This window comes from Scyliorhinus torazame, chromosome 4 (genome assembly GCF_047496885.1).
Source record: "Scyliorhinus torazame isolate Kashiwa2021f chromosome 4, sScyTor2.1, whole genome shotgun sequence".
NCBI lineage: Eukaryota > Metazoa > Chordata > Chondrichthyes > Carcharhiniformes > Scyliorhinidae > Scyliorhinus > Scyliorhinus torazame.
Window position 1 is genome coordinate 173,218,544 of NC_092710.1, and position 144,179 is coordinate 173,362,722.

Genomic DNA, 144,179 nt, shown 5'->3' on the forward strand with positions numbered 1-144,179 from the left:
CAGCCTACATCATGACCTGAGTCAGGAAGAAAGGAACATTTGGAAAAGGAAAGGAGCACCAATGAGAGACAGGAATCATTAAACCGTGAGTGAAAATGCCTGTCTTCAGCAAACTAAACCCTTTTGACCAAGATTGGAGTCAGTACATTGAATGGCTCTGCTATTTTTTGTAATCACAAACGAGATCACAGGGGAGGCCAAGCAGAAGTGATACTTCTGACATTTTTGCAAACATAGGAATCTCACGTCCCTGGAGGCAAACAATTTGAAGACTTTTGATCAGATAGCTAAGCCGGTAAAGAACACTTCAGCCCAAGGCCTTTGATTCTCCTCCAACATTTTAAATTTAACACTGCAGTGAGGGACAGTGAGGAGTCCATTGCACCCTTCATAGCCAGGCTTCGTCAGATTGCGGAGCACTGCGAGTTCGGGATCGTGCTCAGTGACATGTCGCGTGACGACTGGTTTGTGGGATCCACAACCCCATATCCAGAAGGAATTCCTGGCTGAAACCACCATAACGTTGAAAAACGCAATTGAGATAGTTCAGGTGACAGAGTATGCCGAGAAAGGTGGCACTGTGCTCCAGAGTGTGGCGAAGGGGGAGGTCAATCGAGTAAGGGGTGGTATGGCCATCAGGTGCACGTCAGGATCAACAGGCACAACAGAGAACTGGACACGGTCCTCAGGACTGGACTGGAGTCAAAAGACCAGGAAAAGGACAGGGCGTAAACCCAAGTCAGAGGTGGACTTTCTACAGTTGTGGGGAGAACCATTCCCAAGAGACCTGCCATGTTTGGAAGTTTTTGTGTTTACGATTCAAACACAGGGTTCACATTCAAGCAGGTTGCCGTGCTAGGCAAACCACGCCAATGCAAAACAAAACAACAGCAGCAGCAGCCCACTGTGCCACTGAACATAGTGGAGAAGAGCTCTGAAGAGGAGCATGCATTGTATCGGTTGAATGCAGCCCAGTGAATAGGACAACCCAAATTGAAATAAAGGGTAAACGGCAAAACCCTCAAAGTATAAGTCGACACTGGGTAGCACGGTAGCATAGTGGTTGGCACAGTTTCTTCACAGCTCCAAAGTCCCAAGTTCGATTCCCGGCTTGGATTACTGTCTGTGGGGAGTCTGCACATTCTCCCATGTCTACGTGGGTTTCCTCCGGGTGCTCCAGTTTCCCCTCACAGTCCAAAGATGTGCAGGTTAGGTGGATTAGCCATAATGTCCTTAGTGTCCAAAAAGGTTAGGTGAAGTTACTGGGTTACGGAGATAGGGTGGGCTTAAGTGGGATTCTCTTTCCGAGGGCCAGTGTAGACTCGATGGGCTGAACGGTCTGCTTCTGCACTATAAATTCTATGATTCTATGGTTCTATGATCGGGGCTTCAGTGACCACTGTGGGAGAGCAGACTTTCAACTATGTGTGTAATTGAACTCAGCCTTTAAGTTTAAATAGTACCGCGGCCAAGCTTTCCATTTACATTGGGGAAACCGTGAAAATTCTTGGACCCACCAACACACCAATGGTGTACAAAGAGCAAGAGGCCAAACTGCACGTGGCTATTGTGGAAGGGCACAGACACAGCCAGATGGGAAGAGACTGGCTACAGAAAATTAGGCTCAATTGGCTGGAAATGTTTTACATTTTCAACAGCATCCTCCAAAGTGTCCTCAGGAGGTATGAGGACGTTTTCCACCTGGAACTGGGCCAGATCAAATGCATCGAATCCAAAATTTATGTCAATCTGGATTCAATGCCAAGTTCTTCAGAGCCAGATGAGGGCCTTGATTGGTGGGGCCCCAGCTGACTTACCAGTATCACTGTGCCACCCTGTTCTGCCCACTGCCCATGAGATGCGCCGGCGTCAGGAGGGGGGTTTCGGATGAAATGGAGAGTGCTGCAGTCTCTTGGTGGAAGTCCAGGGTTGAGCGTTAGCTCTTCCTCCTCCCTGGCGGTGCCCTGGGCGACCTCCTGGATGGAGGGACAGCTGGAGTGAGCTCCAGAAGCCTTGGAGTCACCTGGCCCTGCCAGTCCTGTAGGCTCCCCATTTTCTGCTCTATGGTGTTGACGTCCTCGCCGATGGCCTTCAGTGACTGGGCCATGCTCTGCAGTGCCTAGGCAATGTCCACCTGCGTCTGGGACATGATGTCAAGTCCCTTGGCCATGTTCATCACAGATTGAGCCATGCGTTGGACACCACCACTCAAGACGCAGACATCTTGTTCCAGGTTTTCCCTGCGCACGCCACCCTGGCAGTGTTGTCTCGGTGGCAAGCATTGTCAGCACTGCTCCTGCAGCCTTTGGGACTCCTCCAATCGGCATTACATTTGCTGGAATGCAACTGACACTCCTCCTGAATCTCATGGCTGTGTCCTATCATCTACATTAGCTGTGGGAGAACCTTGTCCAGAAGCTCTGGATCTGACTGGGATCCAGCTGTGTCCTGGAATCCAGAAGACCTCCAACTGCTGTCTCCCTTGGATATTCCTGCCTTCATGTGATTTTCACCAGCAACTGTGGTGGTGCTCACCAGCATGTGCCCCAGAAGCCTGTCCACTAATGTCACCCACCGAGGTGAGTGGGGTGTGTCTGTGATGGTGGAAGGTGCAGGTGACAGCTGTGATGCATTACCGGTGGTCTCCTCTGAGCTCTCCGAGATGTTCTCTTGGATGGCGATGGGCCTTGGATGGCCCGGCATCATCAGTTGGTGATCCTGTGAGACAATGGACATGTGGTCATCATAGAATTTACAGTGCAGAAGGAGGCCATTCGGCCCATCGAGTCTGCACCGGCTCTTGGAAAGAGCACCCTACCCAAGGTCAACACCTCCACCCTACACCCATAACCCAGTAACCCCACCCAACACTAAGGGCAATTTTGGACACTATGAGCAATTTATCATGGCCAATCCACCTAACCTGCACATCTTTGGACTGTGGGAGGAAACCGGAGCACCCGGAGGAAACCCACGCACACACGGGGAGGATGTGAAGACTCCGCACAGACAGTGACCCAAGCTGGAATCGAACCTGGGACCATGGTCATGTGTGACATGAACTTATTTAAAAATTCTTAGCGCGGCGAATCCAACAACCCTGCACATCTTTGGGTTGTGGGGGTGATGAGATCCACGCAGTCACAGCAAAATTGTGCAAACTCCACACGGATTGACCGGGTAGGGATCGAACCCGGATCCTCGGCTCCGTGAGGCAGAGTGGTAACCACTGCGCCAACATTCTGCTTTGTCTAACATGAACAACTTATTTGTGGCATGTCATCTGGATGAAGGGGCAGTGGATCCACACCTCTCTGGTGCAGCTCAACACGCTGTGGGTCACTGCTCTATCCTAGGGCAACCCCACGATTTCCAGGCCCCGTCCCTCACGGGGGTGGGGGGGGCTCGAAGCTCTGGGATTCCTTCCCCTGTCTTGGTCCTTTTCCCGTTGAATGTGGGCTATCTTTTCCTGCGCGGATGAAGAAAGGACGTTGTGAGACGCACACTTGATGGATTGAGGGGGTTTATAGCCGGTGGAATGTGTGGGCACCGCACCTGGACATGGCGGGATTGTGCTGGTGGGTGCCAGGTGGTGTTGAGGAACAGACACGAAGATCGGATCTGGGGAGGGTGTGAGGTATTAGTCAGTGAATTGGGGGGAGCAGGGGGGGTTGGGAATTTGTGGGCTGGATGGAAATAGGTAAGGCCCCAGAGCCGGATGTGTTTCCGGTGGAGTTTTAGACTCCATTGCTGGTGGACATGTTTAAGGACTCTCTGACCCGGGGCTTCCTTCCAGTGACTCGAGTGCAGGCATCCATGTACCTTCTATTGAATAAAGATAAGGATCCTGTGGAATATGAGTCATGCCGTCCTATTTCGTTGTTGAATGTAGATACCAAGGTATTGGCTAAGGTGCTAGCGATGAGGTTAGAGCCTTGTCTTCCTGGGGTGATAGGTGAAGATCAGATGGGGTTGTTAAGGACCGGCAACTGTTGTCTAACATCCGGCGACTATTAAATGTAGTTCTCTCCCCACCTGCAGGGCCTGATCTACAGGGCCCTGTCTACGTCAATAGGAACGAAGTAGAAAGGGTTGAGAGCTTCAAGTTTTTAGATTCCAGATTACCAACAGCTTGTCCTGGTCCCCCCATGCATAGTGAGAGCATAGAGCATAGCGCCGACGACTGACTGCTTTAGTTAAGAAATCCCACCAACGACTCTACTTTCTCAGAAGACTAAGGAAATTTGGCATGTCAGCTACGACTTTCACCAACTTCGACAGATGTACCATAGAAAGCATTCTTTCTGGTTGTATTACAGCTTGGTATGGAGCCTGCTCTGCCCAAGACCGCAGGAAACTACAAAAGGTCTTGAATGTAGCCCAGTCCATCACACAATCCAACCTCCCATCCATTGACTCTATCTATAACTCCCGCTGCCTCGGAAAGGCAGCCAGCATAATTAAGGATCCCACGCACCCCGGACATACTCTCTTCCACCTTCTTCCGTCAGGAAAAATAGATACAAAAGTTTGAGGTCATGTACCAACCAACTCAAAAACAGCTTCTTCCCTGCTGCCATCAGCCTTTTGAATGGACATACCTCGTATTAAGTTGATCTTTTCTCTACATCCTAGTTATGACTGTATCATTACATTCTGCAGTCTCTCCTTCCTTGCCTGTGCACGGTATGCATTGTCTGTATAGCATGCAAGAAACAATACTTTTCACTGTATACTAATACATGTGACAATAATAAATCAAATCACATCAAATCTGATCCCGAGGTGGTGTTTTTGGAATGGTGAGAAGGCATTTGACAGGATGGAGTAGAAGTACCTGATTACTGTTTTGAAGAGGTTTGGCCTTGGACCAAAGTTTGTTTTGTTTGCACATTTACTGTATAAGGCCCCCTCAGCTAGTGTGCATATCAACACGTTGAGTTGAGGGTACTTTCAGTTGGGGAGGGGAGCAGGACAGGGAAGTCCGATGTCTCCCCTCCTATTTATATTACACTCCTAGCTATGGCTTGAGGGCTTTGAGAAAATGGAAGGGGATCACTTGGGTAGGGGGGGGTGCGGAGGGCAGGTAGTGAGAGCATAGTGTGTATGCTCATACATGTATCCCATAGTATGCATAGTGAGAGCATAGAGCATAGCGCCGACGACTGACTGCTTTATGTGACGGACCCAGCCCCCACTAGGGGTGATAGAATGGAGCTGCTGAAGAGCTATGGCGGGGGGGAGGGTGGAGGGGAGGGTAGCCAGGGGTAGCCAACTCTGGAGTGCTTCCCTTTCGCCTTGCCGGATCAAGCTTCTGGTATCTGGGTGTCAGAGTGGCCCGGGACTTGCCCGGTTCCATAAATTGAACTAGGCCAGTCTGTTGTGTAAGGTAAAGTCCGATCTGCAAAGGTGGGATAACTTTCCCTGTCCTTGGTGGGCAGGCACTAGTCTATCAAAATGATTATTCTTCCACAGTTTTGGTTTCTTTTTCAATGTCTTCCTGCCTTCCTCCCTAAATCCTTTTTTGGGAGGGTTTATAATTTGACTGTAGCTTTTCCATGGGAGAGTAAGATTCCAAGAATCATAGGATAGTTTAACAGAGGGACAGACAATTGGGGGGGGGGGGGGGGGGGGGGGGGCATAGTGTTGCCTAATTTTTTTTTTTATTATTGAGCGGCCTATTGGAAACGGCCCTGAGTTGGTGTAGTGACCAAGCGGCATCTTGTGTAGAGGCGGGGTCATTTAAGGGTCTGCTTAGATGCCCTGTTTGGGGAATGAGGAAGGAAAGGGCTGGACAGATTAGGAGACTTGTTCTTGGAATAGCAAATTGCCAGCTTGGAGAAATTGTCGTGGAAATATGGGCTTGTGGGATTGAATTCATTCAAATATCTCCAGGTTCGGAATGCCTGACATTCCCTGAGGTACCACTGACGTCTCTTATGAAAGGATCCTTTTGCTTGCTGGGTCGGAAAAGGTTAGCACATCTGCCATTCATGGGTGGATCCTGTCAGAGGAAGTGGGCCCAGTGGATGGGGTAAAAGCGAGGTGGGAGAGGAGGCTGGCACCCATAGTAAATGATGAGGTGTGGAGTGAGGCCCTTTGCAGGGCGAACTCCATGTACTCATCTGCGAGGCTAGGCTTGATCCAGCTCAAAGTAGTGTTTAGGGCACACCTGACGAAGGCGTAGATGAGCGTTTTTTCCCCAGAGGTGGACAATGGGTGTGAGCAGTGTTCCAGGGGCCCAGTCAATCACACACACATGTTCTGGCCCTGTCACAAACTTAAGCTTTCGGGTTTCTTTCTTCAGCACCATGACGGCGATTCTAAATGTCGAATTGGAGTCCTGTCCTCTGGTTGCCATATTTGGGTAGCAGACTGCAGACAGGGAAGGAGGCGGGTGTTCTTGCCTTCGCCTCGTCGATCGCCCGGAGGCAAGTTCTGCTGGGGTGGTGGTCCCCAATTCCACACAGCATCTCGGCATCGTTAGGGGACCTAATGGAGTTCACCGTGACGGGATCGGTCAAGGGATTCTACCAGAGGTGGCAGCCTTTCATTGACTACTTTAAGGAACTAATCACCTTCAGTTGCTAGGGGGTGGGGGAGTGGGGAGGGAGGGGGGTGGACATGGGTTGTATGCATTTGTGTTCTTTTTAGTATGTTTTCTTGTATGTTGTGAAAAGAAAATCAAGGCTAATGCTCCAGTGCAGTACTGAGGATCAGAGCTGTTCGTGTTGCTTCAGACATTTTTTCGGAGGCACTATTTGGAAGAACAGCAGTTGAGTTATCATCAGTAGCCTGATCGCTCAATGAGCATCACAAATACAGATTATCTGGTCATCATGGCATTGCTGTATGATGGAGCTGGCAGTGTGTAAATTGTACTTCATTGGCTAAGAAGTTCTGACAAATCCAGTGACTATGAAAGGTTCTATATCAATTTAAATCGTGTTTTCTTTGTGACCTTGTACCAATTAATGTTGGGAGGTACGTTCTCACAGAATATCGGTGCACAGCTGCTACTTCGAGTTGTTAAAGATTACAGTATTTACACGAAACTCATGTGTAAACTGCCAATCTCATTTAAGTACACAAGAAATGGCCACTGAATTCTTTACTAAAGGAATGGCTTGCTTATGGCCTTGTGTTTTCTATGTTATTGAATAAACTAATCATACCCAGCTCGTTTAAACGCACGAAACAACTGCCATGTTTCATGCTGTCACTAGTAATCTGTTGTAAACAGCATATTTTTATTTTAGCTTTTGGCAAAATTAGTGCCTCTGTCTTTTTTGTGATTCTATCTCTCACAGTATGTTGCGGTTTGGCTGCATTTTATCTTATTTTAAAAGTCATGGTTTAAATGTTGTGATTAAAGAGTTAGAGTTTTGTCATTTCCACTATAATTACTGATAGAGAATCAAAGCAAGAACCCCCCCCCCCCCCCCCCCACCAGCACCAGCCCGTCTTCTTGCTCCTCCTCCGAGAATCAAAGCGATCAGGGTCTGATTGCACTCTGTAAGTTAGATCCGTGTTTCAATTATTTAGTTGCTTTTTAAAATCTGGGATGGAAACTGTATCCTATAATAAACCAGAAATTAAAAACCATACACAGAACAGCAAATACTAATAACGAGCAAACGATAACCAGAGCACCAAGAGAACCACTACCAATGGCACAGAAAGTTAAATCAAAGTCCTGCGCACAAGTCAAGAAGCCCTGTTTCAATCTTTGATCCGTACTGAATTAACTGACCTTAGTAGAGTTGGGACTGCAAGTGATCTCCATATTCGTAAATGATGGAGCAAAATTTGTAATTTTCAAACCCATCTAGAGAGCTTAATAAAATACTGACAATGCAATTTCCTCATTTACGTCTGGGTTCAAAACCATTAGATGCCAAAGAATATTTCATAACTTGTACATTAGATCGGCTAAGATCCTCTGCTTGATTTACCTTTATGACCATTTGAAACATTGGCATTTTACCCTCTTTCCCCAAAGTAAAACGGGATAGAATCACCCGTAACTTCCATTGAATCTTCTGGTGGAAGGAGGTCTTATGCCGCACATGCTTTTCGGAACTATGCGGAAGTCGCGACGCAGGGAAATGCACACTGAAAGTTTGCCAAGTTCAAACTTCCATTCTTGTGTTTTTCAAGTCCTTTGCTGCAAGCACTGTGCTGAAGCAGCTGAATGTGAAATCACGGGGCAGTGCTAGCTTGGCCTGTTTGTCCCAATGTTAGGTAAGTTTTTACACTTTTTCTGCGATCCAGAATCAGAGAACAGAGGCAGTAGACATCGGAGAGCAACTTTTTGGTGGGTTAATCTTTTAGGTGACAGCACCCTGGGCTAGGGAACGGTCAATTCAAGCCCTCCTTGACCCGGAGTCACAACGCAATTGAATTAACCAATAATTCTCAGAAAAACATCCAAAGTCTTTGGCCCTTAGCTGTCCAATAACTACAGTCACCAGGTTTGTAAATTTGAACACAATTAAGTTTATTAATAACAGGAATTAAAATAAAATAAACTATTATCTAATTCCTAACACCCCCCCCCCCTCAACACACTTAAACTGATCCCACCCTCTACACACACAAAGGACAGACAAATGCAGAGGGGGGGGGGCAGGGGTGTAAAATGCTAATTAAAGTAAGAGATAAGTGGCTTTGTTTCAGATGGTTGTTTCCAGCACACCTTCCTTCAATCTAGGTTTTCAGTTCAAGGTTATCACTGGAGATTCATTCAGATTGTGTGTAAAGCCATGCAGTTTTTCTGGAGAAAACATGAGGGGGAGAGAGAAAGAGGGGGAGGGAGGAGCATGTCCTGCCTCTGTGTGTCTAGGTCTCAACTCTGCTTTTCTTAGGTCTCTGGAAATCCTGGAAATCATCACAATCAGGCAGGATCCAATCACCACCTGTCACTGGGCAAAATATGTCATTTTGGTCAATTCATTGGCCACCAGTCGACCAATCAAATCAAATCCTTTTGACCTCTCTCGGGTGCCATGGAGTATGAGTTTTGCTGTCCAAAGCTAGCAGACTATTCCCTGTTGTAGCTTTCAAGTTCCTTATTTACCCTGCACGACTTAAAGATATACCTCCATTAAGCATGCATGGCTCAAAATGAGAACAGCAAAATTAAAGAAAGGGGAAATAAGGGAATGAACAGGAAGGGTCCTTACATTTCTAATAGTGTTCATAAGTATGTTTAAAATGCCCATAAAGTGAGAGAAAGGTATATATATGTATTTGTAAACTTTGGTTTGGCATGAGGCTGTTAATTCAATGAAAGTAACTATACTATGAATAGAGTGGGTTTGGATTGTATGTAATCTTCAGCGATCACTCACAAATGAGTATGATTGTACACCTAAGAAACTCTGTGTTGCTGGTCATGATTTCTGTGGGTCATTGTATGGCTGATGAGCCCAACCCTAGAGCCGCATTTTCGACTGCAAACGTGGCAGGAGTTTCCAGAGGTGGGATTAGTCCTTCGACTCTAGATCACAGGTATTCCTTTCTCGGGCTCTTTTCTGGGCCTCCTCTTGCTGTCAGATGTCCTCAAATGATTGTGTCCCTTCAATCAGGAGGTTCCTCCAAATAGGTCTCTTCTGAGCAAGGGTCTCCCAGGCATTAGCGTCTATGTTCTATTTCTTAAGGTAAGCCTTCAGGGTGTCTTTGAAGAGCTCCCTTTATCCTCCTCTTGTTTGAGAGCATTCCTTGAGCTGCGGGAAGAAAATTTACTTTGGCAGTTGGGGCTCTGACATCCTAAGTATATGGGTGGTCCAGCAGAGTTGGTTTCGATGATCATTGCCTCGATGCTGGTGCTCCTGGCTTCTTCAAGGACACTGATATTAGCAGAGCTAATGCAGCGCTAAAGTATATTTGGATCTTTCAATGTATTTTAAACTGTGTTGTTTAAGAGTCTCCCTGATGTAATATTGATCCTTACAAACCTCATTGATTACTTCAAATGCTTCAGCAAAGTTTAATGCCTTAGTTGACTGATGCAAGCCTGCCATCAGCTAATGTGAACTATCTCTCTGACAGGTATTGCAAAATCCAGTGGCAGATTCAAAATTTGGAGTCAGGATATAAGTCTGACTGGTGAGAAAGTAAATCAATCCCAAAATCAATTTTGTATTTATAACATTATATTTGTTCATAAACACTTTTCATTAAACTTCACAAACTTCTGCAAATGTCATATTTAAACATCAAAACACATTTAAATATCAGATAATTATAACTGAATAACATATTTGCAGTAAACAAGGCAGAAAAACACAAATAATAAAGACCAATCAAAAAAAAAATCAAATGTTTCAAAACACATTTCACATCAAGTTGGTGGCCAGCTGCACAGAACAATTAAAAATGGAGGTTTACAGCTCCCTCCAGTCAGTGAACGCTCATGGGCATTATGGGCCCATTTTGCCTGCAGAAATAAATGGAAGTGTCAAGCTCAGAGACATCTGAACGTTTGTGGCCAAGGGACCTTTTCCATTATTATGTTCGGGCTGGGGGGGGAGGGAGGGGGAGGGGGGAGGTTGGGGTTTGTTATGGGGGCCTCAGATAGCGGGACACCATTTTTAAATCTCTCGCTACAATGGGGAGTTCCAGCGAGCAGAGCTCCTTACTATACAAAACAAGGCTCCGTGCGGCCTTGGCCGCGCATTCCCCATTCAGGTTCTTTATTCAACTTGAGTCGCGTTGAATAGCCAAGTGTTTCTCGGCACTGTGAGTGTCGGGAAACACGCAGCTAATAGCGCTCACTCGGGGACTATGTTCCCTTTTGGGAGAATCGTGCCCTAAGTGTTCCTGTTTGAACTGAATAGCATGCAATCCACATTCCCGTAGGAGGCTTTATTCATTCTGCAATTCAGCACATGCAAATAGGCCAGCAGTCTGCTAGTGTGAATTAGAAGCAATTCTCAGCCAACGGCCGGTGTAAGCGCTGGGGCCGGAATTAGTGCTAAAGAGCCTGATAAGCTGGAGATGATGATAGGCGCTCTACTCATCGCACACTCATTGCAGCCTTGAAGATGGCTCAGAGAAGACCTGCCCACTGATTTCGGGAGTATGAAGTGGACCCACTGCTCGATGCCAATGAGGAGAGGAGGGACATCCTCTTCACCAGGGTGGGCCGCAGACTCAAGCCTACTCTCCTGAACAGCGCCTGGAAGAGGTGGCAGAGGCAGTCAGTGATGCCAGCCTCACCTGGAGGAGACAGCTCATGGTGCCGAGTGGTCGGTGTCACTGGTGAGGCCTCTGCCCTGATAGGGGCAGTGTGATTGGGAGGGTTCGAAAGGCCATGGATTGGGGTGAGCTCTACTAATCTCCTGCTTCTTCTGCAATGGGGCTACACTTCTGAGGAGTTCCAACACCAGGTCGGCCACAGATTGAGCTTGGTCACATCCAACCCTTTGGTGATACAGCTGGGATATGAGGGGTTCCAGAGGGGCTGGCGGGCTCTCACATCACCAGAGTTTCTCTGAACATTTACAGAGCACAGCAAGCCGTCAGCAGTGTGAACAGCCAGCAGCCTGTAAGTAGCACCAGAGGGATGCATTTAAATCACATCCTGCAGCAGTGGCAATCTGAGCCAAGCCACTCCGATCCCGAGGTGAACACCGTCTAACACCCCCCCCCCCCCCCCAGCATGCCCGACAATGTTTGACAGTTTTTGAGAATTTTTTACTCTCTTGCTCCCCATCAACAGCCATGGCACCCAGTCCCCGCTTGTAAATACAGTCTTGTATGGGTCTGCCGGCAAATCTACTAACGCTGCCAGCAGCCTACCGGAGCATAGTGTTGGAATCGCCGCCAGGCGCAAACTGCGTTTTTTTATTTGTGCGCTATTTTCTGCCCGATCGCAATTCTCGCTGCCAGCGGCTGAAAGCGGAGAATTCAGCACTTTAACTATTTACAGTTACAAGGTCTGGTCGAGCATGGAGCTGTTCCATGCAGGTAAGCTGTTTGCAGAGTTCTGTTCTTTTTTAAAAAATATTTTTATTCACCATATTTTTTATCATTTTTGCCATACATAGAAAAAAAACAAGGGAACAGAAAACCCCCAACAATATAAAACCTAAAACAGACTCATAATCGAAAATGAAAAACAACCCCCCCACCCCCCCACTTAGCATTCAATGGCAGTTGAATGATAAACAAACACCAAGAATTGTAGAACCTCTCCTTCGTCCCCCTCAGCGCAAACTTCACCTTCTCCAGGGTCACCACTCCACCAAGTCCCCCGCCACGCAGAGGCACAGGGCGGTGAAGCTTACCTCCACCCCAACAAGTCTACGAGTGAATAGTGAGGCGACGACTAAAACATCTGCTCCCGCACCCGCCTGCAACTCGGGATGGTCCAAGACCGCAAAAATGGCTTCTCGGGGACCAGGCTCCACATCCATATGCAACACCCCTGAGATAGTGCTAAATACCTCCCTCCGATACATTTCCAGCTTCAGGCAGCACCAAAACATATGAACATGGTTTGCAGAACATCTTCCCCGGGTCGAACCCATGATTTCCCCCTAATCGGCATCCCCCTGACCCGGACCCCGGGTTAAAATGCTGCCTAAGCTGCCTTCAGATATTCAAAATGGCCACCACCATCGAACTCCCTGAATTCTTCCCCGATGCCATCGGGAGCGGCACCGTTGCCAGCGCCCACAGCCCTGGGGTAACACGGACTGCAACAGGATGCAGATGAACTGTAAAGCATACACCAAACGTAGGCGTTGGTTCAATATGATTTATTGAACTTCTGTAACAATGCAAACAGCTGGCTGTGGGTTGACACTCTCTAACTTACTAGACCAGGCTAGCTCTGATCCACGTGTAGAAGGGGCTGACTGATATATACACCCTGACTGTCCCTACAGTTGTCACCAGTGGAAAGAGGCGGAGTGCTGATGCCTCGTGTGTTTTATAGTTGGAAGCCCCCCTCTGGTGTTCTGTTTTGTGATTGGTTGCGTTTTGTCCTGTATGTTGATTGGCTAAGCTGGGTGTCTGTCACTGCCTGTTTTTACCTCATGATGTGCATGGGTACATATTATGACATCCCCCTTTTTAAAAAAAAATTGTCGGTTGCTTAGAGCATATATGACATATTTACAGATATAACTATTTACGGCAAATGGCAAGAGAATGCATATGTAAATGTAAGGTGTCTAGCGTGCAGATACAGAACAATATGTACAAAGGAAATATTTATAACTCCATTCTCTGGGACTGGTGTCTGATCCTTGTCGACCACCTGAGAGGTGGAGGTGGGGATGACAGCACCTTGACAGGTGGGATTGCAGCCAGATTGGTGGCCTCATGGAGTGAGGTGTCCGGAAAAGGCATAACGACAGCTGCGAACGTGAGACCTGGTAGTGGGCAGGCAAGTTTGCGTAGTGCCCTTCTGTTGCGCCTGACAATGGATCCATCAGCCATGCGAACCACGAATGACCTGGAGCAGCCAGTCGAACAACAACAGCTGGAGCTGACCAGCCTCCGCCAGGCAACCTGATGCGATTAGCATCTTCCGGAGATAGCACAGGCAAATCAGTAGCATGAGCAGCGTACGTCAGCTTTTGCCGGTTCCTGAGTTGCTGCAGCTTTTGCAGCACTGGGAGGTGATCCAGGTCAGGTAAATGAATGGCCGGAGCAGTCGTCCTCTGGATCTGTGGTGTTGCCAGGTTCTGAATCCAGCAGCCCTTCCTGCACACTTTGAACGCGTTTGCATTGGAACTGGGATCGCTGGCCCACGATCAGAGGTGCAGACCTGCACAAGGTTGCATAATGGCCAGGCTTCCCACAATTTAAACATCGCCTGCCTCTTGCTGGGCATTGCTGCTTTAAGTGGACGGTGCCACAGTTCAGGCACATCATGACGTTGACGTAACGCTCCGAGCGTTGTTGCACATGTGCAGTGCGGTCAGCCGCTGCTCGCACCTGCGCAGTGTGGTCTTCGGCCGCTACGTTCTCCCGTCTGTGGTGCGCATGCGTGGGACCCTGGGAAAAGCGCGCAAACTGGCTGCCTTCATCGAAGATAAGGCACCGCATTCGGGCGATGGCCTGTACACTCTCTGCCTCGTAGGAGGCAAGTTGGTCCTGTTCTGCCGATTTAAGGCGGGAGTAGCGACTTTTCACCTGTTCATGCACTTAACACATCTCGATGGCTACTGGCAGGGTCAGGTTCTTTATTTTTAGGAGCTACTCCTGCAGGGCGTCGGAGTGGACGCCAAACACGATCTGATCCCTGATGAGGGAATCAGCTGTGGCACCGTAGTTGCGGGATTGCGCTAATATGCGGAGATGAGTTAGAAAGGATTGGAAAGGCTCATCCTTACCCTGAAGGCTGGAAGACGTAGCGCTCAAAGCTCTCGTTCGTTTCAACTTCACACTGACTGTCGAATTTGGCTAACACGGCCTGGAACTTGGTCTTGTCCTCGCCGTCGACAAAAGTGAGCGAATTGAAGATTTGGATGGCCTGGTCCCCCGCAGTCGATAGGAGCAGCGCAATTTTTCTGGCATCGGACGCATCCTCGAGGATTTCTGCTTGAAGACCCGCCAGTTGGCATCGAGATTTCCAGAGATCCGGAGGTGTGGAGGGGCATGGATCTTCTCCATGCCGCTGGAAGGCACTTGCTGGTCGTCACTGAATTATTCAAGGTAAATTACTTAGATGAAGTAGACTCCTGGTACCATGTCGTGCTTTTCACCCTGGGGTAACACGGACTGCAACAGGATGCAGATGAACTGTAAAGCATACACCAAACGTAGGCGTTAGTTCAATACGATTTTTTGAACTTCTGTAACAATGCAAACAGCTGGCTGTGAGTTGGCACTCTACTACTCTAAGTGTACTTACTCTAACATACTAAACCAGGCTAGCTCTGATCCACGTGTAGAAGGTGCTGACTGATGTATACATCCTGACTGTCCCTACAGTTGTCACCAGTGGAAAAAGGCGGAGTGCTGATGCCTCGTGTGTTTTATAGTTGGAAGCCCCCCTCTGGTGTTCTGTCTGGTGATTGGTTGTGTTCTGTCCTGTATGTTGATTGGCTAAGCTGGGTGTCTGTCACTGCCTGTTTTTACCTCATGATGTGCATGAGGTCAGAAGCTCTCCCATCAGGGTGACCTTGAATGGTGTTAGCTGCTGGCAATGCTGAGTGATGCACTATTAATTACGACGAGACGAGAGTAGAATGTAATCGAGGTTTTATTGCACAGAGATGTGTGGCCTCCTACAGAAGCTTATGAAATGGCTGCTGTTCGGAGAGCACACACATTTATACTCCGCCTCCTGGGCGGAGCCAGCAGGCAGGGATCTACCCCCGTACCTGTAGTACAGGGGCCTTACCGTAATACAATACAATATAATACAACAGTGGTGACTACCACATTCACCCCCTGTTAAAAATGAGTCCAGCGGGGGTGGTGGAAAACTATATACATACAGATTGGTTTTAAAATTACAGAGAAGGTTACAAATTGAGACGATTGGGCGCCTTGATCTGTCGTTGAGAGCGCCGCAGTGCTGGTGGCGACTCAGGTGTCGGCTTGGTCTTCGGTGTCTCCGGGAGCGTGTCAAAATCCTCTTCATCCCGGGTGGGAGCAAGGGGAGGACGGATTGTCCTGGAGTGGGGGCTGCGGTGGGGTGCGCCGGGAGGGGGAGGGTGGGGACCCAGCTGGTGCCAGATCCCTGAGGGAGACTGTGTCTTGGCGGCCGTCGGGGTACGCTACGTAGGCATACTGCGGGTTCGCATGGAGTAGCTGTACCCTCTCATCCAACGGGTCCGCCTTGTGGAGCCGCACGTGCTTGCGGAGGAGAACGGGTCCTGGAGCTGCCAGCCACATTGGGAGCGAATCCCTGGAGGTGGACTTCCTGGGGAAGGCAAAGAGATGTTCATGGGGGGTTTCGTTGGTCGCGATGCACAGGAGCGACCGAATGGAGTGAACTGTGTTGGGGAGGACCTCCTGCCAACGGGAGGCCGGGAGATTTCGGGACCGTAGGGCCAGCTGGACGGCTCTCCCGCTCCACCTGCCCGTTTCCCCTGGGGTTGTAGCTGGTCGTCCTGCTCAAGGCAATGCCCCTGTTGAGCAGGTACTGGCGCAGCTCCTCACTCAAAAATGAGGATCCCCAGTCACTGTGAACGGAGGCGGGGAAACCGAACAGAGTGAAGATGGTGTTGAGGGCTTTGATGACGGTGGCAGACGTCATATCGGGGCGAAGGGGAATCAGGAATACCACATTAAGAAAGTACATGTTGCGGTTGGTGGAGGGAGGGGCCCTTTGAAGTCCACACCGAGGCATTCAAAGGGGAGGGAGGCCTTCACCAGGCGCGCACGGTCTGGCCGGTAGAAGTGCGGTTTACACACCGCACAGACCTGGCAGTCTCTGGTGACAGCCCTGACTTCCTCGATGGAGTAGGGCAGATTGCGGGCCTTAATGAAGTGGTAAAAGCGGGTGACTCCTGGGTGACAGAGATCGTCGTGCAGGGTCCGGAGTCGGTCCACTTGTGCGTTGGCACATGTACCTCGGGACAGGGCATCGGGGGGCTCGTTGAGCTCACCAGGGCGATACAAAATCTCATAATTGTAGGTGGAGAGCTCGATCCTCCACCTCAAGATTTTATCGTTATTGATCTTACCCCGCTGTGTGTTGTTAAACATGAAGGCAACCGACTGTTGGTCAGTGAGGAGAGTGAATCTCCTGCCGGCCAGGTAATGCCTCCAATGCCGCACAGCTTCAACGATTGCTTGGGCTTCCTTTTCGACGGAGGAGTGCCGAATTTCGGAGGCATGGAGGATGCAGGAAAAGAATGCCACAGGCCTGCCTGCCTGGTTGAGGGTGGTGGCCAGAGCGACGTCTGATGCATCGCTCTCGACTTGGAAGGGGAGCGTCTCGTCGACCGTGTGCATCGCGGCCTTGGCGATGTCGGCCTTGATACGGTTGAACGCCTGGTGAGCCTCGGCCGTCAGTGGGAAAGCGGTGGATTGAATCAGTGGGCGGGCCTTGCCCGCATAGTTTGGGACCCACTGGGCATAATACGAAAATAACCCCAGGCATCGTTTGAGGGCCTTGGGGCAGTAGAGGAGGCGGAGTTCCATGAGGGGGCGCATGCGATCGGGGTCGGCCCTGGAACTCCGTTCTGAACCACATACCCGAGGATGGCTAATCGGTTTGTGCTGAACACACACTTCTCCTTGTTGTAAGTTAGGTTGAGGAGTGTGGCGGTGTGGTTAAATTTGGAAAGGTTAGCGTCGTGGTCCTGCTGGTCGTGGCCGCAGATGGTGACGTCGTCCAGGTATGGGAAAGTGGCCCACAGCCCGTACCGTCAACCATTCGGTCCATCTCCCGGTGGAAGACCGAGACCCTGTTGGCGACGCCAAAGGGAACCCTAAGGAAATGGTAAAGGCGGCCGTCTGCTTCAAACACAGTGTATGGGCGGTCCGCCTTGCGGGTGGGGAGCTGGTGGTAGGCAGATTTCAGGTCCACTGTCGAGAAGATCCGGTACTGTGCAATCTGATTGACCATATCAGATATGCGTGGGAGGGGGTACGCATCGAGCTGCGTGTACTGATTGATGGTCTGGCTGTAGTCAACGTCCATCCTGTTTTTCTCTCCGGTTTTCACCAGTACCACATGGGCTCTCCAGGGGTTGTTGCTGGCCTCGATGATACCTTCCCGCAGCAGCCGCTGGAACTCAGACCTGATGAAGGTCCTGTCCTGGGCGCTGTACCATTTGCTCCTGGTGGTGACGGGTTTGCAATCCGGGGCAAGGTTTGCAAACAGGGAAGGCGGGTCGACCTTAAGGGTCACGAGGCTGCAAACAGTAAGGGGTGGTAGGGGCCCGCCAAATTTCAGGGTTAGCCTCTGGAGGTTGCACTGGAAGTTCAGGCCGAGTGGCAAGGCAGCGCAGAGGTTGGGGAGGATGCAGAGCCAGATGCCACTGAACTCTACGCCCTGGACGGTGAGCGTGGCGATGCAGTACCCCCGGATCGCCAAGGTGTGGGATCCGGAGGCCAGGGCGATTCTTTGGTTAGCGGGGTGTACCGTGAGGGAACAGTGCCTTACTGTATCGGGGTGGATGAAGCTCTCAGTGCTCCCGGAGTCCAGGTGGCAGGATATCTGTTGCCCGTCGACCTTCACCTTTGTCGAAGCGATCGCGAGCTTGTGCGGTCGACACTGGTCGATCGTGACCGAGGCGAGGCGCGGTTGGTCGGCGGCGGTTGCAGACGATGAGCGGCCCGATGAGGTGCCCGATGGGCAGGGGTCCTGAGGCGGGTAAGATGGCGGCGCCCACGAGCATCACGTGTCCTGGGGCAGGCAAGACGGTGGCGCCCACGGGCATCACGTGTCCTGGGGCAGGCAAGACGGTGGCGCCCTCGGGCCGCACGTGTCCTGGGGCAGGCAATATGGCAGTGCCCATTGGTTCTGAGGCAAGCAAGATGGCGGGGCCCATGGGCCGCACGTGTTATGAGTGGAGCAAGATGGTGGCACCCACGGGCAGCACGTGGTCTGAGGAGAGGAAGATGGCAGCGCCCACTGGCCACACTGGGGGGGTGCCGGGACAATAGCGGTGATTGAGCGGGCCTGGCACACAGCAGCGAAATGTTCCTTCTTGCCACAGGCCTTGCAGAGTCTGCTCCGCGCCGGGCAGCGCTGCTCGGGGTGTTTTGTCTGTCCGCAGAAGTAGCACTTTTGTCCCCCGGGGTTGGTTGGCGGCCGCGCGACACAGGCGTGTGGTTGGCTGAGGGCGGTCACTGATGGGGTCCACGATGGGGTGGCCGCTGGCGGGGTCCACGATGCACAGAGGGGCTGGGCCGTGCGGTCGGGAGCATAAGCCTGTACGTTGCGTGAAGCGACCGTGAGCGAGAGCACTAGTTTCTTGGACGCCGCGAGGTCAAGCGTGGCCCCTTCTAAGAGGCGCTGGCGGATGTAGTCAGACCCTATGCCTGTAATGAATGTGTCTCTCATTAGCAGGTTCAAATGTTCAGTGGTCGAAACGGCCTGGCAGCCACTGTCTCTCACCAGGGCGAGCAGGGCACGCCAGAAATCTTCCACAGACTCACCGGGAAGTTGGTGCCGCGTGGATAGGAGGTGCCTGGCGTAGATCTTGTTGGTCTGCTGAGCGTAATTCTCCTTCAGTAGAGTGATGGCCTCTGCGTAGGTAGGCGCGTCCTGGGCGAGGGGAAAAACGTTGGAGCTCAGCCACGTGTACAGAATCTGGAGCTCCTGTGCTTCTGAGATTGGGTCTGGCGCAGACCCGATGTATGCTTCAAAGCAAGCTAGCCAATGTTGGAAGTCCTTTTTGGCGTTATCTGCTTGAGAATGCAGCTGCAGGCGATCCGGCTTGATGCAGAGATCCATCTCTGAAAAATCTCAGTGTAATAAATTGATGCACTATCAATTACAACAAGACGAGAGTAGAATGTAATCGAGGCTTTATTACACAGAGATGTGTGGCCTCCTACAGCAGCTTATGAAATGGCTGCTGTTCGGAGAGCACACACATTTATACTCCACCTCCTAGGCAGCGCCAGCAGGCAGGGATGTACCTGTAGTACAGGGGCCTTGCTGGTTTCTTTTTCCGGCTTCCTGCTTGGAGACTTCTCCGCCTGTTGCTTGTTGGAAGTGTTGCCAGAATGAGGCCCTTAAGTTGCCATTAATTGATCACTTAAAGACCTCAATTGGTAACTGGGCCGGAAGGCAATCCATGAATCTTCCCACCCCGTATTTAATTGGGCAGAGATGGGAAGACGTCATCTTCGAACTTGATTAAAAGCCTCCCTGCCTCCAAACTCACCTCTGAGTTGTGGGGGTGTGGTGATTTGTGGAGAATGTCCTTTGAGGGAAACATAGCAGAGTCAACTGGCTTGGGGAGCCAATTGGGATGCAGGGTGGGTAATCGCCCAGCAGTCCTCCCTTAGGCAGAAGACATGTAGGGATGAGGGCAGCTGGGTGCTGCTGTGCTGCTGTTCAATTTTTCTTATTAATAAAAACTTTTTGTGTTTCTAACAAAGTCCGTGAAAGTGCATCATTACAGGTGGGAGGGCATGTGGATAGTGTTTTGGAGCTGTGCAAGGCACTTGGTCGGTGCTTGGGGAACTGAACGTGCCCTTACATAAAATGTTTCTTTAAGAGGGTAAGCAGGATAATATCCTGCACGGGACCTACGGGATGTGAATGCTTGTCTTCCCCATGTTCTTTGTGGAGTCTGAGCTCCCCTGCTAGGGGTGTGCTAACTGAATTAGCCAATGTACAAAAGGGCAACCAGTAAGGCACCGATCAGGGAGGAACCCAGTAGGGATATACCAGATAGTGTATGCATTGTTTGTGTAAATAACACTTTGTTTCTTATTTTACTTGGTGTGGACTCCCTGTGTCCTTATTATAAACAGTGTGGTGGTGCCCAAAGTGGCATGGGAATGTGTAGTGACATGATTTGATTTTGATTTGATTTGATTTATTGTCACATGTACCGAAATACAGTGAAAAATATTTTTCTGCGGCTGAGGAACGTACTCAGTACGTACATAGTAGACACAAGAATAACCGACAGAGAATATTGACAAATGGTACATCGACAAAAAGAGATTGGTTACCGTGCGGAACAAGGGGCCAAACAAAGCAAATACATGAGCAAGAGCAGCATAGGGCATCGTGAATAGTGTTCTTACAGGGAACAGATCAGTCCGAGGGGGAGTCGTTGAGGAGTCTTGTAACTGTGGGGAAGAAGCTGTTCCTATGTCTGGATGTGCGGGTCTTCAGACTTCTGTATCTTCTGCCTGATGGAAGGGGCTGGAAGAAGGCAATGCCTGGGTGGGAGGGGTCTCTGATAATGCTGCCTGCCTTCCTGAGGCAGCGTGAGGTGGGGACAGAATCAATGTGCGGTTGGCAAGCTTGTGTTCATACATCTTTTACTTTGTTTCTGCACTCTTGATTAGTTCTTGGTGTGAGGAACTTTAGAGTTCGTGCCAGTGTCAATTCCCTGCACGCAATGTGACTAACATTAGTAACAGGAAGACCCGACAGTGGTATAGGAAAATGGGGGCCGTTTCAGGCAAGGTTGTGTGGATAATGTTGTGTTATGTACCTACATGCATTGTAATGTAAAGGTGCTTGGCAGAGTAAGGGTCAACATGGAACAAGAGAACAGCATGACATGGTACGATACAGAGGGTTACATGGTAATAGACTCTGAGAGAACTGACTAGAACAGAACTCTGCAGGGGACGTCCGGTACCAACATATAGGTGGAAGTCACACGTTTTTGACCATGCGGGCCACCCAGGCCAGCACTGCACAGATGGAGTCAGCGGTGGAGGCTTGGGGGAGAAGGTGTCAGCTAAGGGTCAAGATGTCCAAGGCCTGTGGTTCTGTGTGGGCGGTGGCCGTAACGAATGTGATATAAAATAGTTACTTTAGAGATATTAGTTACTGTAATGTAGAGATAGGCCAGTCTCATTCTGGTGAGTTCACAGACAAAGGATTTCAGACCGCATGGCAAAGCAAGGAGGAGGTGTGTCCACCAAAGGAGGAGAAAAGGATGCTGGGTAATAGAGCCCAGAAGGAGGGATTGGAAGTGAGCCAATTAGAGTGTATGGATAGGTCAGGAGGGGTATAGGATGACCTATGGGAATCGTGTATGTGAAACTTGATGCCAGTTGTGTGAGTAGTAGAGATCCCTTTGTCCTACAGACTCACTTGATTCCAGAGGTGTACGAAGCAAGATGTGTTTTGTACCGCTGTGAACTGAGTCAGGCTTGCAAGCCAAATAAAATAACTAATGCTGTACCTGCAAATCCATCTCGACTTTTATTGAGGCCAGACTGACGGGTAAAGAAATTTGGGATTTGTCATTTGGTGCCGAAAACCCGGGATTTCTCAAGACGGTTCTGACCAACCGCGAAATCAGAATTAGACTGATTATGAACAGGGAGAGTGGGAAGAAGGGGCCCACAATGTATAGCTGGAAAATCACCGCGCATTGCTTTTTCCCCTCTTCTTATCGTCTGATTAGTCTGGTCACTCGCGGTTGGTACGGAAAGATCGTCTCGACGAAATCAAAGGTCAGTCTGGGGATTAGCAAGTTAAACTGATGGGATATCATAATTGATAGTTCAGTTTTGGGTTAATTGTGTTGTTGACGACTGATGTGACTTCAGCAGATGAGGGTTCAGTTAAATAAGTGTTTTTAAATCTGAAGATGATTCAATTCCATGTGTGAGTTCTGATTCGGCTTGGGTTAGGTTATGGGTTGATGTGACATCTAAATTTGAAGATGGTTCAACTCCATGTGTGAGTTCTGATTCGGCTTGGGTTAGGTTATGGGTTGATGTGACATCTAAAACAGATGATTCAATTCCATGTGTGAGTGTTTTAAATCTATAGTTGATTAAGCTAAAATTGTACCCTTGGACTGTGGTGGCGAAGGGCGCAGTTCTGAGGACTAGTTGAGATTGTGGGGAATTGCTTGGATAAATTTCAAGACAAAGAACATCCATAGAGCTGGATGCTGCATATTGATTGAAGCAGAAGTCTCTCAAAGGGTTAACAGCAGCAGCCAAAGTTAAAGACGACAGACAGTGCTTCTCACTCAGGCCTTGAGATAACAGCAGCAGCCTGTAGTGTAATCGGATACCTTTCCTTTGAGTCAGTGAACTCCAGCAAAGTTACGTTTTGAATTAATTAAAGGAAACCAGTGGGTTTCTCCACTCTTTGATAAAAGTTATTATTTTCGAAAGCAATTGATTGAAATTGCCAGAATCTTAAGTTTTACTTACTTGAAATAATGTTTATCTCATTTTATTTGTGAATTAATAGAAACTTAAAGAAGATCACTGACACCATTTTAAAAAGTGTAAATCTGGAGATGACAGTTGACTTTGCTCCGGTATACATCACCTCCCTCATTGATAGCAGCCAACATTTTTGAGAATGTAAGAAAAACTTGTTAAAAGAAAAATTGTTAAGATAAAGAATTAATTAAGTTGTAAATGTTATACAAGTTTGTGTTAAGCAAATCGTAAATTTAGTTCTGAGTTGAGATCAGAGCTAAGCTTGCAAGTTGCAGTAATTCAACTTGAATTTTCAAACATTTTAAGTTTTAAAAGAACACTGTTAGAACCTTTTCAATCGTTTTGCCAAGGAGCAAAAAAAAAAAGTTGCCATTGGTTATAAATAAGCAAATAAAAATATATATATATAATTTAAAAAAAGAAAGAGCCAAAGTATGAAATCTAAAGAGTTAATTAGATTATGGAGACAATATTGTCAAGAGGAAAGAGATAGGGTCATGTTAACAAGTTGGCAGGACAATGCCCTTAAAATGGGATTGGATAGCTATGGATTGGATAGTTCGGTTATCATGGAATGATAAAAGGAGGGAATGACGAATGTGATATAAAATAGTTACTTTAGAGATATTAGTTACTGTAATGTAGAGATAGGCCAATCTCATTCTGGTGAGTTCACAGACAAAGGATTTCAGACCGCATGGCAAAGCAAGGAGGAGGTGTGTCCACCAAAGGAGGAGAAAAGGATGCTGGGTAATAGGGGCCAGAGGAAGGGATTGGAAGTGAGCCAATTAGAGTGTATGGACGAGTAAAGAAATTTGGGATTTGTCAGCCGAGGCACAGGACAGGGATGCCCTGTCACAGGCAGCCATGTACCAGGCTCATGTGGACATTGTAGCGGTGTTCTAGAGCGTGGCCCAGTCGCAGCATGACGTGGCGCAGTCCCAGAGGGAAGTGGTGCACTCTTTGTGCTCCATCGCCATGAGCATTGATACCCTGGTTGAGATGGGAGCAGGCCTCCAGGACTGGCAGCACCAGGTGCTGGGGGAGCCTCAAGGTTTAGCTCCACTCGCACCTCCATCCCATGGAGTAGCCTAGGGGCCATTGGGCACACTGAGGGAAGAGGAGGTGATGGGGCCCATGCCAGTGATTCCCACAGAGTAGGTGCCAAACACCGCAGAACCTTGGACTCTCTGCCTCCTGAACCTGGCGCATCTGATGGGCAATGAGCAGAACAGGGTGGCACCACATCACCTGGAACATCCAAGCAGCTGCCGGGCCATCAGACCCGGTTGCCCCAGAAGATGGCAGCCAAAGGGCACCCAATTGACAGTGCGGGAATCGCAGGGGCCGTCTCCACTCCTGATGTACTGACTGGGATTCCACCTAATTGTAGCATTAGGGCCTGTATGGCCAGAAAGGTAGTCACCAGTTAAGTTAGCATGGGTGAAGCATACAGCATAGCGATAGGAGCTAGGGCAGAAACCTATATATATATGTTCACAATTGCATACATTTCAACCTGCTCAGTGCTCTGTCAGATGGAATGGTCAGTTCACAAAAGGGATTACTGTTATGGGCCAGGGTTCAGAGAACCACAAATTGTATCATGGAGTTCACCTGACCCACAACTTTTAATAGATTGTGGTATGGGGAGCACACGTTCCCATTCTACAGCTGTGGTACAGCAGAAATGGAAAAGTATTTTATAAAGCAAAACAATGTTTATTCTATGAACTCAAGTTCACCTTTTTAAAACATACAGTGAACATCTTTGCAACCATCAATTCAAATATAACCCCCAAAGAATACAATTCTAAGTAATCTTTAGTAACTTCCCAAACAACATCCAGAAAACAAAAGAAACAACATTTAACAGAAGCACATCAGGTTTACATTCACTGCTGAAAACATTTATAATTCTGAATTCACCAAATGAACAAGAGATAGTCTTTTCATGGCAGAGAGAACAGCAGTACAGCTGCTTTGTCTGGCTTCAGCTCCAACACTGAAAACAAAACCAAAAAAACACAGACACACCCAAGCTTTTCTCAAAGTGAAACTAAAAAACAGAGCCAGAGCTCAGCTCCACCCACACTCTGACATCACTGCAGTAACATGAGCAGACAGACATTTCTTAAAGTGACAGTCTCATGACAATTACCCAGGTGGGTGGTGGAAAGTGCTACTGTGGGCAGATGTCAGACATTGTCAAATGGTGCGTGGCACTAGAGCTCATCCCAGAGCGGGTCATCATCATCCTCCATCCCATGGACCAGACCCGCTGTTACTGCCAACTCAGGGCCTGCACCCTGTAGTGAGGCATATAGGAATCAGGAGGGGGCTGCAGGCGGGAGGGGAAGGGGGTGCAGGGATGGTGTTCGTGGGAGGGGTGGTGTGTGGGGGTGTGATGGGATGGCCATGCACTGGGCAGGCCCCGAGGATCTGGAGGCCATTAGAGTGTCCTGCGCACACCAGCCCAGACCCCAGGCCCCACACCAGCACCTGTCCCTGCTGCCAGCACTACCCATGTGGGGGAGGTGTGGGGTGTGCGATGGGGGGGGGGGGGGGGGGGGGCTGGTCCTGGGGGTTGCCCTGGCCCCACGACCCATCCCCTAGTCACTCCCCATCACCCAAACGTTCCACCCCCTCCCGGGCCTGGCTGATGCAACCAGCCCTACTAATGGCAGGACTGGCAGCCCACGGTCGTGCCAATACATGTCTAACCTCTTCTCTCTCCATCATTGCCACGGCGTCTTTTCCCAATTTCTGAAACCACAATTGAAACACGTCATCGGTAATTCCTCCTGGCAGGGACGGAGCACCGCAGAGGCCCCTGAGAATGCCGTGTCAGGCCCGCTAATGATGAACACGTGGAGTGGAATGCATTGACGCCGTTGTCGCGGCACCGGAGCGTGGCATTCTGGCGGGCGCTCGGCACTGGCCACGATTTTGGCTTCACTACTGATCCTCCACACAATTGCCTTTCCCGAATCCGGCATCGACCATTGGAGATTGCCGCCTATCTTTGTTATGTAACATTAATGGAAGAATGATTTGCTATTAGAACTGACCACATGAACAACAGAGCTCATTATTGAGGCTGAAAGTGGGGCATTAGAATTTAGTAAGTTTTGAAGAAGAGTCATAATGGGGTGAATTCTCCGCCTCCCCAGCCGAATGTTTCTCAGAGGTGAGCTTCTACATTGCACCGCTGGCCGTTGGGATTTTCCATTGTAGCTACCCCAGACGCCGGGAAAACCGCGGTTGGGGGTGCACTGCCGGCAGAACGGAGAATTCACACCTGTTTCTCTCTGCACAGATGCTGCCAGACCTGTTGAATTTTCCACCATTTTCTGTTTTTATTTCAGATTTCCAACATCAGCGGTATTTTGTTTTTATTATATAATTTGTTGATGTGCAAATAATCAGGGGAATGGCAGGGGTGGGAGTGGCAATGGGGCAGTGGGGGGGGCGGGGGTGCAGACATGCGGGGGCAGGGGCTGCAGTGCAGGCCAGAACCACCATGCAGACCGTTGGAACTGGTTGCGCAGCGGGTACGCACCATGCTAACATGTCTGCCTTTCACTCCCTGCACACAATGGAATTCGGAATCCAAGCAGGAGTGTTGGCATCTGTCTAGCCGCCGCCACAGTCCTGGTGGACACCATGAGGCACCATGAACAGCAGTACGGGGGGGCCCTGCAGCTGTGGAACCCACCCCAGAGGAACAGGAGCCAGCCGGTGAGGATGGAGAGCCAGCCGCCCAACAGACCAAGGAGGAGGTGGGAAGGCGGTGCCCCATCAGGCCCATTGTGTACCGCCAGCGTCTGACATTTAAGGACCTGCCGGACCGGGCTTGCTCTCAAACACTCTGGCTAACCAGGGAGACCATACGGCATATCTGCCGCATCGTGGCACACCTGGAACCGCGGGAGTATGGAGGACACGAGCTCCCGGTGGCCATAAAGGTGACGGTCGCACTGAACCTTTCTGCAACAGGTTCCTACCAGGCGCCGAGTGAGGACCTGTCTGGGATCTCTCAGACCTCGGTGTACAGGCACATCTGTACCGTCACAGTAGCCCTGTATGCCCTGGCAGCGCATTACATCAGCCTGAATATGGACCAGGCCCACCAGGTTCTCAGTCAGTGTGGTTCCCCGGCGATGCTGGGATACTCCATGTCCAGTGGCTGATCGACGGGACGCATGCCCCACTATACACACTGATACATGAGAGGCCATACTTCACAAACTGCAAGGGGTACCACGCCATGAACGTGCAGCTGGTGTGTAACCACGAGATGCACGTCATGCATGTCTGCATCTGATAACCGGGCACTGTGCTCGATGCCTTCATCTTGGCACACTCGACAGTACCCAACACCTTTGTGGGGTGGGTGAGGGGTTGGCTACTGGACGACAGATAATATCTTCTGCGGTCATGGCTGATGATGTCTATGCGGAGGCCACACATCAACGCGAAGACCTGCAGCACGGTGCCACAGTGGTTAGCACTGCTGCCTCACAGCGCCAGGGACCCGGGTTTGATTCCTAACTCGGGTGACTGACTGTACGTGTCTCCGTGGGTTTTCTCTGGATGTTCCAGTTTCCTCCCACAGTCCAAAGATGTGCAGGTTAGCTGGATTGGCCAAGCTAAATTGCCCTGTAAGGGGAAAATTCGGGACAACGGATCAAGACCATAAATCATGGCTGACACTGTACCAGAAACAGGCAGGCAAAGGGTTAAATCAGATGGGTAGCACAGAAAGACCACACTTAAAAAGCACAGACACAGATCCTATCAGGACAATAAAGTATTCCCAATCAATACAAAGCCTGCATTTAACACCTCGTTATGAAACCCGGAACATATCTCAACCGCCACCCAAAAGCCATCACCATTTAATCTAGTTAAAGGGGGGAGCTCTATTGTGAACCTAAATAAATCCTATTAAAATGCATGGTATTGACGTCAGAACCAGGAAGCCCGTGAAAAACTATGAATGAATGAAATCATGAATGAATGGGCTGTGAAGTGGGAACCAGTAATGGCCCACTGAAACTAACCTACGATAAAACCTTCATGAATAAGCCCGCCAAGAATCATGTCTGCAGGGTAAACCTGTAAATATGCATGAACCCAAAAGCCCGCCAAAACTTGTAAGAAATCTGTACAATATAAGATAAAGCCTTTCTGTATGTATTTTGAGTTCAGTGTGGACTGTGCTATCTTTTAACGTCGGCCCGCTGTTCTCCCTGGAGCTTCAGACAATAAACCCTGTCTTGCGATTCAAACTTCTGACTCAGGCTAACTTTTTCCCTGCAACAGCCCCTTAGTATCCAAATGTTAGTTGGGGTTACAGGGATAGGGCGGGGATCGGGTCTGTATAGGGTGGTCTTACAAATGGCCGGTGCAGACTCAATGGGCCAAATGGCCTCTTTCTGCACTGTAGGGATTCTAGGATTCTAAAATGATGCCCATGCCGTGACTAGATGCATAATCAAGCGGTGCAACGGCATACTCAAGATGCGGTTCAGGTGTCCGAACCGCTCTGGAAGGGCACTCCAGTATAGCCCCAGGAGAGTCTCACACATCATCGTGGCCTGCTGCATGCTCCTCAGCATCACGCAGCAGTGGGGTGACATGCTGGGGGAGGAGGAAGAATGCCAGGGCTTGTTTGACGAGGAGGATGTGGAGGAGGGATAGATGACCAGGGCTTGGGTCCTGGGCAGGCACAGGGGGCAGCACAACGTGTGTGCCAGGGCAGCCATGCATGGGACAATATTATCGGCACCAGCTTCGCCAATTAGGGGACTGGGGGAGGGGGGCCTGGCCCACCATCCCTGCACCGCCCCTCCCCCTCACCTGCACTCCCCTCTATGCTTCCTGCCTGCTTCACTACAGGGTTCTGGCCCTGGGATGGCATTATCAGCAGGTCTGGTCTATGGGATAGAGAATGATGACGTCCCACTCCGCGATGAGCTCTGGTGCTCCGTATTGTTTGACAATGCCTGACTCCTGCTCTCGGTAGCACTTTCCACCATCTGCTCGGGTGAACACTGCATGCGCGTTTGACATTTCATCACACAGTCCCATCGCATCCCGGGGTGGCGGAGTGAGGAAGGCTCCAGCGTGGTGTGGGGGGATGTGATCCAGGGTTGGGGGGGTGTACCGGGGCAATGTGCAGTGGAGGGACATGCCACATGGCACCCCCACATATCTAGCACTGCCCACTGCTGCCTCCGGGGGTGACACCAGAGGTGGATTCGAATGCCCTGGGGACCTGGCCCGTGCCCACCTCTAACACCTGTGCTTTACACCTATGACCTCCCATCACCCCCACCTGGCGCAACCTCTGCACCCGGTCCAGCCCAGCTCATCCCTCACATGCTTCAGACATAGCACTGATGTAGGCCTCAGTATTGATGAATAGGTTTTTATTGTGATATATACAAGTATTGTGCCCTTGTCCCTATTACTAATCGATGTGCTTCACCCGTGCCAACTTAACTGGTGTCTAATTTTCTAGCCTTACGTTCCCTTACGCTCCATCCAGGTGGACCTCCAGATGGTACATCAGAAGTAGAGGCGACCTGGCTCCCCTTTGGTGGCCGTCCTCTGGAGTGACCAGGTCCGGATGGGTCGCCTATCTAATGGGTGTCATAGGTGGTATGCTGCCACCCTGTTCTGTGTGCTGCCTATCGGATGCTCCAGGGACATGTGGGGGGGATCCAGAGGTGCTGCAGTATTTCTGCACCTCCCCTGTGGGATTTACCATTATGGGCCCCACCACCTCCTCCTCCCCCTTCGGAGTTCCCAATGGCCCCTGGGCTACTCCTTGGGACAGGGTGCAGCCAGAGCAAGCTCCGGAGGCTCCGCCGTCATCTGGCGCTGCCAGTCCTTGAGGCTCACTCTCGTTTCGACCGGATCTCAATGCTCGTGGCCATGGAGCACAGGGAGTATGCCATGTTCCTCTGGGACTGGTTCAAGTCAGCCAGCGCCAGGCCGATGCCCTCGACGTCTATAACCATGGCCCGCTGTGACTGGGCCAAGCTCTGGAACACTGCAGCAATGTCCATGTCGCCCTGGTACAGGCTACTAGTGACGTGGCGGCTCTGTCCTGGGCCTTGGCCACTGCTTGTACAGAGTGCCCAGGCTTTGGACATCCTGACCAATGGCTGATACCGTCACACCCGATGCTTCCACTGTGGGTGCCACCCGTGCAATGTTGGCCTGGGTGGCACGAATTGCTGGCAATGCTCCCTGCCCCTGCAGGCAGTTGGACTCCTCCAGCTGCATCTGCAGGGGCTGGATAGTTGCTGACACCCCCTCCTGTAGTCCTCGGCTCTGTGTCTGCATCTCAGTATTAATGGAACAGCCCTTTCCAGAAGCCTGAGACCCATTTAGACGGCAGCTAGTCCCTGGGAACTGGCTGCCCTCTGACCGTCCGTCCGCTCAAGGGTTCCTACTCCACCTGTTGTACCACAGCATGTGTGTGATGCATGCTAGATAGTGCCCCAGCTGCCGCTTCACTAACATGGCTAAACAAGGTGTCTCTGGGATGGTGGTGGGTGCCAGCGACAGCAGTGCCGCAGAGTCGTGTCATCCTTGGATATGACCTCCGGGACGTCATGGGGTTGCAGGAGTGACACGGGTCACCAGCAGGTCCTGCCTTGTCACTGGATAGGTCTCAGGATTGCAGCGGGGGGACGGACCCCAGATGGACCCATTTCATCGCAACTGATCCTGCAAGACAAAAGACAAGATGCATGGTTAGATCGCGGGAGGGAGCGGTGGGTGCGAGAGGTGAATGCCACACCTGCAAGAGAGTCATCGCTATTCATTGTGGGTTCACTTGGTTCCCCGATGCCGACCTCCGCCTCGGCGACTACCCACTCTCCGACTCCAACCAGCTCCAACACCCTTTGTTCTGCAATGTTGAGGATCCGCATGTCCAGCGAGCCCTCGCCAATCTTCTCCTGCTCCTCGCAGCTGGTGGTTTCTGTGTGCAAGGCACCCGGCCATGGCGGGTGGCATGGGGATGACATGTCGTGCAGGGTGGGGTGGGGACGGACTGCTGGCGGGTTGGGTTCAATCGCCCTCGAGTAGGGGGGATGCTTCAGGTGTGTGGGACTGGGGTGGTACATGGGGTGATGGTAACCTACCTTGTTTGGCCTGAGAGAGTTGGCCATTCTCGCCAAGTTGAGACGGGTGCGGGCCTTCAGTACTGGCGGTGCCATGTGACGGTGGGGCCTCCGGAGCTCACTCTGTCCTCACCTCCATCCCATGGAGTAGCCCTGAGTCATGGAGCACTGCGAGGGAGGAGAATGTGATGGCCCGTGCCAGTGCCTCCCGCAGAGGTGCTAGAACACCTCAGCACTTCTGAATCCCACCCTTATGACACTGGCACATCTGATAGGCAGCGGGCAGAACAGGGTGGCACCTCAATACCTTCGACAATTGAGAGTCGGCCGAGCCCATCCAGGTCCAGGTCCTCCAGAGGACGGTCAGAGGGCGAGATACACAGCAGGCCACCTCCATGTCTGATGTGTTGTCTGGGGTCACACCTGGAAGGAGTGGGAGGCCATGTAAAATAAAATGTTAGATACCAATTAATTTGTCACGGGTGTGGCACATAGGTTAGAGGTAGAGGCTAGGGCACAATAATGAGATAGTCACGTTTAAACACCTTTTCACCAATATTGGTGAGGCAATGGCACAGTGGTATTGTCACTGAACAAGTAAAGCAGTTCAGTAATGCTCTAGGGACCCAGGTTCAAATCACGCCAATGCAGATGGTGAAATTTGGAAAAGTCTAATGATGACCATGAAACCACTGTCGATTGTCGTAAAAACCCATTTGGTTCACGAGAGGGAAGGAAATCTGTTGTCCTTACCTGGTCTGACCTACATGCGACTCCAGATCCACAGCAATGTGGTTGACTCTTAACTGCCTCCTGAAGGGCAATAAATGCTGCATCCTTCAATTCTCTGATTAGCATGCTTTTTGCATCCCTCGCTTTCTTATTATCACACGTTTCATAGAATTTACAGTGCAGAAGGAGGCCATTCGGCCCATCGAGTCCGCACCGGCTCTTGGAAAGAGCACCCTACCCAAGGTCAACACCTCCATCCTATCCCCATAACCCAGTAACCCCACCCAACACTAAGGGCAATTTTGGACACTAAGGGCAATTTATCATGGCCAATCCACCTAACCTGCACATCTTTGGACTGTGGGAGGAAACCGGAGCACCCGGAGGAAACCCACGCACACACGGGGAGGATGTGCAGACTCCTCACAGACAGTGGCCCAAGCCGGAATCGAACCTGGGACCCTGGAGCTGTGAAGCAATTGTGCTATCCACAATGCTACCGTGCTGCCCCTGATTGCAGAGCCCTGATAGTCCACTAACCCTCTACTTTTTCTGCCCGTTCTTTACAGCCATTCTGATGGGCAACGGGCAGTGTTCCTTTTGAGCCATTCCAGGCAGCTCTATCATTTTGTTTCAGCATTCCAATGGTCTGCCCTATTACATTTTGTGTTGCAGAAATGGGCTAGACACCAGAAATATAAGCTATGTTGTCAATGATAGCCTTTGTCACCCAGTAGCCTTCCTTTGGTTTGTTATACTGGTCCCAATGCAAATGGCAGAGGACTGCCACAAAATAAAGGCATCATGATTGTTACCAGGATATCAGGCCAAATTCTCTGCCCATAGGAACACACCAACTGAGTTCAGGGAATAGAATCCATTTGCGGTACAGAGCAGTGTTTGTAATGCCACTCTGCACCTTGGGGAGATCTGTAATCCTGGCCAAGCCATGTGCTTGTTCCGTCTGCTTCATTCTGACAAGGAAGAATGAAATGTAGTTGGCTCTCAGTGAATAGAGAGCCTCAGTGACCTCCCCTATGTAACAATGGACAATAGACTCAGATGTTGCAAATATCTCCAGCTCCAGCTTGTAAAGAACGTGACACCTAAAAGTTCATCACTACATTCACCTTCACAGTCATTGGCAATATTTGATCCCTGCCCTGCTTTGAGGCTGAAGTGGGGGCTGCAGTATTTTCAGTGGGCACATCCTTATGGAAGTGCAGAATCTCACACGCTTGGCAGAAATCTTCAGGTCCCACCAGCAGTTGGAATCACAGTGGACTTAATTTGGTGGGAAGAAAGAAAAAGACAGTAACTAACACTGTGAATTTTGTTTTCCTTTTAAGGTGGGTTAAAGGCAGGTCAAGCTTTCCAATGGACAATGTTAAAAACCCAATTTGCTTTGATTAGAAACTCATGCATATCCATAAAAAGTCATCTCAACTAACCTGTAAGGAGTCAATGATCCATTTAAATAAAACTGATGGTGGGGGAATGGATTTGGATAAATATTTTTTGCTGTTGAAACATTCACACGCATGGGCGATTAAGAGACAGTCCTAGCTGGAGTGTTGAACTCCAAAATGGCAGCACTGGTATCAGATCAGTGTTGCCCGTTGAATTTCATCAGGATCTGTCTGCTATGCACACTTCCAACAGGTCTTTGTAGTGATATTCAGATATCAATATACATGATCAATGTATGTAAATGTAGTACAGTCATTTCAACACTAGATGGCTCACAGTCAGATACTATAAGAACTGGATTCCTGCCTTTTCTAAGTCACATGATGATGTGATTCAGAACAGTGAACAAGCAAGACATAGAATAGCTGGAGTGAGAGAAGTTCGAACTAGTTTGTTATAATAGTGTATAGTTATATCGTTATCTGTATTGTACTTCATTTCTTTATTGTCAGTTTAGTCTTGAGTTTATTATTTTGTTACTCATTAAATAGTTAATCTTTCAACAAGAAGACTATTGGTCATTTTATCATCCTGGTGGATTCAAGAGTAATATATATATTTTAGATAAGTCATTATTTAAAATATAACAGTATTCACTGCACGCAGCCCAAAGCATTTACCAATATGCCATTCATAGAATTTCATAGAATTTACAGTGCAGAAGGAGGCCATTCTGCCCATCGAGTCTGCACTGGCTCTTGGAAAGAGCACCCTAGGTCAACACCTCCACCCTATCCCCATAACCCAGCAACCCCATCCAACACTCAGGGCAATTTTGGACACTAAGGGCAATTTAGCATGGCCAATCCACCTAACCTGCACATCTTTGGACTGTGGGAGGAAACCGGAGCACCCGGAGGAAACCCACGCACACACGGGGAGGATGTGCAGACTCCGCACAGACAGTGACCCAAGCCGGAATTGAACCTGGGACCCTGGAGCTGTGAAGCAATTGTGCTATCCGCAATGCTACCGTGCTGCCCCTGTGACTCATTGCTCCCTAAAAAGTACTTTCACTTCACACAAATTTAAACTGAAGGAAATGGCACAATTGGCTCCAAATGAGGTATATCCATTACTGCATGGGAAGCATATCATCTTATGTTTATGAACTTATGTTGGCGGTGCCATTCTTTCAATGTGATGTGGTTACATGCTTCAGGGTGCTTCAGTCTCAACTTTGTCCCCCAGCGCCGTTCCCACCCCCAACTCAACCTCCTAATAAATTGTATTAATGCACCATGATGTAGGCCTAGTTCCCCTGTAGGCAGTTTTACATTAGAAAATAGCAGTTGACATCATGCGCCCCATTATACCACCATTGGTTGCAGTATTCAATAGACAAAGCAAGAAAATGTGGCACTACATGGTCTGTGTGGCACTGCCTTTTTAAGGCAGCTGTGGAACTGCACATTCTGCAGCAGAGCCCAGCATGCTGATAGTGAGTGACACACAATGCCAAGTGCAAAGTGTGGATGGGGGCGCATGGAAATCACTCTTCTGAAACAAGAACAAAAGAATGCCTTGTGACTACGGTCAATGGTTCTTTGTGATGAGCTGACAAGAGATCTTCCTCCCCTTTGACATCGCCATGGTCTAGCCAATTTAGGTTGCTGGAATCTAAATACACAACAGTCTCCACTATAACGTTTTCCTTCTCCCTAAAAAAATGTTAAACAATACATTTTTAAACAATGAATGTGTATTATTCTCTAAGAATTAGAGGAACATTCACTCAGTTAATTAAAATTTTCCTCAGCAATGATGTTTTACATCATGTCCTGACTGGAGCTTTGATTTGCAATAAACATTGCTGGAAACAAATCGATGTATAATTATTTTATCCAACGAGTAATTGCTGAGGTCAGCTTATGCAGCAAATTTCCTTATTGCACAGATTTTAACAGTGAATCAGTCATTAGCTTCCAAACCAGATGAGATCATAAGATTTTTAAGTGCATCATGCAGTTGCTTTGCCAATTAATGAGAATTTATAAAGGGAGTCAGTGTAAGAGCAATCATAATAAATAGAATCTCCCAGCTGGAAGGTGGCAGCACATCTCCAAACTCACTCTCACCAGTACCCACTACAGACCCAGGTCAGAAACATTGAGGGCAATGTCCACAAAGGCACAAAGTTGCTTCAGCATGACCCGCCATCCTCCTGTCCCAGTTCTGAAGATTTTTGGAAGTATCTGAGCATCCCAAACAGCGGTGTACGCCTCCACAATCTCTCCTCTAGTGCTAGGTCTCCCAGGTTTGCATGCAAGGTGTTTTATTCAGCCAGTACACTGACAGTTGACCTGTGAAATGCCTTGTAAATGATGGCCAGGATTTTCCGCTCCTTATTTTGTTGAGCGGGTTCAGCGATGGGAGCAGAAAATCTCGCGAGAGGCCCAAATCGCATTTTACGCCAGTGGGAAAATTTGCTGCAATTGTCCTCTCCCCTAGCACCCAGCACCGGTGTTTCCCATCATGCCGCATAAGGAACCTTTTTTTTTTTAAAATGTTATTGAACATATTTTGAATATATAAATACAAAAATACAAAACAAACACCATCTGACTGCTGGGAGTGCACACCCTCACTGATAAGATTTGTGTCAAGGGGATGGAGCTGTTACCCATAGCCCCATATTGCAGGACACTGATGGCAACTTACAGTGGGGATGGTGCATTGAATGTCAAAGAGCTATTGCGAATGTCTGACTCCTGTATGGCTGAGAGTTTATTGAGAGAGGTGCTCACTATCTACAAGTGTGTAACACCCATGTCCATGCTGTGTAACTAGAGCGCCTTAACCTTTTTAACCCTGTCGCTATGTCTTGGTGCATCCCCAACATCCACAGCAGAGTGGAGGCAGCCTGCTGTCTGCCATTCCCTGTTGTCTGTGATGACATTAGCGGGCATCCTCTGGATGACCAAGAGCTTGAGGGCCTGCCAACGGGATTCTCCTGTGCCACCCTCCTCTGCGTGTGGAGCTGGAGCTGAAGTGGTCACAGGAAGAAGTAGGACCTCAAAGGTAGTAATCTCAGGATTGCTACCAGTGCCACGTGATAGTCAGAGTAGGAATGACAGGATAGCTAGGATGAATACGTGGCTTGAGAGATGGTGCAAGAGGGAGGGTTTCAAATTCCTGGGACATTGGAACCGGTTCTGGGGGAGGTGGGACCTGTACAAATTGGACGGTCTGCATCTGAGTGGGACCGGAACCAATGTTCTCGGGGGTGTGTTTGCTAGTGCAGTTGGGGAGGGTTTAAACTAATGTGGCAGGGGGAAGGGAACCGATGTAGGAAGTCAGTGGGGACAGAAACAAAAGGCAGGAAGGGAGAGTGTGTAAAGCATGACCAGAGAAAGCAGGGCAGTGAGCAAGGAAAGTCTACATTAAACTGCATTTATTTCAATGCAAGGGGCCTGACGGGCAAAGCGGATGAACTCAGGGCATGGATGGGCACATGGGACTGGGATATTATAGCTATGACTGAAACATGGCTAAGGGAGGGGCAGGACTGGCAGCTCAATGTTCCAGGGTACAGATGCTACGGAAAGGATAGAACAGGAGGTAAGAGAGGAGGGGGAGTGGCGTTTTTGATTAGGGAGAACATCACGGCAGTACTTAGAGGGGATATATCCGAGGGTTCACCCACTGAGTCTATATGGGTGGAACTGAAAAATAAGAAGGGAGAGATCACCTTGATAGGACTGTACTACAGGCCCCCAAATAGTCAGCGGGAAATTGAGGAGCAAATATGTAAGGAGATTACAGATAGCTGCAAGAAAAATAGGGTGGTAATAGTAGGGGACTTTAACTTTCCCAACATTGACTGGGACAGCCATAGAATTAGGGGCTTGGATGGAGGGAAATTTGTTGAGTGTATTCAGGAGGAATTTCTCATTCAGTATGTGGATGGACCGACTAGAGAGGGGGCAAAACTTGACCTCGTCTTGGGAAATAAGGAAGGGCAAGTGACAGAAGTGTTAGTGAGGGATCACTTGGGGACAAGTGACCATAATTCCATTAGTTTTAAGATAGCTATGGAGAATGATAGGTCTGGCCCAAGAGTTAAAATTCTTAATTGGGGCAAGGCCAATTTTGATGGTATCAGACAGGAACTTTCAGAGGTAGATTGGGGGAGACTGTTGGCAGGCAAAGGGACGGCTGGTAAATGGGAGGCTTTTAAAAATGTGTTAACCAGGGTTCAGGGTAAGCACATTCCCTTTAGAGTGAAGGGCAAGGCTGGTAGAAGTAGGGAACTCTGGATGACTCGAGATATTGAGACTCTGGTCAAAAAGAAGAAGGAGGCATATGACGTACATAAACAACTGGGATCAAGTGGATCCCTTGAAGAGTATAGAGATTGTCGAAATAGAGTTAAGAGGGAAATCAGGAGGGCAAAAAGGGGACTTGAAATTGCTTTGGCAAATAATGCAAAGGAGAATCCAAAGAGCTTCTACAGATACATAAAGGGAAAAAGAGTAACTAGGGACAGAGTAGGGCCTCTTAAGGATCAACAAGGACATCTATGTGCAGAGCCACAAGAGTTGGGTGGGATCCTGAATGAATATTTCTCATCGGTATTCACGATGGAGAAAGGCATGGATGTTAGGAAACTAAGGGAAATAAATAGTGATGTCTTGAGAAGTGTGCATATTACAGAGGAGGAGGTGCTGGAAGTCTTAAAGCGCATCAAGGTAGATAAATCCCCAGGACCTGATGAAATGTATCCCAGGATGTTGTGGGAGGCTAGGGAGGAAATTGCAGGTCCCCTAACAGAGATATTTGAATCATCGGCAGCCACAGGTGAGGTGCCTGAAGATTGGAGAGTAGCGAATGTTGTGCCCTTGTTTAAGAAGGGCAACAGGGAAAAGCCAGGGAACTACAGACCGGTGAGCCTAACGTCTGTAGTAGGTAAGTTGCCAGAAGGTATTCTGAGAGACAGGATCTACAAGCATTTAGAGAGGCAAGGACTGATTCGGGGCAGTCAGCATGGCTTTGTGCGTGGAAAATCATGTCTCACAAATTTGATTGAGTTTTTTGAGGGGGTGACCAAGAAGGTAGATGAGGGCAGTGCAGTAGACGTTGTCTACATGGACTTTAGCAAAGCCTTTGACAAGGTACCGCATGGTAGGTTGTTGCAGAAGGTTAAAGCTCACGGGATCCAGGGTGAGGTTGCCAATTGGATTCAAAATTGGCTGGAAGACAGAAGACAGAGGGTAGTTTTAGAGGGTTGTTTTTCAAACTGGAGGCCTGTGACCAGTGGTGTGCCTCAGGGATCGGTGCTGGGTCCACTGTTATTTGTGATATATATTAATGATTTGGATGAGAATTTAGGAGGCATGGTTAGTAAGTTTGCAGACACCAAGATTGGTGGCACAGTGGATAGTGAAGAAGGTTATCTAGGATTGCAACGGGATCTTGATCAATTAGGCCAGTGGGCCGACGAATGGCAGATGGAGTTTAATTTAGATAAATGTGAGGTGATGCATTTTGGCAGATCGAATCAGGCCAGGACCTACTCAGTTAATGATATGGCGTTGGGGAGAGTTATAGAACAAAGAGATCTAGGAGTACACGTTCATAGCTCCTTGAAGGTGGAGTCGCAGGTGGACAGGGTGGTGAAGAAGGCATTCGGCATGCTTGGTTTCATTGGTCAGAACATTGAATACAGGAGTTGGGACGTCTTGTTGAAGTTGTACATGACATTGGTACGGCCACACTTGGAATACTGTGTGCAGTTCTGGTCACCCTATTATAGAAAGGATATTATTAAACTAGAAAGAGTGCAGAAAAGATTTACTAGGATGTTACCGGGACTTGATGGTTTGAGTTATAAGGAGAGGCTGGATAGACTGGGACTTTTTTCCCTGGAGCGTAGGAGGCTTAGGGGTGATCTTATAGAGGTCTATAAAATAATGAGGGGCATAGATAAGGTAGATAGTCAACATCTTTTCCCAAAGGTAGGGGAGTCTAAAACTAGAGGGCATAGGTTTAAGGTGAGAGGGGAGAGATTCAGAAGGGCCCAGAGGGGCAATTTCTTCACTCAGAGGGTAGTGAGTGTCTGGAATGTGCTGCCAGAGGTAGTAGTAGTGGCGGGTACAATTGTGTCTTTTAAAAAGCATTTAGATAGTTACATGGGTAAGATGGGTATAGAGGGTTATGGGCCAAGTGCGGGCAACTGGGACTAGCTTAATGGTAAAAACTGGGTGGCATGGACTGGTTGGGCCGAAGGGCCTGTTTCCATGCTGTAAACTTCTATGATTCTATGTGCACCAGCTTCTCCTCCTCTCTATGAGTTATCTAGATTCCCTGACTTCCTCTTTGGGATAGAGGGACAGTTGGACTGAGCACAAGAAGCCCTGCCTGGATCCCCACTAGTGCCTGTACCATGGCAGTATGGTAGCACAGTGGTTAGCACTGCTACCTCACAGCGTCAGGGACCCCAGTTCAATTCTGGCCTGTGGAGTTTGCATGTTTCCCCGAGTCTGCAGGGGTTTCCTCCAGGTGCTTTGGTTTCCTCCCACAGTTCAAAGATGTGCAGGTTAGGAAGATCAGCCATGATCAATGCGCAGCGTTGTGGGAATAGGATGGGGGAGTGGGCTTAGGCAAGGTGCTCTTTTGGAGGGACGGTGCAGACTCGATGGGCCAAAGGGCCTCCTTCTGCACTGTAGGGATTCTATCATTTCTATGGAGTAAATGTCCTGCACCATGGAATGCATGTCCTTCAGCAATGCAGGACAGTCGTCTTGCACCAAGGTCTTCACTGCAGCCACCACCCTTGCTGTGTTGACCTGGTTGTGTCAGAGTGTCGGCACTATATCCTCGAACAGAAGATAGTGGGACTCTTCCTTTCGGCCTTTCAATCTGAGGAATGTAGCTGACATCCCTTCCTGATGTTCCTGACTTTGCGTTTGGGACTCCAGCAACTGAGGCATGACCGAGTCTAGAGGCACATCATCTGACTGGTAGATTCCTCGCCTGCAGCAATCCTCCAAGTGTCGGCACCCTGGGACATTCCTGCCTCTACCTGCTGTGGATCATACAGAGCGAGGAGCTCACCAGTTTGTAACCCTAAGGCTTCTCTAGAACTAGGGCCCACTGAGATGTGTGTCTGGTGGAGGGTGTGGGTGAAAATCATGATGGTTCTTCAATGTCAACATCCGAGAAATCATCCGTGCCGGTGATATAGTTTTCTAGGACCTGGCTGGTGGAATTCCTGGGCTGCTTCAGCATGCCTTAATTCATTCATGGATGGCAGCGGCCTTCAGATAAAGGAGACAGGACTCGTGTCAGTTTTTTGGGATGGGTGATGGTGTACTGGACCCTCACTTGGTTTATCACCACCACCTCACCATCAGCACAGGAGTGGACGACTTCCTTCCCAGCCAGCTGGAGGGCTCTTTCTTCAATGTCCGTGAGGACTTTCAACACAGGCATCCCTCTGCCCATCTGGTATCTCTCACTCTTTTGATCGGGACATAAACCAAGTTAAGCACAATAACGGACACACAAAGACGCCGCTTTCAGAGGGCGGTTTAAGAAACTCCAATAATTGTAAAAAATACAGGATGATTGTACTAATTCCACAGTGTCTATGAGTTGACATAAGCATGTTGACAAACAGCTTCAATTTATTTGTCAAATATGATTTTAAGATTGAACTGAATTAGTGTGGGAGGAGAAACAGGAAAATGTGCAGCGTTCCTATATTCAGGCACATTCCCGCAAGATTCAGTCCCCTGCTTAAAACAGTCAAACTGAAATCCCGGTACGCTGCTACACTTGACAGCTTATCAACATGATCTCATTTTCCTGTTTGGAGTTTTTCTTGCATATTTGGGGGCTTTGACCTTTTCTTTTGTTCTAATTAGTTCCTTCCTTTCCCAGTTAGTCTGGCAAACTAAAGATGTGGGCTGAATATTCAGTTTAGCAGTGATTTGGCTAGAAAAATTAAGGATGTCTGCTTCCTACCGCGTTGTTTACCACGAGAGTAGGATATGGAACCGAAAAAGAAAATTACCAACGCTACATCTGTGACCATGAACTGAAATGCTCGATGGTCACGTGCGTTCAGATTCACTTTCCTATAAATTGACTGCTTCTCTTGTTTCCCTGGGAAAGAAGAATGGCCCCTTTGTTCTTCAGTTTAAACTTCTCAATCAAAGATATCTGTCTTTAAGATAAACTTTGCTGATAAATTGCAGATAGAAAACTTCATTTGATTCAATACAGGAATTGCACAGTTCAAAATCCTGCATTTGTTGCTAAAACACTGGAACAAGGGAGGAAAGAAAATTAGACACCTTTATCGTATTAATGTGGTGAGAGAAATTGTGATCCCCTTCATGAGTAAATGGAAGATTACTATTTCTGTTGGTTGCCTCTCAATTTTCTTCACACCTTCTGAAGGCACTGGAAACAACACTGAACCTTAACCCCTGCTTCAGTTGATCATTTCCTTCCATATAAATGAGAGGTTAGGCTGGATTGTACAGCCACTCCCTGCGCACAAGCCCACTTGGTTTCAGGAGGGGTGGGCTGCACTCAAAATAAGTCGGGTGGCTAACCCAATGCATTTCAGCCAGCCCCTTACCAGGTCCCCAAAATACGCGGAGTGGTAAAACATCCACTAGCAAGTCCAATTACTGCTCACTTAAGCCTCTACTAATATGCTGGACACTGGAAGGCAGGCGAGTGTGGCAAAACCATTGTTTTAACAATTTGGTTGAAAAGTCAGGTAGGAAGGGAGGGCGTAATTCACTGGGGGTGCCCTGTGCTCCTTGGAGGCGTGCCCCCAAGATGTTACTCCCACCTTTGTGGCTCCCCAGTTGACCTAGGATGCCCGATCCCTTCCTGGCCTAAAATCCGAGCACTTACCTAGATCTAGTCACCACCGAACGTCTTTGTGAACTGAGGGGTGGAAATCCCACTCTGCTTGTTTAAGCAGCCCTTCAGGCATATGGAGGGCACCCATTAAGTCAGTCAGTTTGGACCCAACTTTTTTTCCAGCAGGGTGGTTGCAGTACCCTCAGATCTTCCCCCATTCCCCACCAACCAGTCAAATCGAGCCCTTTATTTTCCACCTAACAACCTATTCAATTGTCTTTTTCCATTGATCTGCAAAGCTGGGCAGAGTCTTACTAGCTGCAGGCGGGAGAGCAGGGGGACAGTTGTTGGAAGTGTTGTAAATGTTGGATCAGGTTGGTCATCTGTGCCTTCTCGCCTCTGGGCAATCTTGCACGAGGTGGGTGAGCACTTGAAGCGGTTAATCACCCAATAGTGGTGGGTAGCCTATTATTGGGAATTACCAGGTCATAAGGGACAAGATTGGAGATGCTGGTCCCTGCAGACAGCCACTTGTTACACAGGCCAGGAAGTGACCAACGAAGCCTCCTAATTTTTCAACCATGCCCCTCTCTCCCCCCACTAATTCCTCCACTTCTGCTACAGCACCATCACTGCAGCCCATAGCATGTCCCGCGCATGAGTCTCCTTTCTTCAGTGTTTGCCTTAGCACTGCCTGATTGGCATATAGTTTGGCAGGCCTTCCTGAAAAGAGGCTGCTTCGGTCTCTCACCAGCCCTGCAGCCTGCAGGTAAGATAACAACACCTCAACAAAATTCTGTCTATTATCCCAATTCTTTTCAACAACACGATTTTATATGAACATATTAACTAGGTCAGAGCTAAGCCTAGTCAAGTCATCACCTGATTGCCACACATGAGAACTTTTAATTTGTGGTTCTGTTTGCTGCAATTCTGGAAAATTACAACAGGAAACATTGCCAAGGAGAAGGGAGAGAGACAGCTATGGGGTTTAAGGAGAAAAACTCCAAACTATGAGGTCTCGATAGTTGTATGTCCCATTACCATCCCCCTTCGCCTTGTACCATCATCCCTTTTGTAATTTAATTTCTCCTGTCTTCAACCATTTAAGCAACCATCCATTTTGTTCTTCCCTCCCCCCTTTTCTTGTACTTGCTTAACACCTGTTACATCCCTAACTTCGTCCAGTTCCGTCAAAAGATCATAGACTGAAAGTTTGGGCTGGAGTTTTAACCTTCAGTGATAGTGAAAATAGAGTTGTGTCAGCTGGAATTTTGTGGCGCCGACCATCATATTGGTTCTCTGACTCCATCCTACCCTTGGGCCATTTTCATAGAGGCACGATGAGAAAGATAGGGATCAGGATGCGAAGCGCTTACATTGCCAGGTAGCTAATTAAGGATAAGGGCCTATAATTAAGGCATGCTGTAGCAGGCTGACAAGAATTTCCGAGTCAGCTTCGAGGTCCTTGCAAGCAGTAAGAGATAGTGTAACTGCCTGGTGACAGACCTGGAGGCTAGGGGCGACCCATCCTTAATGGTAAGTCAGCCATCAGGCCATTATTTAGCCAATTCGAGGAAAATCACAGATGAGTGACTATTGGCCACATAAAGGGGAGGGTTCCGATGGCCATTTGAATCTGATGGTGGGAAGCCCATAGAGAAAATCCTGCATTAACCTGGGTTTCACCACGAATGCTGCCTGACCTGCTGAGTATTTCCAGCATTTTCTGTTTTTTATACTTGTGCAAATATATGTTGCTGTTGTTATTGTTGAGGTTGCAGAGGTAAACTAGACAAGGCCATGAAGGGATTTGTAAGAAGTGGGGGTGGAGTAGGTTAACAGAAAGAGGAAACAGACTGCCTTGGTGATGCGTAAAGTGGATAACTTTCCATACTATCCAATTTCATGCATATTGAGTTCAATGGGAACCAGTGTGTGGGTGTTTGTCAACTCAGCATGTATTTGGACCCATTTCCTAAATGCTATCTGTTTGATGAAATGCTGAAGTATGCAAAACTGTGTGGGGGAAATGGTGACGGCTCTAGCATTGAAGAATAATATAAATAATATCCGTAGAAAGAAGCTAATCCATCTGTTAAATTAATTTCCATTGTAAATTCCGGAAAGCAAGCCAACCGTGTCAGACAACAGAACAGAATGGAGAGCAAAACTTATTCCTAAAAGGGACTGAAAGGAGGACTTGGCAAAAAACATGAGATTTGTTGCTTCAAAGCTAATTGTTTAATACTTCCAAATTGTATCAACAGCTACACATAAACACATGCTCACACATTTATAGAGTGGAAATGTGACTGGAAGAAATAGACCTTTTGAAAATCTAGACAGATTTGTAACTACCTCACATTTGCTTTGCTACAATACACACAGTGGGGTGAAGAACTACAAGCCAGTAGCCTAGGTAAAATCCATTACTAATCTCACACAGGTTTCCTGAGCAACAAGTTCCACTCGATGATATTTCTGACAGTTCTCTGAACACAACGTCACTTGTAAATCTCACCCATCTGGAGGCTGAGATCTTCAGTGCTTAGAGCTCTCTCTGCCTTCTCTGAAGGACTGACACCTCCCCCCCCCCCCCCCCCCCCCCGCCCCCCTGGGGCATGAACCTGGGCTGGTCGGTTCATAGAATCATAGAATCCCTACAGTGCAGAAGGAGGCCATTCAGCCCATTGAGTCTGCACCGATCCTCTGAAAGAGCACCCTCCCTAGGGTCAGTCCTTCATCCTATTCCCGTAACACAGTAGAGCCACCTAACGTTTTGTGCACTAAGGGGTAATTTATCATGGCCAATCCACCTAGCCTGCACATCTTTGGACTGTGGGAGGAAACTGGAGCACTCGGAGGAAACCCACGCAAACACGGGGAGAAGGTGCAAATTCCACACAGACAGGAATTGAACCCGGGTCCCTAGCACTGTGAGGCAGCAGTGCTAACCACTGTGCCACCATGCTGCCCTTGGGTGGGTGCCGTAGAACCCACTACTATTGGGGGAAGGATGGGGCTGCCTGTGAGTTCATAATTGTGCATGTTAGCTCTAATGGGCAGCACGGTAGCACAGTGGCTAGCACAGTTGCTTCACAACACCAGGGAACTGGGTTTGATTCTCGGCTTGGGTCACTATCTGTGTGGAGTCTGCACGTTCTCCCCATGTCTGCGTGCGTTTCCTCTGGGTGCTCCGGTTTCCTCTCACAAGTCCTGAAAGACGTGCTTATTGGACATTCTGAATTCTCCTTCGGTGTACCCGAACAGGCGGGTGGTGTCTAGGGGATTTTCACAGTAACTTCAATGCAGTGTTAATGTAAGCCTACTTGTGACACTAATAAAGATTATTATTATTAATAGAGGCACACAATATCAATGAGCATACCTTTGCCTGCCGATTATTTCCATTTGTGATCAATCAAATAACCAATTAAAGTAAACCAATTAAAATAAATTGAGGACAAATGAGAATTCCAAAATTCATACTTTAAAGTTACAGATTCAAAACTTCAGATGGAGGTAGCGAGACCAGCTTAATGATGGTGTGCTGGGGGGCAGGGGGAGCTGAATCATTAAATCACTCAGTGTCTAAGTTGTGTCCAGTTAGCCTCACCCTAGCTGAATGAGGGAGATCATTTATCCTCTTGTGACACCGGGTGCAAACTCCTAAACCTCGTTCAACGAGTACACTCTCTCTCTCTCTCCAGAGGACACGTCTGCCTTCCAGGATGCGGACTTCAGGGTGCAACTCAATGCCATCATCGACCAGCACCGTGACGTTGTCGAAGGCATGGGCACACTTCCATACACTTACAAAATCCTGCTCAAACAAGACGCCACGCCTGTGGTTCATGCACCTCGCAGAGTCCCAGCACCCCTCAAGGACCGCCTCAAGCAGCAGCTGCAGGACCTCCAGGACCAAGGAGTGTTCTCCAGAGTGACAGAACCAACCGACTGGGTCAGTTCCATGGTGTGCATAAAGAAGCCTTCCGGCGAGCTCCGGATCTGCATTGACCCAAAGGATCTGAATCGCAACATAATGAGGGAGCATTACCCTATTCCCAAGCACGAGGAGATCACGTGCGAGATGGCTCGGGCCAACATCTTCACCAAACTTGACACCTCAAAAGGATTCTGGCAAATTCAACTAGACAGGTCCAGCAGAAAGCTGTGTACCTTTAATACCCCGTTTGGCAGATACTGCTACAACAGGATGCTGTTTGGGATTATATCGGCATCAGAAGTATTCCACCGGATCATGGAACAAATGATGGAGGGCATTGAGGGTGTGCTCATCTATGTTGACAACATCATCATTTGGTCCACCAGGATATGCAGGAGCATATCAGTCGCCTTCAGCACGTTTTCAAGCGAATACGGGACCAAGGCCTTCGCCTCAACAGAGCCAAATGTTCCTTCGGCCAGACGAAACTCAAGTTCCTAGGGGACCACATCTCCCGGTTGGGTGTGCGGCCGGATGCGGACAAGGTGGCAGCCATCACGGCCATGCAGAAGCCAGCAGATAAGAAGACAGTCCTCCGATTTTTGGGCATGGTCAACTTCCTGGGGAAGTTCATCCCCAACCTCACCTCCCATACCACAGCTCTCCGGAACCTGGTCAGGAAGACGACAGACGAGCACGAATGGGAGGAGCTTAAGACCAAGCTTACCACGGCCAAGGTATTGGCATTTTTTGATCCCACGAAGGAAGCAAAAATTTCATCGGCTGCCAGCCAATCCGGCATTGGGGCGGTGCTCCTGCAACGCGATGAGGCCTCATCATGGGCCCCCGTTGCATATGCGTCACGTGCCATGACCCCCATGGAACAGCGCTACGCGCAGATAGAAAAGGAGTGCTGGGCCTGTTGACTGGGGTCGACAAATTTCATGATTACGGCCTCCTCCAATTCACTGTCGAGACCGACCATCGCCCGCTGGTCAACATTATACAAAAAGACCTGAATGATATGACCCCTCGCCTCCAGCGCATTCTGCTTAAACTCCGGCGGTACCATTCCCAGCTCCTATACACGCCGGGCAAGGACCTGATCATAGCCGCGCTCTGTCCAGGGCAGTCAACACCCCGTGTGACCCAGAGGGGTTCGGCTGCCAGGTTGACGCCCATGTGGCCTTCACGGCCTCCAATCTGCCGTCCACGGATGAACGCCTTATCCACATTCACCGCGAGACTGCGGTTGACCCCCTACTACAGTGTGTCATGCGCCACATGACGGACGGGTGGCTCAAGGGCCAATGCCCGCAGTTCTACAATATCAGAGACCATCTGGCAGTAGTCGATGGTGTCCTCCTGAAGCTGGACCGCATTGTGATCCCGCACAGCATGCGCCAGCTCGTTTTGGAACAGCTACACGAGGGCCATCTTGGCATGGAGAGGTGCCGACGGAGAGCCCGAGAGGCTGTGTACTGGCCCGGCATCAATGAGGACATCGCCAACACAGTGCTCAACTGCCCCACCTGTCAGCGGTTCCAGCCGGCCCAACCACGTGAGACCCTACAGCCCCATGAGTTGGTCACGTCCCCTTGGTCTAAGGTATGCGTTGACCTGCTCCATGCGCTCGGCAGGGACAATGGTCTGATTGTAGACTATTTTTCGAACTACCTGGAGGTCATACGCCTGCACGACATCACATCATCGGCGGTCATCCGTGCCTGCAAGGAGACCTTTGCTCGTCACGGCATCCCACTCACTGTGATGTCAGACAATGGCCCCTGCTTCGCGAGCCAGGAATGGTCCAACTTTGCCAGCACGTACAACTTTGTGCATGTGACATCCAGTCCCCTGCACACCCAATCTAATGGCAAAGCGGAAAAGGGCGTCCACATCGTCAAACGGCTCCTCTGCAAGGCTGCCGATGCAGGATCCGACTTCTACCTCGCCTTACTGGCCTATCGTTCGGCCCCACTCACCACGGGCCTGTCGCCAGCCCAGCTGTTCATGGGTCGCACCCTGAGGACGACGGTGCCGTCCATTCATGTCCCAGACCTCGACCACGTTCCGGTCCTTCAGCGGATGCAACAGTCTCGTGCACAACACAAGGCGGCGCATGACGCTCGGGCGACTGATCTCCCTGCTCTGCCGCCGGATGACAACGTCCGCATCCATCTTCCGGAGGGTGGCTGGTCTGCAACTGCTGTGGTTCTTCGGCAGGTGTCTCCCCGCTCGTTCCTGGTTCATCTGCCAGATGGTTCCATTCGCCGCCGCATTCGGCGTGCCCTTCGTCTCGTTCCACGCTCGCGACGTGATCCTCCACCGGTGCCACGCCCTCCTGTTGTCCCCAACCTGGACTATGTGGAGATTCCGAATACCCTGCATCCTCCTCACTCTGCCGTGGCCCAGCCCGTTCCTCAGCCGGTGGCTCCTGACCCACCCTTGAGGCAGTCAACCAAACTTCGTCGCCCACCTCAGAGACTTGACTTATGAGTTTTACAATGTTGGACTCTTTGATCTGTTGTGTTATCCTGTTTCATCGTTCCAGTAGTTTGTATATAATGTTCATTTCGTTGTTGGTGTGACACCCTATTTCTCTGCACCAGGCACCTTCCCGTGTAAACAGATTAGCCTCATGTACATAGTCATGTAAATAACACGCACACACATAGTCAGGTACATTCATTACATGATATTTATTGTCACGCAGGCACATGGTCTTTATATAAAAGGGAGGATGTCATAATATACACCAGTATATTATGGTGCAGACACACACACACACACTGATGGACATGCAGTGAGACCAATCAGCATACACATCACCACAGCCAATCACCAGTGAGAGCACACGCACTATAAAGACAGGGGACAGGAGAGTTCCCGGTCATTCTAGTAGCAGCCAGCTCGGAGCACAGAGCTCACAGCCTGCAACACAGACATTCACCATGTGCTGAGTGCATCACCTGGTTAGGACTAGACAAGGGTCAACAGTTAAAGCTGGTATTGCATTTACCCACAGTTCAAGTATGTTAATTTAGTTAACCTTATAATAAAATAGAGTTGCACCACTTCCAGTGTTGGTGACCTGTTTGTGATCCAGAACACCCAACACATCAACTGGCAGGACCATTTTCGCTCCTGGTAGGAGGCTGCACATCCTCTTGAACTAGATGGCACAGTTACATGACTGATCTTGTTGAATCTCAGGTGCCTCAGGCATTGCTCCTGGAAGAGGTTGGGGTGGTGTTATCTAACCCATGGTGCATTGGACCTTCTATGGCATGCCCTCCTTCTCTTTCCTCTTCACAGAGCTTCCCTTCTCTGCAGCCTCTGTTCCAGTCATTGTCAATCATGTTTCAAACTCAGTGGCATGCACTGCAACCACAGGCCTACCTATTGCAGGCTTGGTGTATACAAACAACTAAACCTTTCGTTGAGGGAATCTTTGAATGGATGCATTAATTCACTGAAAGACTTCTGAAAACAAGGTGACGTAATTCCACAAACATTTTGCCAGCCGGTGTAAGTCAAAAGTGCCTCACCTGCAAGTTGGATATGTTTTAAAAACACTATAGTGGGGGAGCCCTCCTGCAGCTGAATGGTGTTCAGCTGTGAATGGTTAGCATAGGCACTCAGTGAAACTGCATGTCATATTAGCTGGAAGGGCTGATTGGTGTCATATCAACCATGTTGCTGGAAGGCACTCATACCCTTCCCAAATTGGACACCCTGCGGGACATGCGGTATCCGGCCTCATTCAATTTCTCACTTTGGGGCTACTCTGGCACTGCAGTGTCGCTACAGAGCCCAACTTCATAGTCATAGCCTTTTTGTATCTGATGTATTGTGCCACATATATCGAAACTGCAAATGCACATTTTTATTCTCTTTTAGGTTTCTTGCCGAGTGATAAACAAATGTTCTTCGTTCCACCGTGATCACTTGGATTGCAAATTTAGTTGGTTGATCTGATTTGTTGCCGTTGGCAGCATCAGTCGCTTTAGCAACATAAAACCATTTCAACATTATTAGTATTGTTGGGAATCCAAGGTCCTTTTGTTTGCCAGTCTTTCATAAGCTAACAATTTAAAATCTTTTTTGTTTGCTTCCTTTTACGTGTTGAAGTCAAGCAAGCTGTCACCTAATTGTAACAATAAATCACAGCAAAACAGTAAGCATGTGTCTCTGGAATTTGTTTAGAATTTGCTAGATTCTTGGCAGATTAGGATTACTTTGAAAATAGCCCATGATCTCTTAGCAATGTGAAATAAAGTCTGCATCGTGTCAATAACCAAATTCAAGATTTCCTTGTCCCCCTTGATGTGTTGGGTGCTCTGGATCTGTGGAACACATACAGGCCACCAACACTTAAAATAGTCCAACACTATTTTATTAAATTAGAAACTGTTGAACATACTTTCACTGTGGGTTGACACGATGTTAGATTAAACTAAAGACCTATGCCTGTCCTTTTTAAAAATAAATAAATTTAGAGTGTCCAATTCATTTTTTCCAATTAAGGGGCAATTTAGCGTGGCCAATGCACCTACCTGCACATCTTTGAGTTGTGGGGGCGAAACCCACGCAAACACGGGGAGAACGTGCAAACTACACACGGACAGTGACCCAGAGCCGGGATCGAACCTGGGACTTCAGGGCCGTGAGGCAGCAGTTCTAACCCACTGCGCCACCGTGCTGCCCCTATGCCTGTCCTAACCAGTCTCAGCACTCAGCACATGGTGAAGATCTGTGCTGTCAGCTGCAAACTCTGTCCTTCTAGGAGGCTGCATCCCGAATGAGCGGGAACTCTGATGCCCTCTGTCTCTATAGTGAGTGTGCTCTAACTGGTGATTGGTTGCGGTGTTGTGTGTGTTGATTGGTCTTGCTGTGTGTCCATCAGTGTGTGTGTGTATCTGCACCATGATATACTGATGTATATTATGACATCCCCCTTTTATTAAAAAAAATGTATGTGTATGGCAATAAATAATGTGTGGTGAGAATGTTCCTAACTACATGTAGGGTGAGAAGACATATTTACAGGACTACGTACATGAGAACTAAGCGATTTACATGGGAAGGTGCCTGGTGCAAAGAAGCAGTATGCAACAAGAGTAACGAGATCAACACTATATACAAACCAGGGATACACGGTGCGGTCGTACGTGGTCGCGCCTGTGCAGTACGTTCGCCGACGTCGACGCCCCCTTGTTCAGTGCGCACAAGCGCGGGAGTCCACAAAAAGCGCGCGAAATGGCCGCCCTCATCCAGTCTGAGGCCCTGGAGTGGCTCGATTGCTTGGACCCGTTCTGCCTCGTGGAGACCTTGCCACGCCGTTTCTGCCGCTTGGATGTGGGAATACCGACCAATGGCATGTTGATGTAGCACGCAGGTCTCGATGGCAGTCGCTAGGGTGAGCTGCTTTACCTTGAGGAGCTGCTGGCGTAGGGGGTCCGACTGAACACCGAAAACCATCTGGTCGCGTATCATGGAGTCGGAGGTGGGCCCGTAATTACAGGACTGTGCAAGGATGCGGAGGTGGGTGAGAAAGGACTGGAAAGGTTCATCTTTACTCTGCAAACGCTGTTGGAATACATAGCACTCGAAACTTTCATTCACCTCGATGTCGCAGTGACGGTCCAACTTAAGGAGGACCGTCTTGAATTTTGATTTATCTTCACCATCAGCAAAGGTGAGAGAATTGAAAATGTGGATGGCATGTTCCCCGGCCTTGAATAGGAAGAGAGCGATCTTCCTGGTGTCTGAGGCAGCTTCCCGGTCTGTGGCTTCAAGGTAGAGCTGGAAGCGTTGATTGAATATCTTCCAGTTGGCCCCTAGGTTACCGGTGATGCGGAGCGGCGGCGAGCGGACGCTGTCCGTTTTGCAGGATAGCTGTATGCTGGTGGAAAGCAGATCACTTGCAGGTAGGTCTAAGAAGTTCTAACATCCCTGAACTACTGGTACCATGATTTGTTGGGTGCTCTGGATCCGTGGAACACATACAGGCCACCAACACTTAAAATAGTACAACACTATTTTATTAAGTTAGAAACTGTTGAACATACTTTCACTGTGGGTTAACACGATGTTAGATTAAACTAAAGACCTATGCCTGTCCTAACCAGTCTATGCTCTCAGCACATGGTGAAGATCTGTGCTGTAAGCTGTAAGCTCTGTCCTTCTGAAAGGCTGCATCCCGAATGAGCGGGAACGCTGATGCCCTCTGTCTGTATGGTGAGCGTGCTCTAACTGGTGATTGGCTGCAGTGTTGTGTGTGTTGATTGGTCTTGCTGTGTGTCCATCAGTGTGTGTCTGCACCATGATATACTGGTTGATATTATGACACCCCTGATTTATTTGTAAATGCAGATGACTGGTTGAGGAATAACCGGCATTGAAATTAAGAACTAGAGAAATAAATTGATGCATTTCACTTTTGATTCCTACTTTGAAGTATTGGGTGAGATTTTCCAGTTGTCTACGCCAGCGGGATCTTCTGGTCCCGTTGACAGTACACCCCTGCCGCAGGTTTCCCGCCCATGCAGGGACGCATTCAACGGGAAACGGCAGAAGGTCCCGCTGCCAGCCAATGGTGGGCCGCCTCCCGCTGTTGCGAAGCAGCAGTGAGCTACTCAGTAAATCCCACCCATTTTCTTGTGCCTCTGAAAATTGCTTTGTACCTTTAAATGCTGTTCATTTCCCGAGACTTTGAACGATTATTCCATGAAATGAATGTACGGCTGCATAGAAATCCCTCTCCACTTCTTACAGAGCATTGTGACACCATAATCAGATGGGGGATAAAAGCTTACATTTGAAATAAGCAACAACACAACTCTCCCCGTGGCCTGATTTAAAAAGACACTGTCCAGTGTGAAATGGCGGAATAGAAACTGGGAAGGCACGAGGTTTAATTGCTGGTCTGTATCAAGTTGAACTCGGTGGTAACAAGGGAACTATACAGCTAATTAGCCACAGTGGGTTAGTTTGACAAGGAAGAATCTACATCTGCTCCTTATCCCTACATGGATATTGGATAGCAACCAGATGGAATTCAGCAGTCATACCTTCATGCTAAGATGTTGACATTTGCTAGTTAGAATTACACATAATAAATTGCTCTTTTGGCAAAGTACCAGAATATTGTTGGTGCCTCTGGATATAACTAACTCGTCATGAGCCAGTGCACCCAGAAGGGGAAGAAGGCAACAAATCTTTAAGTGATGTTTACACATAATGGGAATCATTGCGGGTGGGATGTAAAATTTGACAGACCATTTAAAGGTCTGTTAACCTCGGGAGGGAATTTTCCATCTCGGGGACAGATGCGACCGGAAAATCCCGCCCAATGTCTTCCTTTCCTGAAGACATTTGCTGAGTGCAACTCCTGTGCAACAAGAGGTACTGTGCCTTGAGAGAAATGTTGAATACTTCAGGTGCAGTTGAATGGCTGGAAATTTCAGCAGGAGACTCAGGGAGCAGCTGGCAAGCAGAAAGACTGGTAAGCAGGTGGTTGTTGTAGGTGACTCACGTAATATTTGGAGGTACATTTAAAAAATGGCCTCCAGTGGAGGAATTTGCAGAGACATCTAAAGAAGAGGCAGGAGGAGTCCCAAAATGTAATTAAATCAAACCTCAGCGCTCCTGTTATTCAGATGTTCACTAGCTTTGTATATCACAAGGTGAATAGCCACCGTGAAATGGTAGATAGGCTTGTGCACACCAACGATTCTTTGGGCGATGCCCTGAGGAGCACCTTGCTCCTGGTAGCACAACCCAAAGTAGCAAGGTCAGAGGGGAGGTGCTAGACAAAGTGTGGTACAAAACGTCCTCAATGGAAGAACAAGTGAGGGAAGACTGTGCAGTTCGCTGGCTGCAAGGTGGTCCCAGTCAACTTGGTTCAACACATCAATGAAACCTGACCCCAACCCGTGAAGAGCATATGAACGACGAACGCACACCAAAGTCCCAATGTTAAACAAACTCACACACCCTTCTATCAGCGTCCATTTGCCAAGTTCTGTGGCGATTGAGAATTGACGATGGGGACACCACTGTGAACCTAAAAGATCCGAGCAAGAATCCAGCACACAGGTGACAGATGCTTGTAGGTTGTTGGTACAAGCAGGGGTATATACCAGCTACTGCAAAAGAAAATGACCCTCGTGTTCAAGAGCTTGGTTTTTTCCAAAGAATAGGATCTTGGGTGCAATGCTGAAAGTCCCTGATCACATGGCATGCATAGAAACATACATAGAAAATAGAAGCAGGAGGGGGTCATTTGGCCCCTCAAGCCTGCTCCACCATTCATTATGATCATGGCTTCAATACCCTGATCCTGCCTTCCCCCCATATTCCATGATCCCTTTAGCCCCAAGAGCTACATCTAATTCCCTCTTGAAATTACACAACGTTTTGGCCTCAACTACTTTCTGTGGTAGTGAACGCCACAGATTCACCACTCTCTGGGTGAAGAGATTTCTCCTCACCTCAGTCCTAAAAGGTTTACCCCTTATCCTCAAACTATACCCCCTAGTCCTGGACTGCCCCACCATCGGAGGCATTCTCTCTGAATCTACCTTGTCTAACCTTGAGAGAATTTTGTAAATTTCAATGAGATCCCCTCTCACTCTTCTAAATTTCAATGACTATAATCCTAACCAACTTAGTCACTCCTCAGTCCTGCCATCCCAGGAATCAGCTTGGTAAATCTCTGCTGCACTCCCTCCATAGCAAGAACATCGAGCGGAATTCTCCCCCCCCCCACGCCTGGTGGGAAAATCGCCCGGGCGCCGCACGAGTCCCGCCACGCCGTCCCGACGCCCGCACGCGATTCTCCCATCCCCCCCAAACTGGCGCGGCGTGAATCACGGCTGGCCGCTGGGAGAATCGGCGCTTGCCGTTGGTAATGGGCAAGCAGCGATTCTCCGGCCCGGATGGGCCAAGTGGCCTGCCCAACATTATAGGTTCCCGCCGGCGCCATCCACACCTGGTCGCTGCTGGCGGGAACAGCGCGGGAATGCTGGGGGGCCTGAGGGGGGTTCCTGCACCGGGGGGGGATGGGGGGGGGGGCTGAAAAGGGGTCTGGCCCGCGACCGGTGCCCTCCAATTGGCAGGCCAGCCTCTCTGAAGGAGGACCTCCTTTTCTCCGCTGCCCCGCAAGATCGATCCGCCATCTTCTTGCGGGGCAGCCGCGGGGAGAATGGCAACCGCGCATGCGCAGTTGACGTCATTTACGTGGTGCCAGTCCCCCTGGGGCGGGAGAATAGGGGGCTGGAAACAGCATCCGACGCCGGAGTGAAACACTCCAGTTTTCACTCCGGTGTTGGGACTTAGTCTCCCAATGGGAGAATTGCGCCAATCCTTCCTCAGATAAGGACGACAAAACTGTACACAATACTCCAGGTGTGACCTCCACAATGCCTTATACAATTGCAATAAAAGATCCCTACTCCTATACTCAAATCCTCTCAATATGAAGGCCAACATATCATTTGCCTTCTTTATTGCTTGCCATACCTGCTCACATACTTACAGTGACTGATGCATGAAGGAACCAACGTCTCTCTAAGTATCCACCTCTTTCAATTTATACCCATGCAAATTATTTATTTTATTATAAATTTAGAGTGCCCAATTCATTTTTTCTAATTAAGGGGCAATTTTAGCGTGGCCCACCTACTCTGCACATCTTTGGGTTGTGGGGGAGAAACTCACGCAAACACGGGGAGAATGTGCAAACTTTGCATGGACAGTGACCCAGAGACGGGATCAAACATGGGATCGTGTTTTCCCTCTACCTCCCTTTTTAAAAAATAAATTTAGAGTACCCAATTCATTTTTTTTCCAATTAAGGGGCAATTTAGAGTGGCCATTCCACCTACCCAATTCATTTTTTCTAATTAAGGGGCACTTACCCTGCACATCTTTGGGTTGTGGGGGTGAAACCCACGCAGACATGGGGCGAATGGGCAAACTCCACATGGACAGTGACCCAGAGCCAGGATCGAACCTGGGACCTCGGCACCATGAGGCAGCAGGGCTAACGCACTGCGCCACCGTGCTGCCCGCTCTACCTCCCTTTTTGAATAGTGGGCTACATTAGCTACCCTCCAATTGGTAGGAACCATTTCAGAGTTCAAAGAATTTTGGAGAATGACCAATAATGGATATACTATTTCTAGGGCCACTTCCTTAGGCAGCACAGTAGCACAGTGGTTAGCACTGTTGCCTCACAGCTCCAGCGTCCCAGGTTCGATTCCCAGCTTGGGTTAATGTCTGTGTGGAGTCTGCACATTCTCCCCGTGTCTGCATGGGTTTCCTCCGGGTGCTCCGGTTTCCTCCCACAAGTCCCGAAAGACATGCTGTTGGGTAATTTGGACATTCTGAATTCTCCCTCTGTGTATCCAAACAGGTGCCGGAATGTGGTGACTAGGGGCTTTTCACAGTAACTTCATTGCACTGTAAATGTAAACCTATTTGTGACAATAAAGATTATTATTATTAAGTACTCTGGGATGAAGATTATCCAGCCCTGGAGATTTATCCGCCTTCAATCCCATTAATTTCCCCAAAATCATTTCTATATTAATATTAATTTCCTTCAGCTCCTCATTAAAAGCCGTGTTTCTCACAATTTCTGGTACATTATTCCTTTGTGAAGAGAGAGCAAAATATGAATTTAGTTCCTCAGCCATTTCTTTGTTCCCCATTATAGATTCCCCTGTTTCTGACTTTGAGAAGGTGACCAAACAGGTGGATGAGGGAAAACAGTTGATGTGGTGTATATGGATTTCAGTAAAGCGTTTGATAAGGTTCCCCACGGTAGGCTACTACAGAAAATACGGAGGCATGGGATTCAGGTTGGTTTAGCAGTTTGGATCAGAAATTGGCTAGCTGGAAGAAGACAGAGGGTGGTGGTTGATGGGAAATGTTCAGACTGGAATCCAGTTACTAGTGGTGTACCATAAGGATTTGGGGCCACTGCTGTTTGTCATTTTTATAAATGACCTGGAGGAGGGCGTAGAAGGAGGGGTGAGTAAATTTGCAGATGACACTAAAGTCGGTGGAGTTGTGGACAGTGCGGAAGAATGTTACAAGTTACAGAGGGACATAGATAAGCTGCAGTGCTAGGCTGAGAGGTGGCAAATGGAGTTTAATGCAGAAAAGTGTGAGATGATTCATTTTGGAAGGAATAACGGGAAGACAGAGTACTGGGCTAATGGTAAGATTCTTGGCAGTGTAGATGAGCAGAGAGATCTCGGTGTCCATGTACATAGATCCCTGAAAGTTGCCACCCAGGTTGAGAGGGTTGTTAAGAAGGCGTACAGTGTGTTAGCTTTTATTGGTAGAGGGATTGAGTTTCGGAGCCATGAGGTCATGTTGCAGCTGTACAAAACTCTGGTGCGGCCGCATTTGGAGTATTGCGTGCAATTCTGGTCGCCGCATTATAGGAAGGATGTGGAAGCATTGGAAAGGGTGCAGAGGAGATTTACCAGAATGTTGCCTGTTATGGAGGGAAGATCTTATGAGGAAAGGCTGAGGGACTTGAGGCTGTTTTCGTTAGAGAGAAGAAGGTTCAGAGGTGACTTAATTGAGGCATACAAGATGATCAGAGGATTGGATAGGGTGGACAGTGAGAGCCTCTTTCCTCGGATGGTGATGTCTAGCACGAGGGGACATAGCTTTAAATTGAGGGGAGATAGATATAGGACAGATGTCAGAGGTAGGTTCTTTACTCAGAGATAGTAAGGGCGTGGAATACCCTGCCTGCAACAGTAGTGGACTCGCCAACACTAAGGGCATTCAAATGGTCATTGGATAGACATATGGACGATAAGGGAATAGTGTAGATGGGCTTTAGAGTGGTTTCACAGGTCGGCGCAACATCGAGGGCCGAAGGGCCTGTACTGCGCTGTAATGTTCTATGTTCTATAAGGGGCCTACATTCATTTTTGCCAATCTTTTTCTCTTTACATACCTACAGAAACTTTTAGTCAGTTCTTAAGTTCCCTGCTAGCTTACTTTCATACTCTTATTTCCCCCCTTTTAGTCAATGCCTTGGTCTGCCTTTACTGAATTTTAAACTGCTCCCAGTCTTCGGGTCTATTGTTTTTTTCTTGCAATTTGTATGCCTCTTTGTTGAATCTAATACTATCTCTAAATTCCCTTATGAGCCATGGTTTGGCCAGAGTTCCATTTCCACTCCTGCCCTAAATAGGAATAAACAACTTTTGAAGTTCACCCATTTGTTCCTTGTATGCCAGCCATTGCCTTCCTTTCAGTAATGTTTCCCAGTCTGCCATAGCCAACTCATGCCTCGTACCATCATAGTTACGTTTATTGAGGTTCAGGACCCTGGGGCGAAATTCTCCGTTATCGGCGGAAAGTCCGCCGATCGGCGCAAAAAACGGCGCAAATCCGACTTGCGTCACGTCGGAAAAATGGGTCGATAGTCTCCGGCCCGAAATGGGCTAGCAGTGACGTAACGGGATCCGCGCTTGCGCAGTGGTTCACGCCGTGCAGCGTCATACGAGCTGCACGACGTGACGGCTCATAAGGCCGTGCTGCTCCTCCCCACCCGACCGGAACACCCGACCGCAACACCCGACTGGATGGCTGGCCGTCGCTCAGCCCCGAGGTTCGAGTCACGCGATGTGGAGGCGCTCCTGGACGCGGTGGAGCAGAGGAGGGACGCCCTGTATCCCGGGCACGGCCGCAGAGTTGCCCCATGCCACAGCCGGCGTCTGTGGAGGGAAGTGGCAGAGGCCGTCACCGCTGTGGCCCTGACACCACGGACAGGCACCCAGTGCCACAAGAAGGTGAACGACCTCGTCAGAGCAGGCAGGGTGAGCCTCCCCATATCCCCCCTCCCCATATCCCCCCTCCCCATATCCCCCCTCCCCCATATCCCCCCTCCCCCATATCCCCCCTACCCCATATCCCCCCTCCCCCATATCCCCCTCCCCATATCCCCCCTCCCCCATATCCCCCATATCCCCCCTCCCCCATATCCCCCCTCCCCAAATCCCCCCTCCCCTATACCCCCCCTCACCCATATCCCCCCTCCCCCTCCCCATATCCCCCCTCCCCCATATCCCCCCTCCCCATATCCCCCCCTCCCCCATATCCCCCATATCCCCCCTCCCCCATATCCCCCATATCCCCCCTCCCCCATATCCCCCCTCCCCCATACCACCCATATCCCCCCTCCCCCATATCCCCCCTCCCCATATCCCCCTCCCCATATCCCCCATATCCCCCCTCCCCCATATCCCCCTCCCCCATATCCCCCCTCCCCCATATCCCCCCTCCCCCATATCCCCCCCTCCCCCATATCCCCCCCTCCCCCATATCCCCCATATCCCCCCTCCCCCATATCCCCCATATCCCCCCTCCCCCATATCCCCCCCCTCCCCCATATATCCAAGTGAATCCAGCCCTAACCTTAACCTCTGCAATGCACGCGCAACCGATGGCGTGCATTCATATACCTGCCTAACACTGTTGCCTTTTACCCCTGCCCCCCCCCACAGGAGAAGCGCGCACACAACAATAGGGAGCATGTGAGGACTGGAGGAGGGCCCGCTGATGAGAGGCCACTGACCGTACACGAGGAAAGGGCCCTGGAACTGGCTGGCGGACCTGAGGACCGGGAGGTTGCTGATGCAGAGGTCGGGGGCGTACTAGCGAGTGAGCCACCGACAGCCCGTCCCCATATCCCCCCTCCCCTATATCCCCCTCCCCCGTATCACCTGATCACTGCCTGATGTCTAACCATGCATGCTTCATTGTGTATCGCAGGACCAAACGTCCAGGCACCCATCCCCGCAGATGCAGACCGCCCGCAGGATGCCCCTCGGAGACCACAGGAGACGGAGAGACCCGCACCCTCCAGCATGCGACGCCCGCAGGATGCCCCTCGGAGACCACGGGAGACGGAGAGACCCGGACCCTCCAGCATGCGACGCCCGCAGGATGCCCCTCGGAGACCACGGGAGACAGAGAGACCCGCACCCTCCAGCATGCGACGCCCGCAGGATGCCCCTCGGAGACCACGGGAGACGGAGAGACCCGGACCCTCCAGCATGCGACGCCCGCAGGATGCCCCTCGCACACCACGGGAGACGGAGAGACCTGGAGCAACAGGGAGACGACACCCCCGTCAAGTGCGGGAGCGACCACCCAGCGACGAGGGGGGTAGCCACAGGCCCCCGTCACATCCGAGCCAGGACACCACTACCCAGGACACCACTACCCAGGACACCCCTACCCGGGACAGCACTACCCAGGAAGACGAAATACCGGACAGTGACTCAGAGTGGATGGGTGGAGACGAACCCCCACCCCAAAGTGCCGTGGACTCAGAGTGGGGCGAAGAGCATGACACAACGCCACTGCTGTCACCAACACCCTCCACCATCGCAGAAACACTCACCACGGTTGGGCACTTTAGTGATGAGGCGTCTGGTACACTCACTGGTGCGCACAACACAGCCGCCCCGGTACAGCAGGTGGAGGTAGGAGCAGCAGAGGGACCGGGCAGTCGGAGGGCAGCCCAGCCCAAGCGAACATCTGCCGCCCAGATGGATCCCGGGTTCCTGGAGTTACCACACCCACACATAGATCCGATGCAACCACCGACCCGGAGACGAGCGAAGAGGGTGACGGGCGGCTTGCGGCGGCTGCGGTCGCAGGTGGAGGAGTCCACCCGCGTCCAGGAGCTGGGAGTGGTGCCGGTCATGCGTGCCACCCAGGCCGACACCGCACGGGTGGCGTCCGCGGTGGAGGCAATGGGTGCGACGGTGTCAGACATGGCGAACGGTTTGCGAGGCCTGGGGCCTTCCGTGCAGGCGGCGTCTGTGGCCCAGGAAATGGCTGCCCTCTCACAGGAGGCCATGAGCCAGTGCCAGCGCCAGATGGCAGAGGCGCTCAACGCCATAGCCCAGTCTCTGCAGGCCATGGCCCAGTCTCAGCAGGCCATGGCCCAGTCTCTGCAAGCCATCGCTGAGGGCATCGGCGCCAGTGGCCATGTGCGAGCCGGTGTCACACTGTCACAGACAGGGTTTGCCAACCCCCTGGGCTCCATGGCTGCAAACCTGCAGACCCCTGTCGATACCAGCACGGGCCTCCAGGACTGGCAGCGCCAGATGTCGGGGGGGCGTCGGATGGCCAGTCCGTTCGCATCCCCCACCCATGTAGAGGCCTGGGGGCCATCGGCCACCCCGAGGGAGGAGGAGGTGGTGTGGTCCGTCCCGGCTCCCTCTGTCGGGGAGGGTCCCGGTACACCGCGACACCTCGGACTCCCCCCCCTTCCGTCCCAGGTGCATCGGGTGGGCAACGGGCAGGACAGGCTGGCAGCTCGCCATCCCAGACGCCCGGGCCGCAGCCTGGCCCATCTAGGCTAGGACGCCCCAGGAAACGGCCGCCAAAGGGATCCAGTGTCAGAGGGCAGGAATCACAGGAGTCCACCTCCAGTTCTGCTGGACCGTCTGGGGAACCACGTAGACGTAGTCAAAGGGCCCGTAAGGCCAAACAATTAGACACTGAGTAAGTTGGCACGGGTGCAGGGCACAGATGAGTTTTAGGGGCTAGGGCACGTGCATGAACTCCTTTGGTTATTAAAGTCAATGTTACACCTACCGAAGCTGCCTTTGTGCTCTGTCCAAAGTGTGCGGGGGTGTCATGTACGTTGAGCGCAAGTGTGTGTGTGAGGGGTGGTCTTACCTCAGCCCCAGGTGAGTCTGCCCCCTTCCCCCTGGGCCGCCATCAACATCCCCCGGGCAGAGGACGGGACCGTGCGCTGCAGTGTCACAGCCGCATGCAGGGATGGTCCGGGTGGATGGTGGTACTGTGGCCATGGGTCAGACATAGTCCAACGATGTAGAGCCAGGAGCTCATCGCAGGGCGGGTTGTCATCATCCTCCATGGCCTGCGATAGACACGCGTCCACCCGCAGCTGTGTGAGCCCGGCCCGTTGTGCCGCAGGTGGATCGGCAAGGGGGGGGGTGGTGTGCATGCGGGTGGGGTGGGTGGGGTTGGGGAGGGGGGGTGAGGGTGCTGGGTGGGTGGATGAGTGGGGGGTGTGGGTGGTCGGCTGTTGCCATGGTGTGCGGTCTGTGGCCATACTACCCGATTCCCAAGCCCATCTAGTCAGTGAAGCGGGCGTCTATCAATCTGTCCCGTGCCCGCTGGGCCAGCCGGTAACGGTGGACAGCCACCCGCCTGTGTCTACCCCGTCTGCCCTGACCATTGCCCCCATCCCCCTCATCTGGGGAGGACTGGGCCTCTTCCTGCTGCTCCTCCACTCCGCCCTCCTCTGCCTGCGGCACATCGCCCCTCTGCTGGGCTATGTTGTGCAGGACGCAGCACACCACAATGATGCGGCCGACCCTATCTGACCGATACTGGAGGGCGCCCCCAGAGAGGTCTAGGCACCTGAAACGCATCTTCAGCACACCAAAGCACCTCTCGATCAATCCCCTTGTCGCTACATGGGCATCATTGTAGCGGTTCTCCGCCTCATTGCGTGGCCTCCGTATAGGCGTCATCAGCCACGATCGCAATGGGTAGCCCCTGTCGCCCAGCAACCAGCCCCTCAGCCGGGGATGGCGTCCCTCGTACATGCCGGGGATGGATGACCGCGACAACACGAATGAGTCATGTACACTGCCTGGGTGACGGGCGCAGACGTGCAGGATCATCATGCGGTGGTCGCAGACCACCTGTACGTTCATCGAATAGGTCCCCTTCCTATTAGTGAACATGGCCCTGTTATCTGCAGGTGGCCGCACGGCGACGTGCATCCCATCGATCGCGCCCTGGACCATGGGGAACCCGGCCACGGCAGAGAAGCCCACGGCCCGGGCATCTTGGCTGGCCCGGTCCATGGGGAAGCGGATGTAGCGGTGCGCCATGGCATATAGGGCATCTGTCACTGCCCGGATGCACCGGTGCACCGAAGTCTGCGATATGCCGGACAGGTCCCCACTCGGTGCCTGGAATGACCCCGTTGCATAAAAGTTCAGGGCCACCGTAACCTTGACGGACACGGGGAGAGGGTGTCCCCCACCAGTGCCACGCGGTGACAGGTGTGCCAGCAGGTGGCAGATGTGTGCCACGGTTTCCCGGTTCATCCGGAGTCTCCTCCTGCATTCCCGGTCCGTGAGGTCCTGGTATGACTGCCGGGGCCGGTACACACGGGGCGCCCTCGGGTGCCTCCGTTGCCGTGGGGCCGCGACGTCCTCCTCCCCCTCCTCGTCCTGTCGGTCAGGTGTCCCTCCAGCCTGGGCGGCTGCCGCCTGCCCCTCTGCGGCAGCCTGCGCCGCCTCTCTGGCACGCTCCCCCTCCTCCTCCTCCTCCTCCTCATCCAGGGCAACATAGACATGAGCGGCTGCCACCACGGCAGCCAACATCGCTGGATGATCTGAAAACATGACGGCCTGGTGGGGGGGAGGGGAACGACGACATGTCATCATTGCCCATATCCCCTCCTCCCCCCAGCCAGGTGGCATGGACCGCATGGGTCCAACTGTTGGAGGCTGGCACCTGGCCAGGTGGACCAACTCACTTGCCCTCCCATCCCCCTCCTCGGCACGGACCCCCCCCAACGTCCACCCCAGCATGGACCCCCCCCCCCAACCTCCACCCCAGCACGGACCCCCCCCAACCTCACCCGGCATGGCACAGACCCCCCCCCCAACCTCCACCCCGGCATGGACCCCCCCAACCTCCACCCCAGCATGGACCCCCCCCCCCAACATCCACCCCGGCACGGACCCCCCCCCAACCTCCACCCCGGCACGGCACGGACCCCCCCCCAACCTCCACCCCGGCACGGCACGGACCCCCCCCAACCTCCACCCCGGCACGGGCCCCCCCCCCAACCTCCACCCCGGCACGGACCCCCCCCCCCACAACCTCCACCCCAGCACAGACCCCCCCCAACCTCCACCCCGGCACGGCACGGACCCCCCCCCAACCTCCACCCCGGCACGGCACGGACCCCCCCCCCCCAGCCTCTACCCCGGCACGGACCCCCCCCCCCCAACCTCCACCCCGGCACGGCACGGACCCCCCCCCCAGCCTCTACCCCGGCACGGACCCCCCCCCCATCCACCTCCCCGGCACGGACCCCCTCCCGGCCCTCCCCCGGAGCCCAGCCTACTCTAACCACCGCCCCCCCCCCGCCGCACACACACACACACAAGCCGAGACACACCTCTCCTCACACATTCAGACTGCGGCCACGCCATTGCCTGCCCAGAGCCAACCCCCCAGGCCGTCACTCACCTCCACGCTGGTCGGCGTGAGCCTGGAGCACCGGGTCACGCCGATGAAAAGGAGGTTTAATTTACGTCGACGTGAACGGTCATCACGTCGACGGGACTTCGGCCCATCCGGAAGGGAGAATATCGGCAGGCCGAAAATCGGCTGCCTTGCGCAGACCCGTGACATTCTCCGTGGCAGCGGCGACATTAACTCCCCGCCGACTTTTCTCCCTTCGGAGACTTCGGCGGGGGCGGGGGCGGGATTCACGGCAGCCAACGGCCATTCTCCGACCCTCTGGGGGGTCGGAGAATGACGCCCCTGAATCAACTACCTCACTATCCACCTTGAGAAAGAATTCCATCATATGGTCGCTCATCCCCATGGCTTCTCTCACAATTAGATTGCCGGACTGCTCCCTTTGTTAGTTACTCAATGTATTGGTCCAGAAAATCACACCATATACATTCCAGAAATTCCTCCACTATTGTGACTAATTTGACTCACCCAATCTAAATGCAGATTAAAGTCACGCATCATCACAGATGTTCCTTTATTATGTGCATCTTTGTTTTCCTGTCTAATGCTATGCCCAACATTACCACAGCTCTTTGGTGGTCTGTATACCACTCGCACAAATGTTTTTTGCCCCTTGGTGTTTCATTTCACCTACAGCTCAGCTGTAATCAATATGTCATCATCATCAACACTTTTGCCCAGACCATTAACTTCAGTGAAGTTGGGAAGGAAAAGTTCTATTCTGAACTTGATTAAGTCCTCACTGTTAGCCCAAAAGAAGAAAAGATCACCCTTCACAGGGACTTTAATGCTAGTGGCTGGTGTAACGACAACAATCTCTTCTTCAACGTCAGCAAAACTAAGGAGCTTGTCACTGACTTCAGGAAGCAAAGTATTGTACACACTCTGTCGGCATCAATGGTGCCGAGGTGGAGCTGGTTGATAGCTTCAAATTCCTAGTTGTGCACATCACCAACAATCTGTCCTGGTCCACCCACAACGACACTATGACCAAGAAAGCACAACAGCGCCTATACTTTCTTGGGAAACTAAGGAAATTCGGCATGTCCACATTGATTCTTACCAGTTTTTACAGATGCACCATAGAACGCATCCTATCTGGCTGCATCACAGCCTGGTATGGCAACTGCTCGGCCAAGATCGTAAGAAACTACAGACAGTCGTGAACACCGCCCAGTCCATCACATGAACCTGCCTCCCATCCATTGACTCTGTCTCCACCTCCCGCTGCCTTTGGAAAGTGGGCAGCATAATCAAAGGTCCCTCCCATCCACATTATTCTCTCTTCCAACCTCTTCTATCAGGCAGGAGATATAAAAGTCTGTGAACACGCACTGATAGGTTCATAAACAGCTTCTCCCCCGCTGTTACCAGACCTTCTTATGGACTGAACTGATCTCTCCAAACATCTTCTCTACTGCGTAGTACTACATTCACTATGCTTCACGCGATGCCTGTGTCTATGTATTTACATTGTGTATTTATGTCTGTCCTACGGTTTTTCATGAATGGAACAATCTGTCTGGACTGTACGCAGAACAATACTTTTCACTGTACCTCGGTACATGTGACAATAAATTAAATCCAAATCCTGACTTGACTGTTCCTTTGATGTCTGGAGCAGAACCGTTGGGAGAAATGAGCTGGAATCTTACCATTTTTTTTTCAAAGTGTCAGGCTCAGATTGAAAACTGGCACATAACTCTCCAGCTGCACAGACCAGTTTTCTCTCTGGGTCTTAAACAACGCTGAGTAAAAAAGAGATGTGGAGATGCCGGCGTTGGACTGGGGTGGGCATAGTAAGCCGTCTTACAACACCAGGTTAAAGTCTAACAGGTTTGTTTCGAATCACTAGATTTCGGAGCACTGCTCCTTCCTCAGGTGAAGTGCACAACATTCCTCACCTGAGGAAGGAGGAGCGCTCCGAAATCTAGTGATTCGAAACAAACCTGCTGGACTTTAACCTGGTGTTGTAAGATTTCTTACAAAAAAGAAATGAATAGGCAGGATTTACACCGTTACTCTGGTGGGGCAGGGCCTGAGAGGATCAGGGAGGCTGACTCCCATGCCACAATCAGCATTGAAGTGGAACTCCCCCCAACTCGGAGGTATTGGGGGCTCCCCTCCCGCACAATCGTTGGGGGCTCCCCACTCCCACCACCACAGAAGTATCATTGGCGATCCACCCCCCTCCATTGCTTGCTTCATCCTGTGTCTGCAAGTTCCCCCTCATGGCCCGCTCTCTACGCCCCCCCCCCCCAACACATAACTGGAACCCCCCAATGGGGCTCCCATGAGGCCCCATCCCTAGCACTGCCCCGACACTGCCCTTTGGCAGTGCCAACCTATGCCGGGGCAGTGTCGGCGACTGTGCCTGGACACCACCCTCTCCCACTGGGTGCTATACTCACCTTTCATCTTCCGGAGGGATCCCTTTGACTGAATCTCATCTTTCAAAAGCTGTTGTTGATGTCACGTTGGCAAGGTTTGAATATTCAGTGATGACGTGGTGGGGGAGGGGTAGGCTAATTCTATTAAAATGAGGTTCTTGACCTTTGTGGACGTGAACCTCATGATGTCACCGGTAAGGGGACATGGAAAATCGGCTCTGGATTTTCCGCCCTCTTCGCCATTCTCTCTGACAGCGAAGGGGGGCTGAAAATCACCCCCAGCAGGCGTGAAAAGCCAGAAAATGTGTTCAGCATGGCCTCACTATAGCAATCAGATTCTCCAATCAGAAAGAAAAATACATGGAGGCATCCTAGACCAAAGAACTGGCAGCTGTTTGGATCAAAGTGATGCCTGTAACACTCGAAATGTGGGTGATTGATGTCTGCAGGACAGATCATAAACTTGTTCGATCAGTGAGAAACATCCATATCGCACCAAGACATGGCCCAATATACGGTCTGGCCTACATGTGGCTCCAGATCCACAGCAATGTGGTTGACTCTTAAATGTCCTCAGGAATGGGCAATTAATGCTGACCCAGCCAGCGACGCCCATATCCCAAGAACTATTTTTTAAAAACCCATAGATTTACATGATCTACAGTTTGCGAATGACTGTGGTGTCATTGCCCACTTTGCACCAGATTTGAGGTTGCAGAATCTCTTAATGCTGCATACAAGAAACTTGGCCTCTCCTTGAATGTTGCCAAAACAAATTCATATCAACCCACACCTGTTCAACCAAATATTGCATCTCCCCATATATGTTGAAGGAGAGACTCTGGAATATGTTATGCACTTCATGTATCTCGGCAGCTATCTCTTCAAAAGGCCACCATTGGTGAGGAAGTTCAACAGCAAGTAGATCAGCTGTGCTAGCTCAGCCTTTTAGAAACTATGGGTCAGAGAATCACCGGGGGGGCAGCGTGAATCCCGCCCCGCCGCTCCGACGCCGGCTGCCGAATTCTCCGGCGCCGGTTTTTTGGCGAGGGCAGGTATCACGTCGTGCCGGTCGGGGACCGTTGGCAGTGGCCCCCCCCGGTGAATCTCTGGACTCCAATGGGCCGAGCGACTCCCCGTTATCGGCAGGACCCGCCGGCGTGAAATGGACAAGGTCCATACCGGCGGAACCTGGCTCTGGCGGCGGCCTGCAGAGTCCTCTGGGGGACGCGGGGGGATCCTGGCCCACGATTGGGGCCCACCGATCTGCGGGCGGGCCTGTGCCATGGGGGCACTCTTTCCCTCCACACAGGCCTCTGTAAAGCTCCGCCGTGGCCAGCGCAGAGAAGAAACCCCCTGCGCATGCGCAGAGATCGCGGCAGCGGTTTTGCGCATGCGCCAGAACACGCTGGCGCTCCCGCGCATGCGCCAACTTGCGCCGGCCGGCGGAGGCCCTTCGGCACCAGTTGGCACGGCGCCAACCACTCCAGCGCCGGCCTAGCCCCTGGAAGTACGGAGGATTTTTTAGCGCCAGTACGGCCCGCCCGCCGGTTGGGGGAGAATCCCGGCCTATGGCAGCAAATGTTTGACAACAAACACCTGAAAGTCAACGGAAGTTTTCAGGCAGGATTCTCCGACCCTCCGCGCCGAATTCGCGCTCAGTGCGGGGTGGAGAATTACCCAAAATAATCTCTGACGCCGGCATACGATTCTCCGGCGACTGGAGAAACGGCGCCAGCCCCCCGTCGATTCTCTGCGCTCGACGGGCCGAGTGCCCACCGAGTTACGAGGGTCCCGCCGGCGTGGTTCACATGTGATCCCACCCAGCGGGATCTCGGCGTTTTGGCTGTGGGGGCTGTCCTGGTGGGGGGACGAGGGGATCCGACTCCGGGAGGAGTCTCTACGGTGGCCAGGCCCACGATCGGTGGCTACCAATCGGTGGGCGTGCTCATTCCGGCGGGGGGTGGGGGGGGGGGCGGGGGGCTGCATATGTTCCTCTGCGCTGGGCCCCTGTACAGTGCTGCTATGTTGCGCGGGGGCCAGCGCAAAGACGGCCGCCGCATGCATACGCGGAACTGCGGCTGGCCGCCGTGCGCATGCGCAGCCGCGCGTGCGTAATTTCAGGGCCCCGCCGGTTGCAGGAGCTGCGGGACGCACGCCGGGGCCCTGCTGACCCCCTTGAAGATGGTGAATCACCCCAGACATTCTAGGTAAAAGTCCGGAGTGATTCTAGCCCATTTTCTGGCGGGCGTGGGGACTTAGTCCCTAGAAGGGAGAATCCCGCCCGTCATGTATGGAGCAGTTGTTGACATCATACTCCTCTACTCCAGTGAGCCTTAAACTATTTATCAGCAACACATAAGAGTGCGAAATCCCTCCGCCGGCGAGAGAGGCCGATGTTTTGGCCTTTGCCTCCCTGGTAGCCCGGAGATGGATATTATTATAATGGAGGGACCCGGTGCCCCCGAAACCAGTGGTGTGGGTGAGTGGCCTGGCAGAGTTGCTCAGGTTGGAAAAGATAAAGTTCGCCTTGAGAGAGTCTGTGGAGGGGTTTTCCCAGAGATGGCAGCAGTTCATCGACTTCTTTGAGAACAGTGATGATGTCAGCAGTTGGGGGGGAGGGGGGAGGGTGGTTAGGGGGGTTGGGTGGTGTTGGGCTGGGGGGGGGGCATCGGGGGGGGGTGATAAAATGGGGATGTAGGAGAGCGGGGAGAATGGGGGACGGGATGGTGGGGTGTTAGGTATTTAGTTGATTTGGGTATTTGCAGCCCTGTTGGGTTGTTTTGGCTTGTGATTGTGTTTGATGTGTAAATATAGAAATGCCTCAAAAAAATATTTTTTTTAAAAAGAAATCTTTCCGCCACATCCTCTGAAATCAATGGGAGGTCCATCAAGCAAAGGTTTGTGTCTTTCTTGAAGCGAGGTCCACAATCATTCAGGCAAACCTCTTGCAAGATCACCTTCAGTGGACTGGACACCAGATGGCAAAAAGGTATCTCCACTATCAAGTCCAGTTTTCATAACTCTCAAATGGCTAGCATTCCAAGGAGAGCAAAGTAAACAATCTGAAGCTCTCTTTGAAGTATGGCGGCATTGATATTAATGACTGGGTGGAGCTTTCTATTGATCATTCAAAATGGTGACAACTTGTCCATCAAAATGCATCACACATTGAGTGCAATGATGAGGCAGAGTAATGATAGAGAAGGGAAGAAAAGGAAGCAATTTCTACACTCCAGGTCCCACTACCTCATGGTACATGCTGCATTCCGGATCCCACAACCTCATGGTACATGCTGCATTCCGGATCCCACTACCTCATGGTACATGCTGCATTCCGGATCCCACTACCTCATGGTACATGCTGCATTCCGGATCCCACTACCTCATGGTACATGCTGCATTCCGGATCCCACTACCTCATGGTACATGCTGCATTCCGGATCCCACTACCTCATGGGACATGCTACATTCCGGATCCCACTACCTCATGGTACATGCTGCATTCCGGATCCCACTACCTCATGGGACATCTTGCATTCCGGCTCTCATTACCTCATGGTACATGCTACATTCCGGATCCCACTACCTCATGGTACATGCTACATTCCGGATCCCACTACCTCATGGTACATGCTGCATTCCGGATCCCACTACCTCATGGGACATCTTGCATTCCGGCTCTCATTATCTCATGGGACATCTTGCATTCCTGATCCCATTACCTCATGAGATACACTGCCTCATGTTCACAAAATCGAGAATGGGCTTGGCAGTCTCTTGAGGACCCATTGAAGAAAATCACGCCCAAGGGCAGTACAGTGGCGCAGTGGTGCTTGGCAGAACAAGGGTTAACATGGAACAAGAGAACAACATAGCCCATGGTATGATACACAGAGTTTGGGTAGCACGGTGGTGCAGTGGTTAGCATTGCTGCCTCAAGGCGCCGAGGACCCAGGTTCGATCTTGGCCTCGGATCGCTGTCTGTGTGGCGTTTGCACATTGTCCCCATGTCTGTGTGGGTCTCTCCCCCACAACCTAAAGATGTGCAGAGTAGGTGGATTGGCCATGCTAAATTGGCCCTTCATTGCAAAGAAAGAATTGGGTAATTAAAATTTTAAAAATTTGTAGAAATGTGTATAAATCGTCCTCCAATCAAGGGACTACCTCTGCCTCAGCGACAATATCACAATATGGGATAAATTTGGTATGCGTTGTACGTGTTTTTCAGGCAAAGAATTGATACATAGCATAGCAATTTGGAGGTGGGTGGTCTGCACCCAATCCACACTGGCATTGGTCCATTTGTTAAACTCGTGGGGCCCTACATATAGATGTCTCAGGTACACAGCTAGAATAAATGTTAAACTCTATGAAGAAATTAGTCACCAATGTGTGGGTAGATGTCGGGATTGCCCTACTCGTGAATCTTCAGTGACCTGAACAATTGCAAATCGCATCAGGTGGATAGGGAATTTTTTTAATTTTAAATTAATCCTTCTTGTGGAGTCAGAGAGGCAAAAATGCACCCAGCATCTCCACAGGAGTAGCTATCACACCTCTCCCCTCGCAACAACCTTTGCCTTCCCTGGTACATTTTGAGGGTGCTGTAGGTGAGGCCTGAGACGGAGGGTTTAAGAATGCTGACAAGACCTGAGGTCTATTTCCATCAACCTCTGAGTTTGGTTGTGACTGAACATTATGTTTGATCCCAGAAACTGGCCAGATCAAAATCTTCTCCGACATGATCTCTTCCAACTTTAATTACCTGTTTGCAGGATCTGTTAGACATAAAAGTAAATCCATTTTCCCAGTAGAGTCTTTCCAGTCCAAGAAGCGTTGTGCGGCCAACAGCTGCCTACTCCTTATATATTACCTAAAGAAGATATTAAATCAGGCTAGTTTTCTTCTGGCTAAACTCAAAAGAGCACAAGTGAAAAAAATAACAGATGAGAATTCATACTTAGCGGAAAGAAGATTGTGGGACGAAGAGCTCCCGCTAGCCAGGACATGCCCAGGGATTTTTTTGCTTAAATATATTAGCCCAATTTTAATTATTTTCCCATACAGAAGAAACTAAGTGGGGAAAACTTTAAAAAGGAGGATACCCGCAGAAAGACCAAAGGGTCCTCCCTTAATGCGGACCAATGCCAGTGCAGAAACAGGAAGGCAATTAGGGTGGGGGCAACGTGAAGAGAGGGACATTTGGGTGATTGATGGAGGTTGGAGAGTTCTGGTTACGCCACATATATAATAATAAAATCATTTAGCAATAGCACATTTAATGTAGTAAAACACCGCAAAGCACTTTTGGCCCCAAAACGCGCCAAATTGGTTTAGCTGATTCTATTTGCTTAAACCTGTACAACAGAGGCCAGCTCTGAGCTCCGTGAAGAGGCAAGAGTGGGCCCACAGCAATGTTATCTGTGCATAGCAGTGTTATCTCTCTGCACCAAACTTTGCATTACTTTTTTCTCACAACCACTTAACCAGCCTGGTAAATCATTTCCACATGCATTGCAAAATGGCTCAAGGTTTCAAGGCTATGTCTGAATTAAACCTTCCCTTGTTTTAATAGCCATAACTAACAGCTCTCAGGAAAACAATTGTAATTTGTTCCAGGTTCCTAAGAATCAAAATTCCTCCAAAGATTTCATAGGCACGTTAGTATAATGATCCAACCAAGAAACTGAAATCAACTTCTCTGGTCATAGTTTCTGGTCAGTATTTTAGAACAAATGCTAATCATTGTCGTGTTAATCTTTAACAATGCTGCCAGATACTGCTATGCGCTGTGAATAAAATCATTTTGACAGCTTCACATTATGGTGTGAATTTCTTTAACAACAGAAGAAGGCACCTGGTCCAATTGTACAGCTCTTCTTAGAAGAGTGCTGCAGGAAAACAGTCATGCTATTTAATTTAAATATTTAATAACCTTTATCAGCCAAGTTGCGTTGGGGTGGAGAGGTGATGAGGGATGTCTGGATCTTGGTGTTAGATTGTTTCTCTCAGGGTTGGTGAAACGACTTAGTGTTTCCAGCGTTTTTGGTTTTTAATCCAGACGACCTGCATATCCAGGGTTTTTTGTTTCTCCTGGAAGCCCGGAAAACCCATGCGCACAGAGTGACAGAATCCTGGGTAAAAACTGCAGTTAATTGCCTTTCAACATATTTAAATCTCAGACCTCTCTCTCCCACAGGGTTCCCACTTACTGACGAGCATGCTTGGCGTGATGTGGAAGTAGATGTATTCCTGCCAGCTTCCAGGTACACTGACAGTTTCTGCTTTTTTAACCTGCTGCCAACACAGATACCCATGCACCCAGGCAAATTAAAATTCCTTCTAATGTTCCAAGTTGATGCCCCGTCATCAGAAGTGAAAAAAATCAGAGACGTAAAAGACATAAAAGATAAACAAATTAAAGTGATGTTGGAGAGAATAGCAAGGCGTGCGGATAGCAGAAATTGTTGGGGCTGAGCAATTTTTTGACATAGAATTTACAGAGCAGAAGGAGGCCATTCGGCCCATCGAGTCTGCACTGGCTCTTGGAAAGAGCACCCTACCCAAGTCCACACCATCCCCATAACCCAGTAACCCCACCCAGCACTAAGGGCAATTTTGGACACTAAGGGCAATTTAGCACGGCCAATCCACCTAACCTGCACATCTTTGGACTGTGGGAGGAAACCGGAGCACCCGGAGGAAACACACGCAGACACGGGGAGAACATGCAAACTCCGCACAGACAGTGACCCAGCGGGGAATCGAACCTGGGACCCTGGAGCTGTGAAGCAATTGTGCTAACCACCATGCTACCGTGCTGCCCTTGAGGCATGAATAGCTTTAAATACTGAGATATGACACTGCTTCCTTGCCTAAGAGAAAGGCTTCCACATAACTTGCTTCCACTGCTTTTGTGGTGATTTCCAAGACATTGGAGGTTATTCTGACCTCTGATCATCATTTCCTGGCAGTTAGCATGGGAGCCGAGTTTGTAGCTCTACTTGGACATCAGGGGCGAAGTTCTCCGGTATCGGAGTGATGTCCGCCGACCGGCGCCATAAACGGCGCAAATCAGTCGGGCATCGCGCCGCCGCAAAGGTGCGGCATCCTCCGCATCTTGGGGGGCCCAGCCCCAACCTTGAGTGGCTAGGCCCGCGCCGGACTAATTTCCGCCCCGCCAGCTGGCGCGGAAATGACATCTCCAGGTAGCACATGCACGGGAGCGTTAGCGGCCGCTCACGGCATTCCCGCGCGTGCGCAGTGGAGGGAGGGAGTTTCCGGAAGGAAAAGAGTGCCCCCACGGCACAGGCCCGCCCACGGATCGGTGGGCCCCGATCGCGGGCCAGGCCACCGTGGGGGCACCCCCCGGGGCCAGATCGCCCCGCGCCCCCCCCAGGACGCCAGAGCCCGCCCACGCCGCCATGTCCCGCCATGTAAGCGAGGTGGTTTAATCCACGCTGGCGGGACAGGCATCCTAGCAGCGGGACTTCGGCCCATCTGGGCCGGAGAATCGCGGGGGGGTGGCGGCCAACCGGCGCGCCGCGATTCCCGCCCCCGCCGAATCTCCGGTGCCGGAGAATTCGGCAACCGGCGGGGGCGGGATTCACGCCAGCCCCCGCCGATTCTCCGACTCGGCGGGGGGTCGGAGAATCTCGCCCCTGATGAGAAATAAAAGCAGCAGAATCCTAGGAAAAGCAGTAGCCTTCTCTTCAACCAGTTGCTGCTTCACAGGATAGAGTGGATGAGCAGGGGAGCTTCAGTTTACAGAGGGTGGTAAACACAACACAGGGTACACAGGCAGAGGGTAAACAAAACGGAGCATCATGTTGCCTTAGGAGCCTCAGACATTCCCATCAAATGGTTGCTGAAATTTGCAGCCTCCTTTCAAATAGGCCAAGCAGTTATGCATTACCAGTGGCTGTCAAAGTCACCCAGCCCATAGTTACTGCCATGGATAATGATACTCTTGCTCTTCTGATGCAAGAACCTAAGAAATAGGAGTAGGAGTGAAACACACGGTCCAATTAGCCTGCTCCACCATTCAATACAACAATGGTTGATCGTGGGCTTCAACTCCATTTTCCCAACAATTCCCCATATCTCTTTATTCCCAGAGAGACCAAAAATTGTCTAGCTCAGCCTTAAATGTATTCAATGGTAGAGTATCCAGAACGCTCTAGAATATAGAATTCCAAAGGCTCACAGCCCTTTAAGTGTCGAAATTCCCCCTCTTCTTGGTTATGAATGATTAGCCCCTTATGTTGAGAATGTGGCCTTGTATATTAGATTCCCCCACTAATGGAATCAATCTCTCAGCATCTACCCTTTTAAGCCCCTTCAGTATTTTGAGATTGTCTCTCATTCTCCTAAACTCCAGGAAATGCAAGCCCAGTTTACTCAGCCTCTCATCATAGGTCAATGCCTCATCCCCAAGGCCAATTTGTTGACCATTCGCGGTACCATCTGTCATGCAAGAATATATTTTCTTAAATGTGGAGTCTAAAACTGCACTCAGTATTCCAGATGCAGTCTCACAAAACCCAATACAACTGTAGCAAGGCTTCTTTATTCCTGTACTCCAATCCCCTTGCAATGAAGGAAAAATGCCCTTTGCCTTCCTAATTGTTTGCTCTACTTTATTACCATTCGTGGTAATATGTTATACTCAACCATGGAGAAAGATGAATGAAGCAAAGCTGACAGCTGTGCGTGGAAGCTGTCAATCACAGCCCACAAAAGGAAATGCAAGAATGGCAACTCAAGGATCTGAGAGCTTTAAACACAATTTCTCTTTCCAGGAATTAACAAATGGTGTTTCCTCTGTCTGAGCCAGCAGGAGTATGCTCAGGTGAATGGCATAATAGTAATTGTTTTCACTGGCTCTGTCTGGACTGCTGTCTAGCTTCCAGACTGGGGTCTCTTTGCCGGGGGGCTCCTTGACAGATTTCTCTTTTTCTGGGGGTCTCTTTTTGGCGAGGTCTGTCGGGGTCTCTCTATTTTGGGATCTCTGTGGGGGGTCTCTTTACTCAGAAGTTCTCTGGGGGAGGGGCGTTGGGGTGGTCTTGTGAGGGTGGGGTGGGCAGGTGTTGCATTGTGGAAGGAGAGGGTGGCCTTCGGATTGACTTTGGCGGCAATTCCCTTGAGGAGTTACGCCCTTGGCCCACGTAGAGGCCCACCATGTCAGAGTGATGCTGGAAATACTTATAGAAACCACAAGTGAACTGCACCCATGTGATTCTCATTATATTACAGCAGCATACATTTAATTTGGCCATCAGGGACCCAGGCGAGACAATGTTTGCTTTTGGAACCAGGCTTTGCCAAATGGCTAAACACTGCAAATTCAGCTTGTTGTTCAGTGACATGCTGCACTATTGTTTGGTTTACGGCATCAATATTATCAATGCACAGAGAAAATTATTAGCCAAAATGAAATATCCCCGGGTAAAGCGATAGAGATAGCTCAAGCCACTGAATATGCCGAGGAGAGTGCGTGCAGGATGGTGAGGTAAATCAGCTTTGGAGTGGAATGGCTTTTAGGCAAGCACTCCGAGTGACAGGCACAGAGGAGGCTGCACAGTGATCCGGGAGCAGGATCGTGGATAGAAGCAAGGAAGAAAGGGAGCCGTCAGCCCAGGAATTTTGATGAAGATACAGATGCAGGGGAGAACGTCCCAAAGAGATGTGCAATAGCAAAGATTTTGTGTGCTTCAAGTTTAACAGGGAGGGCCACATTCAAGCATGCTGTCACGCAGACAGGGCGAAGCCAATTTTTTAAAAACACACCTCAAGTCCAGTGCATAAAGTAGAAACAAATTTCAAAAAGGATACGAGGTTTACAGGTTAAATGTTGTTAACGTAAACAAAATGGCTTCTATAGAAATATCCTTATTTTGTGGATACCCTGTCAGTCTTATTGACCCATATCAGAAACTGGACTCACCATGACACAGTCCTCGCAAAGGTCAAACGAATGGTTCCAAGTGGATGGCATCACAATAGGTTGGAGCAGCTCAGGTCCTAACAACTGAGCAAAGCTGAACTCAGTTGTGAAGACAGGGTATTGATCTGGGGTTCCCAGGCGGTGTTGCCACCCCCCAACAAGAGAGCCGCTGCTGCAAAAAATGCACAGTGTGTACCCTAGCCAGACTAAGATGGAAATGTTGGCCAGGAGGTGGTCGGGTACACACAAAGAGTTCAAGAACCTGGTCCGACAGTCTGTCTATTGCCAGCAACAGTAAACCTTGCCACCTGCGGCTCATCTACATCCATGGGAGCGGCCTGGCTGTCCATGGACAAGGTTACACATTGATTTCACTGGTGCCTTCCTGGGAAGAATGGTTTGGTGCTGGTGGATGGCCACGCCAAGTGGCCTGATGTCCAGGAAATGGAGATGGCAACCTCACCAGCCACCACTGAAACCCTGAGACACATGTTCGCCATTCATGACCTTCCAGAGGTATTGGTTTCTATAATGGCACAGCCTTTTGCGGGGCGAGGGGGGGGCGGGGGGGGGGGGGGGGGGGGGGGGGGGGTGAGGGGGGGGGGGGAGGTGAGGGAGTTCCAACATTTCGTGCAGACTAATGGTGTTCACCACATCTGAGCGGCCAGTCTCGAATGGCCTGGCAGAAAGAGCGGTGCAGACGTTTAAATCTGCAATGAAAAAAACAACCAGATAGGCCATTGCGCCTCAAGTTAGCTAATTTCCTTCTTTTGAACACCACCCTTCACATTACTACTGGGGTCACACCAGCTGAACTGATAATGGGCTGTTGCCTTCGTACTCGGTTAGACATGGAGTTTCCCAAATTGGCGGCAGGATGAGGGGGTGTTGGAGGCGAGGCAAACTACACAAAAGAAATTCCATGACTCGGCAAAAGGCAACAGGTCATTTAAAACTGGTGACCTAGTTTTTGTAAGAAATTTTGCATCGGGTCCATTGTGGATACCTGGGAAAATGAGGCAAAATCTGGTCCTGCATCATACCTGGTGGACATACAAGGGAGACGAGTATGAAAGCATTAGACCATATAAGGATCTGACAGGTTGCAGCCCCAATGACTAAACAGCCGGATCCAAGATGCTTTATTAACATACCTTTGGCGGAGCCTCAAGCAAGGCTACCAGGGGGTTCAGAAAAGGCCCTGCATTAGTACTCCTGAGGGAACTGGAGAGGGGGATGCCCCCAACACAGATTTTGAGCCATCCTCCTGCTGAGGAAGACATTACTTCACTGCTGGTGGAGCCTGTCAGAGAACTGAGGTGTTCCAGTAGACCCAGCAGGTCACCTTATAGACTGACCTTATGAAGGACTGGACTGTGCTACCGTCTTTTGTGGTTCTGTTCTCAATGGAAATATTTTGACTGTTATAAACCTATGACGTATACTGTTCAGGGACTTAAGGGGGGAGGGATGTGGTAGAGTGGCCCTTATAAGGTGCGATCTCGAGTGACCTGCTCGAGACCTATCGTGTGACAGTGCGCAAACCCAGACCAATGGGTAAAAAGCATGGGTCCTGGGAGCAGGGATCCAGGCAGTGTGGACCCGGGAGTCAAGGAGCAAAGACCTGTATGATATAACTCTATGCCTGTATATAGTTAAGCCTCATTGTTATTTCCAATAAATCATTTTGTTATATAAGAAGCCTCCTCAGTGATATTTGGCACTATTACACCACCTGTCAAAGGCAGTAACCTGTAGCGCACAAAGACTCCGAGAGACGAAAAGAGTGAAGTCGATGAGGCTTTATTAAGCGTGACTGTTCCCCCGCAGTTCGGTAGCAGACTGGCCTGCGGGGGAGGACTCCTGGTTCTTATACTCCGCGTTCAGGGCGGAGCTAGAGGTCAACGGCCAACCAGGACCCGGGATCTGTCAGCCAACGACATCACGGCTTCACAGTCCCACATGACCCCTAATGCATACTACCACATTCACCCCTTGTTAAAAATGATGCTTCGCATGGTGGTAAGGGTTTACAAGGCTGGTCCTGGGCGGAAAACTTTCGCATGTCATTACAGTATGTACAAGGTTTTTTTTTTCTTTTTGAAGTATTTACAGTAATCGTCAGGAGAAAAAGACAAAATGTTCTCGTTAAAAGTCCACATATTGTAGTGTTAGATCGACGCCACGAGTCGGTCGGGCGGTCTGGTCGTCTGTGTCGATCGCCTCGGCCCCGGTGGTGGTGGTGGTGCTTGTTCCAGTGTTGTCGTCTCCGGGAGCCTTACGGTTTCAGCTTCGGCTTCCCTACTGGTCGGGCCTGGGAGGAGGACCGAGCCTCCAGGGAAGGGGGCGGTCGTGGGGTGTGCCGGTGGCAGGGAGGGGGTGATTGGTGTCGGGGGGGTGTGTGTGTTGCCGGCGGGCGCCAGATCTCGCAGGGAGACCGTGTCCTGTCGGCCGTCGGGGTACTCCACGTAAGCGTACTGCGGGTTCGCGTGAAGGAGGTGAACCCTCTCGACCAACGGGTCCGACTTGTGCGCCCGCACATGTTTTCGGAGCAAGATGGGTCCTGGGGCCGCCAGCCAGGTCGGCAGCGACGTTCCAGAGGAGGACTTCCTGGGGAAGACAAGGAGGCGCTCATGAGGCGTTTGGTTAGTGCTAGTACACAGTAGTGACCGGATGGAGTGGAGAGCGTCCGGGAGGACCTCCTGCCACCGTGAAACTGGGAGGTCCCTGGACCGTAGGGCCAGTAGGACGGTCTTCCAGACCGTGCCGTTCTCCCTCTCTACTTGCCCGTTCCCCCGGGGTTGTAGCTGGTCGTCCTGCTCGAGGCTATACCGTTGCTGAGCAGGAACTGGCGCAGCTCGTCACTCATGAAGGAGGACCCCCTGTCGCTGTGGACGTATGCGGGGCAACCGAACAGTGTGAAGATGGTGTTCAGGGCTCTAATGACTGTGGCCGCAATCATGTCAGGGCAGGGGATGGCGAAGGGGAAACGGGAGTACTCGTCCAGCACATTCAGGAAGTATGTGTTGCGGTCGGTGGAGGGGAGGGGCCCTTTGAAATCCAGACTAAGGCGTTCAAAGGGACGGGAAGCCTTGATCAGGTGCGCACCATCCGGCCTGAAAAAGTGCGGTTTGCACTCTGCGCAGATGTGGCAGTTCCTTGTGACTGTACGGGCCTCCTCCAAAGAGTAGGGGAGGTTGTGGGACTTTATAAAGTGGTAGAACCGAGTGACCCCCGGGTGGCAGAGGTCCTCGTGGAGGGTTTGGAGGCGGTTAATTTGTGCGTTGGCACATGTGCCGCGGGATAGGGCATCGGACGGCTCGTTCAGCTTTCCGGGACGGTACAGGATCTCATAGTTGAAGGTGGAGAGCTCGATCCTCCACCTTAAGATCTTGTCCTTTTTGATTTTGCCCCGCTGTGCATTATCGAACATGAAGGCGACCGACCGTTGGTCAGTGAGGAGAGTGAATCTCCTGTCGGCCAGGTAATGCCTCCAATGTCGCACAGCTTCCACTATGGCTTGGGCTTCCTTTTCCACTGAGGAGTGGCGGATTTCTGAAGCGTGGAGGGTTCGGGAGAAAAAGGCCACGGGTCTGCCCGCTTGGTTAAGGGTGGTCGCTAGAGCTACGTCGGAGGCATCGCTCTCGACCTGGAAGGGGAGGGACTCGTCGATGGCGCGCATCGTGGCCTTTGCGATATCCGCTTTGATACGGCTGAAGGCCTGGCAAGCCTCTATCGACAGAGGGAAGGTCGTGGTCTGTATTAGGGGGCGGGCCTTGTCTGCATACTGGGGGACCCACTGGGCGTAGTATGAAAAGAACCCCAGGCAGCGTTTTAGGGCTTTTGAGCAGTGCGGGAGGGGAAATTCCACGAGGGGGCGCATACATTCGGGGTCGGGGCCTATTATCCCATTGCGCACTACGTAGCCCAAGATGGCTAGCCGGTTTGTGCTAAAAACGCACTTGTCCTCATTGTACGTGAGGTTCAAGGCTTTAGCGGTCTGGAGGAATTTTTGGAGGTTGGCGTCGTGGTCCTGCTGATCGTGGTCGCAGATGGTTACATTGTCGAGATACGGGAACGTGGCCCGCAACCCGTGTTGATCAACCATTCAGTCCATCTCTCGTTGGAAGACCGAGACCCCGTTTGTGACGCCAAATGGGACCCTTAGGAAGTGGTATAATCGCCCGTCTGCCTCGAAGGCTGTGTACTTGCGGTCACTTGGGCGGATGGGGAGCTGATGGTAGGCGGACATGAGGTCCACGGTGGAGAAGACCTTATATTGGGCAATCCGTTTGACCATGTCGGATATGCGGGGGAGAGGGTACGCGTCTAGTTGTGTGTACCTGTTGATGGTCTGGCTATAGTCTATGACCATCCTTTGCTTCTCCCCTGTCTTTACTACTACCACCTGTGCTCTCCAGGGACTATTGCTGGCCTGGATTATGCCTTCCTTCAGTAGCCGCTGGACTTCGGACTGAATGAAGGTCTGGTCCTGGGCGCTGTACCGTCTGCTCCTAGTGGCAACGGGTTTGCAATCCGGGGTGAGGTTTGCAAACAAGGATGGGGGCTCAACCTTGAGGGTTGCGAGGCCGCAGATAGTGAGTGGGGGTATTGGGCCGCCGAATTTGAAGGTTAGGCTCTGCAGATTGCACTGGAAGTCTAATCCCAGTAATGTGGGGGCGCAGAGTTGGGGAAGGACGTAGAGTCTGTAGTTTTTGAACTCCCTCCCTTGCATCGTTAGGGTAACTATGCAGAAGCCTTTAATCTGTACGGAGTGGGATCCTGCAGCTAGGGAAATCTTTTGTGCGCTGTGATGGATGGTCAAAGAACAGCGTCTTACCGTGTCGGGGTGGATAAAGCTTTCCGTGCTCCCGGAGTCGACCAGGCATGGTGTCTCATGCCCGTTTATCAGCACCGTTGTTGTCGTCGTCTGGAGCGTCCGGGGCCGAGCTTGGTCCAGCGTCATTGAGGCCAGACGTGATCGTAATGCTTGAGGGTCTTCTGCGAGCCCCGTGGAGCCGTTGACACTGGGGTCCATTGTTGCCATCCAAGATGGCGGCGGGGGTGAACAAGATGGCTGCCCCCATGCATCGCACATGGCTGGGGGGTCACAAGATGGCGGCGGGGGTGGACAAAATGGCCGCCCCATGCATCGCATAGGTCTGGGGTGGCCCAAGATGGCGGCGCCCCTCCTCCCCTCGTGGTGGCCGGGACCCAAAATGGCGGCGCCTGCGGGTCGCACATGGGGCGCTGGGGGGGTTGGGGAGCGTTAGGAACGCGCAGGACTCCCTCTTCTCCGGGGACAGCGGTGGCCAGGACCCAAAGTGGTTGCGCCTGCGGGTCGTACATGGGGCGCGGGGGGGGGGGGGGGGGGGGTTGGGGAGCGTTAGAGACGCGCAGAACTCCCTCTTCTCCGGGGACAGCGGTGGCCGGGACCCAAAATGATTGCGCCTGCGGGTCGTACATGGGGCGCTGGGGGGGTTGGGGAGCGTAAGAAGCTCGCAGGGCTCCTTGTTCTCCTGGGACAGCGGCGGACTCCCGGGACCGGCACACAGCCGCAAAATGGCCCTTTTTCCCGCAGCTCTTACAAATCGCTGCGCGGGCCGGGCAGCGCTGCCGGGGGTGTTTCGCCTGTCCGCAGAAATAGCAGCGGGCTCCCCCGGTACGACTTGGCGTCTGAACCGCGCAAGCCTGTGGGGTGGTCGGGGGGGGGGGGGCGTTGTCACGACGGGTGTGTACAGAGCCCAATGGCCTGCCGCGCGGTCGGGGCCGTAGGCGCTGTCGTTTCGCGCGGCCACGTCCAGGGAGGCTGCTAGGGCCCGTGCCTCTGAGAGTCCTAGCGACTCTTTTTCTAAAAGTCTTTAGCGGATTTGGGAGGAGTTCATACCTGCCACAAAAGCATCGCGCATTAACATGGCCGTGTGTTCAATCGCGTTCACCGGCGGGCAGCTGCAGGCCCGTCCCAAAATTAGTAGCGCGGCGTAGAATTCATCTATCGATTCTCCGGGACTTTGCCGTCTCGTTGCGAGTTGATAGCGAGCGTAGATCTGGTTTACTGGGCGAACATACATGCTTTTTAGTGCTGCGAACGCCGTCTGGAAATCCTCTGCGTCTTCGATGAGAGAGAAAATCTCCGTGCTTAACCTCGAGTGCAGGACCTGTAGTTTTTGGTCTTCTGTGACCCGGCCGGGGGCCGTTCTGAGGTAGGCCTCGAAACAAGTCTGCCAGTGCTTGAAAACTGCTGCTGAGTTCACTGCGTGGGGGCTGATCTTCAGGCATTCCGGAATGATCCTGAGCTCCATAGTCCTTTAGGCACGCTTAATAAATTGTAGCGCACAAAGACTCCGAGAGACGAATAGAGTGAAGTCAATGAGGCTTTATTAAGCGGGACTGTTCCCCCGCAGTTCGGTAGCAGACTGGCCTGCGGGGGAGGACTCCTGGTTCTTATACTCCGCCTTCAGGGCGGAGCTAGAGGTCAATGGCCAACCAGGACCCGGGATCTGTCAGCCAATGACATCACGGCTTCACAGTCCCACATGACCCCTAATGCATACTACCACAATAACCAACTCTGGGGTTGTAGTGGAGTTTAGGATGCAGCACCTAATGGGAATGTAAAAGGAGAAGGGCAGCACTCAGGGGCAACTCTTCCAATACAGAGACGGTTTGTGCAGGTCCAAAGGCAACTTAACCTGCCATTCAGAGTGGCCTTAAAAAACAATGCATTCAAATTTGAGACATCCTAATTTGCCAATTTTGAAGTGCTCAGGTTTTTTTTTAAGTTACAGAAATGATCTCGAGCTGCAGCTGCTTTTATATTGCTCTTTAGCCACTGGCTCCCTTAACCTGGGAGCCAGATGAAGGTAACATTTGCTATTTTTTTTAAGGCTGGCAGCGAGAAAGTCCACTTCCATGATGATATTTGCACCTACTGTTGCTTTAAGTGTACCTTTCACTAGCAACAGCACAATCCTTGCTGCTTTTTGGAGTGCCTCCCTGATGATGGTGCAAAGGGACACACCCTTTATGTATTTTGCACGTCAGATGTCACTGATTGTTGGTATCATGGTGCAATGAAAATTCACAGCTGACAATTTATCATTGTCACTATGTTCACCCAATTCCCTTAGGAAACAATTTGCTGGTAGTTGACATGGAGACTGGTGTGTGACTTAAGGCCTCACCCGCAATAATAAAGATCCAACAATTTAACCTGGTTACTAACCCCAGATCAGGCCAGACTAGACACTGAAGAGTACTTCCTTTACCAGCTGCAGTGATATTGGCAATGCTGTCACCATATCTTAATGTACAGATATCAGGAACCTAGCAATTGGTGACATTTCACTGAGTAATTTTGCATTAATTACTGACATAATTCACCTACATAATTACAGAGTTCCTAATGCTGATAATTTTCTGACATGCCCTGGCATCAATAGGTCCTCCCAAGCACTACAGACACATGGCCCCATAACTTGACATTCTCAGACAGAGGAGACATTGTTGTGGAATTTTTTTTAAAAATCACATTACTGAGATCAGCTTCTGTGATAAGACATTTGTTTCGGTCAAAATTCAGAAGGCTTTGCATCTTACTTGCTCATTCCATGCCTGACCCCATAACAGCATGATGCTATCATGGGTATGCAAATTGAAAACATGTCACATTCCCCAGCATCAACATTCCCTAAATTGATAAGGAATAATAACATTGATGTACGAACTATAGATAAAATTAAATGTCTGTTCAGCGACCCTTAAGCACTCCACTGAAACAATTGTCCAACATTTGGAGAAATAGTTCCTCAAAAAGAATACATTCTTATGATTTTGGTTAGCATTTTGAACACAAAGCGTTACTTTGTATTCAAAGGTCATTCATTTAACAAATTTAATTACAATATTGGCATAATGAATTAGATTAGTTGCTATTAGCAGGAGATTGTTCCTTGTATTTGGATCTTGATGAAGTAGTTTATCAAAATGGTTAAACTGGATACAATTACAGAAAGCTGTTGAAATGCAGGTTTTCATCTGTTTCAAATAAGGACTGTCACGTTAAGCACTGCAAAAGCATTTTTAGAATGCTTGAATCAAACTCCTTCACAGCCCTTGAATCATAATGCAGTACTTACAAATAAGACTGGAGTTTCGGCAATTCGTAAAAAAAATCATTGACCATCATTACAATCACATCTGTGCACTTAGAGCACTGCGACTGGTGTTAAGAAGAGATAATGCTATTGGAAATATTCCATGCGATCATGCATGGTAGATTAAATTAACATCAGGAGAGGTGAGATCTCTGCATAGAGATCACTGGATCTTTGTGGTCAACTGCCTTTCAAAACCTTCTGATGAAAAGAGCAGCTCATGATATTGTTAACGATGCGATGGGAAAAGTTAATTTAGTATTAAGTAGCTGAGTTAAAAAGAGATCAAGGAAACATGCGGTGGATCTAATGAAAAAGAAACTGCAGAATTGTTTGTAATAAGGAATTCCCTTCATGGAGTGGCGGGGGGGGGGGGGGGGGATGTGTGGGATTGATGGCACAGGTAAAACATGAGGTGCTGGATTAGCCGTTTTTGGGACTTTGTCCCCACGCCATCGGGAAAACTGTGGTTTTTTACGCCAGGAAAACTGGCGTCAAAAGGCCACAGATTCCCTGTTTTGCTGGGGGCTAGCAGGCAGCTGACGATACGGCTTCCCCCACTTCCAGATCAGAGGCCGCGCATGCACACGGCGGCGGCCTCCAGCGGCCGCACCGTGATCCATGGCGGACTCAGCCTGCGGATCTGGATGGCCATCACCACTATCAGGGTAAAAAGATTTTTCCTCAAATCCCCCCTAAACCTCCTGCCCTTCACCTTGAACTTGTGTCCCCTCGTAACTGACCCTTCAACCAAAGGGAGTAGCTACTCCCTATCCACCCTGTCCATGCCTCTCAATCAGGTCACCCCTCAGTCTTCTCTGCTCCAGGGAAAACAACCCAAGCCTATCCAACCTCTCTTGTAACTTAAATGTTCCATCCCAGGCAACATTCTGGTGAATCTTCCCTGCATCCTCTCCAGGTCAATCACATCCTTCCATGGGCAGCACGGTAACTCAGTGGTTAGCACAGCTGCTTCACAGCTCCAGGGTCCCAAGTTCGATTCCCGGCTTGGGTCACTGTCTGTGTGGAGTCTGCACGTTCTCCCCATGTCTGCGTGGGTTTTCTCCGGGTGCTCCGGTTTCCTCCCACAGTCCAAAGCTGTGCAGGTTAGGTGGATTGGCTATGCTAAATTGCCCTTAGTGTCCAAAAATGTTAGAGTGGGTTACTGGGTTACAGAGATAGGGTTGATATGTGGACTTAAATAGGGTGATCTTTCCATGGGCCGGTGCAGACTCAATGGGCCGAATGGCCTACTTCTGCACTGTAAATTCTATGATTCTATGATTCTATAATGTGGTGACCAGAGTTGCACACAGTACTCCAGCTGTGTCCTCACCAAATTTCTAGAGCTTCATCATGACCGCCCTGCTTTTGTAATCTTACTTTTTGAATTTTACTTTTTTACTATCGCTCTATAATGTTTAGTGGCATTGCAGGAAATATAGAGTCATCCAAGCTTCTCAACTGCTGCACTGGAGCCCTTGGTGCAGAAGATACTGGAGAGCAAGAGATATCCTTTATCCAGAAGGCCTTCAAGACAGATAATGTAAAGGCACTGAAACCAGATATATTTTGCAGTAATTGCCAGATCTACCCCTGAGTAACTAGCTGCAGTGCATTAGAAGTTCAATGAACCATGGAAAAAGACAGAGATGAATCAGGAGTAAAAATGTTGAACTGGGGGACGGCAAATTTTGTAGAAATGAGAAGGGCTGAGTTGTATTGTCCAGCACTGCTAAAGGATAAATCTATGTAAAACCAGTGGGAAGCAATAAAAGAAGGTGCAAAGTAGACATGTCTCCTCCAAAAGTAAGAGTGATGCTGCCAAATCTAGACCACCCCCGCCCCCTCACCCAGTTGTCTAGAGGAATACAGGGAAGATCAAACAGGAAAAGAAAGCACGCGACAGGCATAAAGAACTGAACACTGCTGATAAACTAGACGAGTATAGAAAGTACAGGGACAAAGTCAAAAAGGAAATAAGGAAATCAAAGAGAGGGCATGAAAAAGATTAGCAAGTAAGATTAAAGAAACCCCAAAGATGTTTTACCAATATAGTAATGATAGAAGGTTAGTTGAGGGAAAGGTGGGACCTATCAGAGATAAGAGAGGAACTTGTGTTGCAGAGGCTATGGGAAGGGTTTTAAATGAATATTTTGCGTCCGTGTTTACAAAGGAAATGAATGATGCAGATATAGTAGTCCAGGAGGAACACTGTGAGATATTGGATTGGATAATCAGAAAAAGTGGGGAAGTACTCGAAGGGTTGGAGTCCCTGAAAGTTGATAAGTCACCAGGGCTATTTCTGAGGCTATTGAGGGAAGTCATGTAGGAGATAGCAAATGCTCTGATGATGATGCACTGTTGATGACTCCTTCCATCACTTTGCTGATGATGGAGAGTAGACTGATAGAGCGGTACTTGGCTGGGTTGGATTTTGCCCTGTTTCTTGTGTACAGAACACACCTGGGCAATTGTCCACATTGCCGAGTAGATGTCAGTATTGTAGCTGTACTGGAACAGCTAGGCTAGGGGTGCAGCAAGTTCTGGAGCACAAGTCTTCAGTACTTTGCCGGGATATTGTCAGGGCCCATAGCCTATGCAGTATCCAGTGCCTTCAGCCATTTCTTGATGTCAAGTGGAGTGAGTCATATTGGCTGAAGACTGACATCTGTGATACTGGGGACCTCCGGAGGAGACCGAGATGGATCATCCACTCGGCACTTCTGGCTGAAGATTGTTGCTAATGCCTTAACCTTGTCTTTTGCACATACATGCTGGGCTCCTCCATCATTGAGGATGGGGATATTTGTGGAACTTCCTCCTCCAGTGAGTTGTTTAATAGTCCACCACTATTCACTGCTGGATGTAGCAGGGCTACAAAGCTTAAACTGACGCGTCCATTGTGGAATCACTTAGCTCTGCCTATTACTTGCTGCTTCTGCTGTTTGGCACACAGGTAGTCCTGTGTTGTAGCTTCACCAGGTCGACATCTCATTTTTCAGTGTGCCTGATGTTGCTCCTGGCATGCTCTCCTGCACTCTTCAGTTAACCAGAGTTGATCCCCTGGCTTGGTGGTAATGGTAGAGTGGGGGATATGCCAGGCCATGAGGTCGCAGATTGTAGTTAATTACAACTCTGCTGCTGCTGATGGCCCACAGCGCCTCATGGATGCCCAGTCTTGAGATGCTAGATCTGTTCGAAGTATATCTCATTTTACACGGTGGTAGTGCCACACAACACAATGGAGGATATCCTCAATATGAAGACGGGACTTTGTCCCCACAATAACTCTGCGGTGGTCACTTCTATCGGTACTGTCATGGAGAAATGCATCTGCAGCAGGCAGATTGGTGAGGATGAGGTCAAGTATGTTTTTCCCTCTTAGTGGTTCCTTCACCACTTGCCGCAGTCCCAGTCTAGCATCTATGTCCTTTAGAACCTGGCCAGTTTGGTCTGTGGTGGTGCTACCAAGCTACATTTGGTGATGGACATTGAAGTCCCCCACCCAGAGCATATTCTGTGCCTTTATCATCCTCAGTGCCTCCTCCAAGTGGTGTTCAACATGGAGCAGCACTGATTCATCAGCTGATGGTGGTCGGTATGTGGTAATCAGCAGGAGGTTTCCTTGCCCATGTTTAACCTGAAGCCATGAGACTTCATGGTGTCCAGAGTCGATGTCGAGGACTCCCAGGGCAATTCCCACCCGACTGTGTATCACTGTGCCTCCACCTCTGCTGGATCTGTTCTGCCAGTCAGACAGACTATTCAACCATCCCAGCTGTATGACCTACAGATTACACCATACTCATTGATACACCTTCCTCTTTCTTGCAGTCCTGGAGGCAAGAAGAGCCATCCAGTGAGGAAGAAGCTGGCTGTCTGTCCTTACCCCTATCAGAGAGATTGTGCTTGCCATTAATGGAGTGGTCATGACTGAGGCTGTTTCCAGTGATGGGCCATTGAGATGACAGTATTCTCATATCTAATCCTCATTCGCACATTCCATTTCCCTTCATCCCACAGTCGTTTTTGATTCAGGAATTTCAGATGGAGTATGCCTCTTTCTTTCCACCCACCCCATATCCTGTCCCCTACCTTATCACAATCCTGCCCTTTTGTTTTACTCTTTTTAGATACCATAGAACTGCAACTTGGCCAGCCATTGGTAGAAGAGAAAGGGATGGAACAGCAAGTAGACACTGATGAAGAAGAAACAATGTCACTCAATCTCACATTCACATCTACCAGCTCAGATGCTGACACTGTATGGATAGTTTTGAGTAGTTGTTTTTTAATGTGGTGACATACGGGACAGCCCTCAGATTTCAGGTCGCAAAGATGGGTTTTGGAACTGAGAGAATACTCACCCAGCTAATGATCCCTTACTCTGGACTACACTAATGAGACTTCTATTTATAATGACATCCATGTTGTTCTAGCATTTACAGATTAATGTTCGCGATGTGATGACACTGCTCTGGGGACCCAGGTTCAAATCCCACCACTGCAGATGGTGAAATTTGAATTTAATAAAAATCTGGAATTAAAAGCCTTGTGATGACCATGAAACCATTGTGAATTGTCATGAAAACCCATTTGATTCACTAGTGTCCTTTAGGGATGGAAATCTGCTGCCCTTACCTGGTCTGGCCTACATGTGACTCCGGACCCACAGCAATGTGATTGACTCATAACTGCCTCCTCAAGTGTAATTAGGGATGGGCAATAAGTGCTGGCACAGCCTGCAATGCCCACGTCCCATGAATGAATCTTTTTAAAATTATGAAAAAAGCACTATTTATTTGCTTTACATACACCCAACATTTATTGGTCGGGATTCTCTGATCCTGAGGCGAAGTGTTGACTCCGTCGTAAACGTTGTTGCGTTTCCCGACGGCGTCGACATGGCCTCTGGATCAGCAATTCTGGCCCCTTCAGGGGGCCAGCACGGCACTGGAGCGACCCACACCGCTTCAGCTGCTGATCCCGGCATCAACTGGGCGCCGCGGGGTCCACCGGCGCCAATGCGTGCATGCACAGTGGTACTGACACCAACGCATGCACGCAATGGCTCCCTTCTCCGCGCCGGCCCCGACGCAACATGGCGTAGGGCTAAAGGGGCCGGCGCGGAAGAAAGGAGGCTCCCAGCCCGAGAGGCCGGCCCGCCGATTGGTGGGCTCCGATCGCGGCCAGGCCATAACGGAGGCCCACCCCAGTGTCGGACCCTCCCTCACCCCCCACAGGCCGCCCCCAGACCCTTCCACGCCGAGGTCCCGCCGGCTAAGAGCAGGTTAGAACAGCGCCGGCGGGACTCGGGTTTTTTGTTACGGCCACTCGGCCCATCCCGGGCCGAGAATCGCAGGGGGGGCCCCGTAGAGTGGCCCCCGACCGCGCCGGCACCAATGGTGCCGATTCTCTGCTCTGCGGAGAATCGCATCCCTCGTAGGGACGACGTGGCGCGATTCACGCCGGTCGCGGCGATTCTCCGGCCCGGCCCCAGGCTGAGAGAATCCCACCCATTTTTTAAAAAACTGTTGCGGCTAGGCCATTGAGAATTTCAACCTGGGATTGATAGATTTTTGTTGGACAAGGATTATGTAACCAAGGAAATCAGATGGAGTTATGGTACAGATCAGCCTTGATTTAACTGAATGGTTGTATGGGCTTGAGGTGCTGAATGGCCTATTCCAATATTTCCATCCATTAGGAATGACTCACTTTTATTCCTATGTTACAGCAGATATGCTGCTAGAAGTTAGTTATGTTTCTTCTCCTCCATCGCAGTTCTTCACGCAACCGTATGTGTCTTGTAAACAAAATCTGTGTTGCAAGTGATGTCAATCAAACCATTCAAGGTACAGCAAAGTGCTTGTGGGGAACAGATTCAGTAAAGTACAAATATACAGGAAGAGGATCTTTCAAATGGAAATATTTTCCTCAACATTAACACAAGTAAGTGGAGCACAACAGTAAAAATCCACAGGTGCTGTACCTTTATCTCCCTCGTCATGGCCTTGCAACAATAGGAGCAGTAATCCACTCGGCCCTTCGAACCTGCTCGCCATTCAATAAGATCATGGCTGATCTGATTGCAACCTTACACCCACACACCTGCCCAACCCCAAAACCTTTCACCGCCTTGTTAATCAAGAATCTATCTCGCTCTGGCTTAAAAATGCTGTGCAGAGTGTTGGACTCCTTATTTAACAAAATATATAAATTTGTCAGAAGCAGTTCAGAGAAGGTTTACTAGACTAATACCAGGAATGAGTGGGTTATCTTCTGAGGAAAGATTGGAGAGGTTAGATTTGTATCCACTGGATTTGAGAAGTGTAAATATATTGTCTGTTTTAAAAATATTCAAAGACACTGCTTTCACCACCTTTTGAGGAAGAGAGTTCCAAAGATTCACGACCCTCTGAGGGAAAGAAATTCTCCTCATCGCTGTCTTAAATAAGCATCCCCTTATTTTTAAACTGGGACCCCCCTAGTTCTAGATTCTCCCACAAGAGGAAACATCCTCTCCACATCCACCTGATCAATACCCCTCAGGATCTTGAAGGTACAAGTTGTCTCTTACACTTCTAAAATCCAGTGGATACAAATCTAACCTCTCCAACCTTTCCTCATAAGGGGTGTCATTCTCCGACCTCCCGCCGGGTTGGAGAATCGCCGGGGGCTGCCGTGAATCCCGCCCCCGCTGGTTGCCGAAGTCTCCGGTACCGGACATTCGGCGGGGGCGGGAATCGGGCCGCGCCGGTTGGCGGGCCCCCCCGCTGGATTCTCCGGCCTGGATGGGCCGAAGTCCCGCCGATAAATTGCCGGTCCCGCCGGCGTGGATTAAACCACCTTTTGAACTTGGGACAAGGCAGCGTGGGCGGGCTCCGGGGTCCTGGGGGGGGCGCGGGGTGCCCCCACGGTGACCTGGCCCGCGATCGGGGCCCACCGATCCGCGGGCGGGCCTGTGCCGTGGGGGCACTCTTTCTCTTCCGCCTCCGCCACGGTCTCCACCATGGCGGAGGCGGAAGAGACTCCCTCCACTGCGCATGCGCGGGAAACTGTCAGCGGCCGCTGATGCTCCCGCGCATGCGCCGCCCCGATATGTCATTTCCGCGCCAGCTGGCGGGGCAACAAAGGCCGTTTCCGCCAGCTGGCGGGGTGGAAATCCCTCCGGCGTCGGCCTAGCCCCTCAATGTTGGGGCTCGGCCCCCAAAGATGCGGAGCATTCCGCACCTTTGGGGCGGCGCGATGCCCGTCTGATTGCCGCCGTTTTGGGCGCCAGTCGGCGGACATCGCGCCGTTTGGGGAGAAGTTTGCCCAAGATAACACACTCATTCTTGGTATTAGTCAAGTAAACCTTCTCTGAACTGCTTCTGACAAATTTATATATTTTGTTAAATAAGGAATCCAATACTCTGCACAGGACTCCAGGTGTGGTCTCATCGAGGTCCTGTGTAACTGAAGCATAACCTCCCTACTTTTGGATTCAATTCTCGGAATCTCAGAGAATGCATTGGTAAATATTTAATCCTGTATGTTAGTGTTACACAGCATGAGTTCTTCTAGCTCTACAGGAAAACTACAAAATGTTTTGGAATATTCTGAGCAGTTTTGTCAAACTATGCTATCGTTACTTGACTAAATGAATCCATGGACATCCTCTTCATCACACGTAGATATTCCCATTGAGATTTGTAATTCTCTGGTTTATCAATATTATATTCTTCTTACCTCCTCCTATCCTTTCCAAGAATACCAAGATGACAAAATGTATTGCTGTTTGAACATTGATGGTGAGAGTTGGTTGGCCTTTTGTTAATGTTAGCTGAATTGGTTCTAGGCATACTTTAGGTGAGTATCAATATACTACATTTCTGATCACTGTGCCTGCTGGCAAGCAGATATTATTTTTGAAAGGGCTATTGGTTGAAAATGCCAATTTACATGTGATCTACATGTAAGCGTTGATCCTGCTACCTGTGAAAAGTTTGCATTTCTACAGAGCTCTCCAGGAAAAGGTCAAGGAGTGAAAAGTGTAAAGACCTGCCTTCCACAAATGGAACTTAGTAGGAATCAGAAACATGCCAAGTTCTTCATCTCTGTAAGTCTTGACTTGCAAACACAGCCACATAAGATATTTGTGAATTGCCTGCTTGGGTGTTAATCATCAGATCAATTGGCATAAAAATCTACTACATGTAGATCCTCTTTGTAAAATAGCCATACTGTTATCTGGGGGTGGTGCATGTCAAGCATTAAAGTCCATTTCTAGGTTGTAGAAGCATCATGAAATGAAAGACATCAATTAAACATTTTTGAAAATTATTTCTTAACAGATGATTGCAGTGCAGGTAAAGGATAATCCTGAACATATTTTTTATATGTATGGCATAAATCTTTAATCAACAATTAAGGTACACGTTCAATATGAATGTAGCAAAATACCAGTGATTCTGTGGAAAATAGCTAACGATGAGCCCTCGTGTATGATGGTCATTTTCTTTGGGAGGAACTGATTTGCTCATATCTGTGAAAAATTAGGTCATTAAGCACTTTAAGCCTGCAAGAGAAATCAAATGATTGAGCAAAATGTAATGTAAATGAAATCAGGATATTAATTTGTAGCGCATTTGAAATCAGAAATTGTAATGTTTGAAGCCTAAAGATAAGGGATGAAGTGTTTTCTGGAGGATTGTGTTTATCTTGGTGGATGGCTTTGCTGTAGGTCTGCAGCCTCTGGAGAATCATTGTCAGAATTTATCTCCTGCTGTTGTCATTAATTACAGGCTCACTCACACACAAGCAGTACAATGGTGATGGTTGTCGGGTCAGTCACAGTTCAACTCTACCATCTGAGCAAAAGAGATTTCAGCAGCTTTTTTGGGCCATTTCTTGCATCATGTTTAAATGTCATTTAGCAAATATTCAGTTTTATTATTTTTTTGTACAAGGCAAGCTGAAAGGAATTTCAATGCTAGACTCCAGATATTGGCTGTCAGATAACATTTGGGCTCTAAGTTAACATAAAAAATCTTTTAACTACCACTATCCCAATGTCAGGGTGGTTAACTGGACCATACAGATCCTGGTGAAGCTATAGCCTAAATCCTGGGTTAATCATGGTATGTGTGTGCGTGTGTGCACTCATATGTGCATGCGCATTAGGAGAGGAGAGTCAGTTTGATTATGAATCCTTCCGTGATAAAATAGCTTGTTGACACTCTGTCAAGGCTGCCTGATGTCCACGAATCAGTGCCTGAGCAATGAATTAACATCATCAAGGGATAATGGAAGTGTGTGTTTCATGAAAATAAACATTCTTACGTGCCAATATTCCCAAAACATTAAGATCGATGCTTTTGCAGAATTTTAACAAAGTGTTTCCAGACATATAAATGTTACTTCACACGGTTCAATTCCTGTACCAGCCTCCCCGAACAGGCGCCGGAATGTGGTGACTCGGGGCTTTTCACAGTAACTTCATTTGAAGCCAACTTGTGACAATAAGCGATTTTCATTTCATTTTCATTTCATTTCATTTCACTTCAATTTCATTTCTTTAATAATAATGAGAGAATTGTTTATAGGATTAAAGTTCTTGGCAGCTCTCAGCCCATTGAAAAATCTCACAATACATTTGTACATACCCATGATCCCCGGGATGGCTCCAGGCTTCTGCAGAATATCAATCGAACTGAACAGACATTTATAGTGCTGAAGCTTCCAGCTAAATCTTTTAGTGAAGTGACCCAATCATTCTTGGAAACATTCTTGCAATAAACACGATACAATACTGTTTAATATTTGTTAAAAGCAGCTTAATTAAATAATGGTGCTCACTTTATGATGCAGTAAAGACACATTCCAGCACAATTAAATCATTGGTCATTTAAAATATTTTACATTAAATATTAACAGATGAGCAAGATTTTTTTTTCTTTTTTAAAATAAATTTAAAGTACCCAATTCTTTTTTTCCCAATTAAGGGGTAATTTAGTGTGGCCAATCTACCTATCCTGCACATCTTTGTGGGTTGTGGAGGATGAGTCCCACACAGACTCAGAGAGAATGTGCAAACTCCACACGAACAGTGACCCGGGGCCGGGATCGAACCCGGGTCCTCGGCGCCGTGAGGAGCAAACTTTTAACTCATTCAAAACCTATCTAGACTCTCAGGGCTAAAAGGGGGCCCTTTGACCATGGATCCACGGCTAACAAATGACTGGAGAAGGTCTAATAGTAAATGACAAGCACTTGTTCCCATTTCTCATTCTTCATCCCTAAATCTGATTTTTCCAACTATTATTTTTTCTGTAGCTACTTCAGTGGCTGGATTCTCCGTCCCGCCACGGCACATTTCTATTTCAGCACGATGGAGGGATGCTCCGTTACACCGGCTGGTCAATGGGGTTTCCCACTTTGGGGCAGCCCCACGCCGTCAGGAAACCCCCAGGCTGCCGGCAAAATGGAACATCCAGCCGGCGGAGAATCCAGCCGCAGGTTTTTAATCATAGAATTATTGAATCATAGAATTTACAGTGCAGAAGGAGGCCATTTGGCCCATCGAGTCTGCACCGGCCCTTGGAAAGGGCACCCTACTTGAGACCACACCTCCATTCCATCCCCGTAACCCAATAACCTCACCTATCCTTTTTGGACTCTAAGGGGCAATTTAACATGGCCAATCCATCTAACCTGCACACCTTTGGACTGTGGGAGGAAACCGGAGGAAACCCAGGCAGGCACAGGGAGAAAATAAACACCACACTGACAGTCACCCGAGGCTGTAATTGAACCCGGGTTCCCTGGAGCTGTGAGGCAGTAGTGCTAACCACTGTGTCACCCCATACATTTGAAATGTAGTTATTTCTATTTAAAGAAAGAAACAGTAAATTAGGAAAATATATTTGTTTCCTTCTTGTGGGCAGAGTGCTAAATCGATCCGGTGCCGTGCACATTTTAACATAATGACACAAGCACGTAAGAAATGGAAGTAGGAGCAGACCACATAGCCCAATAAGCCTGCTCTGCCATTCAGTATGGTCCGAGCTGACCTTGGGCTTCGGCTCCACTTTCCTGCCTGTTCCCATGTCTGCCCACTCCTATATCCTTTTATTCGCTGAGAGATGAAAAACCTGTCTATTCCAGCCTTAAATATATTTAATAATGGAGCATTCAAAATTCTCTGGGGTCACAACATTTTGAGTGAGGTTATTTCGCCTCCTCTCAGTCCTAAATAATTAGCCCCTTATCGTAAGACCATGCCCCGGTGTTTTAGACTTCCTGGCCAGCAGAAACAATCTCTCAGCATCCAACTTATCAAACCCCTTCAAACTGTTTCAGTGAGATCACCTCTCATTCTTTTAAACTGCAGAGACAATCGACCCAATTTCCTCAGCTTCTCATCCTAAGCCAACCCCCTCATCCCCAGGACCAATTTAATGAACCTTCACTGTACCACCTCCAATGCAAGTATATCCTTTCTTAAATATGGATCAAAGAATCATAGAATCACTACAGTGCAGAAAGAGGCCAGTTGACCCATCGAGTTTGCACCGACTTCGAAAGACCACCCAACCTATGCCCAATCCCCCATGTTGTAACCCCACCCTAAGAGGCAATTTAACATTGCCAATCTACCTCACCTGCACATCTTTGGAGTGTGGGAGGAAACCAGAGCACCCGGAGGAAACCCCTGCAGACACAAGGAGAACATGCAAACTCCACACAGACAGTTACCCGAGGTTGGAATCGAACCCGGGCTCCCTGACACTGTGAGGCAGCAGTGCTAACCACTATGCCACCGTGAGGCCAAAACTGCTCAAAGTACTCCAGATACGATCTCCCCAAAACCGTGTCTATTTGAGAAACACTTCATTATTCTTGTACTCCAAATCCTATGCAATAAAAGCCAACATGCAATCAACCTTCCTAATTGCTTGCTGTAACTTGCTGTCTGTTAACTTTTTGTCTTCCTTGTACAAGCAAACCCAAACCTCTTTGAACATCAAAACTTACAAGTTTCTCACGTATTAAAAATTATTCAGCTCTTCTACTCATTCAACCAAATTGAATAAGTTCACACTTCACTGTATTAAAATCCAACTGTAAACCTGTTGCCCATTCACTTAAGCTGCCTACATCTCTTTGCAGCATCTCTGTGCCCTCCACACAGCTAACCTTTCCACCTAGTTTGGTATCATCATCAAACTTAGACACATTATTCTCTGCCTCTTCACCTAAATCAATAATATAGATTGTATATAGTTGAGACTCTTGTGGTACTGTTCACTCCCTGCCAATTTGAATAAGTCCAATTTATGCCTGCCCCCCCCCCCCCCGAAATGGGTGGAATTTTCAGTTTTTTAAACTAAGTACCATGGCAGGCAGGTAGAGTCATAGAGTTTTACAGCATGGAAAGAGGCCCTTTCGCCTATCGTGTCCGTGCTGGCTATCAATCACCAAACTATCCTAATCCCATTTTCCAGCATTTAACCCCGTAGCCTTGTGTGCAATGGCATTTCAAGTGCTCATCGAAATACCTCTTAAATGTTGTGAGGGACCCTGCCTCTACCACCTTTCAGGCAGTGAGTTCCAGTTTCCAACCACCCTCTGTGTAAAACGTTTTTCCTCACATCTCCTCTGAACCTCCTGCCCTTTAACTTAACTCTATGCCCGCTGGTTATTGACCCCTCCACTAAGGGGAAAGTACTGCCTCTCCACGTTATCTATGTTCCTCATAATTTTATATGCCTCAATCAGGTTCCCCCTCAGCCTTCTCTGCTCCTGGGAAAACAACCCCAGCCTACTCAGTCTGTCTTGATAGCTGAAATGATTTAGCCCAGGCAACATCCTGGTGAATCTCCGCTGAACCCTTTCTCATGCAATCACCTCCTTCCTATAGTGTGGTGACCATGACGCATATCTTGTTGATTGGAATGGCAGGAAATAGTGCCCGATTCTGCACTTGAGGTTGATTAATTCTGCACAAGCAAATATCTCCCCGAATGACCTGGCTGATTGGGAGCTGATTCATCCACCCTGTTGTTACCTGATGGGCTCATAGGTTCAGGCAACATATTTAAACGGTCAGCTGAGCACAGATATTTTATTCTCTCCAGCCAACCTTCTCTCCAGGAGAACCATAGAGATGTCTGGTAACCTGGAGAAGGGTGAAAGCCAGAAGAAGAAGGATGTATGCTGCTTCAGCCACGATACCCTCCAAGCCTTTATAAGAGCTGTGCGTGTGCACAAAGCTGTGCTTTATCTAGTCCCAGGGGTGGTTCCAGAAAGCACGCCTGCCTCACCTCTCTGGTCTTGGAGGCCATCGCAGTGGACATCATTGGAGCTGGACACCGCTCCCAAAAGGCCATCCAGGATAGGAAGAGGATGAATTAACTCATCCCCTCCGCCAGGATAGGTCATTCATCAGTTCCCTCCAATATCAAAATCTCATCATGACATCATCTACTTAAAGGGCTATTTGCTTCAGGGATCGCTCACAACCATCAGCAGGCCACACATTGCCTCATGAACTTTAACATCACCACCATATTATTTATCATGTTGATCACAAGCCATCCTCAGCCCCTTCTGGGATGGGCTCATCACACATCGGGGAATGGATGTTACCCACCCTCTGCTCCATCCTTTCCCATCACATTCCTTTCTTTGAAATGCTGAAGTACAAAGGGATCTGGGTATCCAGTACACTGAAAGCAAGCATGCAGGTAGCAAGCCATTAGAAAAGCAAATAGTATGTTGGCCTTCATTGCGCGAGCACTTGAATACAGGAACAAGAATGTCTGACTACAGTTATACAGCGCTTTGGTGAGACCACACCTGGGGTGTTGTATACAATTTTGGTCTCCTTATCTAAGAAAGGAAATACTTACCATAGAAGAAGTACAGCGAAGGTTCATCTGACTGATTCATGGGATGGCAGGATTATCGCATGAAGAGAGATTGAGTTGGCTGGGCCTGTATTCACTGGAATATAGAAAAATGAGAAGGGAGCTCACTGAAATGTGTAAAGTTCTGACAGAGCTAGATAGACTGGATGCACGAATGATTTTTTTCTCCAGCTGCAGGGTTTCGAACAAGGGGTCAGTCTCAGGATACAGGGTAGGTCATTTAGGACTGAGATGAGGAGAAATTTCATCACTCAGAGGGTGGTGGGCTTATAGAATTCTCTATCACAGAAGGCTGTGGAAGCCAAATCATTGAATTAGGTAGATTTTTAGGCTTTAAGAGTGTCAAGGGTTATGGGGAGAGTGCTGATGTATGGCGTTGAGATAGAGGATCAGCCATGATCATGTTGAAGGGGCGAAGGGCCGAATATCTACTTTTTTTTAGTTTAGAGTACCCAAGTCATTTTTTCCAATTAAGGGGCAATTTAGCGTGGCCAATCTACCTACCCTGCTCATCCTTTTTGGGTTGTGGGTGCGAAACCCACGCCAACACGGGGAGAATATGCAAACTCCACATGGACAGTGACCCAGAGCTGGGATCAAACCTGGGACCTTGGCGCCGTGAGGCAACTGTGCTAAGCACCTGCGCCACCGTGCTGCCCTCCGAATGTCTACTCTTGCGTCTATTTTCTATGCTTCAATGTTTTGTTTTCATCCAGGTCAAGCTTGCTCCAAACAAGCGGAAAAGATCGCAGACTAGGATGACATCATCATCCTCACAGAATTCGAGAAGGGTGCACAGGATAACAGGGATCGTGCCGATGGACAAGGGGAGATCAGATTGTCTCAGCAACCTAGCACAGATCACACCTCCATCAGTTCATCACACCCTGATAATCACAGTGAGTGACATGGAATTCCCCGTTAAGTGTTGATGCCAGGACTGAATTGCGGCACTTCGCATTCCCATTATGGGCGCTGTTCGGGGAGCAATTCAGGATATGCAAATGGGTGAATCTAGAACTCCAGAACATTTGCCATTTCCTCTGGTGTCTGAAAAGCTGGAGCTTATAAGCAGTCCATTCCCCCCACACTCTCATTCCAGCCAAGAAGACCTGCACCACGATTCCTGGAGAGTGAGCTGGACAGAATGCTGGACACAATGGAGGAGAGGAGGGACTCGCTCTTCCCCAGGGTGGGCAGGAGCCTGACATCCACCATCGTTGACCGACAGGACTTAGGAGTGCCCCACCTCTCCCACCCCGTAAACCTCATCTCCATTCATTTCACCAGGTTGTTTATTTGTCCCCAAGGACAAGGTACCCCATAATCAACAGATGCGGCAGAAAACCAGCGAGGGTGGGGGCGAATCCCAGACCTGTGAGTCCAGAGCAAGCAAGGCAGATGAGAGGCCAGTCTTAGAAGTGGTCAACAGGCAGCAACTAAGTGAGCTCATAATGCAAAATGAAGTCCCTATAGCAAATGAGTCACCCCTCTCCCTTGGACCACTCCTTCCCAAGATCTCACCATGCCTCTTGTCTTTTATCTTGCAGCACCACCATCAGACCAGGCCAAGCCGTCCTGGGTGGACACTGACTTCTCGTCACCTCTGTCATCTGCACCCTCTACCATTGCAGAGACTATCACCCCGGTGTGGCGTTTTAGTGGAGAGGTTCCTGGGCCACCTTTAGGTGCTCACATCACAAATGCTACAGCACTTCAGGTGAAGACAGGGGCTCACAAGGGAGCGGGAGGTTGGAGGACTACCCGATACCAGGATACAATTGTAGTCTGGACAGGTGCCGCGCTTCTGGAATGTATGATCCCATCACTGGTACAGATGCAGATACGGAGCCATGATTTACAGGAGGGGGTGTCAGCAACATTCCAGCGCCTGCCTGCAGGTGCAGTTGGAGGACGCCAACCACCTTGAGGAGCAGGAGGTGGTGTGGATAATGTGTGGCACGCAGGACAATACTGAACAGGTGGCTTCTGCGGTGGCAGGCCTGGGACAAGATGTCAGAGCTATGGGTCAGACCTCCAATGCTTGGGGCAATTTTGTGGTCGATGGCTGAGGTGCAGGACAGGGGAGCCCAGTCACAGGCAGCCATGTACCGGGCCTGTATTGCAATGGCACTCCAGAACTTGGCCCATTCACAAAGGGCCGTGGCTGAGGGCATCGAGGGCATTGGCCGGGCGTGACTGATGTTGGCCAGTCAAGAGGTGAGGTGAGAGTAACTGCCCTTGACATCAAGCCAGCATTTGATCGACTATGGCATAAAGGAGCCCTAGCAAAACTGGAGTCAATCAGAATCAGGGAGAAAATGTTCCACTGGTTGGAATCATACCTCGCACAAAGGAAGATGGTTGTGATGGTTGGAGATCAGTCATCTCAGTTCTGGGACATCACTTCAGGAGTTCCTCAGGGTAGTATTATTAGTATTCTCAGTGTGTTGTCCTCGGCCCAATCATCTTCAGCTGCTTCATAAATTACCTTCCTTCCAACATAAGGTCAAAAGTGGGGATGTTCACTGAATATTGCACAATGTTCAGCACCATTCATGACTCCTTAGACACTGAAGCAGTCCAAATGCAAATTTAACAAGACCTGGACAATATCCAGGCTTGGGCTGGCAAGTGGCAAGTAACATTCACTCTGCACAAGTGCCTGGCAATGACCATCTCCTACAAGAGAGGATGTAACCCCTTGACATTCAATGGCATTATCATCGCTGAATCCCCGACAATCACCATCCTTGGGGTTACCATTGACAAAAAACTGAACTGGAATACCCACATAAATACTGTGGCTACAAGAGCAGGTCAGAAGCTAGGAACCCTACAACTCACTTGCTGACTCCCCAAAGCCTGTCCTCCCTCTACAAGGCACAAGTCAGGAGTGTGATGGAATACTCTCCACTTGCCTGAATAATTGCAGCTCCAACAACCCTCAAGAAGCTCAACACCATCCAGGATATTGGCACCCGTTCCACAAATATTCATTTCCTCCACCACCAGTGCAGAGTGCAACCGTGTTTACCATCTACAAGATGCACTGCAGGAACTCACCAAGGCTCCTTAGGCAGCACCTTCCAAACTCACAACCACTACCATCTGGAAGGACAAGGGCAGCAGATACATAGGAACACTACCACCTGAAGGTTTCCCACCAAGTCACTCACCACCCTGACATGGAAATATATCGCCACTCCTTCAAAACTGGGTCAAAATCCTGGAACTCGCTCCCTGATAACACAGAGGGTGCACCTACACCACATGGACTGCAGTGGTTGAAGAAGTGGTTGAAGCTCACCACCACATTCTCAAGGGAAATTAGGGATAGGTTGCAAATGCTGGCCACCAGCGAAACCCACATGCCGTAAAAATAAATTTATGGAGGGGCATATCAGTTGTCGAAGGTGAATGGGTTCAGATATGTGCAGGTTAGGGAATTCATGGGGAAGGAAGTGCCTTCATTTCTGACGCTTTCACCCCCGGTGTGGCAGGACAAAAACCTGACTGAGGAGGAAATAGGAGAGGGCAAGATCGTGGATATATATTGGGAGCTGTTGAAGAGAGAGTGTGCCCGGTGGAGGAGGTTAGGCATAAGTGGGAGGAGGAGCTGTGGGAGGATGCTAGGAGCTGGAGTATAGAGTGAGGCTTTGCCCCACATGACGGTGTCCAGTATGAGTCGGTTCTTTCCAGGGGTGGAGGATAGGTGTGGTCGGTGTACGGGGAGGCCACGAAGCCTATCCATATGTTTTGGCTGTGTCTGAGGTTGAGGGGATTTTGGGTGGGATTTGCAGATCTGGGGCGTCATTCTCCGACCCCCCGCCGGGTCGGAGAATGGCCATTGGCCGCCGTGAATCCCGCCCCCGCCCCCGCCGAAGTCTCCGATACCGGAGATTGGGCGGGGGCGGGAATCGGGCCGCGCCGGTTGGCGGGACCCCCCGCTGGATTCTCCGGCCCGGATGGGCCGAAGTCCCGCCCAGTAATTGCCTGTCCCGCCGGCGCAAATCAAACCTGGTATTTACCGGCGGGACCAGGCGGCGTGGGCAGGCTCCGGGGTCCTGGGGGGGGGGGGGGCACGGGGCGATCTGACCCCGGGGGGGTGCCCCCACGGTGGCCTGGCCCGCGATCGGGGCCCACCGATCCGCGGGCGGGCCTGTGCCGTGGGGGCACTCTTTCCCTTCCGCCTCCGCCACGGCCTCCACCATGGCGGAGGCGGAAGAGACTCTCCCCACTGCGCATGCACGGGAAACTGACAGCGGCCGCTGACGCTCCCGCGCATGCGCGCATTTCCGCGCCAGCTGGCGGGGCAACAAACGCCATTTCCGCCAGCTGGCGAGGCGGAAATCCCTCCGACGTCGGCCTAGCCCCTCAATGTTGGGGCTAGGCCGCCAAAGATGCGGAGCATTCCGCACCTTTGGGCCGGCGCGATGCCCGTCTGATTGGCGCCGTCTTTGGCGCCAGTCGGCGGACATCGCGCCGTTGGGGGAGAATTTCGCCCGTGATGTCAAAGATTTTGGGGGTAACAGTGACTCCAAGTCCGGAGGTGGTAATATTTGGAGTGTCGGAGGATCCGGGAGTGCAGGTGGGGAGAGAGGCCAAAATATTGGTCGTTGCCTCCCTGATAGCCCAGAGATGGATTTTGTTCAGCTGGCAGGACTCGGAGCTGCCGAAAGCAGGGGTAAAGGTGAGGGATTTGGCAGAGTACCTGCACTTAGAGAAGATCTAGTTTGCCATTAGGGGGGGCAGAGGATGGGTTCACCTCGAGGTGGAAGTTGTTCATCGACTTCTTTAAGGAGTATTGCGTCATCAGCGGTGGGGAGGGGGTTTGTTTTTTCAGTCCAGGTTGGGTTAAAAGTGAAGGGGTGGGGGGGGGGGGAGCAGGGACTAGGGTGGCAGCTGGTAGAGTGAGGGGAGATAGTTGGTGGAGGGTGTAAGGATGTTCAGGCTGTTTGCTGTTGCCGTGGTTGGTTTTTAGGTTATTTTTTAATAATAATAATAGTAGCTTATTGTCACAAGTAGGCTTCAATGAAGTTACTGTGAAAAGCCCCTAGTCGCCACAATTCGGCGCCTGTTCGGGGAGGCCAGTACAGGAATTGAACCCGCGCTGCTGGTCTTATTCTGCATTACAAGCCAGCTGTTTAGCCCACTGTGCTAAACCAGCCCCTTGTATAATATTGAAAATGCCTCCAATACAATGTATTTTTTAAAAAAGAATTTAAATAAAACAGAGGGACATGACCGAGGCAGTGAAGGACGTGTCCCAGTCTCAGTGCTCCATTGCTGAGGATATCAAGATCATGGCTGAGACGAGAGCAGGCCTCCAGGACTGGCAGCGCCAGGTGATGGTGTAGCCACGTAAAATGGCTGCGTCCCGATCAATTTGGCCAAAACCCGATTTCAAATGGCTAACCGGAAAGGCTGCTGGGAAAAGCAGGTAACAAGACAGAAACGGACAGCTGCAGACAGAATAGCATATTCGGCTCTAGGGAAGTCGGCCCAGATCAATACTCAGGGCTATTAAGAGCCCATCCACCCAGACATCTGCAGTGTAATCAGCTATCCCCGGGAACAATTGCAACATATTAGCAATTGAATACCGGGCCAGACCTGTAGGCGCCTGCAGTGGCCGAAACAAAGGCAGGTGAGCGACCACCCCCCGATCGGGGAATCGCCTCGCAATTGGACGTATCGAACACAGTGATTGGGAACAAGTCCAATCACTTGGGACTCAGGGTCAAGGGCCGCCCCGAGAGGCGGGAAGCCCCTGGGCCCTATAAAGTGAGGGGCCAAGTTCAGATTGCTCTCTCTCTCCCTTCTTCGCGTGCTCGAGACCTCCGCAAGAACAGCAACCGGCAACCGTAAGTTTGAGTCCAGCGATTGCTATCCGGTAGAGACTCCTAGCCATCGACCTGTAGCAGCCTTTTGAATCCCGCGGGCCAGATCTGATTGGATAAGCCATTCATTTCCCTGACCTGGTGGGCTCTCCCTAAAGTTAAGTATTGGCCAGTAGTGATAGATTTATTATATAGATAGTAGGATTATTGTGTAAACATTGCTTGTTGTATATAATAAATGACCGTTGATTTCAATCTTACTAAGCGGTGTGCTGGCTTATTAATCATAACTTGAACTTGAACCACGTGGCGGTATCAGAAAGATACCTGGCGACTCGTAAGCAAAGGTGACGTAATCAGAGCCAATAGACTAAGGCTAAAAAGAGCAACAATGGGGAGCTCACTTCCGCCTCATCTCCACCTCATAGAGAAGCCCAGGAGCCGTCGAGCACCCCGAGGGAGGAGGAAGTGAAAGGGCTCATGACGGTGCCTCCCACAGGGTAGGTGATGGAATACCTCAGCGCTTCTGAATCCACCCCACCTGATATTAGCACATTGATGGGCAGCGGGCAGAACAGAGTGGCACATCATCCCCTGGGGCACCTGAGCAGCAGCTGGGCCCATCCAGGCCCAGTCGCCCCAGAAGATGGCCGCCAAAGGGCACCCAGATCAAGGGTGGGAATCGCAGTGGCTGCCTCCACACCTGCTGTACTGCCTGCGAATCCACCTAGATGTAGCATTAGGACGCTTAAGGCCAGAAAAGTAACCACCAGTTATGTTGGCACAGGTGCAGCACACAGTATAGCATTAGGGGCTAGGGCACAAACCTGTACATAAATGTTCATCATTTCACAATAAGCACCTGCTCACAATGTTTCGACCAGCCTCAGTGCTCTGTCGGAAGGGTGTGGGGGATGGCCTGGGCAGGGCTGGCTGCAGAGGGGGCACTTGAAGGCGGGGTAAGATCAGCAGACGTTGGAGGTGGACTTGGGCTTGGGCCAGGGACCCCAGTTCAGCCAGCACTCACCGATATGTTGCCCCACCCCATCCCTCTCCACCCCATATCCCCCCGCCTCCCCTCCTCACTGTTCCCATCTCGGCCACCCCAAGGGTTCTGTCGGGCCCTGTGATGGAATGGCCAGATCGCATGCAGTGATCACCCAAGTGGATGGTTCTACTGTGGGCGGAGCACCAAAGCTCATTTCAGAGCAAGTCGTCGTCATCCTGCATCTCATGGCTAGACCGACTGCTACTACAACCCAGGGCCTGCGCCCCATAGTGAGGCAGGTAGGAATCACAGAGGGGGTTGCAAGGATGGGGGTGGCACAGGGATGGTGTTCACGGGAGGGTGGTCGGCCGGTAAGGGGGGGGGGGAGATTGGATGGGATATTCGTGCCGATGGCCAGGCCCCCAGTTGGTGAACCTGGAAGCGATGTGCACATCAGCCCAGGCGCACACATTGTACAGCTTTCTGTGTCGACCTGGGTCCCATGTCTTGCCCATCCGTGCCCTCGCCTTCATCCTCCTCGTTGGATGAGGCCTGGCATTCATCCTCCTCCTCCAGCACATCGCCCCTCTGCCTTGCCATGTTGTAGACGGCTCAGCAAGCCACCATGATATGGAAGACCTTCCTAGCGCTATTTTTAAAAAAGTATCCAATTATTTTTTTCCCCCAATTAAGGGGCGATTTAGCGTGGCCAATTCACCTACTCTGCAGACATGGGGAAATGTGCAAACTCCTCACGGACAGTGACCGGGGGCCGGGATTCAACCCTACCCTCCTAGCGCAATACTGGAGGGCCCCTGCAGAGCAGTCCAGACACCTGAACCACAGCTTCAGGATGCCGAAGCACCACTCGATCACACCCCTGGTTGCGGCTTGGGTGCAGGTTATAGCAGATCTCCACGTCAGTCTGTGGCATCTGGACAGGTGTCGTCAGCCACAACCGCAGCGGTTAACCCCTGTCACTCAAACTCCATACAGTCACTCAAGGCCGGAATTGAACCCGGGACCCTGGTGCTGTGAGGCGGCAGTGTTAACAATTGTGGATTTGGATTTTGTTTATTGTCACGTGTAGCAAGGTACAGCAAAAAGTATTTTTCTGCGAGCAGCTCAACTGATCATTAAGTACATGAAAAGAGAAGGAAATAAAAGAAAATACATAATAGGGCAACACAAGGTACTCAATGTAACTACATAACACCGGCATCGGGTGAAGCATATAGGGTGTAGTGTTCATGAGGTCAGTCCATAAGAAGGGCATTTCGGAGTCTGGTAACAGCAGGAAAGGAGCTGTTTTTGAGTCTGTTTGTGTGTGTTCTCAGACTTTTGTATCTCCTGCCCGATGGAAGAAGTTGGAAGAATGAGTAAGCCGGATGGGAGGGCTCTTTGCTTATGCTGCCCGCTTTCCCAAGGCAGCGGGTGGTGTAGATGGAGTCAATGTGATGGGAGGCAGGTTCGTGTGATGGACTGGGCGGTGTTCACAACTCTCTGAAGTTTCTTGAGGTCTTGGGCCGAGCATTTGCCATACAAGGCTGTGATGCAGCCATAAGACCATAAGACCATAAGACATAGGAGCGGAAGTAAGGCCATTCGGCCCATCGAGTCCACTCCACCATTCAATCATGGCTGATTTCAACTCCATTTACCCGCTCTCTCTCCATAGCCCTTAATTCCTCGAGAAATCAAGAATTTATTAACTTCTGTCTTAAAGACACTCAACGTCCCGGCCTCCATCGCCCTCTGTGGCAATGAATTCCGCAGACCCACCACTCTCTGGCTGAAAAAATTTCTCCTCATCTCTGTTCTAAAGTGACTCCCTTTTATTCTAAGGCTGTGCCCCCGGGTCCTAGCCTCCCCTGCTAATGGAAACAACTTCCCTACGTCCACCCTATCTAAGCCATTCATTATCTTGTAAGTTTCTATTAGATCTCCCCTCAACCTCCTAAACTCCACTGAATATAATCCCAGGATCCTCAGACGTTCATCGTATGTTAGGCCTACCATTCCTGGGATCATCCGTGTGAATCTCCGCTGGACCCGCTCCAGTGCCAGTATGTCCTTCCTGAGGTATGGGGCCCAAAATTGCTCACAGTATTCTAAATGGGGCCTAACTAATACTTTATAAAGCTTCAGAAGTACATCCCTGCTTTTATATTCCAAGCCTCTTGAGATAAATGACAACATTGCATTTGCTTTCTTAATTACGGACTCAACCTGCAAGTTTACCTTTAGAGAATCCTGGACTAGGACTCCCAAGTCCCTTTGCACTTCAGCATTATGAATTTTGTCACCGTTTAGAAAATAGTCCATGCCTCTCTTCTTTTTTCCAAAGTGCAAGACCTCGCACTTGCCCACGTTGAATTTCATCAGCCATTTCTTGGACCACTCTCCTAAACTGTCTAAATCTTTCTGCAGCCTCCCCACCTCCTCCATACTACCTACCCCTCCACATATCTTTGTATCATTGGCAAACTTAGCCAGAATGCCCCCAGTCCCGTCATCTAGATCGTTAATATATAAAGAGAACAGCTGTGGCCCCAACACTGAACCCTGCGGGACACCACTCGTCACTGGTTGCCATTCCGAAAAAGAACCTTTTATCCCAACTCTCTGCCTTCTGCCTGACAGCCAATCGTCAATCCATGTTAGTACCTTGCCTCGAATACCATGGGCCCTTATTTTACTCAGCAGTCTCCCATGAGGCACCTTATCAAAGGCCTTTTGGAAGTCAAGATAGATAATATCCGTTGGCTCTCCTTGGTCTAACCTATTTGTTATCTCTTCAAAGAACTCTAACAGGTTTGTCAGGCACGACCTCCCCTTACTAAATCCATGCTGACTTGTCTTAATCCGACCCTGCACTTCCAAGAATTTAGAAATCTCATCCTTAACAATGGATTCTAGAATCTTGTCAACAACCGAGGTTAGGCTAATTAGCCTATAATTTTCCATCTTTTTCCTTGTTCCCTTCTTGAACAGGGGGGTTACAACAGCGATTTTCCAATCCTCTGGGACTTTCCCTGACTCCAGTGACTTTTGAAAGATCATAACTAACGCCACCACTATTTCTTCAGCTATCTCCTTTAGAACTCTAGGATGTAGCCCATCTGGGCCCGGAGATTTATCAATTTTTAGACCTCTTAGTTTCTCTAGCACTTTCTCCTTTGTGATGGCTATCATATTCAACTCTGCCCCCTGACTCTCCTGAATTGTTGGGATATTACTCATGTCTCTACTGGGAAGACTGACGCAAAGTACTTATTTAGTTCCTCAGCTATTTCCTTGTCTCCCATCACTAGATTACCAGCGTCATTTTGGAGTGGCCCAATGTCTACTTTTGCCTCCCGTTTGTTTTTAATGTATTTAAAGAAACTTTTACTATCATTCCTAATGTTACTGGCTAGCCTACCTTCATAACTGATCCTCTCTTTCCTTATTTCTCTCTTTGTTATCCTCTGTTTGTTTTTGTAGCCTTCCCAATCTTCTGACTTCCCACTACTCTTTGCCACATTCTAGGCTTTCTCTTTTGCTTTGATGCATTCCCTAACTTCCTTTGTCAGCCATGGCTGCCTAATCCCCCCTCTGATAACCTTTCTTTTCTTTGGGATGAGCCTCTGTACTGTGTCCTCAATTACTCCCAGAAACTCCTGCCATTGCTGTTCTACTGTCTTTCCCACTAGGCTCTGCTCCCAGTCGATTTTCGTCAGTTCCTCCCTCATGCCCCTGTAGTTACCTTTATTTAACTGTAACACCTTTACATCTGATTCTACCTTCTTTCTTTCAAATTGGAGATCGAATTGAGATAGGAGGCTTTCTATGGTGCATCTGTAAAAGTTGGTAAGAGTTAATGTGGACATGCCGAATTTCCTTAGATTCCTGAGGAAGTATAGGCGCTGTCGTGCTTTCTTGGTGGTAGCGTCGACGTGGGTGGACCAGGACAGATTTTTGGAGATGTGTACCCCTAGGAAACTGCTAACCATCTCTACCTCAGCCCCGTTGATGCTGACAGGGGTGTGTACAGTCATTTGCTTTCTGAAGTCAATGACCAGCTCTTCAGTTTTGCTGGCATTGAGGGATCGATTTTGATTGCTGCACCACTCCACTAGGTTCTCTGTCTCCCTCTTGTATTCTGACTCATCGTTATTCGAGATCCAGCCCACTATGGTCATATTGTCAGCAAACCTTTGCATACCGACGACTTGCTCTGCAATGATTTTGCCACACAGTCGTGTGTATACAGGTAGTATAGTATGCAGCCTTGGGGGGCCCCGGTATTGAGGACTATAGTGGAGGCGGTGTTGCGATTTATTCTTACTGATTGTGGTCTGTGGGTTAGAAAGTCAAGGATCCAGTTGCGGAATGAGGAGCCAAGTCCTAGGTTTTGGAGCTTTGATATGAGCTTGGCTGGGATTATGGTGTTGAAGGCGGAGCTGTAGCTAATAAATAGGAGTCTGATGTAGGAGTCCTTGTTGTCGAGATGCTCTCGGGATGAGTGTAGGGCCATGGAAATGGCATCTGTTGTGGACCGGTTGCGGCGGTATGCGAATTGTAGTAGATCAAGGCGTTCTGGGAGTATGGAGGTAATGCGTTTCATGACCAACCTCTCGAAGCACTTCATTATGACTGATGTCAGGGCCACTGGACAGTAGTCATTGAGGCACGTTGCCTGGTTCTTCTTTGGCACCGGTATGATGGTGGTCTTCTTGAAGCAGGTGGGGACCTCGGAGTAGAGTAGGGACAGGTTAAAGATGTCCGCGAACACACCTGCCAGCTACTCCGTGCAGTCTCTGAGTGCACGACCAGGGACCCCGTCCGGACCCGTCGCCTTCCGAGGGTTCACTTTCAGCAAAGCCGATCTGACTTTGGAAACTGTGATGTTGGGTATGGGTGTGTAGGGCGGCATGTGGCGCAGTGGATAGCACTGGGACTGCGGCGCTGAGGACCCGGTCCTGGGTCACTGTCCGTGTGGAGTTTGCACATTCTCTCCATGTCTGCGTGGGTTTCACCCACACAGCCCAAAGATGTGCAGGTTAGGTGGATTGGCCATGCTAAATTGCCCCTTAATTGTAAAAAAATAATAATTGGGTACTCTAAATTTATTTTTTAAAAAGGGTATGGGTGTGTTGTGGGCTGCTGGGGCACTCAACAGCGGATCGTTGGTTTCCTGCTTGAACCGAGCATAGAATGCATTGAGGTCATCGGGGAGGGGCGTGCTGCTACTGGAGATACTGCTCGACTTTGCTTTGCAGCCCGTAATGTTGTTTAGTCCTTTCCACAACTGCCGAGAGTCTGTAACGCTAGTCTGTGATTCTAGCTTGGTCTGATACTCCCTCTTGGCATCTTGGATGGCATTGCGGAGGTCGTACCAGGATTTCTTGTATAGGTCAGGGTCGCCTGACTTGAACAGCTCAGACCTGTCCTTCAGTAGAGAGTCAATCTGACGATTGAGCCATAGTTTCCGGATGGGGAACGTACGTATTGCTTTCTTTGGCACGCAGTCATCCACACATTTGCTGATGAAGTCTGTGACGATGGTGACATACTCGTTTAGGTTGGTCGCTGAGTTTTTAAATATGGACCAGTCCACTGTCTCTAAGCAGTCACATCAGAGCTCTTCTGTTTCCTCGGACCAGCACTGCATGACCTTCTTACCTGGCTTCTCCCGCTTGAGTTTCTGCTTGTATGCCGGGAGAAGGAGCACCGTCTTATGGTCTGATTTCCCAAAGTGCGGTCGGGGGATGGAACGGTAGGTGCCCTTGATTTTTGAGCAGCAGTGGTCAAGAGTGTTGTCGCCTCTGGTGGGACAGGAGATGTGCTGGTGGAATTTTGGCAGTACACTCTTGAGGTTGGCCTTGTTGAAGTCTCCAGCCACGATGAACAAGGCCTCCGGATGTTCTGTTTCGTAGTTGTTTATAACTGTGTACTGTTCGTCCAGGGCCTTCCTCGCTTCTGCCTGGGGTGGGATGTAGACCGCTGTGATAATGGCTGAAGTGAACTCACGTGGAAGATAGTGTGAGCGGCACTTCACGGTCAGCTATTCCAGGTCTGGGAGCAGTAGGTCGCCAGGGTCGCCACATCCAAGCACCAGGAGGAGTTGATGAGGACGCAAACCCCTCCATCCTTCGCCACCAGACTGGAAGGAAGGATGGAGGAGTTCATGCATGTTCTGTCTGTTAGATTCGGAATGCAAGCACATCAAAGTCTCCATGGGAACGATGGTGAAAATCCTGGAGACCTTGTTCCAGAAGTTTCTGTCAGACTTGCGCGCGGACATGCATGCCATCATGCTAAGCCATGGGTGTGTTCCAGCAGTAGCTAGGCAAGAAGGGGACGGGGCACCTCAACCTTCCTCCAGGTTCCCCTCTCCTCAAGGATTCAGGGTGGTACCCTCCGGCACCCAAAAGGAGAAGCATCAGCCAGACACCCGGGGGGCATTGATTCAGAATAATCCAAGAGAATATGTGCAGAACAAGGCCAGCAGCGCGGGTTCAATTCCCGTACCAGCTTACCTGAACAGGTGCCGGAATGTGGCGACTAGGGGCTTTTCACAGTAACTTCACACTTGTGACAAAAAAAGGTTATTATTATTACTATGAGTGTCCTGCTGCCTCAAATGCCCTCTGCCTATGTGCCCATCAACACCAGCAGATCAGGCTGAGGTGGGTGCACCAGCCCCAGAGCAGGAGACCATTAACAGGCTGAGGCTATCTAGGCCTCGGGCCACCAGAGGATGGCAGCTAAAAGTATCTCAGACAACAGGGCGCAGCAGTCAATAGGCTCCCTCCATCTCTGCTATGGATGTCGGGGTTGCACCTAGACGTAGGGTTAGAAAAATTAATAAGTTTTGAATGCATAATGATGGCACGAGTGTTTATTCACTGTTTATAATCTTCACTATTGTGAATATATTTCACATTTATTCCACTCTAAGTCTCAGTTATTGAATAGTTAATCAATGTGATGCAAAGTCCCATGATCATTGAAGGGTACAAAACAAATCCTCCCCACAATTATCTCCCATCTCATTGCTCAATTCCATTAAGTCTCACTCAATCACATCACAGTGAATCGCCTTTAGGTCAACATCTGTGACATGATCAAAGGCACTTCCTTTGTGAAAATGATGGCTGGACAATGCACATGTAACCCAGGCAGACACTACTTGACCTCATGAGAATTTTTCACCGGGTTAGTGATTATCTTGATGCTGTCGCACTAGTTTGTCGATATTACAATTATTTGTGTGACCAACCTTAAAAGTCCTTTGTCCAAAGTGCATTTGCAACTTCTGCGTTTACTTTATAACTGTGTGTTTTAGGAAAAATTACTATCCATCATCAAGAACCATAACATTTCATACCTCCCTGCAGGATGTTTTCATTTCCGCATTTAGGACTGAATGTTATTTCTTTCTTAGAGCCCACTTTCCGTGTACATGATGCTAAACAATAGAAGTTTATTCCACCCGTTGACATTTGAAATGTCTGCTAGAGGGGAATGAGTGTGAGATGTCAGAGGGTTGTGCTCGTCCTGATAAAGCTGTCGCCTTACCTGTGAGGATCGTGCTTTGATCCTGACTGGCTGCCCAGTGCTGCTTTATGGAATTCCTCTGTGAAGTCACAGTACCCAAATCAATATGGAATTCATTTCATGAATGTGCACTCATTGATTTAGGATAGATATAAAGGATTAGCCTTTGTGAGATGGGCAATGTTGAGGAGTGTAATGCTATGAAAGCAATGCTCCTGAGTGCTCAGCAGGATCATTGAAGGGAAGGAGTTATCATTGACTGCTAAACTGACTGGTCCACTATTTTGTCTTTTTGTTGCTGCAAAGTGGAAAGGTATGGAAACACCCACACTCTGGATTCTTGTAAAACACGATGAGAGGTTTATTAAGGGTGCTGCCAGAGGCAGACTTGCAATGAGACACATGTTACAGCATGGTGTCCTGGCCAATGGGTGGGGGTTTGTGCTGAGAGATTGCAGTGTGTGCCCCCAAAATGTAAGTCTGCCTCTGCTGCAAAGCCTACAGCGAGGCAAGGAGGAGGTGCTGGTCAACAGCCGTCGAGGGGAGCAGCAGGGTGACATACAACCTCCAGGCCAGGACAGAGCAGAGAGTGAGAAGGCTGGACTGGGCAACAACTGGACTGGGCAGTGAGGGAGAGATTTCGGCTTTCTGTGCCTTACATTGTGAGATCTGAGGGTGGGTGGGGTCAGGAGGGCATTGATGTCATGCCAGGTGGGGCTCAACATAATTGTGGGCGGGGCTCTGCATCACTGGGGGCAGGACTCAATGTCACCAGGGGACGGTTTGTGATGTGGGGCCCCCACAAAGAGGGAGAGCACAGGGCCCCCAAAAGTGGAAGTCCACCTCAAGTCGGTGATCTGCCCAAAGCTCACGCAAACAGTCTTCTGACGTCACTATGCATCACGTGATGATAAACTAGCAGGAATGTATTTTTTGCAGACCACAAAGGGAGTCCATACCAAGTTGTAGAAGAAAATAAGGTTTTATTTACAATAACTATTATTTACACGGCACAAAAGATTCCAGCTGGAATTCTCCTCCATGTCAGTACCCAAACTGGCCGGCTTTATGCAGAAGTTTAGGTATATATGGTTTAGGGTTCCTCACGCCCTTTAATGGGGGCGCTTGTATTCAGTGAGGCTTAATTTTGCCGCTTTGTAAGTCCTGTGTGGGTTATTACAGTATTGCCAGATACATAACAATCACCAATCTTTTCTTTAAATTAATTTACAGGATGTGGGCCTCACTGGTTATGCCAGTATTTATTGCCCATCCCTAGCTGCCCTTCAGTGGGTGGTGTTGAGTTGCCTTCATGAACCACTGCAGTCCTTGATGTCTAGGTACACCCATTGTGCTGTTAGGGAGGGAGTTCCAGGATGTTGCCCCAGCGACAGTGAAGGAACGGCGATATATTTCCAAGTCAGGCTGGTGAGTGACTTGGAGGGGAACCTCCAGGTGGTGGGGCTCCCATGTATCTGCTGCTCTTGTCCTTCTAGATGGTAGCGGTTGTGGGTTTGGAAGGTGCTGTCTAAGGAACCTTGGCGAGTTCCTGCAATGCATCTTGTAGATGGTGCACATAGCTACCATTGTTCTTCGGTGGTGGAGGCATTAAATGTTTGTGGAAGGTGCAGCAATCAAATGGGCTGTTTTGTCCTGGATGGTGTAAACCTTCTTGAATGTTGTTGGAACTGTTCAGGCAAGTGGAGAGTCCATTACACTCCTGACTTGTGTCTTGGAGATTGTGTACAGGTTTGAGGGGGCCACAGTATTAATATGGCTAGTCCAGTTCAATTTCTGATCAATGGTAACCCCCAGGATGTTTACTGTGGGGGGATTCAGCGGTGGCAATGACAGACATTGAATGTCAAAGGGCAATAGTTAGATCCTCTCTTTTGGAAGATGGTCATTGTCTGGCACCTGTGTGGCTCAAATGTAACCAATCTCCCAAATGGCAAGGAAGAGAAGGATGTAAACTGAGCAGGCTTCCAACGAAGGCAGTGTGATGAATGCTTGTCAATAATCAAATGATAGTCCTGAGGGAGACACAGAGGCAAACTAGGGGTGGTCAAGAAACAGAGTTGAATATTAAAAGACCGTTTTGGGGCAAGAGCTAAAGATTGTCCAAGAGAAAATCTGAGAATGTCCTGGGGCTGAAACCGTGCTGTTCGGAGGAGATTACGTACATAAAAAGCAAGAGGGTAGCCAGGGAAAGGGTTGGCCCACTGAAGGATAGGCAAGGGAATCTATGTGTGGAGCCAGAGGAAATGGGCGAGGTACTAAATGAATACTTTGCATCAGTATTCACCAAAGAGAAGGAATTGGTAGATGTTGAGTCTGGAGAAGGGGGTGTAGATAGCCTGGGTCACATTGTGATCCAAAAAGACGAGGTGTTGGGTGTCTTAAAAAATATTAAGGTAGATAAGTCCCCAGGGCCTGATGGGATCTACCCCAGAATACTGAAGGAGGCTGGAGAGGAAATTGCTGAGGCCTTGACAGAAATCTTTGGATCCTCGCTGTCTTCAGGGGATGTCCCGGAGGACTGGAGAATAGCCAATGTTGTTCCTCTGTTTAAGAAGGGTAGCAAGGATAATCCCGGGAACTACAGGCCGGTGAGCCTTACTTCAGTGGTAGGGAAATTACTGGAGAGAATTCTTCGAGACAGGATCTACTCCCATTTGGAAGCAAATGGACGTATTAGTGAGAGGCAGCACGGTTTTGTGAAGGAGAGGTCGTGTCTCACTAACTTGATAGAGTTTTTCGAGGAGGTCACTAAGATGATTGATGCAGGTAGGGCAGTAGATGTTGTCTATATGGACTTCAGTAAGGCCTTTGACAAGGTCCCTCATGGTAGACTAGTACAAAAGGTGAAGTCACACGGGATCAGGGGTGAACTGGCAAGGTGGATACAGAACTGGCTAGGCCATAGAAGGCAGAGGGTAGCAATGGAGGGGTGCTTTTCTAATTGGAGGGCTGTGACCAGTGGTGTTCCACAGGGATCAGTGTTGGGACCTTTGCTGTTTGTAGTATATATAAATGATTTGGAGGAAAATGTAACTGGTCTGATTAGTAAGTTTGCAGACGACACAAAGGTTGGTGGAATTGCGGATAGCGATGAGGACTGTCAGAGGATACAGCAGGATTTAGATTGTCTGGAGACTTGGGCGGAGAGATGGCAGATGGAGTTTAATCCGGACAAATGTGAGGTAATGCATTTTGGAAGGGCTAATGCAGGTAGGGAATATACAGTGAATGGTAGAACCCTCAAGAGTATTGAAAGTCAAAGAGATCTAGGAGTACAGGTCCACAGGTCATTGAAAGGGGCAACACAGGTGGAGAAGGTAGTCAAGAAGGCATACGGCATGCTTGCCTTCATTGGCCAGGGCATTGAGTATAAGAATTGGCAAGTCATGTTGCAGCTGTATAGAACCTTAGTTAGGCCACACTTGGAGTATAGTGTTCAATTCTGGTCGCCACACTACCAGAAGGATGTGGAGGCTTTAGAGGGGGTGCAGAAGAGATTTACCAGAATGTTGCCTGGTATGGAGGGCATAAGCTATGAGGAGCGATTGAATAAACTCGGTTTGTTCTCACTGGAACGAAGGAGGTTGAGGGGCGACCTGATAGAGGTATACAAAATTATGAGGGGCATAGACAGAGTGGATAGTCAGAGGCTTTTCCCCAGGGTAGAGGGGTCAATTACTAGGGGGCATAGGTTTAAGGTGAGAGGGGCAAGGTTTAGAGTAGATGTACGAGGCAAGTTTTTTACGCAGAGGGTAGTGGGTGCCTGGAACTCACTACCGGAGGAGGTAGTGGAAGCAGGGACGATAGGGACATTTAAGGGGCATCTTGACAAATATATGAATAGGATGGGAATAGAAGGATACGGACCCAGGAAGTGTAGAAGATTGTAGTTTAGTCGGGCAGTATGGTCGGCACGGGCTTGGAGGGCCGAAGGGCCTGTTCCTGTGCTGTACATTTCTTTGTTCTTTGTTCTTTGTTTGAGATTGAAAAGACTGTCATGTAGCTGAGGCCATGCTGTCAGGATTTATTGAAGAGACTTCTGGATGTATGGAGACATGTTAGAGGGCTCTGCATGGCATACATGTCTTGGTTACCATCTTGTGTGGCGAAGGCAGTGACAGTTGTGCACAGTACAGTGTACAGGGTGTGTCACCTAAGGCATTTGGTCCTGGGGGTTTGAGTCATGGCACTGTGAGGCAGAGGGCACAGTAACTTTCTTCAGATATGGTATCTGGATCCTGTAAGACAGTAGCTATTCACCCACAGTTTGCATTTCTGATTGCTTTCCAACCACTTGTGCTGGATACGGTATGTGGGGACATCAGGGCAGAACAAGTTCAGGTACACCTGTTAAACCTCACTATCACCTGTTAACCTCACTATCACCTGTTAACCTCACTATCACCTGTTAAATGCCACTATCACATGTTAAACTTCACTGTCACCTGTTAAACCTCACTATCACCTGTTAACCTCACTATCACCTGTTAAATGTCACTATCACATGTTAAACCTCACTGTCACCTGTTAAACCTCACTATCACCTGTTAACCTCACTATCACCTGTTAACCTCACTATCACCTGTTAAACGTCACTATCACCTGTTAACCTCACTATCACCTGTTAAATGTCACTATCACATGTTAAACCTCACTGTCACCTGTTAAACCTCACTATCAGACAGAACGTCCCTGTGAGGTGCTCATCAGCTGCTGACACCTACGGATCTCTATCCCATCATGAATCAACACCTTTAGGAGAGGAAAGGATATTTAAAATAATGCAGGATAAGTACCTGGATCAGGGATTGGAGTGTTTAGAACCATATCCCAGAGTAATTGAGGGGAGAAGAGGGGAAAGAGATGGAAGTTGTCCTCACGATGATTGGCTTTAAATTTTACCTTGATGCCGGTGCAAACCAGGCAGAGGAGGATCAGTCACCCGCCATATTCTCTGCCCAATGTAAAATCAGGGTGGCCATCCATTACTGCCTTTTTCACTACTGGGTTAAAGTTGAATTTAATCCCCAGTACAGCAACTTTATCTATAATGTTAAGTACTGGACAATTTGAAGAAGAAGTACTTCGTGAAATAACACCAAGCTGTTCTCAGCTGGCTAACAATCCATCACAGGAATTGCTTTATGGAAGACTGACTCAACCAAACGCTCCTGATTTTAGAAGCATGTACTTCCTGTGCTATTGTTTGAGATTCGCATAATAATCTATTTGCAGGATGCACCTGTAGGAGATAGCTCATGCTGTTCCCCCCAGAACAAGAACTCGTAAATAAACGGGATGACATCAACACCGAAAATAGTCTTCATGATGTTGTTACTTCTATTCTCACAAAATAGGACTGGAAACTCCCACATGTACAGATGAGCATATAACTGAGACACAATACAATTGTACAGAATTGTTGCAAGATGGAGTTTGTTCAACCTAATCCATATTTTTTCTCAAAGTCAGAACCATTTTCTTTTCATTAAATACATTGTTATTTCATCTTTAATTAGAGATTCCAAATTATCCAAACCACAAATGTTAACAAAAAGGCCTGTAATTACCTGGGTTAACTAGTCCCTTTTTTTGAAAATGTTGTATTACATTGGATGTTTTCCAATCTGCCTAGAGCACTCATTTCTACAGCCTTTGCAATTCTTCCAACATTTGCCTCAGGGTCCTTCGATGTATCTGTTCAGATCCGGGTAGTTTATCCTTCTTTAATGTAGCTAACTTCCCCAGTATTTTCTTTTATTAGACCCGCAGCACATGCCGGTACTTAAATTTAAAGCACCACCAAAACAGCATAAAACGTGGGTAGAAAACATCACATATGCACTGTTCTATTGGGCCAAGCTCAGACAAAAAATAGACATAAATAGAGCAATTGGTCAGCATTATTTATTTGTAAAGAACTGATATACCCTAAAATGTCGTGATGTGAATTGCCCCATTGCAAACTAGCTATGAGTGTTATACTTGGCACTTAAATGGCCCTCTGTTCGTACTGGGTTTCAAGATAGCTCTGCAAGTATTTCTGCCATGGTTGCTGCTGCAGTCAGTCTGTTCCTCGCTTTTTCCTTGCATTTGGAAAATGGAGGTGCTCTGCATCATTGGCACCAGTAAAAAGGAAACAGCCCCCTTTAAAGTAGCTCCTGCTTTTCAACAGTTGCAGCTGTACACATTTTCTCTGTAGCTCTCCCCCCCCCCCCACCCTCCCCCGCCTCCCAAGCACCCCCCACCCCCACCCCAGCCAGCAGCAAGTTCCCACCAGCAGGACAAGCTTACGCCAGGACAAAAACAATGAGGCTGACCTCAGGAAATCCAGTGAGGTCAGTCCGACACTTTAGCAGCACTGAGCTTGCAGCTCATTGGCACCAAGCTGAAGCAGCCGAACTGAAAAGATTACCCATAAATGTCCTCCCCTTGCTATATCCCTATTCCCCTTCGTCAAAAACTTGTTTAAAACCTATCTCACTGACACCATTTTTGGCTATGTCCGTTCATTATCCCTTTACTTCCTGTTCAGTCTCCACCAAATTGGTCCAATGAAGCAACGTGTTTTGTTATAAGAAGGATTTTGTATAAGGCTGTTTCAATATCATTAGATTTTTTTTTCAGCTTTTGCACTCCAAGCCTTTAGCTATCTAAGGAGCAGTAAAAAGAAATGATTGACCATATTTACTGGAATAATAATTTACTAATAATTTGTTCGCATTGGTTTATAAAGAAACACAGAATCCTGGCTTGGACTGCTGATAAATATTGGTAGGTCCTACTCTTGTCTTCAAGAATGGAGATGCTTTTGCGACAAAATAGAGCTGCAATTAACTTACATTACTGGATAAACATAGAGTGTAGCTTCCCCAAACACGTTTCATTACAGTTGGTCCTTTAAAATTTGTAATTTATGTTTTTATTGCTCATTAAATTGAATTTATAAAGACACTGTATACATGCGTGGCTTGAGTCAGGCTGTAAATAATAGAAACTGCTGATGCAATAGAAGAGACCTGATCGTTTTTGGCACAATCTGTGGAACAAGCTGTACAAGAATTAGGTACATGTTGTGAAAGAACGTGATCTGTGTTGTTCACCTGAATAACCAATTTCAGTTCGGTTTTGAAAAGGAAAACATTTATTTTGGTTCACCGTGGATCCTGTCATGAGTATGTGTAACTTGGATGTTTAACCCTGTTGCTAATTTTAGATTGATACTGATAGAGGTACTCAGTGCTTTGGTTGTTGCTGGCTCTGGAGTCTCTTTGAATAATATAAGAGTCAAAATCTAAAATACACAAATCACAGTCATAGCTAAACTGGATGCAACTAATCATTATTAGACAGCACATTTCAAAATATCAAATAATATAGGTGCCACAACCATGATGATGGGAACAAAAGAATTCCTGATGACTCGTTCATTTGTCTCTCCTTTTGACAAGAAAATGGCCCATTAACCCTTCCTCCTTTTAAATTCCTCCACAGCCTTACCCCTCTCTATTCTGGTAACCTTCCCCACCCTTAAATCCTAGTTTATATTCCATGCACAAAATCGCAAGACAAATATTAATAAAAAAGTTCATTCCATCTTTTGATAATTGTTCTAACAATACAAGTTTTTAGAAAATAACAACTTTTCGATGTATTCTGGAGAATAAAACGTGCCTCAAAACAGACTTGTGAGCTAAATTCTATCTCCTGGAATAAAAGGGAGGATAAGATCTTCCGGCTGTTCATGCCAGCGTGATCTTCCGGTCCTGCTAATTGCGCACCCTTACCGTGGGTTTCCCGGCGGCTTGGGATGGATTCAATGAGACCAGGACCAGAAGATCCCACTGCCAGCCAACGGTAGGCTGCCTCCCACCGCCGAGAAACACGCCGCCGCGGGGAGGCCAGAGAATCTCACCCAGAAAGTAGGCTCTTGGCTAAGGAATTGGTCGAGTGACAGCAAGCAGAGAGCAGCGATAAATAGTTGTTTTTCTGATTGGAGAAAGTATTTAGTGGAGTTCCCCAGGGGTCAGTGTTAGGACTCTTGCTCTTCCTGATATATACATTAATGACCTAGACTGTGGTGTGCAGGACACGATTTTATCATTTGCAGATGATCCAAAGATTGGAAGCGTTATCAATTATGATGAGGATAGTTTTGAACTTCAAAAGGACATAGACATATTGGTGGATTGGACAGACAAGTGGCAGATGAAATTCAATGCAGAGAAGTGTGAGGTGATTCATTTTGACAGCAAGAATATGGAGAGACAGTATAAAGTAAAGGAAGAAACTCTGAAGGAGGTTCAGGAACAGAGGGATCTCAGTGTATATGTACATAAGTCATTGAAGGTGGCAGAGCATGATGGGATAGCAGTTAATAAAGCATATAGTATTCTAGGTTTGATTAGTAGGGGCATTGAGTGGAAGAGTAAGGAAGTCATGATGAACTTGTGAAAGCTGCTAGTTCGGCCTCATCTGGAATACTGCATCCAGGTCTGCTTGTCGCAGGTGAGGAAGAATATGAAGGCATTGGAGAGAGTACAGAAGAGATTCACAAGAATGATTCCAGGAATAAAAAGTAGCTATGAGGAGAGATTGGAGAGATTGGGTTGTTTGCCTTAGAGAAAAGAAGGCTGTGAGGAAAGTTGATAGAGCCATTTAAGATCCTGAGGGTTATGTACAGGGTAAATGGCGTTCCCTCTCAAGAGTACATCAACAACTTGTAGCGCACAAAGACTCCGAGAGACAAATAGAGTGAAGTCGATGAGGCTTTATTAAGCGTGACTGTTCCCCCGCAGTTCAGTAGTAGACTGCCTGCGGGGGAGGACTCCTGGTACTTATACTCCGCCTTCAGGGCGGAGCTAGAGGTCAACGTCCAACCAGGACCCGGGATCTGTCAGCCAATGACATCATGGCTTCACAGTGCCACATGACCCCTAATGCATACTACCACATTCACCCCTTGTTAAAAATGAACCCGGCGGGGTGATGCTTCGCATGGTGGTAAGGGTTTACAAGGCTGATCCTGGGAGGAAAACTTTCGCATGTTATTACAGTATGTACAAGGTTTTTTTTTGTTTCGAACTATTTACAGTAATCGTCAGTAAAAAAAAGACAAAATGTTCTCGTTAAAAGTCCACATATTGTAGTGTTAGATCGACGCCACGAGTCGGTCGGGCGGTCTGGTCGTCCGTGTCGATCGCCTCGGCCCCGGTGGTGGTGGTAGTGCTTGTTCCGGTGTTGTCGTCTCCGGGAGCCTTACGGTTTCAGCTTGGGCTTCACTCCTGGTCGGGCCTGGGAGGAGGACCGATCCTCCTGGGAAGGGGGCGGTCGCAGGGTGCGGCGGTGGCAGGAAGGGGGTGATTGGTGTCGGGGGGGGGGTGTGTTGCCGGCGGGCGCCAGATCTCGCAGGGAGACCGTGTCCTGTCGGCCGTCGGGGTACTCCACGTAAGCGTACTGCGGGTTCGCGTGAAGGAGGTGAACCCTTTCGACCAACGGGTCCGACTTGTGCGCCCGCACATGTTTTCGGAGCAAGATGGGTCCTGGGGCCACCAACCAGGTCGGCAGCGACGTTCCAGAGGAGGACTTCCTGGGGAAGACAAGGAGGCGCTCATGAGGCGTTTGGTTAGTGCTAGTACAGAGAAGTGACCGGATGGAGTGGAGGGTGTCCGGGAGGACCTCCTGCCACCGTGAAACTGGGAGGTCCCTGGACCGTAGGGCCAGTAGGACAGTCTTCCAGACCGTGCCGTTCTCCCTCTCTACTTGCCCGTTCCCCCGGGGGTTGTAGCTGGTCGTCCTGCTCGAGGCTATACCGTTGCTGAGCAGGAACTGGCGCAGCTCGTCACTCATGAAAGAGGACCCCCTGTCGCTGTGGACGTATGCGGGGCAACCGAACAGTGTGAATATGGTGTTCAGGGCTTTAATGACTGTGGCCGCGGTCATGTCAGAGCAGGGGATGGTGAATGGGAAGCGGGAGTACTCGTCCACCACATTAAGGAAGTATATGTTGCGGTCGGTGGAGGGGAGGGGTCCTTTGAAATCCAGACTAAGGCGTTCAAAGGGGCGGGAAGCCTTAATCAGGTGCGCACCATCCGGCCTGAAAAAATGCGGTTTGCACTCTGCGCAGATGTGGCAGTTCCTTGTGACTGTACGGACCTCCTCTAAAGAGTATGGGAGGTTGCGGGACTTAACAAAGTGGTAGAACCGAGTGACCCCCGGGTGGCAGAGGTCCTCGTGGAGGGTTTGGAGGCGGTTAATTTGTGCGTTGGCACATGTGCCGCGGGATAGGGCATCGGACGGCTCGTTCAGCTTTCCGGGACGATACAAGATCTCGTAGTTGAAGGTGGAGAGCTCGATCCTCCACCTTAAGATCTTGTCGTTTTTGATTTGGCCCCGCTGTGCATTATCGAACATGAAGGCTACCGACCGTTGGTCCATGAGGAGAGTGAATCTCCTGTCGGCCAGGTAATGCCTCCAATGTCGCACCGCTTCCACTATGGCTTGGGCTTCCTTTTCCACTGAGGAGTGGCGGATTTCTGAAGCGTGGAGGGTTCGGGAGAAAAAGGGCACGGGTCTGCCCGCTTGGTTAAGGGTGGCCGCTAGAGCTACGTCGGAGGCGTCGCTCTCGACCTGGAAGGGGAGGGACTCGTCGATGGCGCGCATCGTGGCCTTTGCGATATCCGCTTTGATGCGGCTGAAGGCCTGGCAAGCCTCTGTCGACAGAGGGAAGGTCGTGGTCTGTATTAGGGGGCGGGCCTTGTCTGTGTACTGGGGGACCCACTGGTCGTAGTATGAAAAGAACCCCAGGCAGCGTTTTAGGGCTTTTGAGCAGTGCGGGAGGGGAAATTCCATGAGGGCGCGCATACGTTCGGGGTCGGGGCCTATTATCCCATTGCGCACTACGTAGCCCAGGATGGCTAGCCGGTTGGTGCTAAAAACGCACTTGTCCTCGTTGTATGTGAGGTTCAAGGCTTTAGCGGTCTGGAGGAATTTTTGGAGGTTGGCGTCGTGGTCCTGCTGATCGTGGCCGCAGATGGTTACATTGTCGAGATACGGGAACGTGGCCCGTAACCCGTGTTGATCAACCATTCGGTCCATCTCTCGTTGGAAGACCGAGACCCCGTTTGTGACGCCAAATGGGACCCTTAGGAAATGGTATAATCGCCCGTCTGCCTCGAAGGCTGTGTACTTGCGGTCACTTGGGCGGATGGGGAGCTGGTGGTAGGCGGACTTGAGGTCCACGGTGGAGAAGACCTTATATTGGGCAATCCGATTGACCATGTTGGATATGCGGGGAAGAGGGTACGCGTCTAGTTGTGTGTACCTGTTGATGGTCTGGCTATAGTCTATGACCATCCTTTGCTTCTCCCCTGTCTTTACTACTACCACCTGTGCTCTCCAGGGACTATTGCAGGCCTGGATTATGCCTTCCTTTAGTAGCCGCTGGACTTCGGACCGAATGAAGGTCCGGTCCTGGGCGCTGTACCGTCTGCTCCTAGTGGCGACGGGTTTGCAATCCGGGGTGAGGTTTGCAAACAAGGATGGGGGTTGCACCTTGAGGGTTGCAAGGCCGCAGATAGTAAGTGGGGGTATTGGGCCGCCGAATTTGAAGGTTAGGCTCTGTAGATTGCACTGGAAGTCTAATCCCAGTAATGTGGGGGCGCAGAGTATGGGAAGGACGTAGAGCCTGTAGTTTTTGAACTCCCTCTCTTGCACCGTTAGGGTAACTATGCAGAAGCCTTTGATCTGTACGGAGTGGGATCCTGCGGCTAGGGAAATCTTTTGTGCACTGGGATGGATGGTCAAAGAACAGCGTCTTACCGTGTCGGGGTGGATAAAGTTCTCCGTGCTCCCGGAGTCGACCAGGCATGGTGTCTCGTGCCCGTTTATCAGCACCGTTGTCGTCGTCGTCTGGAGCATCCGGGGCCGTGCTTGGTCCAGCGTCATTGAAGCCAGACGTGGTTGTAATGGTTGAGCGTCTTCTTCGAACCCCGTGGAGCCGTCGACACTGGGGTCCGTTGTTGCCGTCCAAGATGGCGGCGGGGGTGGACAAAATGGCCGCCCCCATGCGTCGCACAGGTCTGGGGTGGACCAAGATGGCGGCGCCCTTCCTCCCCTCGTGGTGGCCGGGACCCAAAATGGCGGCGCCTGCGGGTCGCACATGGGGCGCTGGGGGGGTTGGGGAGCGTTAGGAACGCGCAGGGCTCCCTCTTCTCTGGGGACAGCGGTGGCCGGGACCCAAAGCGGTAGCGCCGGCGGGTCATACATGGGGCGCGGGGGGGGAGGGGGGGGGGTTGGGAAGCGTAAACGGCGTGCAGGGCTCCCTGTTCTCCGGGGAGAGCGGTGGTCGGGACCCAGAGTGGTAGCGCCGGCGGGTCATACATGGGGCGCTGGGGGGGTTGGGGAGCGTAAACGGCGTGCAGGCTCCCTGTTCTCCCGGGACAGCGGCGACCTCGCAGGACCGGCACACAGCCGCGAAATTGCCCTTTTTCCCGCAGCTCTTACAGATCGCTGCGCGGGCCGGGCAGCGCTGCCGGGGGTGTTTCGCCTGGCCGCAGAAATAGCAGCGGGCTCCCCCGGTGCGACTTGGCGTTTGAACTGCGCAAGCCTGTGGGGTGTCCGGGGGGGGGGGGTGCGGGTTTGTCGCGACGGGTGCGTACGGAGCCCAATGGACTGCCGCGCGGTCGGGGCCGTAGGTGCGGGTATTTCGCGCGGCCACGTCTAGGGAGGCTGCTAGGGCCCGTGCCTCTGCGAGTCCTAGCGACTCTTTTTCTAGAAGTCTTTGGCGGATTTGGGAGGAGTTCATACCTGCCACAAAAGCATCACGCATTAACATGTCCGTGTGTTCATTTGCGTTCACCGGCGGGCAGCTGCAAGCCCGTCCCAAAATTAGTAGCGCAGCGTAGAATTCATCTATCGATTCTCCGGGACTTTGCCGTCTCGTTGCGAGTTGATAGCGAGCGTAGATCTGGTTAACTGGGCGAACGTAGAGACTTTTTAGTGCTGCGAATGCCGTCTGGAAATCCTCTGCGTCTTTGATGAGGGAGAAGATCTCCGTGCTTAACCTCGAGTGCAGGACCTGTAGTTTTTGGTCTTCTGTGACCCAGCCGGTGGCCGTTCTGAGGTAGCCCTCGAAACAAGTCTGCCAGTGCTTGAAAGCTGCTGCTGCATTCACTGCGTGGGGGCTGATCCTCAGGCATTCCGGGATGATCCTGAGCTCCATAGTCCTTTTTGTCACGCTTAATAAATTGTAGCGCACAAAGACTCCGAGAGACGAATAGAGTGAAGTCGATGAGGCTTTATTAAGCGTGACTGTTCCCCGCAGTTCAGTAGTAGACTGCCTGCGGGGGAGGACTCTTGGTACTTATACTCTGCCTTCAGGGCGGAGCTAAAGGTCAACGTCCAACCAGGACCCGGGATCTGTCAGCCAATGACATCATGGCTTCACAGTCCCACATGACCCCTAATGCATACTACCACACAACTAAAGGGCACAGATTTAATATAATTGTCAAATGGAGTAGAACTTATGTGAGGAGTAATTTAGGCGGGGTGGGGGGGCGGGGGGGGGGGGGGGGGGTGAGTCCTGATACTCAACATTTATTTGAATGGTATTCTTCGAAAATTTCTGATGCTATTTTGCTGTATTAAAACTTATTTTTCTTTATACTGTTCATTGATTGGAATGTTTCAATGGGAAGTCTGTCTGACAAAACTGATGCTTCAGGCTTCATCTTCAGCATCCATTGCCTATTTGTTCCCTTTGTTTTAAGCTCAAGGGCACTTATGCCATGTGTGTTACCATATGACCAACAGAACAGGGATCAGTCCAGCACATAGTGAGGAACAAATCTGCAATCTTCCTAACCTGTATGGCTCAGGTGTTCAATAGCTAAATTTAGAGAACCAAAATGGTGTATTTTGTTTTAACAAAAGCAGAAAATGCTGGACAACCTCAGCAGGTCTCACAGTATCAGTGGAGAGAGAAGGAAGCTAATATTTCGATTCTGGATGACTCTTTTCCAAAGCTGTATTTCGTTTTGTTATTTATAGTGCAGTATTCCCAATGTTAAACAATAGCTAAAAAGCATTCCATGGGACTGTCTGATTTATTATACTTTAAGCCAGTCATTTTCAAAGTCAGGGTTGCACCTCGCAGGTGGGTTACAGGCGGGTGTCGGGAGGATCGTGGGGCCATCGGTCACGGTGCTCGTGGGACGAAGTGCCCAACGGCCGCGACCGTCGTTTAAAAATGCCGGCCGCCACCAGCTTTTAGAATGCCGGCCATTCCGCGCATGTATGCCCTCTCAGCAACGCGCAGGCCCGGAGCCTAGCAAGGCAGAACGCCTGCTCCTGACATCAGCTGACCCAGGAGCAGATTCTTTTAAAAAATCGATGGAAAGTTCTCTCCAGAAGTGGCGGCAGAGAGCAGGTCACGTGCCCCATACACTGACGTCACGTGCTTTGAGCACAAGAGAGATTCCTCCATTTTGTAGCTGCCAGCAGTGCTGGTGTGAGCTCCAGGGCCTCTGGTAAACAACCCATGAAGAAGAAGCTGAAAACCGGAACAAAGCTGTATAAAGATGATTTCTTGAGGTATGGGTTCATTTATTTATTTATTTATTTTATTAATAAATTTAGAGAACCCAATTATTTTTTCTAATTAAGGGGCAATTTAGCGTGGCCAATCCACCTAGCCTGCACATTTTTGGGTTGTGGGGCAAAACCCACGCAGACACGGGGAGAATGTGCAAACTCCACATGGACAGTGACCCAGAGCCAGGATCGAACCTGGGACCTCGGTGCTGTGAGGCAGCAGGGCTAACCCACTGCGCCACCGTGCTGCCTAGGTATGGGTTTATTAATCAAGATGCAAAGTTCATCTGAGTGTTATATGTAGTGAAGTACTGGCAAATGAAAGATTAAAACCCTCAAAACTTCATAGGCATTTCAAGACTAAAGATAGTGGGCGGGATTCTCCGACTCCCGCCGGGCACCCCCCGGAGATTCTCCGGCTCGTGATGGGCCGAAGTCCCGCTGTTGGAATGCCTGTCCCGCCGGCGAGAACCAAACCACCTCTCTTACTGGCGAGACAAGGCGGTGCGGGTGGGCTCAGGGGTCCTGGGGGGGGCGTGGGGTGATCTGGCCCCGGGGGGTGCCCCCACGGTGGCCTGGCCCGCGATCGGGGCCCACCAATCCGCAGGCGGGCCTGTGCCATGGGGGCACTCTTTTCCTTCCGCCTTCGCCATGGTCTCCACTATGGCAGAGGCGGAAGAGACCCCCTCCACTGCGCATGCGCGGGGATGCCGTGATCGGCCACTGAGGCTCCCGCGCATGCGCCGCACGGCAAAGTCATTTCCGCGCCAGCTGGCGGGGCACCAAAGGCCTTTCCCGCCAGCTGGCGGGGCGGAAATCAGTCCGGCGCAGGCCTAGCCCCTCAAGGTGAGGGCTCGGCCCCTCAAGATGGGGAGAATTCCGCACCTTTGGGGTGGTGCGATGCCGGACTGATTCGCGCCGTTTTTGGCGCCTGTCGGCGGACATCGCACCGATTGCGGAGAATCCCGCCCAGTGAGTTTGAGGACAAACCTCTTGATTTTTTCAACGGATGCAGTGGAAACTTAAATCATCAGTTGAAGTTATTATCAGAAATGTGACATTGAATAACAAAGCAAGTGAGATCATGAGGATCAAGCAGGCTCACCTGTCACATTAAAGGTAAGTGAAAATGGTGGGTCATGAAATTCAGCCAGCATGGGTCATGAACTACAGACGACGTGGGTCACAAAGATCCACCGGTATGGGTCGCGAAGGTTGGCCGCTTGGTAAAAATGGGTCCCGGGCAAAAAGTTTGAAAAACACTGCTTTGAGTTGAATAATTCAAATATCTCATTAAAAACATGTAACCAGTAAATATATTTGTAGTGTGCAACTGTAAGAATTAATTCTCACCATTCAGAATGCAGCAGAATAGAGCCTTTGTTTGAAGCCGTGAGTGCACTTTTATGTGAGTTCAGAAAATCCTTTCTGATTAAAATGATTCCTTTCAAAAGCCCTTGTAAAACAATTACTTGTCCTTTCAAAGCGGAAATTGTCATTGGTGTAGGAGACTATTAAATGAATTTTCATTTCTATGACCCTGCTGCAGGGATCAAAACCCGTCGGCCGGAACAAAGCCCACAATATAAATATGAAAGGACCCCCTGTACTACAAGAAGTAAATGGTGTCCTTATAGCTAATATGCAAATCATTTGAGAAATATTTCTGTGTTGGAAGCATCTCTCAATCTGTGCTTTAAATTGTGCATGATGGTTTTAAGAAGAATGAATGGGTGAATTAATGTCAGGTGTTTTGACTGCAATAAATGGACCACAGCAGTGCAACGGAGATTGAAAACTTAACACTCGAATAGGAAGAAAGTGCCAAGCAATCAAGATTGCCCATTGAATTTCCTCATGCACGAGAGTCAGAAGGGAACACCCAACACGACATAGTACCAGGATTGGAACCCAGCAACTGTGAGACCTACCTGCACATCTTCAGGGATCCGCTATCCTGCGCCATGGACACCATCAGCCCGCCGCAGCCGCTCCAAATCGCTGGAAACCTCGGCGTCAACTAGAAGCTGTTTAAACAGCACTTCCAGTTCTTCCTGGAAGCCACAGAAAGGAAGAATGCATCGGACACCAGGAAAATCGCCCTCCTCCTCTCCACGGCAGGGCAACACGCCATCCACATCTACAACTCCCTGGTGTTCGCGGAAGGTGAGGACAAGACAAAGTACAAGACGGTCCTTCTAAAACTTGAGCAACACTTCAGCGTTGAGGTGAATGAGAGCTTCGAGAGGTACCTCTTCCAGCAGCCCCTGCAGGGTAAGGATGTGCCTTTTCAATCTTTCCTGACACACCTCCGTATCCTCGCGCAGTCCTGCGGCTATGAGGCCACCTCCAATTCCATGATTCGGGACCAGATAGTTTTTGGTGTCACCTTGGCACCCTAAGCCAGCAGCTCCTCAAAATCAAGAGCCTCACCCTAGCCACCGCCATCGAAGCCTGCGTCCTCCATGAAAACGCAACCAGCCGGTACTCCCAATTCCAGGCGGTCGAATCGGCACGGCAGGGGTCCTACACGGCCGAATCGGCACGGCAGGGGTCCTACACGGCCGAATCGGCACGGCAGGGGTCCTACGAGGCCGAGCGGGTCCAGTCAATCGAGTTGTGAAGGGTAAACGGGACTTCCTCTTTTGCAAGGATGAGCCTGATACATTTTAAGGTGGTGCACAGGGTGAATATGACTCGGGTGAGAATGAATGGGTTCTTTCGGGGGGTAGCAGATGAGTGTGAGAGGTGTGGGCGGGGCCCAGCGAATCATACACCCAGGTTTTGGGGTTGTGAAAAATTGGAAAGATTCTGGGTGGGAGTGTTCGCGGTCTTAGCCGGGGCAGTGGAGGAGGGAGTGGACCTGGACCCTTTGGTAACGATATTTGGGATTTCAGAGAAGCCGGAGCTCATGGAGAGGAGGAAGGCCGATGTCTTGGCCTTCGCCTCTCTGATTGCACGGCGATGAATTTTGCTGGAGTTCCCGCGGCCCCGACGAGGGCGGCCATTTCGCGCGCTTTCCGCGGCCTCCTGCGCTTGTACGCGCCAAAAGAGACGTTGAAGCAGAGGGACGTGACGCGCAGGCACGCTCTACGCAGGGCTGAACTGCGCATGCGCGGTGGTGCACGGAACGCCATGACGTCACGACGTGCGGCAACTGTGGATCCGCACATTTAAAGCGGCAATGTCCAGCAAAGAATCGACAATGCCTCCGCTGTGGCAAGATGAGCCACTACGCTGTCTGCTGTCGAGCAGCTCAACCTGCCAACGCTCCCAGTTCCGCCAGCCTCGCAGGGATGTGCGGGCCATTCAGCCTCCATACACCGAGTCATACCCTGACGACGTACAGACCGGTGATACCGATGACCGGGGAGCCTTCCGCGTTGCGGTCATTGACAGGAATCGGATGTCCCCAAGTAGGACCCACCAGCCGATGCCAGTGAACAGCATTAATCTGGGTGATGAATGGTGTGCCACCCTAACGGTCAACCGATCACCAATTACATTCCGTTTAGACACTGGTGCCTCCGCCAATCTCATTGCATGGTCAGCCATCTACGCCTTGAAGGTCAAACCACCGATTCGGCCATCCCGCTGTCAGATGGTCGATTACAACGGAAATGGTCTCCCGGCCATGGGATCCTGCCAGCTCGAGGTTACACACAATTCATACACAGCCACACTGTCTTTTGAGATAGTCGGATCATCGAAGGACTCCCTGCTAGGCGCACAGGCGTGCAAGGTTCTCCACCTCGTTCAGCGAGTACACACTCTGACTCCAGAAGGCACGTCCGACTTCCCGGATGCAGACTTTAGGGCACAGCTCCACTCGCTCCTCGCCCACAACCAGGAGGTTTTCGAGGGCATGGGCACACTGCCTGACACTTACAGAACACGGCTCAAACCGGATGTCACCCCGGTCATTCACGCACCTCGTAGACTCCCAGCACCACTCAAAGACCGCCTCAAGCAGCAGCTGCAGGACCTGTAGGACCAAGGAGTGCTTTCCCGGGTCACGGAGCCCACGCCATAGGTCAGCCCCATGGTGTGCGTAAAAAAGCCCTCTGGCGAACTCCGGATCTGCATCGACCCGAAAGACCTGAACAATAACATCATGAGGGAACACTACCCCATACCCAAACGGGAAGAGATCACGAGCAAAATGGCCCGGGCTAAAATTTTTACAAAGCTTGATGCCTCAAAGGGTTTTTGGCAGATTCATCTGGATCAGTCCAGCAGGAAGCTGTGCACCTTCAACACGCCCTTTGGCAGATACTGCTACAATAGGATGCCGTTTGGCATCATCTCGGCATCCGAGGTGTTTCATAGAATCATGGAACAGATGATGGAGGGCATCGAAGGGGTGCGCGTCTATGTTGACGACGCCATTATCTGGTCTACCAAACCACAGGAGCACATCAGTCGTCTCCAGCGCGTCTTTGCTCGGATACGAGAACACGGCCTGCGCCTCAACCGAGCCAAGTGTTCTTTTGGCCAAACTGAGCTAAAGTTTCTGGGGACCACATATCCCGGTCAGGAGTGCGTCCGGATGCAGACAAAGTGACAGCTATTACAGCCATGCCGCAGCCGGCAGACAAGAAGGCAGTGCTACGCTTTCTCGTGATGGTCAACTTCCTGGGCAAGTTCATTCCCAACCTTGCCTCCCACACAGCGGCTCTTCGCCACCTAGTGAAGAAGACTACGGAGTTCCAGTGGCTGCCCGCACACCAGAAGGAAGGGGTGGAGTTCAAGATTAAGCTCACCACAGCCCCGTTCTTGGCGTTCTTCGACACTTCTCTAGATACGAAGATCTCGACTGATGCCAGCCAGTCCGATATTGGGGCGGTACTCCTGCAACGGGACGACACTGCATCATGGGCCCCGGTCGCCTATGCCTCGCGGGCCATGACCCCCACAGAATAGCGCTATGCGCAGATTGAGAAGGAGTGCCTGGGTTTGTTAACCGTCATAGATAAGTTCCACGACTATGTGTATGGTCCCCCTCAGTTCACCGTGGAAACCGACCATCGCCCCCTGGTCGGCATCATACAAAAGGAGCTGAATGAGATGACCCCTCGCCTCCAGCGCATTCTGCTCAAGCTCCGGAGGTACGACTTCCAACTGGTCTACACCCCAGGAAAGGACCTCATCATCGCGGATGTCCTGTCCAGAGCAGTGAGCACACCACCCGAATCGGGGGGGTTCAAAGCGCAGGTGGCCTTCACTTCTGCCAATCTGCCAGCTAATGATGCAAGTCTGGCCCGTATTTGCCGGGAGACTGCGGCTGACCCCCTTCTACAACATGTGATGTGCCACATGATGGAAGGGTGGCTCAAAGGACAGTGCCCACAATTCTACAATGTCCGGGACGACATGGCCGTCATTGACGGTGTCCTCCTAAAGTTGGACCGGATTGTGATTCCACACAGCATGCACAGGCTGGTCCTCGAACAATTACACAAAGGCCATCTCGGGGTCGAGAAGTGCAGGCGGAGGGCCCGAGAAGCTGTGAACTGGCCGGGCATCAGCGACGACATCGCCAACATGGTGCTCAACTGCCCCACCTGCCAAAGGTTTCAGCCGGCGCAACCCCCTGAGACTCTTCAGCCCCATGAGTTGGTAACGTCCCCCTGGGCGAAGGTGGGTGTGGACCTTTTTCATGCGCTCGGCAGGGACTACGTCATCATAATTGATTATTTTTCAAATTATCCAGATGTCATACGCCTGCACGATTTGACATCGTCCGCTGTCATCAGGGCATGCAAGGAAATCGCTTACCGTCATGTCGGACAATGGGCCCTGTTTCGCGAGCCAAGAATGGTCTTCTTTTGCCGCTTCGTAAGGCTTCACACACGTGACGTCCAGCCCTCTGCATCCCCAGTCAAACGGCAAGGCCGAAAAGGGCGTCCATATCGTCAAGCGGCTCCTCTGCAAGGCTGCTGATGCCGGATCGGATTTCTGTTTAGCCCTGCTGGCCTATCGCTCGGCCCCACTGTCCACTGGCCTCTCACCAGCCCAGCTGTTGACGGGTCGTGCCCTCAGGACCACTGTAGCGTCCATTCATGTCCCTAAACCCGGCCATGCTCCAGTACTGCAAAGGATGCGACAGCAGCGTGCTCAGCAGAAGGTGGCACATGACGCTCAGGCAACTGATCTTCCTGCCTTGGCGCCTGGAGACAACGTCCGCATCCACCTACGAGAGGGCGGCTGGTCGGCAACTGCCAAAATTCTCCACCGCGTGGCTCCCCACTCATTCCTTGTTCGCATGCCTGATGGCTCCATTCGAAGGTGTAATCGCCGGGCTCTGTAGCCAGTTAAAATGGCTAACTCCCGATTTAGAATGGCTAACCCCGATTTAAAATGGCGAACGGCAAAGGCTGATGGGAAAATCAGCCAACAAGACTAAAACAAGCAGCTACAGGTAGACTGTGTATTCACCTCTGGGAAGGCCAGACAAGATTGATACCGGGAACCATCAGCACAACAAAACACCAGCCATCTGCATACTAATGAGCAATCCCCGGGAACAATGTGCAACATTTTAGACACAAAGCCAACCCAGACTTTTCGGCGCCAACAGAAGCCTACACAAAGGGAGGTGAACGATCACCTCAAGACCGCCCATCGATCAAGGAATCGCTCCAGCATTGGAGAATATCGAACCAAGTGATTGGGACAAAGTCCAATCACTTGGAACCAGGTACAGGGTCCGCCCCAAAAGGCGGGAAGCCCCTGGGGTCTATAAGAATAGAGTCCAAGTTCAAATCGACCCTTCTGCTACCCCTTCTGCATCCTCCTGCACCCTCCTGCTCCTTCTTCTGACCGGGTCACTCAGCAACGCAGACCAACCCTTGACAGTGACCGGTCCAGCCATCGCGAAACATCCCGTAAGTCTTACTCCAATGCTCGCAACGAGATAGGCACTCCTAGCTATCAATCTGTACCAGCTTTGAATCCCGCAGGCTCAGAACCCGAACGAAAGGCCATTCGTTTCCCTGACCTGGTGGGCCATTTCCAAGTTAAGTATTGGCCTGTTAGTTGTAGGAAGTAGCTTAGACGTAGAATTTATGCATGAGTATTGATTACTGTATATAATAAATGTGCTTTGATTTAACTCTTACTAAGCGGTGTATGGGATTATTGATCATTACTTGGACTTGAACCACGTGGCGGTATCAGAAAGATACCTGGCGACTCAAGAGCAAAGGTGATAGAACAGAGCAATTAAACTAAGGCAAAAGTTAGCGACAACATTTGGCGACATCCGCCGGGACCCGATCTAGAAGTGGAAAACCACTCCGGGAGAACCCAAGAATTTGAATTAGAAATCCAATTGGAAACAGAAAACCACAAGTGTTCAAGCAGTTCTGATCAATACTCATAATTCGGAAGTGTGTGTATGCATGCGTAACTAACAGGGCTATAAGGTAAAACTGATGGATTTTTGTTGCGTCAAAACTGTCGGAAGTTTGTATATCGGAAAGTAGTGAAAGCCATACCCATATTTACAGCACCGCCTTAGCTCCCCTGTTCCAAATTTAAAAGAAGCATTCGGATAGGAAGGATGGCAATGCAGGCAATGCAGCGCCTCATGAACCCTGAGGAATTTGCGGTCGCAAAGACCAGCAGCAGTAGAGTGGGACAATGTCCCATTTGGGAGGAAGAGATCAGGAAATATCTCAAAGGGAAAGGATGGCCCCTTTGGAATGATTTCTGTGATAATGAGGAATCAGGTCCCGGGAGTATAGGGCATACTTGGTGGGAGAACCTGAGCGAGATCCACAAAAAGAACTGAGGGAAAGCTCGCAAGCCGATGGCAATCGTGTCCGGCTTGGCACAATTGCGAGGCACAGAGGAGGTTGTGAGGACGCTCCGGAAAGATGTTGAGGGCATACATCGGATGAGTAAGGTCGATGTAAGTGAGGTAGAAAAGGAGAATATGGAATTGAGGAGGAAATTGGCAGCGAAAGATGGAGAGGTGGGTGACGCCAAAAGGGCTCACCAGTCTTGTCTGGCGCATTTAAACAGCTTCCAGTCTCAATACGAAAAGGCCTATCAGGACACGCAACGTGCAGTCCTGGTACGAGAGGAGACAGAAAAACAGGTAGAAGCGTTACAGAGACAGTGTAGCGATCTAAAGGCAGCATTAAGAGCACTCCATGCTGCCACCACAGAACGAAGACAAAGCACGTTAGACCACGCAGTGCCGGAAGCAGATTGCAGAGCTGCAATCACTGCTTTCTGTTCAAAAGGGTTTTCAGGAAACCTTTGGGGAAAAATTAGATCAGGAAGACGGCACTGATTGGGAAGAACTGAATGAAACAGCGCAGAGATATGTTCAGGGAACATGTGCGCAGGGAAAGCCCCAAAAGAGAAAAGAACCCCAACCCCCCACACAGCAGATAGTTCACGCTCCAATGAACCCAGTAACCACCCGCCGCACAGCCATAGTAGACGACACGGAGATTCTATACTACACCCCCTTAACAGTGACCCAATTACGGGACGCGTGCGATAAGATCACACCGTTCCTCCCCACCTCAGACCCCCACCATTTCTTTGCCACAGTTAGACGTCAGGCGAACATATACGCCCTAGATGAGCGAGAGCATGTAAAGCTCATGGTTTTAAGTTGAGATCCGTCAGTAGCAGCAGCCCTTCCCGACCCACAGAATGTAGGAGGAGGCACCCTTGCAGAAATGCATACCGCGATCCTGGATGCGATCGGGTATAACCGGGGTGACCCTGTAGATGGCCTCAACAAATGTAGGCAAAAGAAATCCAAACATTTGCCCCCAGACAACATGGCCAAATGGACCCGCACCCTTATCTCCCATGCCACTGAAACAGGACAGAAAGCTTGTACGAGTTATGATCCCTCAGAGGAGGCCCATAACGAGAAGTGGGTAGTGAAAAGATTGTCCCGCGCTTGGGAACAATCTTTTCAAAGTAAACCCTCAGTTAAGAATACTGAGGAAAGCAGGCTGGCGCAGATATGCAGGCAGTAAAAACACACCAGAACCCCGCTTGGGTGAATGAGGGAAAGAACAGCCCCCCACCCAAGTCACAGGAGTGTTACAACTGCGGACAGTTGGGACACTTCGCAAGGGAATGCAATGCCCCTAAAAAGCCACAGAGGGCCCAGCAGACGGGCACTCTGAGTAAGAAAAAGACAGAGCCCATTCATGGCGTTAGCGCCCATTCAGATCAGACGGACTTGATCGGAACGGACTGACAGTGTACGGGCTCCCCCAGTTGGGTCTGCGACACCCTTTGGGATAAGTCCGGACGACCGGTAGTTGCAGCAAAAATTCGGGGACAGCCCATTGAATTTCTCTGGGACACAGGAGGGTCCCGCACCACAATAAATTCCTCCACCCCGTTTCAAAACGACACGTGGCCCACTACAGCCACTATCACCCTCAGCGGCTTTACAGGCCATTCACAGCAGGGACACATCACAGCCCCTGTACCATTCAAATCGGCAGCATCACCACCAAGCACCCTTTGGTTTTAGTTGACCTGCCCCACACAGCAGAACAATTCCCACCACCTTTCATTCGATCCAGTCAACCAGTGTGTCTGGAAGATGGCAAAATCCGCAAGAGCCCCCGCAACGTTCAGCATTGGAGAATACATTAGCGCAGTAAGCAAATTTTGGTTCAACCCGACCACACTTAGTACGGACAAGCAGGTTAGGGCAGTTCTGCAAAAGAACAGGGCAGCATTCGCGACCCACAAGCACGACTGTGGACGGGTGACTGGCTCCGTACAAATAACAGGATCTGACCCTAGACCCCAAAAACAGTACGGATTTCCCCAAGAGGCAGAGGGAGAAATCTCCAAGGTAATAGAAAGCTCATTAGAGCAGAGCGTACTTCGATCAGTAGCCTCCACTAATAATGCCCCGATTTGACCAGTGAGAAAGCCCGATGGATCATGGCGACTGACCATCGATTACCGGGAACTCAACAAAGTCACCCCCGCAGCAGCCCCCACAGTAGCAACAAGTCCCGAGACCATGCTCAAGCAGGGACTCAATTCCCGATTCTTTACTGTTTTGGACGTCAGTAATGGATTCTGGTCCATTCCATTGGCAAAGGCGTGCCAGTACAAATTTGCCTTCACCTTTAAAGCACAGCAGTACACGTGGACATGCCTGCCACAAGGATTCCACAACTCCCCCTCCACCGACAGCTGGCAAATGGATTAGCCAAATTCTCTCGTCCCGAATGTCTGGTCCAGTATGTAGACGACCTACTACTGCAGACAGACACCAAGGAAGAGCACATTGAGTTTCTGTCCGAACTCCTGGAACTATTACATTCAATTGGTTGTAAAGTCAACCCCAAAAAGGACCAGATTTTGGAAGAAAAAGTGATATATTTGGGAACAATTATCACACACGGTAAACGCAAGATCGAGCATAAAAGGATTGACTCGATTGCTAAATTGCCCCTTCCCCAGAACGTTTCAGCCCTCTGGTCGTTTTTAGGACTGGTTGGCTACTGCCGAAACCACATTGTCGGTTTCGCCAGCAAGGCAGCACCCCTCTCAGACCTCCTAAAGAAGGGAGCCCCCTGGGAATGGCTTCCGCATCATACGGATGCTGTGGACTCTTTAAAACAGGCACTCATAGCAGCCCCCGCACTACAAGTTCCAGACCCGCTTTCCCCTGACGCCATAGAGGTAGCGACCACAGACCGCACCCTTTCAGCCGTGCTCCTCCAGGAACGGCATGACCAGTTAAGGCCCGTAGCTTATGCTTCCAGAATTTTAGATGCTGTGGAGCAGGGATTTTCAGCCTGTGAGAGGCACCTGCTCGCAGTATTCTGGGCAGTCCAGTATTTTTCGTACATTACCGGACTGAACCCCATCAGAATTCTCACCGAACACACCCCCACCCAAGTTTTACTGGACGGACGACTCAAGGACGGTACAGTCAGTCAAATAAGAGCAGCCAGATGGACCCTTCTCTTGCAGGGACGGGACATCACTGTGAAAAGGAAAAAGACACACACCTATTTAGTTGACAATTTACAGTACCCCGGAACCCCCCATGAATGTGAGATTATCTCTCCACACCACAACACAGGCCCCTTTATCGCTAAAACACCCCCAGAAAGATAGATAGTTCAACCCAGAGCCCCCAGTACACGGACACGTGTGAGCCCATAAAGATCTATGTGGATGGATCTTCCACAGTCTTGGATGGGAAGCGCATAACAGGTTGCGGTATCTATGTCGAGGACGCGCAGGGACGAGCCCTTGAGGAAATATCGTTAAAACTACCCGGACACTTAGGCGCGCAGGCAGCAGAACTCGCGGCCATCGCGTATATAGTGGAACACCCAGATTCCTCCCCCAGCCCAGCAGACATATACTCGGACAGCCTCTATGTCTGCAAAAGCCTCACGGAATTTCTGCCCCTGTGGAAAGCAAGAGGATTTGTTTCCGCAGATGGAAAACCCCTCCCCTCAGCTCCATTGCACCGCCATATTTTAGAAAGAGCCCAGAACAGGACTTTTGGGATCATCAAAGTTCGCAGTCACCATCGTTCCTCCCCCTTGGAAATGTAAAAGCCGACGCACTGGCTAAAGCAGGTTCCAGGCACGGATATTTTTGGACACCTCCCGAAAGCGCACCTGTGAATGCAGTTCAGGTCTCACAGACAAAGATTGAGGATCTAGTGGGGGCCCAGAAGCAGGACAGCAATCTCAGGGAGATTGTAAAAGGGAAATATCCAGCTCCCTATGAGAGATTTAGAAATGCACTGACCACACATGACGGTGTGGTGTTAAAAGACACCCTTTATGTGGTTCCTGAACAGGACAGGAATCAACTGATTTGTTTGTTCCATGACGGTCGTGGACATCAGGGAATCGATCCCACTACAGCCCATCTCAAGCAGCTTTGTTGGTGGCCGAATGTAAAGGAAGATGTAAACCATTACATAGAGAATTGTCTTATCTGCGCCCAGAATAATCCGGACAGATATGCCAAAAAGGCCCAACTCAGCCACACCCGACCCGTTAATGGCCCCTGGACTAACCTCCAGATTGACTTGATAGGACCATTGCCCCCTTGCAGGAATGGCTATAAATATGTACTTGTGGTCATAGACACATTTACAAAATGGGTGGAAGCATTCCCAGCCTGCACAAACACTGCAAAAACCACAGCCAAGATTTTGACCCACCACATCTTTACAAGATGGGGACTTCCCCGCAGCATTGAATCAGACCAAGGTTCCCATTTTACAGGACGTGTCATGCAGAACGTCCTCACGATATTTGGCATCACCCAAAAATTCCACATTGCGTACCACCCACAGTCGAGTGGTATTGTGGAGCGCATGAATCGGACCCTAAAAACCAACCTCAGAAAAATGGTCCAGCAGAACAACACCACTTGGGACTCAGTCCTCCCTTTTGCACTGATGTTTCTGCGTAATACTATTTCTACCTCCGCAGGTTACACCCCACAGACCCTTAGGACCGGACGCCCCACGAAAGGCACAGAATTTTTGTTAGGTTTAGACTTGACCAGCCCCGAAGTGACGGCCCTCACACACGAGAAAGCCGTGGAGCAATTAGTTGACAATGTTAAAACGGCTCAGCTAGCAGCCGCAGTAAAATTGGGCACAAGAAAGAAACAGAGCAAGGCTTGTTTCGACAAGGCAGTGCATGCGACTGAGTATAGTATCGGACAGCAATGATGCTCTCTGTATATAACCCCAGCACATTCCTGTCACCAAAATACTCGGGTCCGTATTCCATTGCAGATAAAGTAAGCCCTTCCGTTTATAAAATAAAGTACCCCAATGGTAAGACTGCGTGGTTTCATATTAACCAGCTGAAGGCATATGGAACACAGTCGAACCACGCACACCATGTCATGCTCGACGCAGCAGACCACGCCCCGCCCACAGCCAACGTAACCCTACCATCCCCCAACACGTCCAGCCCAGCCACGGACTCGACCTCGACTCCACCCCCTAAATATACACTCCGCCCCGGAACACCCACCGACTGCAGCAGCAGAGACAGCGGCTGTGACTCGGACGATAGCCACAGCACGCCTCCCTACTATCCCCATGCAACAGGACCCACACCCAGCGATTCCGACTACGATCCAAGTGATCCCTTCATGATCACTTTCCTGAACAAACCCCACCACCGACCACCGAACCACACTGACGACCCCGATTTTGTCCCCACACAACTAGACACCAATTACTGGCACCGTGACAACTCATACCGACTCGTCCGCAACGACGAGAGCAACCCCAACTCACACCATGCAGCCCTTTCAGCCTTAATCCACTGCAGATTATGGCACCCGGGAGAAGAGGACGACCTTGGGTCTGGCTCCCAAACCGAGAACCGCTTTGCGACCCTGTTCACAGCCGAGAACTGAGGTGTCCAGATGATGTTTTGAAGGAACCGCTTGGGAGAAGTTTTGTCCTTTCTGATGGAACCTGCAGAATGTTTTATGTTGTTTGTAAGTGTTAAATGTTGTATGTCCGACAGGAGAATTTTTTTCTCACTGCCCCACGCCTATTCGGCCGAAACCTCTTGAGGACTTGCCTACAGAGACTCACCAGTTCAGCAGAAACCTCTGAGAGCTTGTCTGCAGAGACTGGTTACGGAACCAGACACCTGTTTGTAACTGCCCTTCTGGTTCGAAGGATAGAACCACTACGGCAGCCCCACCACGATGACTACATTTTTGCCCGTTCTTGTCGGTTGCTCAGGCAGTGGAGAAACGGCTTGGGACCCGCCCTGCCTGGGAACCCCCCCTCTGGTCAACTACGCTCGGGTAGGAGAGACACGGCATTGGTAGCTGTCCTACCCGGGGACTCCATCCAAATCGTACCCGTCGCGGCCCATACGCACCTCATTTTGGCTTTTTTCTGTTCAAAAAGTTTTGTTTTCTTTAGGTAACCTTTAGGTTGCCGACCGTCTGCTATTTACATCCTGGAACATTTGGATGGTAAATCAGCACTGGTTCATTATTGGGAAGTGTGCTGTATCCTAAAATTTGTTTTTTGAAAAAAAAATGAGGGAGTCACACATAGTGACCAATTATAAAGGGAATAATTTGCACCAAAGGACAGACACACTAGCGTATAAGGAATTAAACAAAGATAGTTACAGACACTATGCTTGTTTCTACAGAACTCCAGAAGCTCCAGGACCGGAGAAGGCAAAGAAAGAAAAGGAAAGAGAAGAGCCATGAGGACTTCCTTCAAGTGGATCACCCTTGTACTTTTGGATATTTGGTTGCGCGTGACCGCGAACCCCATGACTTCAAGACCCCCAGCCGTTAATGTTTCACTATTCCGCAGTACCTAGAGCCCAGTCACCAGCGACACTACAGCAATCTTGGTGTGCCAGGTTTATAACCTGGTACTCTCTGTCCTATGTAATCGAAACATTACTAGCATTAGCGATACTCTGCTGCATTGTGCAGACTATGCGTCTATGGAAATGGAGAAGGAGAGCCTACCGCGCTCGAACCCCAGTATATAAGATCAGATACACTATGTTCGGTTACGACCAGACCCCCGACCCCCGCGATCTATAATAAAGTACATTCACTTGCGTTTATTGTTATTGTAAATAAAGAACTGTAAATTGTATGATCCTGAGCTTGACTGGCAAGCCAGGAAAGACTGTATGAAATGCTATGATTTTGTTGTATGATTGAGGAAGGTAGGATAATGGAATATTTAAGTGAGTGTAGTATATTAAGAATAAGTTAGAGGTTCCCAGTTTATTGTTTTGTAATGCATGTCCCTGTCTGACATAGCGCCCTTAGAATTGTTAGTTAAAATTTTTTTGCATAGCTATGGTCAGTGCAGAGGCCATGAAGGAAGTGTGCCCCCCCAGGTCAGGGAATGGAAAGCAACATAGTAATGTGATCCTTCACGCTTCGCGTTAGGATCACAAGGAGGGAATGTAGCCAGTTAAAATGGCTAACTCCCGATTTAGAATGGCTAACCCCGATTTAAAATGGCGAACGGCAAAGGCTGATGGGAAAATCAGCCAACAGGACTAAAACAAGCAGCTACAGGTAGACTGTGTATTCACCTCTGGGAAGGCCAGACAAGATCGATACCGGGAACCATCAGCACAACAAAACACCAGCCATCTGCATACTAATGAGCAATCCCCGGGAACAATGTGCAACATTTTAGACACAAAGCCAACCCAGACTTTTCGGCGCCAACAGGAGCCTACACAAAGGGAGGTGAACGATCACCTCAAGACCGCCCATCGATCAAGGAATCGCTCCAGCATTGGAGAATATCGAACCAAGTGATTGGGACAAAGTCCAATCACTTGGAACCAGGTACAGGGTCCGCCCCGAAAGGCAGGAAGCCCCTGGGGACTATAAGAATAGAGTCCAAGTTCAAATCGACCCTTCTGCTACCCCTTCTGCATCCTCCTGCACCCTCCTGCTTCTTCTTCTGACCCGGTCACTCAGCAATGCAGACCAACCCTTGACAGTGACCAGTCCAGCCATCGCGAAACATCCCGTAAGTCTTACTCCAATGCTCGCAATGAGATAGGCGCTCCTAGCTATCAATCTGTACCAGCTTCGAATCCCGCAGGCTCAGAACCCGAACGAAAGGCCATTCGTTTCCCTGACCTGGTGGGCCATTTCCAAGTTAAGTATTGGCCTGTTAGTTGTATGAAGTAGCTTAGACGTAGAATTTATGTATGAGCATTGATTACTGTATATAATAAATGTGCTTTGATTTAACTCTTACTAAGAGGTGTATGGGATTATTGATCATTACTCAGACCTGAACCACGTGGCGGTATCAGAAAGATACCTGGCGACTCAAGAGCAAAGGTGATAGAACAGAGCAATTAAACTAAGGCAAAAGTTAGTGACAAGAGCTCTTCGGCTGCTTCCGCGCTAGCTACGTGATCATGCACCGGTGCCACACCCTCCTGTTGTCCCTAATGTTGACTTCGTGGAGCTTCCTGCCACTATGCCTATTCCCCTATCGCCTGTGGCCAGGCCCATTCCTCAGCCGGTGGATCCTGACCCACCCTTGAGGCGGTCAACCCGAATCCGTCGCCCATCTACTAGGCTGGACTTATGAGCCTGTTTTCACATTGGACTCACTAAAGTGTTATGCCACAATGTTAATGTGTTTCTCTTTTTGTCGTTACAGGAGTTCGCTTTCGATGTTTGATGATTGCACTTGTTTTGTTTATGGTACAACCTCGTTGCTATGTTGCACCTGACACCTTCCCATGTATATAGTTTAGCCTCATGTACATGTTGTAGATATTGCACACACATATTCAGTACACACCAATATTTATTACCATATAGGCACATATTCTTGTGAAAAGGGGGGATGTCATGATATTCAGATAAACATCATGGTGCAAACACACATACACACTGATGGACAGATCAACGGACCAATCAACACACACGCAACATCACAGCCAATCACAAGCAAGGGCACACGCACTATAAAACAGGGAACACCACAGTTCCCGCTCAG